Genomic DNA, 137000 nt, shown 5'->3' on the forward strand with positions numbered 1-137000 from the left:
AACACTTGTCTTTCCAATTTTAAGAAATAAAAAATTTATGACATTATGCCAAAATTTACCTTTAGCGGCATTAGAAAACTGCTGGAAATAGTCCAAAAACCGTCGGTAATTCTAACAACCGCCGGTAAAAGAAACTAATATGGCAGTCTTAGGAAAACCACTGTTTTAGGATAATTATTCCCGGTGGTCTTATTAATGCTGCTAAAAGTGTCTTTTAATGGCATTAAATTAATGCCGATAATACTACCACCGGTAAAGTCAAGATTTGGCGTAGTGTGAGGATAGATATCTCAAAATTTCAAGCGACCTATGGTCCAAAACAAAATCGGACCGTATTTTAATGGTTTATATTGGTATGGTTTGGTGAATTTTATAGATTGGTTTGGTTCTCCAAATTCTCAATTCGCAGGTATTGGTTTAGTTCTTGGCTTAGTATGAAACAGAACCAATCCGGTCCATGCTCACCCCTAGCAAAAAAAGTTGTCCTCAATAAGAAAAGAAAAGGTGGAGGGAAGAGAATAACGAAAAAAGTCATGCTAATTGTTGTTTATTTTTTTAAGGAAATAAAATTTCACTACATTTTTTTAAGGAAAAAAAGAAATGCAAGTTCAATGGCTTAAGACTTAGGAGGGTTGTACAAGAAACTTTATTTTTCATTCTTGTTAAGTAAACACCAAAAAGCTTGTTTTTTTCTTCTCATCGTTCTTGTATTTTGTACCATTATCTCTATAATAAAACGGACAAGGGAAATGACAAATGATATTCTAAATCGTAAATTGATATTTCACTTACGTATATTTCCTTTTTTTTCCAAATATTGGCAACCATCTATTTATTCCTTCTTCTCCGGGGTATACAAAGAAGAAGATAGTTGTTCCTTAAATCCTTCCCTATATTTTCTCCTATTTTCGTACAACTCCCATTAATTGGGAACCAATACATTAATAATATGAGATAAAATTTCTTCCACCGGCAGCCCATTCATTGCCGATTTGAACCGTTCATCATGTAGAACCCGTAGAGTAGTTTTTTCATTCAAAAAATTAGCTTCACCAAACATCTATAGTTTTCCCTACACGATGATTGTTTGGAATTATAATAATAAACGCTTGGTGGGGTCCACAATGGGTGGGGGTTGTCGCCGGAAAAAATAATTTAATCTCTATAATAATACGTATTTCGATTTAGCTACAACTCTCCTGCCTTTAAGATTCCCGACGATCTACACGCATATTTATAAGCAATGCTAGGAAAACAACGCTAAACCACAAGTATGGACACAATTGCATCTAGAACCGTTGGATGCACATAGGCCCCTATACATCGGACGGCTTCAAATGCGGGTTGTGACCGAAGTTGCGTTTTAACGTTGTGTTCCTAGACTTTTCCTTATCTCTCTCTAAAAATAACCTCTACACACATAGCGCCGCCCTTATTGTGTGTATATATACCCCCATACCAAGCTCTGAACTAATGCAATTTCCCAAGTAACAACGTGCGAATATAAGAGATGATATTCAGAGAGTTGTATAAGATCAGAGAGAAGAGCAGTACTACCAAGGAAGACATGATCATACCCACGGGATATGTCTTCAGGCCTACGGATGAAGAACTTTTGATCCACTATCTCGACAGGAAGTGTAAGCATCTATCCCTGCCTTGCAATGTCGTTTTCGAGCGTCAGATTTACGGGGTTGGGGACAAAGCGCCATGGCAGATTTTCACCAAAGATGACCCGTGGACAGAAAATACCGTCTACGTTTACACAAGGTTGATAAAGGTCACCAAGAACGGCGACCGGGTGGCTAGAACGGCCGGTTGTGGCACATGGCATGCAGAGACCGGTCTTGAATGCGTAACAGATGATGAAGGTGGTGTTATTGGGTCCAAGAAGACGTTGTGTTTTCGGATCAATAACGAACCGGGTGTGATAGACGAGGAGGGCGAGAGAAGAGGCCACTGGATCATGCATGAGTACTCACTCGGCGATGGTAAGAGTTCTGCTGGGAAAGGAGAATATGTTCTTTGTAGGATAAGAAGAGTCGACAAGGACCCCAAGAAGTCTGTGAGTAAAGCAAAGAATGTCGAGGCTGGTAGTGTTGACGACGACGTTGCAGTCCCGAAACCAGCAAAGCGTGCGTACTCACTCGAGGGTAGTAAGAGTTCTACTGGGAAAGGAGAATCTGTTCTTTGTAAGATAAAAAGAAACGACTCAAGGTTCACCAAGAAATCTGTGAGGAAAGCAAAGAATGTATCTGTGAGGAACGCAAAGAATGTTGAGGTTGGTAGTGTTGACGACGACGTTGTAGTCCGTAAACCACCAAAGCGTGCTAGAACAGAGTTTGTGCCGGAACAGAAGTTGGATTGTGACATTGCTGCAGAACTAGAAACAGAAGTTGTTCCGCTTTCAGAGGATCTATTTGTGCAAGAACTGGATAATATGACGGGTGGTGATCCTAATTTAATGTTTGATCTTGAAGAATTCGTAGCACTTTTGGAAGAGGAGAGGCAAGGAAGTTATTCACCAAGGCATTGCAACAGTGCTGCACCTGTTCGATCGGACCATACTACCGCAATATCCAATCCTAACTTTAACATTGCTGCGAAGTATTTTGAAGAACTAGAACCTGTAGTGGAGCAGCAACAAGGGTTTCCGCTTGACTTTGATGCGTTTGGTAATATATCTTCCACTACAGTTCCCTCGGGCCTTGCTTCGGTTCCAGAGATGGCACAGCCACCAAAGAGTTTCGACGATGAATGGAACCAGTACTTGAGTCCCAAGCTTATTGAGTGCTGGGGAGAAAATATTTCAAATACAGAAATCTCAGTGAGTGCTGAGGTTCTTCCTAGGTATCAAGAGAGTAATAGGTTCTTGCCTCCACACTCCGGGTTTGATGCCACAACAGAACCACCATCGCTGATATCTTCTGTTTCCAATAATATGCATGTTCAGTTGGACCCTGAAACCATAGAAGGGCTGAAAAACATGTCGTGGTCACTGGACAGCTTCCCTCATGGGTATGGGGGTGAGATAGATCTGTTGCAGAGCAAGGAATGGAGCTAGCAACATACGTTGTTTAGGACGATATGTTTGTTGTCGTGTGTTTGTCACCAAAGGGGGAAAAAGGAAAAAAAGAAAAAAAGAAACTGGATCTGTAGAATTTAGTTTATTAGTAGGTCATTGAGTTGAGTCCATTCATCCTTCATTTGCAAGTAATCAAAATTTCAATTTTTATCAGTTACACGATTTTTCTGTGCTTTGGAATGTTGCGCTTCTTCTATTTGCCTAATGGTTTCCTTCTTCTACTCTCCAATGGATCACTTTAGATCATGCAAAACTTGTTAAAACATTAAACTCTCAACTGAATGTCAATGCCATCTCTATTTGTTTAATGGTTTGCTTCTTCTATTTTCCTATTTGTTTGCTTTTTATGTAAGGTATGTAGCAGCGCAAAATCACGACATACCAAAGGGATAGGACCGAGTTTCACTCTGTCATTTATTTGCTTCTTCTGCTTTTATTGGTTTTGTGGAAATGAGTTCATGATGGTAATTATTTCTTTGAAACTCGGAGAATCTCTCTTTATACTAGCTGTAACATACTTGCCATTGCCAAACTAAATGGCAAAGCATATGCCTCTTTAAGCTGCATACTTGAAAAACAAATGTTTCCAAATTCCGAACCAAAAAGATGAAGAGAGCTGACATTCAAGAAAGAGATGCTGTGACAATTAGTTGTGACTTCTCGTTTTGAGGGAGTTGCAAAACGAATAACTTTAGATCGCGAAAAACTTAAGAAATTAAACTCCCACGTTACATGTATTTTCTGAAATTTTGGAATGAGATGCCATTGCTTGATTTTGCTGGAAAATATGGAATTTGAACTTCCTACTAGGTTTAATTGATGTTAATGCATGCGATGACTGGTTTATAAATCTTTTGAGTTTAAGTTAAATTAGACCATGGCAATATGTTTCGGAAACTTGAATTTTACTGGTTGCTAGTACATGCTTGTGATAATATGATTCATTCGAATGGTGTCCCGAGCGCTAGGGGACGGGTAAAGATACTAGTGGCGTGAAGTAATAAGGTAGGAGATGCAGCCAGGCATCACCGGGTGATGATATCTTACCACTCGTCAATGGGGTCGCTCTCCAACTGACTGGCAAAAATACCGTTGAATGATATTATCGCTCAAAAGTGCAAAAGTTGAAAGAGAAATGAAATGAAAAGGGTCCATTTCTTGGACCGAAGAAATGAGCTTTCGGACAAAAATACATGCACTGGATGGTCAACGAAATATTTGAATTGTTGCTTTGAACTGTTTTATAATGTGGGGTATTTCCATGGTCAAACTTGTAACTTTGGTATACGTTTCTCACCCGAGCTTCGGCTTATGAAAACCTTTTCCAATTTTTCAGGTTAAGGTAGATAGCAAGTTGTGGACTGAATGGGGTTCTAGAATAAACGTGGAGAATCAAGTGGTGTCTAATGGTTTGTATTTATTATACTTGTACACACCTAGAAGCTCTGGGATTATGTTATTTATTCTATGTTTCCGCATACTTTGCTTAATTATATGGTTTATAATTACAATGCTATGCGAGAAATCCCTAAACTAGAATATGGGCAGGCCTTCAGCGGCTTAACACCTGCTTGGCCGCTCACACTTCCAAGGAAGCTTTTGGGTCGTGACAGCAATTTTCTTCCTAGATGTTCTTTAAAAGCTGTATGGAAGATTTTTATTTTTTGGGAGGAAACCACATCAATATGGAAATTATGTTTTGAAACTTGAAGCTCCAAACAACATGGGATAACCCTCAAAACCAAGAAGCAAGCAAAACAAAAACCATTCATTGTGACAAAAACCAATATCCTGAGGATCTTTTGTGTCGAAAATACCTAAACGACCACGGTTACAGCAGAAATTTTGAGACATTCCCCAAGCCTCCCCAGTTGTCCTATTTTCCTCAACCTTATTCTAGGATTCTGTGCATGGTCTAACAACGCTCGCGATAATCAACGTAACAATAGGATAAGTCAAGGCTTTCCTTCTGAAAGAGTCGATCTGCTAATGGTTTACCATTCCCCCATACTGTTATAAAGTTTTTGAAAATACTCCACACTTGACTAGCAAATGCTTCCAATGTCCAAACAATTTGATGCATGTGGGGTCCTCATTAGGAGATGGGGTGACGCTGTGACAGTTAAATCTGTGTACTTAGAATTGCTCACGAATCAAGAAATTAAGGTAGAAAATTCTTATTTTTGTTTTATCTCGATTTTTTAACTGGGTCATACTCCCTCCGTCACTATTCTTTTGTCCATTTTGAGAGTCCGTGACACTTTTCAATTGATTATATCTTGCAATCTATAATGTTTTAGGTGATTTTGAAAATATTATTTAAAAGAGCTCATTGAGATCTATCAAACAAGATCCATATTGCATATAATCGGTATTAACAATTAAAGTTTATAATTAGTTTTTTAGCCGGTTAGGATAGGACGATGGACAATAGAATGGGGAAGTATTTCTTAGTAGTTTTCTGACATCTTTTTCGAGAATGTCCGATCATGATTTTTTTTTTTTAGATTCTGCTTTGAAAAACTTGAAGTCAAAGTGAAAAAGTTCAGTCTAACCAAAAGAAGAAGGAGAGGAATGGATGATCACCAGAATACAACTAAAACAACAATGGACAGTAAAATTAATGAATAAAAGGAACAGAAGAGCAAATAACTTCTCATTCCACCGCACCACCCTATTCTTGGGGGCGACTATTCGCAACCCTTTATTTTCTCCATTAGCCTATTCCTTTACTTAACCCATTACCAATATTTTAAAATACTATTTTTCTCCATATAACCCATTAAATGCACATAATTTTTCCATTATACCCTTTTCTTCTTCTCTGCCCTATGCCCGATGTTCCTAAAAAATAAGACCCTGCTCCTCTCTTCCTCCATAGCCACCGCCCCAAATCCTCCATATCCAGCGACCGCCGCACCACCGCCCCTCTGTCCATGCCTCCCCCATCTCCACCACAGCCCGCTATAGCCACCACCACCAAATCCAGAACTCCATCGCACCACTGCCACTCCTTCTTGTCCTATGCCGAACTATATACAAAAAGTCCTATGTATATACATTTCGGTAATTAGCTGTTGAAAACAAGTATCAATTTTGGTAAATAGATGTCGAAATTGTATACACAATTCGGTAACTAACTGATGAACAGTAAACGAAAAGTCCTTTTGAAAACAAGTATGAATTTCGGTAACTAGATGTCGAAAATGTATACGCAATTTGGTAATTAACTACCGAACTAGATTATAACAAAACTCATATACATATTTTTGGTATTTGACTGCTGAAAATTACTTAACTTTTTCGGATCTGAAACACCGAAAAACTGGTAAAAAAATTTGTAAATTCTGAGCGAAGTTGGCTTCTCCCATGCGAATTAAGTTGGGTTCTTTTTCTTCACAGCATTTTTATTCTCCTCACCCATCATACCGTCGCCGATAGAATTTTATTCCATTTTAATTTCAAAATCGAAACCAAGAAGTGGGTCATATTTGGCTCTTGCTCCTTCATTGAGATTGAAATGATGAACAAGCTTGAGAGGGAGGAGAAGAGAGAGGATGCAGATGAAGAAGAAAGACGGATGGTTTTTGGTGTGTGGAGGAACCAGTCGGAAAAGAGAGAGGATGCAAATGAAGAAGAAAGAGGGATGAGTTTTGATTGTGTGGAGGAACCAGTCGACTGGTTCATCAGTCGATTTCTTTTCTTTTCTTTTTTTAAAAAAAACCACGGCTGGTGAATTTGAGGGGAAAAGGGAGGAAGATGATGTTGGGGCAAGTAGGTCATTTTGCATTTGGGGGTCATGTTGTAATTAGTTGGGAAATTTTAACGGGTTATTGGAGAAAATAGAGGGTTGCGAATAGCCGCCCCCTATTCTTTCATTGCCAAGACAAATTACCCTAAATTTCTAGGCTTATCTACTTTTTTGGTCCCTACAAATATTTCTTAGTTTCAAATCCGTCCTCCTAAAATTTTAGGTTTCAATTTTACCTTTGTAGTTTCTCACTGATTTCAATGTTACCCTTCTGTTAGAAACTTGGATGGAAAATACCTTGGCAAATGGTTTGGTGATGTGGCATCCTCTTAAATTACTCAAAACTAGATTACGCAAAGGGATTTGTGTGGTCTCTCTTAAAAACTTTTTTAGGTCTCCCAATAGTTTGAAAATGAGTATTTGACAGTAAGTTTCTGATGAGTCACCTTGGTCTATTAAAACCCTGGGCATGGGAGCAAAAAGCTTGTATAGTTGAATGTAGCAAATTTGCAGCTTTGTATCAATATAAGTTTAAGAAAGTTAAGTATAAGTTTTTTTTCTTCTTTTAAAAAAAACCCCAAACTCGGATATAAATTTTAAAAAAAAACCCAAACTCAGATTTTAAAAAAAAAACAACAGCATAAAATAAATTTTTAACATCAAAATAGAGAGTAGGGCCAATACAAGGCACAAATACATGCAGGATAGAAATTAGGTTAACTCAAATATCTTCTTTTTTTTTTTGATCAGGTTAACTCAGATATCATTCTTCATTACATTACATAGTTTGGACCTCTGACAAACATAATTGGGGGAATTTTGGGAAATCAGAGCTATAAAAAGCAAAATAAGAGCTCAAGTCATAAAAAAATTGCTAATTAAAGTGGCATTGTGGCAACGATTTATTATCTAGAAACTCAATAAGAAGCACCAATTCAGTAGCATATGGGAATGCAAAAGAAATCACGACAATGATCACAACATATATACTCCACAGCTACATAAAAACAGCACAAAGAAAACAAATTATGACACAAGCATGGAACGAAAATCGAAGAGAAGAACAAACCTTGTAAAAATTAAATACCGAATCTAGCTCACAGAAATTGCTGAAGAAGTGATCAAATATCTCCACACAAATCGCTTTGAGTAATTGTAAAATCCTCCCTTTTCTTTTCTTTTTTAAAAAAAAAAAAGAGTAATAGTTTAGTCACGTGGTTTGAATAGGAACCCGACACGCTGTATGAGTTACGCAACGTTGGGATTTTATCTTAAAAATCCGACACTGCCACGATGACCCTTAAATTATTATTAGCTTGTGTTAAATTTTTGGGATTTTTTTGGAGACTGAAATCTGAATGCGTACGGACCGAAATCGCGACGAACCCGAACCGACACACCACACTACGTGTCACGGAGTAGTACCACAGAATTACAGGTGTTGTTGATTTTCACCTGTAACCTTTCCACCGATATATATATAGGTATTATTAAATTAGAAGATAAAACAAAATAAAAAGAGACTAATAGGAGAGAAAGACTGCCTGTTCCTTTGTACCGAGATTCACCGCTTCCGTTCCGTTCGTTTCCGTTCATTTCAATAGAGGATTTTTACAACTCCTTTTGGTAATCTTCTCACCAATTAATCTATTTTATAGTTAGTAATAAGAGATATGTATACTGTTTATAACAAAGGAAGTTGATTTAGGGCAAAAATTACTTACAACTCTCCGTCCTCGCATTTGCCATACCTGAACCTTTCTGTAATTTCTTCACCAGTGGAACCCCTTCCGGCAAAGAGTTTTGTTTTGGAACTCGCCACCGTAAATTGATTTAAGTAAAATTGTTCGCTGATTATTTGTTGACTGTATAAGCCTCCATTTAAGAGATTGACTTTGCTAAATTCCAACGTATATATCTACCCTAGCAACTGTAGGAATTCTATTCCAATTTGTGTATGTTTTTACCCATAGCTTCAGAAGAGACAATAGGTTACGTATATAATATTGTCATTTTAGAACTATAAAAACAGTCCATAAGCCAATTTGATGGCCCGATTTGGAAATTAGTTTACCCCATTAAGTTCAACTGTAACAAATAGTAATTGTGGTAAATTTTGTATAGGTACCCGTGCCTTGAGCTAGTTCGGTGCCACGTCAAGTTAGACACATCCTTTTTGGTGAGTTGCGTATACCTTGGTTACATGTATTTTTCTGAATTTTGGGATAAAATGCCATTGCTTGTTTTCGCTGAAAAGTGTGGAATTCGATCCGCTTACTTGGTTTAATTGGGGACATTGAATAAAATATATGTGATGGCTTGTTTATTAAATCTTTTGTGTTATAGTAAATCTAGACCGTGGCAATATGTTTTGGGAACTTGAATTTCACTTCTTGTTAGTTCATACTTGTGATAATATGAATCATTCAAAGGGTGTCTCGAGCGCTAGGGGACATGTAAAGAAACTAGTGGCATGAAGTAATAAGATAGGAGATGCAGTCAGGCATCACCGGGTAACAATATCTTACCACTCTTCAATGGGGTCGCTCCCCAACCGAGTGGCAAAAATACCGTTGGATGTTATTATCACTCGAATGTCCAAAGTGAAAGGGAAGAAGAAAAAGGTCCATCTTTGGACCAAAGAATTGAATTTATCGATTAAAATGCATGTTACTGGAAAATTTGATGAGAATACTTGAAATGCTGATTGGTTCTTGAACTGTTTTATTCAGTAAGGTATTTCCATGGTCAAACTTGTAATTTTGGTATACAAATTCTCACCCGAACTTCGGCTTATGAAAACCTTTTCTAATTTTCCAGGTTATTGTAGATAGCAAGTTGAGGGCTGGATGCGTTTTTTTTGTTGTTAGCTTTTGTAAATAGCACGTCTGTAAAAAGGAGCAGGAACGTTGTGTAGTTTTGAGACAAGTGGTATCGTAAATTATGCTTAGCTATGTTGTATAGACACTCTGGAGTTGTATGAACAGATGCTTCCACTGTTTGTCTTTTCATATTATTTAGTATGCTCTGAATGGTAAAGGTGTTGGAGGCCTTGGTGATTCCGTCACAGGCCGGTCACGTGACCCGTATTGGAGTTGGATCGTGACAGTAATTTAAAAGGGTGCCACATCACCGAACCTTTTGCCACTTAGGCATTTTCCATCCAAGTTTTTAACAGAAGGGTAACATTGAAATCAGCTAGAAACTACAAAGGTAAAATTGAAACAAAAAATTTTAGGAAGACAAAATTGAAACCGAGAGATATTTGTAAGGACCCAAAAAGTAGATAAGCCAAATTTCTATATATGAAGATTTCACGTAATGCATCCATCTCGCTTTTTCCCATCCAACAATAAGAGCTCTATGCTAACTATCTTCTCTTTTCAATAGTTCTCTCTTTGCTTTATTCTGTACATGCTAATAGAATTGATTTTAAAACTTAAGTTTTGGTTTAATCTCTCCAATTTTAAGAAATAAAAAATTTATGACACTATGCCAAATTTTACCTTTAGCGGCATTAGAAAACCGCTGGAAATAGTCTAAAAACCATCGGTAATTCTAACAACCGCCGGTAAAAGTCACTAAAATGGCAGTCTTAGGAAAACCACCGTTTTAGGATAATTATTCCCGATGGTCTTATTAATGCTGCTAAAAGTGTCTTTTAACCGCATTAAATTAATGTCGATAATACTACCACCAGTAAAGTCAAGATTTGGCGTAGTGTGAGGATAGATATCTCAAAATTTCAAGCGACCTGTGGTCCAAAACAAAATCGGACCGTATTTTAATGGTTTATATTGGTTTGGTTTGGTGAATTTTATAGATTGGTTTAGTTCTTGGTTTAGTATGAAACAGAACAAATCCGGTCCATGCTCACCCCTAGCAAAAAAAGTTGTCCTCAATAAGAAAAGAAAAGGTGGAGGGAAGAGAATAATGAAAAAAGTCATGCTAATTGTTGTTTATTTTTTTAAGGAAATAAAATTTCACTGCATTTTTTTAAGAAAAAAAAAGAAATGCAAGTTCAATGGCTTAAGACGTAGGAGGGTTGTACGAGAAACTTTATTTTTCATTCTTGCTAAGTAAACACAAAAAAACTTGTTTTTTTCTTCTCATCGTTCTTGTATTTTGTATCATTATCTCGATAATAAAACGGACAAGGGAAATGATAAATGATATTCTAAATCGTAAATTGATATTTCACTTACGTATATTTCCATTTTTTTCCAAATATTGGCAACCATCTATTTATTCCTTCTTCTCCGGGGTGTACAAAGAAGATGAAAGTTGTTCCTTAAATCCTTCCTTATATTTTCTCCTATTTCCGTACAACTCCCATTAATTCGGAACCAAATACATTAATAATATGAGATAAAATTTCTTCCACCGGCGGCAGAACTATGGGTTTTCTATCATCATCATTTTGGGCCCCACGGTCCATTAATTGCCGATTTGAACCGTTCGTCGTGTAGAACCCGTAGAGTAGTTTTCCCTTCAAAAAATTAGTTTCACCAAACATCTATAGTTTTCCCTACAGGATGATCGGTTGGAATTATAATAATAAACGCTTGGAGGGTCCACAATGGGCGGGGGTTTTCGCCGACGAAAAGAATTTAATCTCTATAATAATTTGTATTTCGATTTAGAACCAACTCTCCTGCCTTTAAGATTCCCAACGATCTACACGCATATTTATAAGCAATGCTAGGAAAACAACGCTAAACCACAAGTTTGGACACAATTGCATCTAGAACCGTTCGATGCACATAGGCTTCCATACATCGGACGGCTTCAAATGCGATTGTGACCGAAGTTGCGTTTTAACGTTGTGTTCCTAGACTTTTCCTTGTCTCTCTCTAAAAATAACCTCTACACACATAGCGCCGCCCTTATTGTGTGTATTTATACCCCCATACCAAGCTCTGAACTAATGCAATTTCCCAAGTAACAACGTGCGAATATAAGAGATGATATTCAGAGAGATGTATAAGATCAGAGAGAAGAACAGTATTACCAAGGAAGACATGATCATACCCACGGGATATGTCTTCAGGCCTACGGATGAAGAACTTTTGATCCACTATCTCGACAGGAAGTGTAAGCATCTATCCCTGCCTTGCAATGTCGTTTTCGAGCGTCAGATTTACGGGGTTGGGGACAAAGCGCCATGGCAGATTTTCACCAAAGATGACCCGTGGACAGAAAATACCGTCTACGTTTACACAAGGTTGATAAAGGTCACCAAGAACGGCGACCGGGTGGCTAGAACGGCCGGTTGTGGCACATGGCATGCAGAGACCGGTCTTGAATGCGTAACAGATGATGAAGGTGGTGTTATTGGGTCCAAGAAGACGTTGTGTTTTCGGATCAATAACGAACCGGGTGTGATAGACGAGGAGGGCGAGAGAAGAGGCCACTGGATCATGCATGAGTACTCACTCGGCGATGGTAAGAGTTCTGCTGGGAAAGGAGAATATGTTCTTTGTAGGATAAGAAGAGTCGACAAGGACCCCAAGAAGTCTGTGAGTAAAGCAAAGAATGTCGAGGCTGGTAGTGTTGATGACGACGTTGCTGTCCCGAAACCAGCAAAGCGTGCGTACTCACTCGAGGGTAGTAAGAGTTCTACTGGGAAAGTACTCACTCGAGGGTAGTAAGAGTTCTACTGGGAAAGGAGAATCTGTTCTTTGTAAAAGAAACGACTCAAGGTTCAACAAGAAATCTCTGAGGAAAGCAAAGAATGTATCTGTGAGGAACGCAAAGAATGTTGAGGCTGGTAGTGTTGACGACGACGTTGTAGTCCGTAAACCACCAAAGCGTGCTAGAACAGAGTTTGTGCCGGAACAGAAGTTGGATTGTGACATTGCTGCAGAACTAGAAACAGAAGTTGTTCCGCTTTCAGAGGATCTATTTGTGCAAGAACTGGATAATATGACGGGTGGTGATCCTAATTTAATGTTTGATCTTGAAGAATTCGTGGCACTTTTGGAAGAGGAGAGGCAAGGTAGTTATTCACCAAGGCATTGCAACAGTGCTGCACCAGTTCGATCGGACCATACTACCGCAATATCCAATCCTAACTTTAACATTGCTGCGAAGTATTTTGAAGAACTAGAACCTGTAGTGGAGCAGCAACAAGGGTTTCCGCTTGACTTTGATGCGTTTGGTAATATATCTTCCACTACAGAAGTTGTTCCCTCGGGCCTTGCTTCGGTTCCAGAGATGGCACAGCCACCAAAGAGTTTCGACGATGAATGGAACCAGTACTTGAGTCCCAAGCTTATTGAGTGCTGGGGAGAAAATATTTCAAATACAGAAATCTCAGTGAGTGCGGAGGTTCTTCCTAGGTATCAAGAGAGTAATAGGTTCTTGCCTCCACACTCCGGGTTTGATGCCACAACAGAACCACCATCGCTGATATCTTCTGTTTCCAATAATATGCATGTTCAGTTGGACCCTGAAACCATAGAAGGGCTGAAAAACATGTCGTGGTCACTGGACAGCTTCCCTCATGGGTATGGGGGTGAGATAGATCTGTTGCAGAGCAAGGAATGGAGCTAGCAACATACGTTGTTTAGGACGATATGTTTGTTGTCGTGTGTTTGTCACCAAAGGGGGAAAAAGGAAAAAAAGAAACTGGATCTATAGAATTTAGTTTATTAGTAGGTCATTGAGTTGAGTCCATTCATCCTTCATTTGCAAGTAATCAAAATTTCAATTTTTATCAGTTACGCGATTTTTCTGTGCTTTGGAATGTTGAGCTTCTTCTATTTGCCTAATGGTTTGCTTCTTCTACTCTCCAATGGGTTTGCTCCGTCTTCTTTTTTTGTACGGAATGTAGCTGCGCAATACATACCAAAGGAACAGGAAGGAGTCACCCTATCATTTATTTCTGTTAGGGTAGTTTATGCCTGTAGAATTTTGTTATTTACTCCTATGTAGCAAGTAAAATGATATCTGGTGGCCGGCGATGTGATGAATAGAACAAGTATGTTGAGCTGGCGAAAACAAAGTATGCATAGATGCTGGTACTATATTACCTGAAACAAAGCTTTCCATTTGAAGGAAAGAAATGTAACTGATTGGGGCTGCAATTTTCTTACCGAATTCTCCTAGAAACTGATAATGTGATTTGAAGGTTCGTTGCATTGTTTGGTTTGGTGGAAATCAGCTCTTCATGGGAATTTTTTTTTTTTTTTGAAACTCGGGGCGTCGATGCCATTTTTTTCTCTTGTATTTGCAATCATTGGTGCTGATAATTGTTGCCTTGTTTCCTTTGGATGGTACTATTTTCTTTAGGCAAGTTAGATATCGATATGACGAAAACCAGAAAGGGTAGCAAGTAAGCATCCTTGAAATCCCGGTGAAAAAGGGGAGAATCCTAAAAGAAAAACCAAAAACAAAAACCAACCCATGGCAACAAAAACCACTATCCAACATATGGCAGTCGCAGCCAGGATTCTTGAAGGGTCACCATGTACAGAAACCGAAACCATTACAGTTACAACTTTAACTTACCTTTTTCCTGGGGGGAATGACTGATTGACAACATAAACTTACTTGACAACATAAACTTACTTGACATTACCCATGTTTTTAAACACTAAATAAAGACATGGGATACCCTTACTTGGCATCCTAGACCAAGTGGAAAGTTTTCTATTAAACCAGCCCGAGAAGCTACTGTAAGAAATTTGTACATAGGTTATTCAAATCGTAAGCATGTTATTAATCATAATTTGATCACATACCTGAGTCCATGATCGCGATGAAAGGAGTTCGAAAGAATGAACCGTGGGTGGAGAGGCCTTCTACTCTCTTCTCTTGCCTTTATGTTGCTTTGTCTAATGGGAGACTGCAAAATCATAGAGCGAGAGTAGGGTCCAATCCCTTGTAGTTATAACCTTTACACAAGTCCCAACTCATAAAGGACTGTAATCGCGGATCAAAAAAAAAAAGGACTGTAATCCTCATATAAATATGATATCACTTAAATCGGTCCAAACCAATAAGAAACCGCATACATGAGTCGTACGTGTAAAAGAATACAAAACAAGGTGCACCAAGCCCGATAACCTATAGTTGATCACTAAACAATAGTGGCCTATCTGGTCCACTCTCTTAACCTTTATTGCATTATAACCAATCCAAATTTTCGCAAACATAAATAATAAACTATGCTGTTCAAGATAAATAAAATCTTACTGCTACAAGACACAGTAATCCAATTCAAGATTGGGATGGTGTGGTTTGGTTTGGGAGGCATGTTCCTAGATGGGCTTTGATTCTACGGTTGGCCATCCAGCAGAGGTAAAATACAACTCATAGATTACTGAGATAGGGTATGAATGTGAATGGTATCTATCAGTTGTGTGAAAGGGGAAATGAATCTCACCAACACTTCGTAAGAAAAGAACGGAATTTCTGATGGTTGCTCAAAAAAAGAAAGGATTCAGAAGCATAATCTGTGGGTGCTTGTTGGCTGCTTCTGTTTATCGTTTATGGTGTAAAGGAATCAAACCATTCTTGATCAGAAGGCTGCAACAGAAAAGAATATGTCATCTTTGGTTATTGCTTGTGTTAGGGAGTTCCTAAGATATTTCCGATTGGTGAAAAACTCCCAGAACAGGGATTTGTGGGGAGTTTGGGGGTTACCTGGTATTGTGCTCGAGCCAAGATAATTCTACCGACTCTTCTGATGTTTTGGGAAGCTGCTAGATTTCTTTGTTCTGGTTTAGACTTGTATTCTAGCCTGCTGTGTTGTTATTTTGTGCTATTTGTGTGTATAGTTTGGCTTCATGCTAGGCTTGGCGTGTTTTCCTTGGTTGTATCCTGGATCTTGTTTCCTTAATTTGGGCTTTAATAGAAACTGTACTTGTCAACATAACCCTATGAATAGAAAGTCTAAGGCTTTACTTCAGAAAGAGTCTGCTATTCTGTTGGCCCATAGTAATACAAAGATCTCGGGGGTTCTAGCTCGCACACACTAGCTGTAACAGACCTGTCATTGCACTACTGAATAGCAAACATATCTCTTTACACCCCATACTTGACATACAAATGCTTCCAAATTCCAAACCAAAGATGAGAGCTGACATTCAAAATAGAGATGGCATATTGACATTCAGTTGTGACTTCCCAATTTCAGGGAGTTGCAAAATGGATCACTTTAGCTCATGCAAAACTTGTTAAAACATTAAACTCTCAAGTCACTTTTTTTGATCCTTTTAGTTTTCATGGTTAATGTGGTTGGAAGTTCTGGAATTATCTGGTGCTGCACTGATCAGATACGAGTAGTTTTCAGTCATTACTGATCTCACTTTTCTTTAACCGGCAAACTACTGATCTCACTTACTGTGAACTTCTACTACGCTTATTTGTGAAGGGAAAGTCCCCTAACCATTTTGTCTTTAGAACCCATCCTTCTCCATTTTGTGTTTAATTTCAGCTCGTGGTAAGCACTAGGTGAACGTCTTTTAACTTAAGACAAAAGGATGCAAAGGGATAGAAAGAGTCACTACATCATTTATTTTTTGGAACGTTGGTTAATTTATGCCAACAGAATTTGGTTATATGGATGCTGTCTGAGTATGTGACGAATGGAGTGAGGCTGTTGAGTGGACAAAACACCCTCTTTCATTGATTCTGGTCCAATCATAAACTGCAACAAAAACTTCAGTTTGAAGCAATTATTTAACTGATAAGGGCTGCAATTTTCTTCCTAAATGTCCATGCCTGTTTCAGCTGTTATTTCGGCTCTTGAATTTTCACCATGTGTGATTTCGTATTTTGTGTTTCATTTGGGAAGTCAATATCATCATGGAAAAACCAGAAAGGGGGCCAAGGGAGTATCCTTGAAATTCAAGCCATAGGATAACCCTCGAAACCCAGAAACGAGCAAACATTGGGACAAAAACCAATATCCCAAGGATCACCTCCGGCGAAAATACCTTCCCTACCCCAATTTCTTATGGTAGTGATGGAACCTCCCCAGACAGCGAGCTCTCACCACCAGGCTGCTGGCATTGCTAAATAATAGGATAGAGCGTACAACCCTCCACAAGTTGTGCACCCTTGTGCTATAGAGTCCCCGGTTCCCCGTTTGAGGGATTTGCAAAATGCATCACTTCTGAGTTCTGATCATGGAAAACTTACTAAAAGTAAGCAATATAGCTTCTGCTTTATGACCCTTTTAACCATTGTTAATGTGGTTGGAAGTTCTTGATGTAGCTGCAATAATTAGATGCTAATGGTTTCACTCAATTCTAATCTCACTTAGTGTGAACTTTTAGAACGTTAACTCAAGGAGAAAGTCCCTAACCACTTTGGCTCCCGTCCCTTCTCTTTTTTTTTTTTGTACAAGATGAACGAGAATTTTATTCATCTAAAAGGCAAAAACCCATACATAAGACGAAGCTAAACCCTATGAGGAAGTCCCGTCTTTCAACGAAGAAACTTTGGCTGTCTATCATTTTGGACACCATATCTTGTAAAGCTTTCCCACTAAAAAAACCAACTTCTTGTCAATTCACAAAATCAAATCCAAATTGACATAGAAAAGCTAGCAAATGTTGATTTTGAAAACCTTTCCCAGTAGGATGGTTCTTTTACGGGGCACAGACAGAAGTTCCTTGCCCAAATATGTAGTAGCCCACACTTACATGGCACTGCTATGTTGAGGGTGTGTGCTGGTCACACGTTACGGGGGCCAACCAGGTCCCATTTGATCTAAACTGTTTATTTTTTTCGCCTCATCGAGTACATAGCAATGTTCTGAATACCGTACCAGCCAGGGTACCAGTTTTCCTACTGGTACGGTACGTACCGGTACCGGTCAAATACCGGGTACCGTTTCGGATTTACCGTAACTACAATATATATAATAATTATATATAATTATAATTCAAAAAAATCTCCCATACCATGCAATTCATCATAAAATATACCTATGTGTTTGTCTCTTGTTCCGCATTGCCTAGTTACAAAACTCTTTTACATCTTAAATGACTTTGCACACTAGTGTGCTTGTGAATGAGGACCCAAGAAGAGATCTTGCACGCTCAAGAAAATGGGCCGTGGCCGAAAGCAATTTGAAAAAATTGATTTGGAAACCAATTAATTCGATGCGCACATGGGGGTGCAAATCCGGGATTTGAGCCTCGCAAGCCCACGTTTTTCAAGGATGCCGAATTACATGTGAGAGATGCATCATACCCAGGGGAAAAAAATATTTCTGTTCAGCAAAATACTTACCAGACCGGATTTGGTATTTGGGGGTTAGGGTACCGGTTTTTCTCAAATTCTCGGCCGGTATTTGGGGGTTAGGGTACTGGTTTTCCTTAAATCCGGTACGTACTCAATAAATATTTGATCAGTGAGATTTCAACTTATAGTTTTGTAAAAAAAAATCACCCACAACTGTTTCTTTTTGAAGAAAAAAGAATTTTGAAAATATTGTTACCTATGTCTAGTCGACTTCATTTATGAATTTTTACGAGGACTACACACCCTGGACAAGATGAATAAAATGAACGATTCAGATCAAATAATGAGATTCGGAGTGGGCCCATAACGCGTGCATTGGTGCACATCGCAAACCCTCTACCCGTCTTCTTGTCTTGGTAATAAAAATTGAGAAAGGATAATGGTACATATTTCATATCTGTACCAGCATGTACATATTCCTTTTAGGCCCATTTCAGGTCCCAGTAAAATAATCAAAGCCGTTCATTTTGTTTAAAATACTTTATTTACTGTTCTTACAAAAAATAAACTCAATTCGATATTGGTAAGACATTTACGAAACATCCAATTTTACTTTAGAATTCAAACTTGAATTCTGGGACAAAGTTGAACGTTTCGTAGACTTCCTGACCAATACCGGATTGGGCTTATTTTTGTAAAGACAGTAAAAAAAAAATTTAAACAAAATGAGCGACTCTGATCATTTTTTAGACCAAAAAAGGCATATATCTGTACCAATAGCACCTCTCAAAAAATTGTAAATTTGTAAATCGGTTAGGCCTAGGCCTATCCGCCTATAGGAGAAAATCTTGTTTACAAATGGGTAAACAAATATTTACCAACTTATAAAAAGAAAGTGTTTATAGAGGTCAATTTCAACAGTTCAAAAATATTTTGGACGATTCGGATTAAAGTTAATTTTTTACCAGTAAGAAATACTCATTTTTTACCGGTCAAAAATTAAAAATATATATATTTGTTTATTGTTGAAATGAACGGCTGATATCACTCAACTCTATAAATAAATAAGTTTCTCTCACCGGATAAATGACATTCGATCTCGCTCTCTCTCTCAAGATGCTGCCATTGGCGATGCAACCCAGTAGCTGTTGCTCTTTCCATCCCTCGACACTAACCCCTTGCTTTTCTTCTGCTTCGAAACCCGTTCCCAGAACACCTTTCAACAACTCAATCGCTAAAAAAGGGCCAAATCCCTCTTCGTTTCAGTCTTCAAATCTCAAATTCAATCGCGATTCGAGAAGCAGGAACCCCAGTTCTCTCCCCTCCGCTTCTTCGGCAGCTACGTTCGAATCAATCGCAGAAGAATTGGATCCTACTCAACCTGTATATGAGGTTCTCTCTCTACCTATACACGCACACACATACTCCCTCCGTCCCATAACGCAGAAGAATTGGATCCTACTCAACCTGCTTTGTTTGGTTAACAATTTAGAAAGTTATTTTTAGAGTTCGAGTGGTAATGAGTGGAGAGATAGAAAAAAATATTTATTGAAAACTGTGCCGAGAGGATTAAGTAACTCTCTGAATGTTAAACCAAACGGAGTGTAAAAAATTCAAACTTTTCTCGAACATTAAAAAAGGACTCGCTGATATCTAGTAAAATTTTGAAATTTTTTTTTATGTATTATTTTTACGTCCTCCTTAGGCGGACCTGACAAAGTTATGGGACCTGACAAAGTTATGGGACGGAGGGAGTATATAACTTAAAGATGATAAACGAGCTGAGCAGGTGGTCGATTGAGTTTGGTTTGAGAACTTAACGCTTTCTTTATGAGTTTCTTTATGAGATGAGTGCATCTCGAACGGGCTTTATTCAGGTCGAATACAACCCCAAAGTTGAGTAGCTTGGGTTTTTTTTTTTTCATTACATCCTAAAGCGGAACAAGCCGAACAGTAGATTGTTCAAGCTTGGTTTAAGCTTGGTTTGATACTTTAATGCACTTCAAAAAAAATTCAAACTTGGTTTATTTATTTGATGGAACAAACCATTCTTGAACGTGCTTTTAAAAAGCGAACACGAGTGGCTTGGTTGGTTTAACAGCTCTTGATAAAACATTGCTTGATTGGATCTCTTGTTTTTCCTGTCCAATTTAAACTTTAAGACCCTCTATCTCTATCTATGTGTTCAAATCGTACAACTTTATGTCTAGGTTGAAATAGGGAATTGTGCGGGTTTTTTTTGTGTGTGTGTGTGTGTGTGTGTGTTCTATGAGGTTGGATTAGCCTAGACTTAAATTTCCTTCTTTGGAAGTTGTACCTCAATTTCATCTGTCATAGGTATCTTCAAATGGGCATATGCTAAAATCGCTGCAAGCATATTTACAGCCCTTAGACAGTGAGAAAGAAAAGAAAAGAACGGAGAATCCTTTCACTTATTTGGATGAATAAAAGAGACAAAATGTTGAGAAATGATGGGAAATAAAGAAAAAAGATGATTCGTTATTGGTCCATTTTGTTTCTCACCAAATCTAATTGTTAGAAACCACCATCCTTTGTTTTTTCTGTGTTTTTCACAATCTTTTTATTGTTGAAAATGTAGTGATATTGATAAAGAACCAACAGTCTAACGCACCCTTCTTTCTTTCCAAATGCATGTATGCAATCTATTCAAAGTCCATTTCTTTAATAGATGAGTGTTTGCATTTATTGAAATTGTAGAAGCTTGGAGTAGTTGTGAAGCCAATGCAAAAATCAAGGCTTGTATTGAAGTTCATGTGGATGGAGAAGAACATAGGTCTTGCACTTGACCAAGTGATTCCGGGCCATGGCTCGATTCCTCTGAGTCCCTATTACTTTTGGCCTAGGAAAGATGCTTGGGATGAGCTTAAAATCCTGCTCGAGAGTAAGCCCTGGATATCTCAAAGGCAGACAGTCATTCTTCTTAATCAGGCCACTGATGTCATCAATTTGTGGCAACAAAGCGCCGACGATCACTCGTAAGGTTTCCAACTAGGAAATTTTGTCATATCACTATTTATTGACTTACTAGCAAAATTTAGGCACGTGTTGTTGTAATTTGTTGCATCGATGTTCTCTGACTTGCTTGAATTGCTTGGGTTGATATAACCAGAATACATGATGTACTTATTTAGGAAAGATTCTATGAAACATGAGATCGGTTGGTGTTTGACGAACTATTGTGTATTGTTATCCTTCAGGATTCGATGTTATTTAATATTGACTTATGGTACTCTCTGCATATTTTGTTTAAAGATGATGTTACTTTGGCAAAACTTCCAAGATACATTGCCATCTGTGTCCATCAGTTGCCCCCTCGGCTAACTCCTCCCCAGATATTATCAATTTATCATACTTTTTGCCTGTAAAAAAAATCTGTTTTGTGAGAAAAGTTGGGCCTGTGCATAATGCATTCAGGTTCCGCTCAATATATTCAATCTCAGAGTTTCACCAAAGGAATCACCTCGCATTTGGCTGATTTGGGAGAAAGAGAAATTGTGCTCCAAAGTTAAAAAGAAAATGGTACTTACCAAAAAGACTGAAATTGGGGTACGTTGAAGATTAAGTTTGACTATCAGGAGCAAAGAGAGCAACTTTTGAGCAGGTTTAGAGTCTCTTACATAACCAACTTTTCGTTATGCATTGGCAATTTCCAAAATAACTATTACCCTTTCCCATATTCATGGTGGTGGAATAGTTTTACGAGCAACTTATCACAAATCATATATCCTCTTTTGTGTCTGGATTGAGGAAAAGGAATGAAACTAAAACTAAGAAATCACATGCTTTTTGTTCTAGGGGAATAAAAATTTGTTTCCTCAATGTTAGTCCTCAATTAAGGGTCTAGTCTTCATATGATTATTCTTCAGCCATCTCTACCAACTAAGGTTCTAAATAGTGGCGCCTAGGCGCTCGGCGGCATCGACGCCATGATTACACCCTTCAGCGGCTAGGGAGACTTGGGAGCTAGGTGGCCGTCGAGGCGAGCTTGGCAGCTAGGCGGCTAAGGGCCTTCGTGTTGTGGTATTAGAATAAAAGGGTCTTTGGTGTAATTTTACCAAAGTATATATGTATATACTACTAACTCTGCCTGGTTCGTGCTTAGAGCCTTATCTTTATTTCCCAGCCGGTCCCAAGCCCGGATAAAGGAGGAGGGTTGTGCGTTAGGTAGCTGACAGCTTACACGTAAAAAGCCCGTTAGATCTTTATGACATGAATCTAAATACAATAACGAGACTCAATGGAGGAAAATGATTCATGTAGCCGACCCCAAGTGATTGGGACATAAGGCTTGGTTTGGTTTGGCTTATACATACTACTACTTATACGATTTCCAGTCATTTGCCCTAACCCAGTTGAGTGCCAACTCCAGATGATTTCCAGTCATCAATTTTGCCACGCCGATCGTCGCCGCTCGCTGGTCATCGCGGTCTCTCTCTCTCTCTCTCTCTCTCTCTCTCTCTCTCTCTCTCTCTCTCTCACATCCACGTTTAGACTCTAGAGGTGCTTTGCTGAGGTGCTTTGAAGAGGTGCTTTGCTGAGGTGTTCTCCTGATTGTCTTAAAAATAATTTTAAAAAAACAGTTAAAAAAAACGCTGAATCGCTCGGTGGCGCCTTGTTGGACTTGGCACTTGGCGGTGGGTTGCTGTCCGACTAGCGCTAAGCGCCATTTAGAACACTGCTACCAACCCTCGGCCCTCCGATAATACATCATAATCATGGCCATCTGGGACAAGAAGAGCTCTCAGATGATTATGCTTTCTTGAGAATTCTCATCCCCTGTAGTTTCTACTACATGCTTAGCAGATTAGGATGTTATCAATCTCGTACTTTGCCGGATGGTACCGGAGATTATGTTCTGTAGCGAAAGTAAAACGATACATGAGACAGATAGTTCTGTTTCAGCCAGAGTACCGACCTATTCCAGGCTGTTTCGGCCTTCCGGGTGATGCTTTGGACATTTTACATACACGAGACTTGCCTTTAGACTTTATTTCACGTTTTTATGTTATCTGGGTCTCTGAAACTTGCCTAATCGAGTTGAGAATTTTTCAAGGATTTCATGGATGTTCTGGATTAGACTTGAGTGTGTCAGGTAAACTTGTTGGGTTTGTCATGATCTTAATGTAGTTGCCTATTAGAATCAGTCATGTCAATATAGTTGAAATTGACGTTTCTTAGTCCCTATGGTTTATACATGTGTGCTGAAATATGATGCTAAAATGGTTTGGTCATTGATTTCACATTTTGTGGAAGTTATGTAACGTAAAAAATGTACCCTACTAACAGCTGTAAATCTTTGACGGAATGCTGGTACTACCTGTATGTACCAATGACAAAAGCAGTAAACAATTGAGATTAAGACACTACTATATAGCTCGTTACCCATCTACTATATATTCCACTCTGAAGGGAAAAGCAAAGACTGGGTTTCTAATATGCTGAATATGAGATCTCCCTCTACCTGAATGACCCATTAAGACATCTATGTGACGTTATATGGCAATTTTTTTTACTCTATCTAGGTTTTGAGTTAATCTGTATCAATGCCCAATATGATGAAAAAAAAAAATTGGAAGCTGTTATTCTTATACTTTTATTATCGCATAGATACAAATGAAGAAAGAGAAGCAAGCATGAAATCAATGCTTCGGCTCTCAGAAAAATTATTTAGACAGCTTTTTCGGGGGATACAACAAATGCTTCCCATTTTGCTCGCGCATGTACGAGTCCCTGTGTACTTGTTTACCGAGAGTTGAAGTTGGGCTCCTATCTGTATTTGAATGCCGTGAATGTAGATGCTTTTCGGCATTCAAGTAACGCGTAGTTCCAAACCTAGATGTCCCGTGACTCCCGTCTGCAGAATATTTCATGAGATCAGCTTGAGGGTTTAGTGGTTTCCATTTTAGAGATTGGCCATGAGGTTTGTATCCCTTATCTGAGAAGCTTTCATCTGCAACTGCATCATACCTCATGTTCCTTTGGTATTTGTTCATGGGTAGGTTACACTTCATATTTGAACCCGAATCGTTGTGCTTCAACCATGGTATGCTGTCTCTATTATTCTCAGTATCCTCATCACTTTCGTCGAAAACTATTTCCTCACTCAATGGTGAAGTCTGACCTAGTTTTGCGGTCACTTCTCCATTGTACTGATTATCAATGTCTGTATCCGAACTTGAACTAGAGAATGTTCTTCCTAGTTCTTCTTTCTTGTAGCTCCTTTCCCAGTCTTTGAGCTGTCTTTTTCTTCTATTCTGTGGGGTGTCTTCGTCTTCTGACTTGGGGCAGAAGCTATCAACTGGATGGATCTTGTCAAAACCAAATCCACTATCCGAGGACTTGAGGTTCTCTGAAGCTACATCCTCATAGGTTCCATGTTTAGATTTTGAGGTCCCACCAGAAATATATTCACTTTGTTGTGTATGATTCAAACCATGATGATCATCATGATCTTCATCTCTTGACTCAGATCTACATAGTTCAACGGCAGCTCTTGCAGCTACAGCCGCATAAGCTGCTGATTCAAAAGCGTCTCTGGCTGCATCTGCTACATCTTTATACTTCTTCCTGCCTTTCATTGATTCAGTGAATTTCTCATCCTCTGTGATCGATTCAAGAAAATCAGGTACTTCTACACCAAGTGCAGGATCATTGTTACAAGCTTCAGTAGGCTTAAGCTGTTTTTCTAGTTGATTCATGTCTTGTTCCTCCTGCAATTATCAAAAGATGGTAGCTTTCGGGAATAAGATATTCAAGTGTTTGGTTGACAAATAAGTGCTGATATCGTGCAATAATGATAAAAGCCGCCATCCAACTCATTTATCAGGGTTATAGTTCTTGTTCAGTTACCTCTGCAGTGGTATGATCATCTTCGTAGAGCCGGAGAGTGATCCCATTGTCAGAAGCTATTTGCTTCAGTATGTTTTGTCTGCTTTCCAAGCTTGCTTGTGTTGTTGAAAGCTTCTTTACCATCTAGAGAAACAAGACATAAATATTGCGGAAGTCTTGTCTTCTAAAACTTTGATTCGCAAACTTTATGTCCTTACCTTGAGATTTACTCTACAGTTGTTCCTTAATTCAACAGCACGAGCAACAAATTCTTTTCCATATCTTGAGGTGAAAATTCCTCGAATTTCTTGGAGCTCTGGGAGTTCTCCGCATCTTGAAGCTGCAAAGATCAAGCTCGATACGGCTTCATTTAGCTCCTCTGGACAGTCCCTGTGTAACCACATTAACACTGTACGCTCAAGACTTGAAAAAACTGTGGAAATACGATAGCAGGATAATCTGTTTCACAAATGTAATTTGGTACAATTTGATTTAGCATAGGATTCGGCATCGCTATTTCTATAGTTCTTACCCACACTAAAACTAGAAAGCATTCAAGTCCCTAAAACAAGCCTATTACCGAGAAAAAGAGGATCCATTTGACATAGCTTAGTTCAAAAGAGCCATACCCATCGTTCATCATAGATGAGCAAGAGCAAGTCTTGCTCGATTATGAAACACCAAAGAGGAAAGAGGTTTGGTGATTTTACAAGTGAAGCTAGTATTATAGTCGAGCAAGGGTAGGTGTTGTAGGACTGTTACTGGATTCCATTCTTTATGTGACTTCTTCAAGGGCTATGTTGGATGCACTTAATCTTGGATGGGATACGAATCCGATTACTAGGAATCAAGTATCGAGTTTGCTATGTCACAATTCACATGGATCCGCCATTTTGGGTGAAGTACATGTGTTGACACGACAGGATACGGGTGCAGGTGCGGGATATGTGTTGGACACATGTCAAACGGACACATTCGAACATGCCCAATATGTTTAGGATTTTTTTGCTAATAGTTTTGTTTGTTGGACACACTAAAGATGCAACAGGACGTCACAAAGTGATGTAAAAAAGCTGGGACATGATCTAAATTGTCATAGATGCTTAGATTTTGAACACTTATGTTTGTTTTCTTTACATTTTATACCATCATAATGTTTATATACTACTCCCTCTGTCCCTTTTTAAGTGTCTTGTTTCGTAATTCCAACTTATTAAAAAGACATCATCATTATACATTCCACATCAATTTTTTCTTCCACTTTCCCTACTTACCTATCATCATTACATCTTTACTCACTAATTTTTCAAAATGGAATCTACTTTTAGGGACAAAATAGACAATGCACCAACTTTTACCCACTAACTTTATAAAATTGACACTTATTAGGAGATAGCCCAAAATAGAATACTGGACTTTAAATAAGGGACAGATGGAGTATGATTATTATCTCCTTATTCAATAGAAATGAAGTTTATTTTGTCTTCGTTCGTATCCAAATTGTATCCATGTAATGTAAACTTTTGAAATCTCAACGTATCCCCAATGTATTGTGATGTTTGAGAATGTGATGCGTCGCGTATCTTTCTTTACTGAGTGTAAGATTTTGTATCGGTTAGTAGATGTAAACACATGAAACAGAGAACCGAAAACTAACCTGTTGTTCTGAAAAAGCTGGGCTCCATCTATCAGGAGATGGCAGTAGTTCTCTATCATAACAAACACATCCAGCATACACCGCTCCCTGATCACATGCTCAACCTGCCAAGAAAATCAGTCACTTTTATAGAGAAGAATACATGTATAATATGGATATGTATATATTTACAGATAGAGAAAGGGAGAGGGCTTTTGGGGCATGAATTTACACGGAGGAGGGCACGGTCTTGGTGCCCGAGGTTGAGTAGCTGGACTACATCAGACCGGGCATGAGAACAGCGGACTTGGCGCTGGTTCTTGAGTATGGCAATCCTAGCGATGGTGAGGTTAGCAAGTGTCTTTATCTTGGGAGGTTTTGGGTTTCTTCTGAGCAGAGCATCCAGTTTCTTGCCCATATTTCCTCTGTGTGGGGCTCTGAAACAAACAGCTCAAGAAACTCTTGAAGAAACTCCCAAGAACAAGCAAGTTGATGGCTTGAAAAGTTTTTATGGGAAATGTGAGACACAGCTGGTTTTGGGTGACTTTTCATCTTTGAAAGAAGCTTCTGCAGGACTGTTTTGTCAATTAAAGGACAAATGTTTGATTATGTTGGCCTCACGGTCAAGACCTAGATTTAAGAGTTTGCTCTCTCTTACGTCCCGAGTTTAAAACCTCTTTGGTGTTATCAACTTTTCTGCAGCGAGTTCATACAAGGTTTTGCACTGGCTTTGAATGGGCCTTCTGCTAATGAACGGTGGAATTGGTCTTTTTTTAGATTAGTTGAAGTGCACGTAAAGTGATCCGGACGCCCTGAGTTATAATGAAAAGAAAAGGACCAATGTTGATTTTGTTATCGGTCAATTCATTTACTATGATTGCATATTCTTCTTTTCTTTTTCCTCCTTAAATAACAATAGGAGTATTTTTTTTTTCCATAATTAAACTCGATTTATATATATATATATATATATATATATTATATATATATATATATATATACGGGGCTGTTCCAGAGACACTTAAAAAAACCCTTAAAAAAACACTTCATAGTTTCCGATCGAATTTTGATGATCCGAGCCACTCAATGTGATCAGAACGTGATTTTAAGGATGCCTGCGAGAAATCAGCATAAAAAAAAAAAAAGACCGGGAAGGGCTTATCCGAACAGTTTTTTATTGAACTTTATTGAACGGTCCAATAAAAAACTGCTCAAATCAAGCCCTTCCCGGTTAGTTTTTTTGCCAGTTTCTTGCGGGCACCCTTAAAATCACGTTCTGAACACATTGAGCGGCTCGGATCATCAAAATTTGATCGGGAACTATGAGATTAAGATTTGGAGTGTTTTTTTAAGGGTTTTTTTAAATGTCTCCGGAACCGCCCCGTATATATATATATATATATATATATATATATATATATATACGGGGCGGTTCCGGGGACACCTAAAAAAACACCCCATAGCTCCTGATCAAATTTTGATGATCCGAGCCGCTCAATGTGATCAGAACGTGATTTTAAGGGTACCCGCAAGAAATCAGCAAAAAAAATGACCGGGAAGCGCTTGATCCGAACAGTTTCGAACGGTTTTTTATTGAACGGTTCAAATAAAAACTGCTTAAATCAAACCTTTCCCGGTCATTTTTTTTGCTAATTTTTCGCGGGCACCCTTAAAATCACATTCTGCACACATTGAACGGTTCGGATCATAAAAATTTGATCGGGAACTATGAGAATGAAATTATGGGTGTTTTTTTGGGTGTTTTTTTAGGGTGTCCATTGAACCGTTCCGATATATATATATATATATATATATATATATATATATAACAAGAAGAAAAACATTATACAATATAAAAGCGGACATTACCGGTCTAAAAGTACAAAAAATAACAAACAAAACAAAAAAGAAAAACCGCCTGGAGGCAAGACACCGGAGTCAAACCGTCGATCACACTCGTGAAGGGGGGTTGGAGTGGCCAAGTATGGATACAGAGCAAACTCTCTTGGATGGATCCACCGCACCAATTTGAGCTCGTTCTCGCCGCAAATTGAAGGCTCCGTAGGCTGAAGGCTGGAGTCGCTACAGACGCCACCACTGTTAAAGTAGGAGTAACAATATTGTATTGGACTACTTTCATAAATTTGAAAGAAAGGGCTTTAGAGTTTGAGTTGGTCCACAACGTTTATCAACTATGGCGGCTTTGTTCTTTCTAGAGGATTCCCAGAAACTTTACCTTTTTTCCAGTCCTGTGCCTCGAGCCATTGAAACAATCTCACGCCATTCATTTTTCTTGCCAGCGCCGTAATTCGGCATATCTTTTGGCATTGTCTTTTCTCCCACTTCATCCCAAGACATTTGATTTGCATTGAAAGATAGATGAGTTTAATTGAATAATCTGAATTTGAGATTGTTCTGTAATGACACCGAATTGGTCAAAACATTGCTCTCTCTTTTTTTACAATATAGCAAGCCTATAAATGATTTTCACAATATCATTTTGGCATCAACAAATAGACTTGCTCTTATGAGATATTCAACGCTATCTCAGAGTAAGATATGGAGTAGTAACATTTTCACGTGATACTCCAAACCAATCCAGCGGCAACAACGATCACTTTTGTTGTGTTGCAATGATTCATCGGCTAGTACTAGTACCACACAGATGCTGCCACATGGTACTCCGGGGATTAGACGAGCAGTACGTATAATACATCATGAATGCATGTGGCCGCCATAGCCATGGTTTGCTCACGACATAAACGCATAGACATTTTAGAGTCCATTAGATTAATTCTCTGATCCTTGGAAGTCTTGCCTTCTGGAGGGACGAACATCAGGTGATTCAGATCTAGGCAACACGCTAAGCAGAAGTAGGGCCCTCTAGAGTCGTTTGTTGTTTAAGCATGACTTTTTTATCTTTCTCAAATAAGACGGCCAAAAAAAAAAGCCTAGGTCTGTTCAAATTTTTCATCAAGTACATGGCCTCTTTTGGATTTTATGATATAATTCCATTTCCGTATGAAAATAACACTTCATTAATGCTTTGGGAACCGACGTAAAATCGGATTGGGAGATACTGCCAAGCAGGGGTGTTTGGCAGCGGTACCGAGCGGCCGATCCAGCCATTCATCTCGGGAATCGATGGCTTGAATTTTGACCAAGTAATGGACGGTTCAACTATGTATGCGTTCAGATTCAATCCGAACCGTCCGTTGCAAGATGAATGGCCGGATGCCCCCTCGGCACCCGCTTGGTAAGGGTGATTGGCGGCATCCTGGGTCAAATGACACTTTAAAAAGGGGGGAGAAAAGATGTGAAGAACTATTTTTATTAGCTAATCTCAATGTGTCCATTATGCCTCCTAGAATTCACTCACCAACATCAAGTACATGGCCCACAAACATACAAATACCCACATCCAAACCCATGCATGCAACTCCATCTCTCACCTATTTCACCCGGTACTCTCTTCTGCCATCTCTCTCGTGGCGACCAACTTAAGATATGACAATTGAATAACGATTTTTACGTGATGAGTATCAAAGCTTGGTTTCTGCATCACCGGCCGTATCCATCTTTCTTTCCGAAGAGCGCTTGCGTAGATCTACTAGACTACGTAGCCTTTGGGACCTTCTTCAATCGTCAGCACATCTTCATCGTATAAATTTCTATCTGAACCAAATTAAAAAGGTTTCTAAGCTGCAAAACTCCAGAATTATCTTGTAGTGAATTGAATTGTGCTTTGATTCTTTTTAAATACAACCCCCAAGTAGTGAATCCCTAATTAAGAGATAGAGCAGGCTAGGTGCTAACCAAAAACTAGTTTTTCGTTATTTAGTTGTGATTTTATGATTATTGAGTTAATTAAAAGTAGGCGAAGTAGGTAATATTGGATTTATTTTTGATGTTCTCATGTGCTTTTGTAAGGTTAGTTGAAGGATCTCCATGTCCAACCAAACTCTGTACAAGTACAACAGTACAAGCATCGGTCTTTTCTTTTCGGACTTCGGGTTGTGCTGCGCACTTCAGTGCACAACACCGTGCTGCGCATTTCTGAGCCGTCGGATCTCATCTTGGCAACCCACGATCGAGAACTGTTCATTGCTGAGATGGGATCCGAACTGTTTAATGCACGATCCGACGGCTCAAAAGTGCGCACCACAGTGCTGCGCACACTACAAAACATCATCTCCAATTCTTTCTTTTCACTAGTCTTTTGTTGAGGGTTGTTGGAGCATCATTTTCGCAACTTGACTTGTCAAAATATCGCCAAAAAAAAAAAGACTCATGTAATTAGGCAATTATACATGCCCAGTATCTTCTCATTTTTTTATCGAAAAAAATAATATTTTATTAAAAGAATAGGGGAGGATTCCAACCAAAGGTTGTAAAATATGACCAAATTAGAACAAAGTCCAAACACACATAAGAGACAAAACTCTAAACACCTATGGACCTAAAAACCAGATCTTACAATAAGCACAAAAAAGGAAACCCAACCCACCAAGGTGGGCTAAACCCAAACCAAGAAACCCAAAACAGAGCCATAACCCTTTCAAGACAAATCTAGCCTTGTTTCACCGTTACTGACGGCCACCATCAAACAGCTACAACCAAAGCAAACATCAAACAACCTCCACTGCACCACCAAGCCGCAACTGGCCACGTGCCCCAAGTATCTCTTACCTTAGTGTTGGTTAAATTTTTCCTGCGAAAAACATCATACCCATAATTGATACTAATTCTTTCTTATTTTTAGTGATTTTTTTTTGGGTCAAACGGAATTTTTATTTTTATTTTTAGTGATTTGGTTTCATGACTCATGTAGTACTCCAGTATATGTAAGAAAAAATGATTAGATAATATCTATCATGCCTCGTACCAGAGTTTAGGTGGGCCAATAGCCCATAAGATAAGAAATACAAAAATGATAGAGGTACAGAAAATTGGGGACCGAATCCGGACCGACGGCCGCCGGCGAGCCATCTCCGGCCACCGGACGGCCGATCCGAGCCGTCCAAAAATTCTAAAAAAAAAAACCGAGGGGCCTTGCGCGGGAATCAACGTCATCCGAGGTGTGTAGGGTGCTTGATCGGAGCACCCCTTTTCGTGTGTATATGTATAATCGGCCGTCCGGTGGCCGGAGATGGCTCGCCGGCGGCCGTCGGTCCGGATTCGGTCCCCAATTTTCTGTACCTGTAGCAGCACTCACAAAATATGGGGATTAGACATCTCTCTAAATTAGTTTAATAACTAATTAAAGTACCATATAATAAAGGTTGACGTGGCTTAATTCGGTTTGATTTTCAACACAGTTGGATGATTCGAACGTTTCATCTTGATCTAGAGCCAATTGAGAAGATTATCTTGAAAATAAATATCAATATGATATATTGGTGTACCCAGGGACGGATTCAGAAGTGTCGTTTAAGGGGGCACTTTATTAATCATAGGGGCGAAATTTTATTTTTCTAGTTAACCACAATAAGATCGTTATATAATTAAGGCATGCAATACAAACTACAAAAATATATAACATATACTGTCACTTAAATTATGTAAAAATAAGCACAAAATCTCAAAAAAAATTTGAGAGTATGTTTTACATGAACATTAACAAGTTTCAGAATGATCGATATAGTTTTATTAATGATATTATTTTAAAATATTGCTCTTAGACGGTTAAAAATAAGTACAATTAAGAAAGAATCGATCCAAGTAGACAAATAGTTCAAAAATCAACAATATACAAAAATATACGAAAATATATTTTAGTTTATGTGTAGTAGCACACTTAATTTTCGAGATATATGCACTTGTTTATGTGTAGTAGCACACTTAATTTCATAATTATGCAAAATATACGAAAATATAACAAAATTATTTTAGTTTCGAGCAGGGGCACGTGTCCCCCCTTTCCCTCCATCCTTGGGTGTACCCACAATCTAGTTACATTTGTCTGGACGGTCAGTATAAATGATTTTTAAAAATCATCATCTACTTAGTTTACGAAAATAAATGTGGTCCGATATGATATTGTTAATATCTAATGACTGATGCTCCACGCGACCCTAAAATAGTAGGAGTGTTTTGGATGATTATCTGAGAAAACCCTAAAATCTGCCACATGTACCGTACATAAAATTCAACAGTTGAACATTAGAGAAGCAAATTAAAATAGTACTAGTATCATTTTTCCTTGTATAGAAAGTAGATAAAGAGCCGGCCGAAATATCACAAAGATCTTGACCGTCCATCTCGCCATTATGTGATCCACGATACTGTATGATCTGGACTGTTACCAAACAGTTATAAATAACACCCATCTTCTTCACATGTCATTAACATCTCATACACAGTACCCGCTTTTCCATATAATCCACTTTACCACTAAAATGGCGGATGAGAGGAAGCACAAGCATCATGCCCACCTTGGTGAGCTTGGTGCCGCCGCAGCCGGAGGCTATGCCTTGGTAATTAGTCTTCTACCGGTACTTGTTGTATATGCGTACACATATTTACATGTAATACATATACGTACACAAGTATATATGCCCATGTTAGAATTTCCCGCCTAATATAGATTGTAGAGTACATCATCATACGGTTCGGTATGTTGTGATCGAAGGAGATATTAAGAAACAAAGAATTTCATAAATTTCAGGGGCCTAGCTCAAGGCCGGCGCTGCATATTGACCATCAAATTTCACAACTCCACCAGAACACAATTTATGCAATTTTTTCGTAGGATTACATGTGTTTAAATATTCACAATGCGGTTCTTTTTGAATTTGGTGTACAAATTAACCTGAACTTTAATTAGAATGATATATATGAGCTGTGTCATCCTTGTGGTTAAAAAGCATCCTGTGATGTTTTGGTTGGCTCCTTGCTTTCCTTTGGTTTGGTTCTCGGGTGGCGTTCACTGGTGTGCCCGTGATCCGTTAAATTTTTGTAATTTTTTTCAAAGATTTATAATAAAAAAAATTGCTGATAAAAAAAAAAAAAGCATCTTGATGAGTTCTTTGTTATCATAAAATACTTGATTTTCAGAAAACTTACCAATTATATGGTAGATCAATTTCAATGTAGACGTGTATGTTTCTGGTTGACAAGTGTATCACGAAGTGAAAAATTATGCAGCATGAGAAGCACGAGAAAAAGAAAGACCGAGAGCATGCTCACAAGCACAAGATAGAGGAAGGAATTGGAGCCGCGGTTGGACTTGGAGCAGGCGGCTATGGCTTCCACGAGCACCATGAGAAGAAAGAGGATAAGAAAGAGGCTAAGGAAGCGAAGAAAGAGGCCAAGTCCCATGAAAAGAAGCACCACAATCTCTTTTAAATTGTAGTTAATTAGCTCTATGTCTATGTTCATATGTTTACTTATTTTGCTTGGGATTTATGATGCTGCTACATGAGTGCAGTGAGATTAACTACTACCCTAAATAATGACTTGTGTGTGAGTTTTTGTTTGCAATTATCGAATGTATTTTTCCATATATAATTTTCTCGATGCATAAGCATAAGAACTCTTTCATTTAGGGTGCGGCACCTCTATGTGTGCCATTGAAAACTAGTATGTGTAAGAGAGGTTATCTGGTTCTGTTGCCAACTAATATTGACAATAATATTGTTTGAGATTTTCATGAGTAGTTGTTCAATAGTCCGGGAGTATCGCCACGTGATACTCCAAACCACTTTACTACCATACGTTCACGTGGGATCCATATATTTAGCGGTAGACTTCACAGTAGTGTGTGGTTGTAAGTTGGTCCAGAGTACCATGTGGCAGTACTTCTAGACTATTGTATAATTTCACAATTTTCATAGAGTGTTCAACTCTCTTTCTTTCTTTTTTATCGGCAACAAAAAAAAAATTATTATTAGAAAACTCGATAAATAATAATCCGTACATCGAGAAGGAGAACTCGCTGCAGGGAGACCTTGAAGCATATTAGTGTTCAACTCTCTTGCGATTATTTGCTAACTAAAAATTGTTTTTCGTTATTTAGCTAGTTTGATTTGAGGGGTTATATGATAATTATTTAATAAAACAATGACAAAGTTGGTAACAATGGTTTTTTTTTTTTTTTTTAACCGAGGAACAGCTCTACGTACGGTTGAATCACAATTGGACTCGACTGCGCAACCCAAACCTCAGGGGGAACTAGTGCAACCACACCAGTCACAGCCCTCCACTAACTATCAGGGTACTCACCCGGTGGAGAATCGAATCCCTAACCAAGGTGAGTTCTCCCACAGTCATTCATTCGCCTTTACCAATGGAGCAACCCGCGTGTGTTTTGGTTTTTATGTTGCCATGTGCTTTTGTAATTAGGTTAATTGACGGTCTCTTAAATAAAGCATGTCCAACCAAACTCTAATAAAAGCATCGGTCTTTTCTTTTCATACAGTCTTGTTTATATTTTTATACTTTCTATCTTTCTCCTATTTCTTTCTCGAAAATTCACGTACCCTAATTATAAGATTAACAGAAATGCGCTCAAGATAGTCCGGATATCAACAACAAAAAAATAACAGTAATAAATGTGCTCATCTGCGGCCATGTCCGAGTCACCAAAATTAGCTTGACACCTTAGTAAACAGAGGTTACAATAAATTATAAATCAAAATTCATAAAAAAAAGTAACCTGCTGAGATTGCACTGGTTGTAAAGGTGTAGCCTTACGTGTAGCAGGTCCTCCCCTTGTCTCCAATTGAGACTCCAAATGCTCCATCGTTGTTTGCAGGGATTGAGTGGTAGCGGCTTGTGTTTGAATAGTAGCCCCCATTTGTGTCCCCATCATCTCCTTCATTTGTGTTTCGAATTGCACCCGATATAGCTGGAATTTCTCTCGTAGTTGTGCTTGAAATGTATGGGTCTGCTTTCTGTTTTCGGTTAAAAACAAAAACAAAAAAAAAATGTGACAAATATTGTCGTGATAGTTGTTGACTTATGCATTCATGCTTATCATTCTTTACCTATCTCCAATCTTCCATGATAGGTTTGTATGTGTTCTATCATATAGCCATCACCTGTATGTCAGATCATCATTCCATCATTAGCTTTCTACAACTAGTTATGGTTTCCTTGTTTCAAGTTACAATCACTGCCATATTAACAAAATTTTATCCTTCAAACCATTTTTCTATTTCCACAAGTGAACGCTTCTTTTCCACCCTCAGCTCTCCCTTCTCCCACACAACAAAAAGGTTTTGTAGCACGGCTCATCTATCGCACCTTCCCAAATCTCTCTTCTCTAATTGTCATCCTACTCTTGAGGATTTAATGAGAGAAGACAGTAGTACCTCTCAAGAATGTAGCCTCTACCTATGTCAACTCACGAAAGGAGAAACATCCATGAAAATGGCAAAAAGCCCCAATTAGCAATGAGTATGTGATGACCTTTAGCATCGGCACGCCGCCGCAATATACATATGCAGTACCAAACACATGAAGTATTCTAACCTGGACACAATGCAACCCTTGCAAAAAAATGCTATAACCAACATATCCCACGTTACGATAGCAGGAATTCAAGGAGCTAGAAAGAGGTACTTTGTGTACATTTTGACTACTACTCACAACCTTTCTTAAACTGCAGACCGGATGGAGTATATTCCAATATTTTGTACTATTTGGATGCATTTTTCTCAGATGGAATAATCGCTACATAAACTTTTAGCTTTGAAGGTAGTGATTTACGAGAAGTATAACCTTAGAAGATATGTACTTTGGGATATATACTTTGGCTATAACAGGAAGTACACTTTGGGTATTTGGGATATAAGTGTTGTACTTTAAGAAAGGTCGTGAGTAGCAATCAAAATGTGCACAAAGTATCCTTTTCTAGCTCCTTGAATTCCTGCTATTGTAACGTGGGATTTTTTAGTTGCGACATTTTTTTGTCAGGGTTGTATTGTGTCCAAGTTAGACTACTTCCTGTATCTGGTCTGCATATGTTGTTGCGACGGCGTGCCGATGCTAAATTTCATCGCATACTGGTTGCTAGTTGGGGCTTTTGCAATTTTCGTGGATGTTTTCCTTTCATGAGTTGACATAGGTAGAGGCTACATTCTTGAGAGGTACGAATGTAAATCTTCCCTCCTTAAATCTTAAGGAGTAGCATGACATTTATAGAAGGTAGATTCGGGGGAAGTGCGATGGATAAGCCGTGCAACCAAACCATTTTATTGCGTGGGAGAAGGGAGAGTTCAGGGTGGAAAACAAGTGTTCACCAATGAAAATAGAAAAATGGTTTCAAGAATAAAAATTCGTGAGAACAACATCATTACGGTAGTGATTGTAACTTGCAAAAGGGAACTTAAGCCATAACTAATTGTAGATAGCTAATGATGAAATGTTGATTTGACACACAGGTGATGACTATAAAATTAAAAGTACACAAATCTATCATAGAAGATTGGAGATAGGTAAAGAACAATAAACATGAATGCATTAGTCAACAACTATCATGACTGTATTTGTCACATTTTTTTTGTTTATGTTTTTAACCAAAAATTTGGTTGACCATGATCTTTTCGTTGCATTTTCAACTTTTGTGAGCTATAATATGTACCTGCCATATTACTAGATTTATGTCACGTAAGGTTGAAACTTGACATTAGGGAATGGATGATAAGCATGAAATGAATATACCCTTTAGATGTGATCTGGGCTAGGCTCATTGGGCATTGTCTTTGTTGGCTTCTTGCTAACAATGGCTTGTTTTGTAATCTTTTTGCATCAATAAAATTTTTTTAAAAAATGAAATGAATATACCACAGCTATTTTTTTTATCAGCAAAAGTTATCTTTTATTAGGGATAAGGGAAAGGATTCTAATCAAAAGTTTAAAAATATAGCCAAAACAACACCTGAAGGCCTAAAAGTGTACAAATCTAACAATGAAGCTCAGCCCAAAGAAACTCAAAACCTAGCCCAAAGAAGACGTCCCTGCCCTCCTGAAACAGACAGAAACAACCTCCGTCGCCAAACAGCCACCACCGAACTCTTCCAAGCCACCACTGGCCACCCCTTAAGAGATGCCTCCCCGAACCCAAACATACCAAAACTGTCGCGGATGCAACCCTTAAATTAAGCAAGTATTGGGCTATCCAACAACAACCACCGCAGGACCCACGCCAACCACAGCAAACAACCCGTTGAAACCCATGCCGATAGGCATGATCGGAAAACCCAACAAAAAACCGACGGGGCTTCCACGGTTGAATTGTGGCCGTGAACGGAAAAAACTACCGACGCGGGTAGGGGGTCGAAAAAAAGAAGAGGGGAAAAGGAGAAGACAAGGAATCGAAGACCATACCAGAGCCCATCTCGTCGGACAGCCGAAACTCCTTATGCGTAGCCGCCGTGAAGCACTGTGTATCGGCTCCCAAAAACGGCCAGAGGCAAACGGCCTCTGAGGTCCATGCACTCTAGCAGCGCCACCGGAAGCCGCCTTCGCCACCATCTCAGTGCTGCCATTGCCGATCGTTTTGAGAATGGGAAAAAGAAGAACTAAAAAGAAGGCGAGAGGGGGAAGAAATGGGAGAAACCGGAGGAGAGAGGGATGGAGGAGGAGAGGAGAGAGTCAGACAGAGAGAGGAAAGGGAGGAAGAGCGTACGGGGGGAACAAGGTTCATATTCTTCTTTGTTTCCAATCATTTTTACTTCTCGTTTCCTAACTTTTTAACTTCTCCTACAAAAATCGTAAAATAACTATTTTATTCCTTCAAATGCATATTCTCTTCTAACAATTAATTGTTCCTTTCTGTATTTTGCCTTTATTACTAAACCATACGTAAATGCAATATTAGTACTTTCAGTCCTTGATAAATTTAGACCAGAATAATCATATAAGAGACCGGGCACACGCGATGCATATGCAAATTGAATTTTCGCATGCCTTTTTAAAATTTGATCAACCGATAAGTGAAATTATTGTGCATATTTTTTTAATAATTCGACTTTCACGCATACATTGTACACACATTCTGTGTGCTATTTCGTCAATTTGGGACTTAGGCCTCGTTCCACTTTTTCAAATAAGTACTTAAAAAATAATGACTTATTTTCAAGCTTAAAAATAATGGGCTTACAAAAATAATTTTTTTTGTAAGGTCAAACAAGATTCATATTGCATATTATTTTTATTTCAGTAAGCCTATTATTTTTATGCTTAAAAATTGCAAATAAGTACTTATTTTTTTAAGAGAATAAACTGGAACAATCCCTTAAACCAACGGCCGAATTTCTGTTTTTTAAGTTGGAGTTGAAACAAATTAAATGGAGAGAGGAAACCCAAAATGTAGGTAAGAACTAAGAAGTATACCTTTTTTCCCCGGTTTTTGTATGGACCCTGAATGAAGGCAGATTTTTTCCGGAACACTGAGCATCGAAAAGGGTTTATTTTCACCTATCTTTGAGAGAGGAATTGAAATATTTAAAGGGAAATTAATGTGAAGGAGGAAGATGATCATGTCAATGGGCGTTGGAACTTGGGTTGGTAGTTGGTAGATCATGAAAAGAATGGATGGAGGAATTGCGGTCGTTCTGTCATGGAGAAATGCAAAATGTGAGCCGGCCTCGAATGGAGTTCAGCCAAATGGAATTTGAGTGGTTCTCTCCCTTTATAAGATAGAATAGAAAAAACGCACACGAGTTTGCTTTCTCATTAAAGTGAGGGTGACTTTTTGGGTGACATTAAACAATGAGGGATTTGCCTACTCAATGGATGATGTCATGTTTAGATGATTTCTTATCAACTTGCGGGCGAAGATGCATATGATTGTCGCGGGTAAGGTGACAACATAGTTAAGATGTTATCTTTGCGCTGTGATGCTTTTACTCATAGCCCTCTACCTGCATTCTACTTTCTCTTTTTTATTAATAAAATTCTTTTTTGTCGTTCAAAAAAAAAAAGAATAAAACGGTGGACTATTAACTTGGAACAGAGAGAGCAGGAATATTTACTTTTGATTTGACTGGTTATAGGATTATTTAGTTAAACAAGGACAAAGGTGATACTAATGGATTTAGTTTTTATGTTGTCATGTGCTTTTGTAAGGTACTAAGGTTAATTTACGGTCTCTCTTAAAGGCACATACAGCCAAACTCCAAGTCTCTATTATAAAAGCATCGGTCTATTCTTTTCATAGAGTCTTGTTCATATTCATAATTTATAGCTTCCTTCTATTTCTTCCCTCCGAGCCGTGGGGTTAATAAAAGTTTGTCCGGTCGTTAGTATCAAGACTCCAAGATAATTGAGATTTTGCGCAAACTCCATTTGTTTGGACATAAAATATTTTTCTAAAAAATGTTTTACTTTTATTTGGTGTTCAATTGTGCAAAAAGTAGTAAAATATTTTACCAAGTAAAACATTTTACTTCATGTGACCAAAAAAAATTTCCTCTTGAAAAGGTGGTAAGTTGTTCTATGAATTTGGCTTTGCTGCTCGACAAATAATTATGTTACTTTACTGAACTCCCCACAGCACCAATCTTATCCACCTATGACCTAACCCTATGCTTTCTCATCGAATACGACAAAATTTTGTATGCAATACCTACATAGATACATATATATACATACACACATACATAATTTTACAACTATCAACCAAACACCGGAAAATGGAAACGAAACTTTTGTTTTTTTGCAACATTTTAGATGGAAAAAACTTACATCGAAAAACATTTTACTTTGAGACAAATGGAGCCTAAATGTGCTCATCTGCTGTGATTGTAGTCTCCTTTAACTTTAGTTCTGTATCTCTAATTGCCAGAGTGTGCCCCTTTTCAACATTCTCCATCTGATGCGCTCTTTTTTTACTTTCTTTTTTTTGGTGCGACAGGTATTCAGGCCAGTTGACGTGCAACAATCAAGGACTACAAAACACCCTCCAGTTCTCGCCTTTTAAGCCTGACTGAAGCTCGACATAAACGCTACAAGTTTTTTTGCAGCAATAATCCATCCATTTCGACTTACCATAGATAAGGAACAAGCGAGGGTATAATCCATACAGTTTAGAAAACTGCAGTATCATCGTAAATCGCAGGCGAAGACTGTTCGGATGCATGAGAAGCCAAATTATTCTCTCTTAAACATGACCCAATCAAAGCAAAGTACCAAGCGAGAAGTACACACTAGTTGAAGCCTCATTTGATTTCTCCCCCACAGAACTTCGCAACACATGCTGTCTTCCCTCGACTCGACGAGCTTCTACAAACATTGTTTAAGGCAGTAGCGTTGACACTCTCTTGAGTTCAGTTCGGTGGTAAGTGCAAAGATCAGAACTCAAGTAACCGAGATTTAGAAAGTAAAAAGACAACTATACCATCTAGAACTTCAGAAGAGATCATGGAAAGGGATACGAAGAAAAGCACCATTCTCATATTCCAACTTTGTGAATTTACGTATATAGGAATGTGTCTCCAACCAAACAAAATATAAATCAGCAAAACAACTATAGAAGAAGGTATTACCATCCCAACACACTACTCCAGATAATCTAAATTACAGCTATTTGGAGTAACACATTGAATGATGAAATGAAATTTGACCATGGCTAAAAGATAGAGTCAATTCACTTAAGAATAGGGGGAAATGAACAGGAAAAGGAAGAACCAATCTGTACTTCGATCCTCATCAGTCATCAAACTCATGCATGTGATCTAAAAGATAGTTTGCTGCAAGCTCCTCATTTTTGTTGCACGCAAAAAATACCTCCAACACTAAAGCTCGATCAAAGCCCATCGCTTCAAGCTGCCAAAATTATACTATCAATGAGAATGGAGACGTAATCATAGGATGCAAGAGAAAAGACCATGTAATCATAGTTGAAATGCTGGAAAATTTTAATACTAAAAGACATGCATGCTATATCAACCCACCCTCCAATGAAAGAAGTGTTATCTAACACTGAAGGAAGCTATGTTGCAGAGCCTCATCCAAACTTGTACAGTCAGTGAGAGACACTTAGCACTTGGGTTAGGGCATCAATATTGTTTGACATGTCTAGTTGGACATTAAAATACAGAAGAATGCATAAGACTCATCCAATGCTAAAAATAAGCCTGTCTTAGTTTGTAGACACAATTTTACCCTAATTGATGAAAGAAGTGTTTTAAGAGAGGATTAGTAGTGTCCTTTGGACAAGAGAACCTGATGAATGTGACGCTTAGACACCCGCACACGACTCCACCCAAGTACTGTGGATAAGAATACCGTCCCCATGCCATGTATTTCGAATTATCATGCGTTAGGATTAAAAAAGTAATTCGATGACAAAGACTGGGACGACAAATAATGAGTAAAACCAGCAGAAACTAATATAGGAACATGTTTAGGTTTTCTAAATGATGACTGTATGTTACACAGAGTTGCCAGAATACCTACACATACCCATGTTAAAATTATCAGACATGGTATGGGACCTCGCCAAAGCTGCCATAGGGATAGATAGAAGAATGAGGAGGAGGCGGAAAAGAAATCAAAAGGGGAAAAGGTAGCTTTCCTGGAATTGATGCCTTCACAGTTTAAGCAAATGAAAAACAAGGCTGGAGTTTCGCTCCACTCGTTCCGCTCCGCTCCAGCAACTGGCCCATCACCGTTCCCATGGAGTGGGTTGGGGGTGGGGGGCTACGCCCCCCACGGTACGGTACAATACTGTAAGGTATTTTTGGGAAAGAGAAAGGACATGTACCCCGATTAGGGTTAGGGATAGAGTGAGGTATAAATACTCTATGTAAACCCTGAAACAGTGATAATAAGAAACACTAGCACTCTCACTCCCGTAGACGTACCCAGTTTTGAGGAACCACGTAAATTATGTGTCTTGATTCTTTACTGTTTTCATATATTTGTTGATCGTTTGTGTGTGTTTCCTACAAAAAGATCTCAAACAATAGATATAAAATAAGTAAAACCTCATACGTTAGTCTTTCAAGAAATCACCAGTATATTTCTACCATTATTTTTGTTTAAGTTCCAAAAATTAGAAAAACTTTTGCCAATATTTCACTATTTGCACTTTGCAATGCCCCTCCTTTCCAAGTGATAGAATCCGACAAAGAAATATTAATACTTCCTCAAAATTTCCTTTCCAGAGGATATGTTGAAAGAAGACTAAATGATCTACACCCTGAACTTTCACATGGACCACAATGTTGGCAATTGTCTCAAATTACTTGAAGTAACAAGTTTAAGAAGACAAAAACCTTGATTACCAGTTTGTTTTAGAGTTTTTTTTTCCTTACCCAAAAAAAAAAACTCTAGAACAAACTGGTAATTTCAACAGACAGACAGAAATAGTAAACATGCAGCCTCACTTGCTAAATTTCATGCTGACGACAATAAACACAACTGAAACCAAAATATGAGATCAGTATGGTTTTAAATTAGACATTGGGGAGAATTAACTAACACGTTCTATTGCCTCGCGCTCTTCAGGTGTGACAGCCACAGTCTGTGGCATCGCTCCTGCAAGCTGCTCCAATACATTGCTGACATCACATACAAAAGAAAACCGACATCAAATGTAAGCCCAAAAGGATAAGGAGATAATTCCGCATCTTGTGTGTCCAACTTAACGTGTACAGAATGTAAGCAACACCAAAACATGTCATCTCACCCCTCCCCTTCAACGGGTTCATTGATCAAGTTTAGAAAGTCTGCTTGATGCTCCTGAATTAGCCGCATCAAGTGCGGATTTTGCTTTCCCAGCTCCTGAAGCATAGGCTGCAATTGAAAGAGAAAGTCATCAATCCTCAGAGAAAAATGAAAACCAAACCAAGCCTTGTCTCAGGTCTCCCAATAATTTAGGCTCGGCTACATGAATCCTTTTTCACCATTTTGCTTCATCAAGGGCCATATAGAACAAAAAGATTGATAGAAAGCTAGATAGTACCTGCAAGATTTGAGGATTGGCTTGAACCATGGCACGCAAGGCTTGGAACTGAAACACAAAATCCATGATAAGAATTCTGAAAGTACATTACAAAAGATGCAAGTGGAATTACAAGACTCGTATATATACCTGTTGACTGTTGCGCAGAAAATCTAAGGTGCCAGCACTTGCATTTGAACCAACATTTGGAATGCCCTGGTTGGAAAAAAGACATTCTCATAACTTAGTTATTAGAACAATCAAAACACCATGGATTAAATATGACCCAACCTGCGGAAAAAGATCAAGTGGATTTGCGTTGGGGCCACTGGAAGGAACTGCTGGCTGTGGAGCTTGGGCTAGAGGGTTCACAGCCTGCCCAATAGCAGGAGCTTGAGCCACTGGTGGTTCAGCTTGCTGAGGAATACCCTAAAAACGTAACCAGATTAGAGAGATGATGAAAGTAAGATTTAAGCATAATAATGATACGTGATCAAATGGTACAAAGAGGCATGGGTGGACTCACTGAATAGAGGTAGTCAACAGCTCTCTCTGGGTTGTTGTATGCAGCACGTAGAGCACGGACAACCGTATCCCGGTCCCAACTCCCACCGCCCATATCAAGAAGTTGTTGAATAGAAGCCTCTAAGTTACCACCAGCAACAAGATTTGATGCAGCTTGGTCATAAACAGCTGATTCTGACCTGCTTTGGCAGAAAATGCTGTTTGATGAGACTGAGGGAGATAATTAAAAGACAAACATTGTATTCTCAAAACTAAATGATGGAGCTGTCAAACATAACTAAAAAAGGGATTTTAATAACGCGTTTCCTAAGGTTGCATTTTGAGATGCTTAAAATGGGTCGTACATTCCAATAAAAGTGCATGCACAGAGAATGTAGAATAGTTTAAAGGTCTCTCCACCTATGCCCTTAGGGAACATATTAACAAGATCCACAAACCAGTTCAAGCAGTAACTCACAAGGTAAGAGCAGCAGGAGCAGGAGCAGCGGGCGTGGATTCAGGGGCAGCCTGTGGACTGCACAGATGAGACGAATGGAAAACATGAACCAATATTTTATAGAGTTTTCCAAATTGAACATCATAAAGAAGGTTACATAAAAAAAATTACAAGAAAAATTGAACAGTGGATGACAACTCACATCCCTGCAGTTGATGCAGGAGCTGGAGACTCTGTTACTTGCTGTGTTAGAGGAGCCACGGAACTTGCAGGTTGGGCCTACACATTAAAACTACTCCTTAAGCACTTCGTCATGTAACAACTCGGCAATAAATGGGACAACTCGAGTAATTCAACAGTAACCATTGTTCCGAAAATATCAACTGCACAATGGATCCTCTTCCCCTAATACCCCTTTTCTTCTCTCCCTTCCCTCTCTAGAAGAAGGTATCTAGAATGCAAAGGGTACCCGACAAGCTGACAACAAAACCCAAATTTGTACTTTCTACCACCAGTACAAAGCATATGTCGAGTATTATGGATTTAGAGACTTTCTTCTGCACCATCAGAAAATGTGGAAACACATTCATAACCATGATTAGCCGAGAAGTCCAGTTTTAGCTTGAGTTGTTCTTCTTAATTGGCAAAAGCTCAAACAAGTACCACAGGAGCACATCAATGAATTGTATATTTACAAGGGAAATATATGAAAAATACTAAAATATAGGGGTGGAAAAGTCATATGAGGGGGCCTAACTACGCTGTGTCTGCATGGTTATGCATGAGGTGGAAAGAGAAGTCTATTTAGTGAAGTTACCCATATGAACTGACAATAAAATTTACCCATCATAGAAGTAAGATTAAAACACTTGTACCATTACTAACAAACAATGATATAACATGACGCAGAAAACCAGTCATCCTACCTGACCTGAGTAATTATGATAAACTAGGGTTCAACAAATAAAAAAAAAGGCAGACGAGTGCATTAGTTGGATAACTTTCCAAAGCAGTTGAGTGATCCATATCGAGTGCCAAAAGATGGCAGAGAGAGAGAGAGAGAGAGAGAGAGAGAGGAGAAATCTCCAACAGTGGGAGACTTCCCACATGGATACACAAGAATTGTCAAGACCTCATAAACTCTTCAAACGTAATTGCAATTCAGCCAGGTGATAAATTGGTCAATTCAAACAGGCATTCCAGCTGCAATAAATATAAGTGCGGAACAAAGTTTTAGGCCTAACTCGGACAGCACTCCCGCTCCTTCGGTAAAGGAATATGAAGTGGTATGAAGCTGTTCAAGTGCCAGGATGGGTGGGTGTTTCTTGGTAGAATACACAAAATAATTTGATGAATTCCAGACCAATGCTGAAACTAACTGCGAAGAATGGCATTTACCTGAATTGAAGGTGCAGATGATGTAGTTGAGGCCCCACCTGAAGGCTTGTTCTGCGATGGTTCCAATGTGAATAAAGAGTGAGAATGAAGTTCAAAATATTGCCACATTATAAAAACTAGGGTGAACTTCAGTTAGTAACCATTAGAACATGAATAAGCACCAACATTAAAAAAGATTTTTATTTTTTATTTTTTTTGAAAATGAAAAGAAAAAAAAAAAAAAGATGATTATTATAAGCAACAGCAAACTGGAGCCACATACGAATACCTATGCCTCAACACCAGAGACAAGGACAGGGGAGAGCAAGAAGATACACTATAGTTACTACCTCCGTCCCAATTTGTTGGTTTCCATGTCCCATAACGTTTGTCCAATTCTAAGTTGACTTCCAAAAATCCCCATAATGCCATCTCTCTTTCAAAGAAAATTATGCATTGGAGAAAGTGCCGTGTCATTTAATGCCAAAAAGATGGAGGACATTCTTAAAAACTCAAAGCTTTTGGATATAGTAATCATTTTGTCCCATTAATAAGTGGGAATCCTGAAATTAGACAAACAAATTGGGAGGGAGGGAATATTGATTGGCAACTAATAAGCCACCTCCATGAATGAAAACGCACAACCAACCAAGCAAGACACATTCTATAAGAGAAACTGATTATGGCATTTTCTTACTTGCCCTCGCTTTCATGGCTAGAAAATGAGCAGAAAAAATAGAATAGGAGTTACCCGCGCATATAGTTACGCACACACCTTACTTAACATGATGACAACGAAACTGTTTTCCGCAACTTTGTTTTCGTCCAATGTTGTCGCATCCTTGAGAACTTTCCCCTGATGAATAAGCAACTGTTGTGCAGCAGGGTAAACATCTGAACCCTGAACTGTTTCAATACTTTTCTTCACATCAGCAACCTGAATAAACAACTTATGAAATTAACTCAAATACTGCGCAACCAATCATGACCCTAGAAGAGAATGGTGGCGGTGGTGGAGGATGAGGAGGAGAAGAACCATCAACGTTAGAATGGGTGAGTTTTCATGACTTCGAAGAACATGAGACATGCATATGGTGCCCCATAAGACTTGACAAAGCAAAACACAGAAATGATGAAAAATAGACCAAACAAGGGAAGCTCATAGTTCCTGCGACGAGAAAGGCGGGGAAATAGAAGGATCAGATTAAGGGGACAAATGATCTAGCCTCTGGGCCTCTGACATGCTATATTGAAAAGTTAGAATAATATAATAACAAAGTATCATGTAAAAATGGCCAGATCGAAAGCATGTTCTGTCAATAATTAACTAACACACCTTAGAAAGTGGAATTTAAAGAGATTCTTAGTGGGACATTTGAGTAATTAGAGTTATTAGTGTATATTTTCAAACCCAAATTCATACTCGAATGGCAACTAAACCTCTTGAGCAAGAAGAAAACAGTTACCAAGTACTTTACACTATATCCTTCTCTCAAAACAGGCTGCAATCACAGTATACAAGATTTAACAACTCACAAGTCACAGCACATTACAGTCATTACAGCACTTGATTTCCAACAATAGTCAAATGAATTGAGTGTTGGCTTACATGGACTTATAATTATGTGAAGTACATAAGTACACTACTACGCCATGTAACATGAAACACTTGGGTTAGGTCATGTCGTACGTGTTCACATATCTAATTGGAGATGCAGCCACGAGAAGGTCATCCTATGCACAAGAAGTAGATGAATCTGATGCTTAGATGTATACTGCCTACACCCGACACGTACCCAAGTCCATGTACCTGCCATATATTATTTTCAACAAGTCTTATACCTAAAGCACTGATTCATATTGACAAAGTGCGGATTTGAACATCTCCTGACACAGCACCAGCATGTGACACCAATTTGAATACTTAAGAAAAGTCCCAACATTTTGAGGTAATTACATAATGACTAAATAGTAAATACACTTTTGGCACCCAAAAGTACATGCTCCAGGTCAATTGGGTCCCAAAACTTCCAATTGTGTCGATTTATTTATTGCTAAAAGAGCTAAGGATTTGTTTAAAGGGTGGGCCTTACACACACACACACGCAACCTCCACAGGACATGCTTATGCTGAGCATCGTAACACCACACCCTGGAGACATCGTTCACGAGCGATCCAACGAATGGAACGATGAAACATCTGGAACACCAAAGGTCGTGGAGCCATGTTGATTTAGTTGTTGTATGCTTGTAGCATGACCACTTCAACAACCAAAAGAGGCAGACCTCATTAAGCTTGTTCAACTTTCACCTATTTAAAAAGAATACCTCTTTATCTGGAATCTGCCAGCCAATCTCCTTCTAGGAAACCTCCTTGAAAAAGGTTCAATGAAAATACACTTGCAAAGTAAATCCCAGACTGCAAGTGCAGTGGTTCAAAAGTCCTTGGCCACTGAAGCTTTTGCTCCGTCTTGTGAGAGCAGTGGATGTGCAATTAACAACTACTGTTGGCAATGATTTAGAGGGGACAAACCCAAAATACCCCTGAATTTTTACTCATTAAAATAACAAGCTTATGGCCACACAAAAGTACATGTATTTTGTTATAAAATTGACACGATTGGGAAATGATACGAAGTGTACACTTTGGGCCTTACGGATTACAAATTCACATATCCTAATGCATAAAAAGTGGCCTTTAGTTGTAGTGCCAGCTATATATTCGCACCTTTTAAGTTACTATACAAAATTTATGAATTACGGACAGATACACTGCATGTGTTCAGCTAAAGGCCAGAAACTTACGTATGACAATCTCCTCACACTTCCATTCTTGCACTTTACAGCTGAATTTGAATCACCCTTCACACTTCCATTCTTTCATAACCCAACTCGTGTATGTCAAAATCATGTCTTTTTGTCGTTTCAAGCAAATATCAATGTTCTAAATGGTGCTTGGCGCTAGTAGGGCGGAGACCCACCTCCCAGCGCCAAGCCGCCTAGGCGGCACCAAGCAATTCGGCGTTTTTTTTTTTTTTTCTTTTTACAAACCATTATCCAATCAAACTATATTCTATGTATCCATAATACAAGTTCAAAGTTCTACATAACCATAATGCAAAGTTTAATGTACAAACCCAAATGAAATTAAGTAGTAGCAACTAGCAAATAAGTTAAATAAGACAATAAGTAGAAATAAACGAGATCGGAGATCCCTAATGCCAAGTTCAAAGTTTATCTCCTTCCTCTAACTCTTCTCCTCCATACCCTTCCAAAAGTTGATCTCTATTAGTTTAATACTATACATTTTAGGCCTCCAAAGACGCCGACGATGCCGCCAAGACCGCCAAGGCCGCCAAACCTCCCTGGGCGCCAAATCAAACACCAAGGGTATTGGTGTGGCGGCAAGGCACCTCCAAGCGCCTAGGCGGCCTCGGCAGCCACCATTTAGAACACTAGCAAATATAATACGATCAAAGGAGCAACTGCCTTACCGCCCTTACCCCAACCAATAATAATAATACTAAAGTTTGCAAAAATATTCTGGTTTATAAACTAGAACAGGCAATGGCTAAGTGAATTTCACATTCAACAAGACATATACAGTACATTTTTTGATAGAGTAACGCATATTGCTGTCCATTCTTACCGAATCCAATAGACTAAACAAACTACAGTACCAGAACTCCAAAATAGTAGCAATAAATCTTGGCTTCCAGCAAAAGGGGAAAAAAAAAAAACAGTAATCACAATTCCTTACAGTTCCAGAACCCATTTCAAATAGACAGACACTTGTCAAACTATAAACTAGCGAAAAAACCCATAACTTTACCCACCAGATAAAGATTACGTAATGGAAACAAGTAAAACCAATCAAATCGCAAATAAAACCCAAACTCAAAACCCTAAACCTAAAAAACGTCAATTCAATAAGGGATTCATAGTCTATGCATTTATTTTAATCTACAGTAGCTCCTCTAATTGCCATGGCATCCAGCAAAAAGAAGAGAGAAAAAGAAGAAGAAAAAAAAACAGTAATCCCGATTCCTTACAATTGCCATAACCCATTACAAATAGACAGACACTTGTCACTGTCCCAAAAAGATTGTATACTGTAGTTTGCAAAAGATAACTTAAAAAAATGCATTTTTGTCAAGAAAAACTCTTACTTTTTTGATAAATTAGAAAAACTCATTGATATATGGTAACTCACAACTTGTATGGTAACTCACAACTTGCTCCTACCCCAGATAAACATTACTGTTTACGTAACGTAAGCAAGCCTAACCAATCAAATCGCAACTAAAAACCCTAACTCAAAACCCTAAACCCTAAACATAAAACCGCCCATTCAATTAGGGTTTCAGACCGTGCATAAATATTTATATATACAATTAGAGGAGGAGAGAAGAGATTATTACGGTGTCTTCGGGGTTCACTTCGATCTCGAATTGCGTGCCCTTGAGTGTCTTGATGAAAATCTTCATCCTTCGCCGTCCGATTTAATTCCGTTACGATCCGGCGTCTTTGATCAGCGGCGGCCGCCGGCTATGAGTCACACAGTACTCTGTAAAGTACAGAAGAGAGATGGAATGGAACAGAGACAGGAGCACGGGTCACTCTGTGTGAGAGAGAAAGAGAGAGAGAATGAAATCTATGCCGGCTTTATATATAGCCCGTGGTCGGTGATATCATGGGGTAATCTGGTCTTTTACACAGCGAGAAAGAGCCAATCAAAATGAGGCACGTACGAACTACACCATGCTACCATAAATGTTATCTCAATGGAGTAGTTGCTCCTGACGCACCACCATGTGATTTTTGAGGCTTTTTTTGTTTATTCGTTTAACCCTAATTTGTGCTATTTCAGAAATTTGGGGAGGAAAATGGGACTTACGGGAATCGAATCCTGGCTGTCTTGGTGCAAAGGGGCATAAGGCCTCATTACTGAGACAGCCAACCACTTGTAAAAAAAATTAGTGTAAAAAACTGCTCCCAAACATGCCCTATGCGTTATTTAACAATAATTTCAGAATCCACGCTTGCCACAAAGCTAGTATAAAGGATAAAAAGAATTTCTTTGCATAGATTGGATTTTTTTTACGTTGATCGGACAATCTTTCTAGGATGAAATAAGTATCTGTAATATATTCTTTTGGTTGTAGAGGGTGAGAAATATTACTTTTCATGTGCTTTTTAACCAACTGCAATGGATATCTTTTCGTTTTTCTATTCAGAAGTGTCCAACTACCATCAACTACGAATCAATATGTACTTTTGATAAACTGTTGATATCTTACATTTCGAATTTCAAGTGCATGTTTTCATGGTTAAATACTTCTCAGAAGCCTTTCACCAGGAATTTTGGTGACGTATTTCCAAAGTGGGGTAGCCAATGGCTCTTCAATCTCTTGATCTTCTTCATCTTCAGAATATATGTTTTGACTGAGATCTATGGCGAATCTGAAGTGTAAATCAGATTTCTTGGTCTACTTTTCATACTTTGGTGATATGTATTTATAGAAAAGAGTACAATACACACCATTTATTTTGGTGAGTATTATATGCACCCCCAGAATGTTATGAATTATAAAGAAAATATTACGAATCGTATTGCTAAAAAGTTACGAATTGTATAAAGGTTACGATATACACCAAAATGTTATAAATCATAATGAAAATGTTACAAATCGTACTGTTGAAAGATTATAAATTCTAGAATAAAAGTTACGAAACACACTAAAATGTTATGAATGAACCATAAAATAGGTGCATATGGTACACCCTTTTAAGGGTGTGTATGTATTATGGACTTTTTCTATATTTATATAGGGTTGAAGACGAATTTTTCTTGAAAGTGTCATTCTATACATTTTCAAGGATATTGGGATGCTTCAGTACTTAGTAGCTTCAATCTTCTCTTTATCCTATATGCCCGTTTGAGTTTCTAAGAAAAAAGTTACGGCTAGTAATAGCTAACAAGAGTTGCTAGGGGCACATCAGTTGTGTCACATCTCAACCACACCCCTCTCACATACAAGTGGGGTCTGTTTCTGTAACACCCAAGGTGTTTAATTATGCTAATCATGCTTGTTTAAGTATAAGTTAATTTTAGATGTTAAATTATGTGGTTTTAAGTGCTTACGTGTATTTTATGTGCTATGTGACACACACGAATTATGTTTGAATTATAAGCCATGTATATGATTTATGTGTTATGAGTCAAATTTCCTAAGACAAAACATAGAGATTCATAAAACAAGGTTATGGGTTAATGTGAAAATATTAATTGGGTCCTTATTTGAAGAGAATTTTATGTGAGGGTTCATTTGATTATTAGATCACCATTCTTCTAGACAAATCCAGCCGTAGAAGGAAGAAAAAAATAACAGCCCCCACCCTCTCATTCCTTCCAACATTCTTCCTCTCTCACTCCTCTCAAGAAAAAAATCAAGAAGTCTCCCCATCTTCTACTTCCAGGGTTTTGGTTCTGGAGTTCAATCAAGTTCTTGGAGCAAGATTCAAATCTCAAATCCATCTCTCACCCAAGTGTTTAAAGCTCTCTTAATCCATGATTTAAACCTAAAAACGATGAGTTTTCTTATAATGAGTTTGAAGAGAAATCTGTCCAGAAATTTACTAGAATTTGTACTCTAAGCCATGAATTTTTAGACATAATAAATCATCTTCAAAAATTACGAAATTTTTATGGGATGTTCCTCAATGAGTGTACAATGTTGTGTAAAAATTTGGAATTACTATTCCTTAAAATGAAGTCTAAAAAAATCTCGCACTAGACTGCACTCTGTTTTACTGCTACTACTGAATCTCTGTTTTGGCCTTCGATTTTTGGTGTGTTTGACCTAGTTTCTCATCACGTTATTTTCTAATATTTTTATGTGAGATACAAATATGTGTCTAGTGTATTGTATCAAAAAATTAGAGTAAAACTCAAAGAGAATAATTATAAACAATTCGTTTACTAAGCTGCGTTCTATTTTGGACTGTGCTGAATTCTGCAGTTTTGTTCCTTATTCTTCTAATTTGTAAGGGAAGTTCTTGGCCACATAAATTCTCAAGAAAATTTGATACCATGTGCATATGAGTCCCCTTTATGCGTTAAAATTTTTGAGACCTAGTTCATTGTGGTTTATCCTCAAGAATTGTTGCAGCGAGTCATGGTTAACTTGTCATTTTTTTTAGGGAATCATGCATGTGCATCATTTTATGAGTTCTTTGTGTAAATGATGTATGTTCATACACAATATGTAGGATTTGGTGAACAAGAGAAGGATATAAGGGATACAAGTTGATGTTTACTTGAAGTGCAAAAGAATGTGAGAGTAACCTCATACTTTGAAATGGGAAATTTTATGAACTTCTTTTTCTATAAAGAGTGGTTTGGTTTTTCTATGCCATGAAGTAATATGTCTATGTGATTTGAGTGTTATGTTATAAGGTGGAATGGTTCTCAATGTGCTTTTAAGATGTTACAAGTCTTAGCCTGTGAAGTGTGTATGTCATACCCTTGCGTTATACCGTATGTGCCCGCTAGTGGGTTCCATAATAATTCGTATTATGTGCCTCCCTAGAGGGTTCTATAATATCCAGATATGTGCCTTCCTGGAGGGTTCCATAATATCTAAGTATGTGCCTTCCTGGAGGGTTCCATAATACCCAGGTATGTGCCTTTGTCGATGGATACCAATAATCGGCCGGGATCCCGATATGTGTCAAGTATGTATATGTGTGTGATAAGCTTGGCGGTATTGGCTATGTAAATGTGTTCGAGTACTTTATGCTTCTATGTAAAATATCTCTTGGAGTTCTTTTAAATGTTCGTCACTAGTGTGCTATATGTGTGTTGAATATTCAAAACCCAAATTAGAGTATGAGCTTTACTCACTGAGTTTTCAGCTGACGGTTTAATTACCAATTTCAGGTGATGAAGTATGATAACTTATAGGTGCAATGTTTTGTGCAAGTTTGGGGTTCATGGAATCGTTTTACATAAAGAATGGAAGTAGAAAGAAGACTTGTATTTTTGGACATATTTTGTACTTGTTTTCCCTTATAAACAAGAAGGATGTATATATATTTTTTTGCAAAGTGATGTACGTAAGTTATGTATTTTAGGGAAATGTTATGGATGTTCATGCTAATGTAATTATGATATCATGAAAATTATCAATGTATGGATGCTCTAAACCAAATGGGTTGTGTTCATTTTGCTTAAACTTGTTTGTGGTTACTTTTATTAATAGACCCCATAAATTTAAATAAAGTTTTCTTAATCACTTCCGCCAATGTTAAATTTTTTTTATTTAGAGCATTTTCTCTGAGCCCATTTGGTTATGTAAGAAGGCCTTGTTGGCCGGTCAAGGGCCGTGATTCCCTTATAAGAGGTCCAGGGATAGCGGGTTGTGACAGTTTCAGTGGGTCCCACCTGTATGTAAGAGGAGTGTGGCTGAGGTGTGGCACAACTGATGCGCCTCTAGCATTTTTGATAGCTAACATATACTATATTAATTAGGTTTGGATGTTTATATCAGGTAATGTTTTTAAAAAAAATCGTTAAAAAAATGTGTTACTTTTAAATAAATTGCATATAATCGAATGATGAATAGGTATAACATAAGTCACATAAATGTGTGAGCGTGTGCAGGGTACATGTACGGGGAGTGTGAGAATGTTTCTAAAATTTGTGTTTCTAAAAGTTGTGAGTGCGAAATTCAGTGCAGGAACCAAGGTCATTTTGAAAAATTACGTGACTAAAAATCGTAGTCTCAACTTATTAATTAGACCTGAATATCTAAGTAATAATCTAAAGCGCATCATATTTCGTTAAATTACTGTGTATGAACGTGAATCATATGAGACACAGTAAAGATTTAGGGCTTGTTTGTTTTGGAGTTTTTAGATTTGGATTTGGATTTGGGATTTTGGATTTGAATTTGTAATGATTAGGGTAGGGAGATAGGGGTAATGATTGAAGAGAGATAGAGATAAAAAGGAAACTAATTATTGAAGATAGGGATAATTAGTGAATTTTAGAGCATGATAATTATTTTAGAGTCCAAAATTCAAAAACTCATCCGAACAAGCCCTTAATGTGACTCTCATAAGTTAGTTATACTGTGCTTTGTTAGAGTGTGACAAATGGAGATCATTTATATGCGATCATGGCTAGTATGGGCATTATAGGTTGAACTTAGCTTGTTAGAGTATGACAAATGGGAATTATTATTTGTGATCATAGAATTATAGGATTGATACATAGAGTAAAATTCAATGTGATGCTCATTAGTCAGTTGTAATGTGCTTTGTACGAGTATGACAAATGGAGATAATTATCTGTGATCATGACTAGTATAGGCATTATAGATTGAGCTTAGCTTAGTTGGAGCATGACAAACGAAGATTATTATTTGTAACCATGAAATTATAGAATTGGAAAAACATCGGAGATTATAATTCAAAGTTATAGGAGAATAAATTCAATAAAATTAGTTAATTCCCTTATGCTTATGTTTGTTGTCTGTATTTTTGGTGGAGAAAAAAAAATCCTATTTTCTAGACTTCTAGTATTTTGATTTCAAATATAATCTTATCAAGACTTTTCTTGTTTGAATAATATGAGAAATCATTATCTATGATCGTGGTTTGTTAATTACTTTTCATGTTTGTTGACCACAATTTTGTGGAAATCATATCATATGTAATTTTATTTCGAAAGTAAACCTAAAAGGATTTAATTATTTGAAATGATATGACAATTTTGTGAAAATCATATGTAGTGACTGAACAATTTATGTATGTATGATAAAAAAGTTCCAGTAAACTAATTGATTTTTCCATGAAATAGTTGCCAAAGTGTTTTTCATTAAATAGTTGCCCAAGTGTCTAGCAAGCCAATTGAATTTTTATGATGTAATGTCTTTAAAATCAGACGAGCCATTCGCTTTTTGTAGTTCAGGTTTTGCTATTTTTCCTTTCACCGTAAATTAGAACCTCCCCTAAAATTTAAAAGGGAAATGATAACTTTTTTTATTGCCTGATTTTTTTTTTAGGGAAAATGCTAAAATTAACTTAACCTAATAAACTTTAAATAGACAGTAGTCGGTAGATGTACAATTAAATATATATACATTACTACGTGGAAATATACATATAAAATTTGATTTTCATATATATATATTGCAATTTAGTTGGCAATACAAGTTCGGAAATAATAATGCCAAAACAGTTTTTGTTAATGTCAAAATTTCAGTGCATAAAAGACTTATATTATATCTAATGAACAAATTTTTTATGCATTAAAGTTTTAATATTAAAAAAACAGTTTTAACAAGTTAACTTAGCTTATTATGACTTATGCAGCCTGTTTGGATGAGGGATTTGCCCTCGGATATACGACGCGGCTTGAGTAGTAATCCGGCCCCACCTCTTCTCCGGTGTTTGGTTGGGCAAAACAGCAGCCGGATTTGGCCCCTGATTTGTTGGGTTCGGATTTGTAATCCACCTGCGTGTGGATTTGGTAACGACAGGGTACCCCTTGTCGTTGCTATATCCGGGTCCCCAAATGACCAACATGCCCTCTAACACAACACAACAGAACTGAAGAAGATGACGAGAGAGAGAGAGAAGTACTGTTCGTGAGACGAAGTGTTGTACCCATCATCGCCGGAGCCGCCCTCGTTGCTGGTAGAAGTGGACGGAGAGAGGTAGGAGTAGTGATGATCGGAGCAAGAGGCTTACGCCGGAGTGGTGATGATTGACGGCGGAGGCGGCGGTGGACGGATTGCACGAGGGGTTGCAGAGGATTGGGTTTGGGTAGGGGCGTGGGTGGGTGGGTTTGAGGTGTTGCGTACTGGAGAAGATCTGTACATACTGTATACATATACATATATATGTAATGATTTTTTAGTTTACAATTACATTTATTCACTTTTTAGTTTACAATTACAATTACATATATATATTTGTATATATATATATATATATATATATATATATATATACACTCATCATTTTTCAATTACTATTTTAATTTTTTTGACAAATATGGTTTATTTTTAATTTGTTCCGGAAAAAAATATTTTCCTAAAATGAAATTAAGTTTAAACATTTGTGGGGGCAATTCAGTCATTTAATATCTAATTCCATCATATCCACCCTCTAAATCCCCTTTCTCAAAAAATTATTCAAATACCTTATTACAAATCCACCCTCCTTAAGTGGTGGGACCACCCTTCTTAACATATCACCCCTCATTACATATCCACTCTCAAATCCACCCTCATTACATATCCACCAAAATCAAATCCTCCGGGCCGATGAGCTCCCAACGATTACGAAAGTTCACATTAAATCCTTTTTTTTTTTTTTTTTTCTCTCTCTTATTCATTTAAAAAAAAAAAAACTCTCAAACACTAGAGAGAGAAACAGTCGAACAGAGAAACACAGAGAGAGACGACGACGACGAAACATAGAGAGAGAAGAACACCGCGGCACCGTCCAGCTCTCCCCCTTCACAAATCGATCTCTCCTGTTTCCCTCCAATTCCTCCACCATTCCTGTCGAGTGAAGATAGAGAGAGATGGGTAAATCGATAAATCGACGCCGCCGGAGGTAGCCATCGCCGGAGAACAACCTGTATGTATTCCATTCGCCTTTTGTTTACGTGAATCACTCCGATCGATCCGGTTTGGTTTCGAATTTGGGGGTAAGTCCCCGTCTAGGTTGGGTACGTGTTCCCGTCATGATTGGAACGCGTTTCCCAGCTAGAAGCTTTGGCTGATGATGCGTTTCCTGCAACTACGTGTTGGATACATTACAGCCTAGCACCGATATGGTGTTTTATCCTCATCTTAATTCTAAACCCCGCCGTAGGACTCCCAAAAGGGCCAAAACCATATACCTGCAATGATCTGGTATTTTCGACCCATAGCCCCCAACTTCAACCCCCATCTGATGATACCCCATCCCCCTCTTAATACTCTGCAACTTCCATACCCTCCTATTTATTTCATTGATGGATGCATTACTTTTTAGGCCATATTTGGTGTTTCTTGTGCAGGTGTTGACGAAAGTTTTCTCTTCCAATCTCTGAGGTGTCTTCTTTAGAAGTTGTACGTCCGGCTACATATATATCAATCAAAATCAAGAAATGTCAAGCGACAGTGGCGACCTAGACGAAGATGAGCTCCTTCAGATGGCACTGCAGGAGCAATCTCAGCGAGATGTGAATTATCAACAACCATCCTCGAAGCCATCGAGGCCGGTTTCCAACTTCGTGCAGCCACCGCCACAACGGGCGACAAATCAGAGGGTTTCAGCACCGCCAAAGAACCATAACACGAACGCCCGACCTCCACAGAGGGCTCAGCAGCGGCGCGGTTCGATGGATGATGATGATGATTCGGAGGTCGAGATGCTGAGTATTTCGTCGGGAGATGAGGAATCGTCCAAGGATCGGGGTTCCGAGTCGCGGAATCGGGCTGGGAGTGGTGGGAGGAGGGCTGGGAAGGAGGATGATGGTGACTGGGATGGCGGAGAGCCTGATAGCTGGAAGCGAGTTGACGAGGCCGAGGTACGTATATAGGTTTACATGCATCTCCTACTTACGAACGTGAGCCAGAAGTTGAATTTTTTGCAATCACTTGCTATCTTTTCGTTATTGATGGGATTTTGCGGTGTCTGGGAGTGTAAATTGGGCTCTGTCAGGATGACTCAATTCATATCAATTTGAGGAAGTCTTATATCACATAGCCATACTAACAACCGCTCAACAAGTGAAGTTTATGCGCAAATATTGCCAAATTTAAGAGTTTAACTCTTCAAACTCTATACACGTTTCACACATTACAATAAATATCAAATTTTTTTACTTACTTTTGCCATATATTCCAGCACATTTCTTCCCGAGGCTGAAGTTATTGCGTGATACTTCATTCAAGTTAGCAACAGTAAAATCCCCAACGTGCAATAATGGTATGTGATAGTTCAATTACGGAGGACTTTTATTAGAATTAGATGCTAGAAAAACTACCAATTCCTGTTTTAGTGTCTATATGATAAAGAGTTGGAATGCACTGACTATGTTGCATATTGCTTTACCTTAAGATGTCAGGGATTAGCATATCAAAGATGTGACCATGAAGGTCCATTTTAGCTGCCTGTGATGACAACGTTCATTCAATGATGCAATGGAACCCAACAAATGCAAAGACTTGGCAGCCACTGAGTTTATTAATTCAAGAGCAAGAGCAAGAGCAAGTCTTTGAGTTTGTTATGATGTGAAGTGGTTTTGAGTATATTATGTAGCTGAGCTGTGGAAGCATTTTCAAGTTTACTCCTATCATGTAGTATTGAGAGAATAATTTGTTAATTTTTATTGCTTCATGAGGTTGCTGGGGAGCTTAAGGACATGGCATAATCGAGGGGTTCACCAAGTTATGTCTAGTTCTATTATGGAGCCGGCTGGATGCGTATATCGGTCTATGGGTTTTCCTCAGCATGAGTGGTGGGAAGAGAATGCCAAGTGTACATCGTCGTGGAGGTTGACGACGCCCTGGCCCTTGCTTTTAAGTAGTTCTTGTGGAGAACCTTTTTAGGCGAGGAAAATTCCTGGTGTCATAACTATGTTATGTTGATCTAACAATAGATATGTCCTTGAAAATGGAGCTTAGTCTGGGTAGATTTCCTATAATTTGTCTAGACATGTCTTTTGACCGTGCTTGTCACCATTTTAATAGAAAAAATTCAGATAAGGGAACAAAATTTAAGAGTAGAAGACACGATTAATTAAAGGGTGGTACACCAATTTATAGACTTATAGGCATTCCAGTCATGGTGGAATTAATCTTACAATTCTCATAGAGTGTGAATAGCAGAGATATCTCTTTACTTTGGTTGTTTTTTTTTGTTTTTTGTTTTTTTTGTTTTTACTAATTTTGTTTTGAGTTGTTTATGACTGCATGACCATGTTTTGATATCAAAGGTCATTGATTGCTGGGCAAATAATGGGTTTGAAATATGTAAAAAACTACGTGTCTTTAATTTAGAACTATTTCGTCTTTGGAAGATTACATGAACCTTATTGTGCCAGTCAGCATTATTTTCATATTTTTTGATAAGAAACTTGGGGAGACTTGAATTATAGATATTTAATTGGTGGAATGCAGTCTAAGTATCTGGGACTAATTTTTCTTGAATTTTTATATGTTCTCTTACATTTTGACGCAAAATTTCCAGACAACATTACCTTAAGGTTGTATTATTGTGGTAGCTTGCTCGTAGGGTTCGTGAGATGCGGGAGACCAGAACAGTTGCAGTTGCTCCAAAAATTGAGCAGAAGCCAGCAACGGCTAGACCGGGTCTTAACAGTTTACAGTCCTTTCCACGTGGTTTGGAATGTGTAGATCCACTAGGACTCGGGTGAGCTTCTTCAATCTATTTTGCATGTTACTCGTTCCATAGTAATCAAGTAACCTGGGTCAACTGGTCTTCTTATTGTTCACCATGTTGATCTTAGTATCTTACAAACGGCTCGTTGACTGTTTCAGGGATTAATATTGTCTTTTTGAAGTTACTTATTTTATAGTTAGTTTATGTATTGATTAAAACTTGAAAAAAACTTTGATAGTTTCCTTACTAAAGCCGGTAATCCGATGATTGGGTGTACTGGGGACCCCAATGTTCATGTAATGATTTGGTCGTTGAAAAGTATGGGTATTAAATTTGTTTTCTTGAAATTCGTGTTTATATTTCTCCTTTTATGCTAAAAGATTTCAATTTCTTTCATGGTACACGGCTTTGTACTTAATGCCATGAAAGTGCTTTGGGCTTTGTTTCCAATTGGTGTTATTTTCCATCCAACCTTTGGTTGTATTCCCCTCCCCTACCCCCAAGTCCCAACTTGATGTACCCTTTATCAAGTTTTCTTAATATAATGTTACTTTGCCGATTAAAAAAAAAAGGCTTTAACTGTGGAAGAGTTATTTTACTATATCAGACTGGCCACTGAAGTTAATAACCATCACTAGGCTTGTTTGTATATTTTAAAATTATCTTCTTGCCATTTATGCTGAAATAAAGTTATCATGTGACAGAATAATTGACAATAAGACGCTAAAGTTGATTACTGAGTATTCAGAAAGCTCTCCTGCGAAGTCCGACAAAGATTATCTAGATTCGAACATTCGCGGTATGATTCTCTCTTTGTTTATTGACCAGTCTGATTCATAGTCAAGCTTTCTTAATCAAGTTTTAAACTCCCTTGTCTACATGTTAATTCCTTTTTCCCAATACTAGTGAACATTGATTTTGGGGTGGGGCAAATTTTCTATCAATATTGCTCATGGGCAGGATTATTTTCGTTTTCACTTATCTACTACTTGAAGATTAGATGTGTGTGAATAGATTTGGCAGCTTCCCCCAGGTGGGTTTGTTTTCTTTATTTTTCGGAGGACTGTAGCTCATGGTAACATTCTTATTACCATAGATATGATCCAGAGACGACAAGTAATCGTGTTTGATTTGTGGCCACAATCAAACTAGATATTGCTGTGGGAATGATCTAAGACGGGTGGGTGGCTTATCGACTGCCAGCCTGCCATGATGGACCCCATGGTTTTTATGATGGATTGGTCTCTTGAGCACACTTGTTGGAGGTTCCTGCTTTATTTCTGAAACTATTAGAAGATTGGTGTTTATCCTGTAGTTGTGGATGATTGGTTTTTAGGATATTTGAAACTCCATTCTGATTAGGTTACTGGTTGCTAGTTGTTATATACTGTTTTTTAGATGTGTGACTGTAAGATAAGCACTGTGGTTGATTCTTCCTGTTGTTGCTGTTATTCTTTTATTCCATTCTTTTGTTCTGGTTGGAGTGGAGGGAGGCTGTCTGGCTTGGTCTTTGGTTGGCATATTCTTCCATTAACATTATTGCTTAAATGTTTTTCTGTGAACTTACATGATATGTGACTGCTGTATATGGATATTGTTGGCATCCTTGTTGGTGAGATATTAGGATTTCTGACTTGGGAATTTGTAGCACTACCAGTGGAGGTAATTCTTGGGTGCTTGTTTTACTGACAACATTTTAAACATGAATACTTGCAGAGAAGTTGCTGTATTTTTCTGAAAGTTTTGATGCAAAATTGTTCCTTTCTCGTATACACCAAGAAACAAGCGGAGCGGACTTGGAGGCTGGTGGTCTTGCTTTAAAAACTGATCTTAAAGGACGGACGCAACAGAAAAAACAGTTGGTCAAAGAAAATTTTGACTGCTTTGTCTCTTGCAAAACTACTATTGATGGTAAGCTACCATCTCATAAGACGAGGGAAGTGACATTATCTTTTGTGATGGCTTGTTAGCTAGTGCCTTCCGCGTCAATCTTGCTATTTAGGATCTCTCCGTCCCTGTTTCCCTTTTCCTTCTTCTTCTCACGCTTATAAAATTTTATTTTTTGGGTGGTAAAATGAGGATCCTTGGTTGATTATTGTACAGACATTGAGTCAAAATTGAAGCGGATTGAAGAAGACCCTGAAGGTTCGGGAACCTCTCACTTATTTAATTGTATTCAAGGAGTCAGTTCACAGGCTAATCGTGCTTTTAGTCCTTTATTTGAGAGACAGGTTAGTAGGTTTGAGATTTGCAATGTATCTGGAGTTCTTTCTTGTAGGTGTAATAAGGTTGGGATAAAATTTATTAATTTTAAAATTATTTTATGTAGGCTCAAGCTGAGAAGATCAGGTCTGTTCAAGGAATGCTTCAGAGGTTCCGCACACTATTCAATTTGCCTAGTTCAATCCGTGGGAGCATTAGCAAGGGTGAATATGATTTGGCAGTTAGGGAGTACAGGAAAGCCAAGTCAATCGTGCTGCCATCCCATGTACATAAAAATCTAGCTCACTTAATAATGTTTGGTTGACAAAGATCATATCCACTTTTGATTTTAGGCACACCATGCATGCGTTTGTAGCTGGGTTGTCTTCTTGCCATATGCACATTTGTTTAGATTGAAATCTATACCTGTTGTTTCTAAATGGAAGAGCATGGTTGAAAAGGTGTATGCAGCATTTGGCTAACCCGTCACTTAAAATTCTTCTAACTTGTTCTGGTCACTTTGCTTCGATTTAGAAAGTCTGCTGGTAGGAATTCCTCAGGCAGGTAATGGTTCATGCAACGAGCTACCAATTTGTGATGATGATGTGTTGCTTTTCCACTACATTTTTGAGGATCATTTTAATAATACTCCAATAGGACACTATAATGATTTGTGATTAGCCTCAAATAATTTCTTGGTTACCACACTAGCGTTCTTGTTAATATTTGTTAGGTATCTCTATTAGGCCTTTTTAGCTTTGAAACTAGTTACCATCAAGGTAACGCAATGAGCAACCATTTTATGAGGATGATCTAGTGTTGGTGCATATTCTTACCTGAGCTCGTAGTGGTTTATGATACTCCGACAATAGTTTGGAGGCATTTATCCTGGATTATGCATTTTTGTTATGAAAAATTGACGGGTTTTGCTTTTATTCATTTTGTAGCATGTTTGTTTTTGTCATGTTTCATTGCTTAATGTGATTAGTAGGTTAAAGTTTTCTAGTTTGATTATGTTCTCCTTTTTCCTGCCCCAACAAATGTGTACTTATGCTATAACTCCTTTTTCAGGTGGGTATTCTGAAACGTGTTCTTGAGGAGGTTGAAAAAATTATGTACGAGTTTAAAGGCATGCTTTACAAATCCTTGGAAGATCCAAATATAGAGTTTAGAAATGTATGTTCTTCTTACACCTACATGTTATCGAACGTATTGATTTGTTTGCTTTGTTAAGTATTGTCCTATCATGCCGAAAGGATATCAAACGTATTGATTTGTTTGCTTTCCCTATCAAATAAATACAACATAAGAATGTGCTTGCTGCTTAATTTTTCTTTCAAAACAATGCGAGTTTGATCTAACAGCTATTTTGAGCAATCCCATGGTTTGGTGTTTGTGTCTTTGTTTCTAGTTGATGCCGTAGAAGATGTAAATAATGATACTGTACCATGAAGAGAACTTACCTAACCCTGACCAGTGACCAAGTGCCAGTTCCCCCTCTCCTTCCCCTCCCCATTTTCATAAATGAATGGAAGAGATATGTTGTCTGTTGCAGCTACATTTTCTCTGCGATTAATCAAATCCTTTTTTGCCCCCGAGTTCCATTGGCCATAGTTTGAACCATATGCACAACTGTGGTAACGTGATTTCGGACTATTACAAATGTGGCTTTTCAAACACAAAATGTGTTGTTTGCATTCACCCCAAACAACCCTTCCTATGATGGGATTAAAGTCCATTTGTACCCAAAATGATGGTTTCACCATATTAGGTTTGGGTGCCTTCATGGTGGGACCATTTGACAGTTGACTCACAAGCCTGGCCCCAAGGGACTCCTCTCTCCTCTTTCGATTTTTTTCCCTTTGCCTTAGAGCACATTTAACATATTCAGTCAAGGCAACATGTTGAAAGGTATGAAAGGGGCTATAATATGAACTTAGAACGAGTCCACCCTTGTGCCAAATTCCATGCCAAAGCCAAAATTTTGCCTTCAAGAGTGGCGAAACCCTCTCCACACTTTTGCCAAATTCAATGCCAAACTTTGACGATGCCATTTTCTTTGCCAATTTAGCAATTGCTAAACTTGCCACTGATAGAAAACAGAGAAATAGAGACGGAAAATACTGATGTTATTTTTGAATGAATTACAATGAGGTGAGTACACCTTTAAATAGAGTAAAGCTATGCCTAAGAAAGGAAGATTACAAGATTTGATTACGATATGATTACCCTATGATTACGCTATGATATGATTTCAATTACGATATGATTACCCTATGATTATGCTATGATTTGATTACGATACATGTCCTAAAATAGCATATTACAAGAAGATACAGAATATATATTCAAGATACAGAATATATATTCACACCCCCCCTCAAACTCAAGGTGCAAGGGCAGAGAGCATCGAGAGTTTGTCAAGGAGAAAGCGGAAACGAGCAGCGGTATGGGTCTTCGTGAAGAAATCAGCCAGCTGCAATGTGGAGGAGACGAAGGGTAAAGCAATGGTGTCAGACTGAAGATGCTGACGTATGAAATGACAATCAATCTCAATGTGCTTCGTGCGCTCATGGAAGACCGAGTTGTGGGCAAGCTGAATAGCACTCTTATTGTTGCAGTAAAGAGGTGTAGGAGTAGTAACAGAGACCCCCATATCGGAAATAAGCCAGTGAAGCCAGATGATTTCAGAGGTAGCATGGGCCATGGCACGATATTCAGCTTCTGCGATGGAGCGAGCAACAACAGATTGCTTTTTGTTTTTCCAGGAGATAAGAGAATCGTCTAGAAAAACACAGAGGCCAGAGGTAGATTTGCTGTCATTGACATCACCTGTCCAGTCAGCATCAGCATAAGCATGGAGGGTTAAGCTTGATGTAGAAGAAATTAGAAGGCACTGATGAAGGGTACCACGAAGATAACGGAGAATACGTAAGAGGGCAGCCCAATGCGTAGTCCGGGGAGCAGAGACAAACTGACTAACAATGTGAACTGCATAAGAAATATCTGGCTGAGTAACAGTAAGATAAACTAAGCAACCCACCAATTCGCGATATTCCGTAGGATCCTCAAGGGGGACACCATCAGAGGCAGAGATCTTGGCATGGAGTTCAAGGGGAGTATCAGCAGTCCTCGTTCCGTGAGATGAGCACGGTGTAGAATATCAGTAACATACTTGGACTGTCCCAAAAGATACCCCTGAGGAGAGGAAGCAACTTCAATACCAAGGAAATAACGTAGCGGGCCCAAGTCTTTCATTTCGAACTCACGGAAGAGATGACTTTTGACTTCAGCAATAGCAGTAGAATCAGAACCAGTGATGATCATGTCATCAACATAAAGTAAGAGAAGTACCAGGACATGAGAGGTGCGACGGAGAAATAGAGCAGAGTCATGCATGCTGGGCGTGAAGCCAATTTGAAGAACAACATCCTGGGAGCGTGAATACCAAGCGCGAGGGGACTGTTTCAAGCCATAAAGAGTATGATGCAAGCGACAAACCATATCGGAAGGATGAGAGAAGCCAGGAGGAGGCCGCATATAAACCTCTTCAGAGAGATTGCCTTTGAGAAAAACATTCTTTACATCCAACTGAGAAAGAGGCCACTGGTGCACTGCGGCCACTGAGATCAAGGTGCGAACAGTGGACATTTTGGCAACGGGGGCAAAAGTTTCCTCATAATCAATCCCATACTCCTGAGAAAACCCTTTAGCAACTAAGCGGGCTTTATACCATTCTAAAGAACCATCAGAATGAGTCTTAGGCCCCGTTCCAGAACGGATAATAAGTACTTATTTTTTAAGAAGGCAATTTCAAACTCAAAAATAAAGGGTTTAATAAAATCTAAAAATATGCAATATGGATCTTGTTTGAAAGATCTCGATGAGATCTTTAATACGGTGCAAAAAAAATCAAAAAATTATTTTTCATTTACATTGTTTTTGAGTTTGAAAATGTGAAATAAGTACTTATTTTTTAAGAAGGTATTCTGGAATGGAGCCTTAACCTTGCAGACCCATTTGCAACCGATTAGATTCTTACCATCCGGAAGTGAAACCAACTCCCAAGTCTGATTGTGAGCAAGAGCAGTAAGTTCAGCTTGCATGGCATCCATCCAATTGGCATCATTGCAAGCTTCTTTATAGGACCTAGGCTCAAAATAAGTGTGAATGCGGGAAAGGAATGATTGATAAGAGGATGAGAAACAGGTATTAGTAAAGCCATATTTTACTGGTGGTTGACGATTGTCGCAGACGGGATACCGGCGGGCAGGCAGATCAGGATCTGCAGAGGCAGATTGGGGAGCAGCTGTAGAAGTTGGACGACGGGTGTAAACCTGGGTGATCGGAGCATGACGAGGTGATGCTGAGGGGGATGTAGAAATATCAAATACCTGAAGAGTGGAGGTTTACTCTTCGGGAGGCACATCCATATCCATAGAAAATGGGTCAATATGGATCAAGTCTTCTTTGGCTACTGGAGCAGTGCGAGGTGGAAGAGTAAAATAGGGAAGACGTTCTAAGAAGACAACGGGCCTTGAAACATAAAGCTTTTTGGTCACAGGATCATAACACCGATACCCTTTTTGATTAATGCCATACCCTAAAAAAACACCTAAGACAAAGCGGGTGCTGAGTTTAGTGCGGTCTTTCTTGGGGAGGAGAACAAAACAGGTAGAACCAAACACTCGAAGAAGAGAGTAATTAGGAACTTGACCATAAAGCCGCTCATAAGGAGAGCTACCAGAGAGAAGAGGGGTGGGCATCCGATTCAGGAGATAGGCTGCAGTGAGAACAGCTTCTCCCCTGTAACAGGACGGGACGGAGGAAGATAGGAGTAGAGACCGAGCAGTATTAAGAAGGTGTCGATGTTTTCTTTCAGCTCTACCATTTTGGGCAGGAGTGTCAGTGCAAGACGATTGGTGGATAGTCCCAAGCGAATCTAGGAATTTATGAAACTCTGAGAGTGAATATTCCCCACCCAAGTCGGACCGAAGAATTTTAACCGATGTAGAAAATTGATTTTGAACCATGGCATGGAAATTCTTATAAATCGTAAAGAACTCAGATTTGTGTGTCATTAAGTAAACCCAAGTATACCGACTAAAATCATCCACAAAAGAGACATAATAGACAAAACCACCTTTAGTAGCAACCGGAGAAGGGCTCCATAAATCAGTGTGAACAAGCTGAAAAGGCGAAGTAGAAACAGAGGTACTTTTATTAAAAGGTAAAGCTGACATTTTTGCAAACTTACAACCACTGCATTCTGAAATATTACTGACTGAAATATGACCCAAATGACTTGACTTAACTAAAAGTTTTAGACGTTCACTAGACAGATGTCCTAATCTAGAATGCCAAAGATAAAACGGAGATGACTTATGATCTAAACAAAAAGATGACGCAGCAGTGGAAGAAGGTTTTATTGGGAGATGCAAGTGCTCCAAAAGATAGAGATCACCAACTCTACGGCCTGCCCCAATCTGCTTCTTGGAATCCCGATCTTGCACAACACAACCAGAGGAAGAGAAAACAACATCAAAACCAGAGTCGGATAATTGGCTGATTGAAAGTAGGCTCAAAGACAACTGAGGAACATAAAAGACATTAGGAATAGATAGTGAAGGTGCAGTAGAAGATAGAATGGAATCAACAGAAGCAACATGCATGAGAGAACCATTGGCTGTGGCAATACTAATAGGAAAAGCAGGTGGCACACAATTACTAAGAAGAGACATATCAGGAGTCATATGATGAGAAGAGCCAGAATCAAAGATCCAAGTGGTGGGTTGGATACCTGAGGTGGGAGAACCACGCAAACCTGAGTGAGTGGTAGTCATGGCAGAAGCTTGGGGGGAACCCCGTCGAATGGCTTCCATGTAAGCCTGAAACTGTTGAAATTGCTCATAATCAAACTCTGGAGGTGCACTACTGGAGGCCGGTGCTGCCAAGGTTGCAGGAGGGCGAGAATGCTGTTGTGGTGCCCGAGACTGATGCGGGGCATGAGGACCAGTTGACTGAGTAACATTTCGTCCCTTTGGCTTGGGACGGTTAGGGCATTGATGCTTCCAATGACCCTTCTGATGACAATAGTTACACTCATCTTTAGGAATTTAAGGCCTTGGCTTGGCCGCAATTTGGATAGGATGAGATGCTGGAGTGGGCGAGTGATGTGCCAGATATTGGCCAGATGGAGCAAATGGAGTAGCAAAGACAGACTGTGAGGGAGGTGCAAGATTAGCCACTTTGAACCGCGTTTCCTCAGCGATAAGCTCATGAACAGCACCATCTACTAAGGGCAATGGAGACCGATGCAAGCTAGCCCCGCGAAGAGGCTCAAACTGAGGCCGAAGGGCCATGAGAAACTGAACAAGTCGTAGCTCCTCACGAAATCTGACATAACTATCAAGTAGCTGCAAATCTGAAGGTTCCATGAGAGCTAACTGATTCCAATAAGTAGTCATTTCGTTATAAAATTCTTGAATCAATTTATTGTTTTGGGTGGTATTTCGGACGGACATTTCAAGCTCATATCGTTTAGCAAAATTTGATTCAAGATACAGAGCTTGTAGATAATCCCAAACTTTCTTTGCTGTGTTATATTTCGAAAAATTCATGCCAATACTTGGTTCGACGGAGTTGTGAAACCAAGTCAAAATCTGTGCATTCTCTGTGTTCCATTTTCCCAAGGCAGTGGCATACCCTGGGTCTTTTGGATCAGAAGGAGGTAGCGTAGAACCGTCTACATATCCCCACATTTCTTTACCAATAACAAATTTTTTCATCGCATGAGCCCAGTAGGAGTAGTTGTTACCGGTCAAACGAACACTAATAGCCTGATTTTTATCGCCAGACATGATGCTAACAGAGAAATGCAATCAAAAAAGAAAACAGGAATACCAGAATACCAATCTGCCTTAGACTGGTTCGTCGGAGCTGTAACAGAGGTTGCCGGAGCTACTGCAGTGCCGACAAGTGCTGCTGGAGGTTGTCGGAGTGTGGGTAGGTCACCGGCGGTTGGAGAGGGATGGGTGTCGACTGCTGTGGGTATTTCTTATGATTTGGGTTGTTGAAAAACAGAGAGAGAGAGGGAACGATAGTAGCTGACAGAGGGAGAGAGATCTGAGGATAGAAGACTGATTGGAAAGCAGGTTAGAGTTTCGGAACCTGCTCTGATACCATGATAGAAAACAGAGAAACAGAGACGGAAAATACTGATGTTATTTCTGAATGAATTACAATGAGGTGAGTACACCTTTAAATAGAGTAAAGCTATGCCTAAGAAAGGAAGATTACAAGATTTGATTACGATATGATTACCCTATGATTACGCTACGATATGATTACGATTACGATATGATTACCCTATGATTTGATTACGATACATATCCTAAAATAGCATATTACAAGAAGATACAGAATGTATATTCAAGATACAGTATATATATTCACAGCCACATCATCCAAGCCATTTGATTTTCATCAAAAAATGAGAGGGGTGTAATCCAATCTTCTGGTTTTGAGATTGTGCCAAAATAGTACCGTGCAGTAACATTGCTGTTTTTGACTTTTTGACTCCGTAGCGAGCTAAAAAATGGCTTTGGCAGTCTTCTTCTTCTTCTTCTTTTTGTGTGTGTGTGTGTGTGTGTGTGTGGTAATTATGGCAATGTCATTTTGACATCAATGGGTGAACTTGGTCTTAGAGCATGTTTCTTTGGCTGGATATGAGTATCAGAATGGACTATACATTGAAGGGGACGACACATATCTACTGTTTGGTTAAAATTGTTACTGTCTGGATGAAATATCCATCGGATTTTGTATCCCACAAAAGATGGGATATAGTATGTACACTACCATGGGGTGTGTGATATTATTGGTCCCTCGCTATTTGTCTAATGTGATTATATATCCTCTGTGGTGATATATTCAAACAAGTGGGCCGTTAAGGTGCTTGATGGTCATAAGGCTAGTGGTTGACCGATTTTAAGAAAAAGAAGGTGAAATTATGGGAGTGACTGCTTAAGTTTGATGCCTTTTCTTATAATTAGCATCACCTGATAGGTGTAAATGGTACTGATTATTGGTCTAGTGGGTCATATTGGCAATATGGTTTGCTCTCCCACATTTTCAATTGTCATTTATAAGTTTGTTTCCTCGATTCAGTTTTCTAACTTGCGAACAGATTGTTTCTGTAAATGAAAAAAGTGGACCGCTTGCGACAATTTCTGTTGCCTGGACGTCTTTTATGCATTGCATAGCTACCATCACCACCTCGGATGTAGTTCTTGGGGGATGGGAGGTTTAGCTAGCCAAGGCAATCCCTCTGGAGTTGCATCGGCAACACCTTGACAACTGTGCCACTTTGATGTGGCTCATCTATGCACATCTATTACTTTCAATGGCGATTACTGACTGCCATTGTTACGTGTATGTATGTTATTTGGTTTAATTTCAAAACTCCAGCAGTTAATATTTATCTTATGCTTCATGTAGCTTGAAAACATCATTAGAATTTTGTTAGAGCTGGAACCTGACTCAGATCCTGTGTGGCATTATTTAAATATCCAGGTGAGCTTAAATATGAAATAGATAATTATGTAAGTTACCCTGTTTGCTTGATCTCGAAAGATGCTAGTAGCCTTGCTGGTAAGGTGACTCAGGTCATTGGAGTTCATTTAGTAGACTTGGACCGTCCCCCTTTCCTTCTGATTCGTTCACCACGGTGTTACTAGTTCTAATTTGATGTGTTGCTTTTTCTACTGACAGAATCACAGGATTCGAGGTTTGCTTGAAAAATGCACCTTAGACCATGAAGCATGGATGGAACTTTTGCAGAATGAGATACGTGAAAAGGCATTATCTGATGCAAAGTGGAAACAAATTCAGCAAGATTTGAATCAGACTGTAAGTGCAACAACTAAAGGACAACCTTCTGCTTGTATAAAATTTGACCTGATTAGTACTCTATCAAGAGTGACGATTTTCCTGTGTACTCTTAGCAGGCAGATGTTGACTATTCTCTCACTCCAGAGAACAGCCATCTTCTGGGATATTCAGAGCCCGTAGACTTTAATGGTGCAGAAATTGACGCTCTTAGGGGAAAGTATATCCGCAGGTTAACTGCTGTGCTTATCCATCATATACCAGCCTTCTGGAGAGTAGCCCTTTCTGTTTCCAGCGGCAAATTTGCAAAGGTATCTTGGAGATTCTATTAATCTAAGGTCCAAACATGTTGTCTAATATGTACCTTAAACATTGTGTGTTTTTCTGCGAGGTCAAACATCTGTAAAATGTACCTTTGTACTTTTTACTTTTTTCCCCCTTCTTTAAGTAACTAAGATTTCTCCTAGTTATGTACATAAGATCTCCTGTGCAAATTTCTGGTGTGGGACAATACATGCCATCATGGCGAATTGGATTCGTTTCATTTTTCTTGCTTTCAGAAATACACAGGTTCAAAATGATCAAAACAATAATAGAAGTCTAAGTAATAGAAGTATAAAAAATAAAATAAAAGAAGTCCAAGTAGAGCATATTATATGGCTATGATGCCTACCAGTGATTAATAAAAATGAGGTTTAATTTTCAATTGCTGCTTGCAATTGTTTTATAATCCACTGATCTGCATTTTCTCCTTTAAGAAAATGGCCTTGCTCAGGCTTTGTGGCTGGGGAAAATTTACCGGAAATCAGAAGCGAAATGTATTCTTTCATCCTTGATGTGGACAATTGGAAATTTCTTGCAAAGTTTAATGGGGCATGAATTATTTCCTTGCTTTGGCTTTAGCTTAGTTAATCTGTTCTGTGTTCATCTAAAAGTATTCATCGTTCTTGTTCAGTCTTCCCAAGTTTCTGCTGATTCCAATGTTAATAATTCTGCAAATAAAAGCGAGGAAAAAGTTGGAGATGGAAAGTACTCAAGTCATTCTCTTGATGAAGTTGCTGGAATGATACGGAGTACTATATCCGTGTATGAATCAAAGGTAAATATGCTCTCTATTGTTACAGGCACTATGGAACACCATTTCGTTATGGTACTTCTGAAAATGAACCTTAGTAAGATGCTTTAGGTTTGGTGATTTTAATGATTTATTTTACCAGCTGGAGCATGTTGGTTGCGCATGCCAATGTTATCCAAAAAATCAATGTGTATATTTCAGGATAGCAAGTTTATAACAAGAGCATTGTATAGATGATCACACATACGTGCAAATTTGCACACTTTTTTTGCTTCTCAACTATGTCCAATGGTGTATTGTCTAGCATTGAAACAATATTTACTCTAGAAGCATATGTCTGAGTGTTTGAATCTTTAAGTATGGGATATCAATGTTGTTGCATCCCAAAAAATTGTTACTCTTAATTTGATTGTTGATCTAGTAGAAGAGACCTGTTGGCATACTATGATCATCAACAGATTGATGTGATTGTGGCTCTTCTCACATGGAAAGGATAGTGATTCATTTATGCAGCCCAATCAGGCAACTAAAGCCAGGGTCTTTATTTTGGGGAAAGATGGATAAGAGATTTCTCTTTTTCTTTTTTCTTTTTTGCTTTACTTTTCTTTTCTAAAACCCGGGATTGACAGGGTATGCCGAATACTCGATCATCTATAATGCATCTTCTGGGTGACCTAATGCTTAGCATCTCTTCTTTATGGCCTTGTGTTCTTCAATCTGGCTACTGTTGTTTCCAGCCTTTGAGTTGAACTCGGTAATTTTATGTAGGAAGTCTATTATGAGATTCCCAGTTGCTCTTCAGATGAGAAAATTGAATCACTCTGGCAACTTTGTCAGTTTTGTACATTGCGCGTGTTGTTAATGTAAAGTCACCTACTATTGGAAACTCTTGACTATAGCTGTTATTTTGACGGGGCATTGTTGATTGTGACATATTATTCTTAATCTTTTGGTTTTGAACTATATGTCATCTGGGCTTATATGTAATCTAAGATTTTTTTCTTTTGTTTTTTACACTATCTTTTTTTGGATTGATTCAGCTAGTTATCATTTTGCTTTTTCTTGTTTCCTTTCTAAAATCTCGTTCTCTGTTTCTTTTTCTGCTTTTGTTTTCCATTTGTTGTTCTTAAAAATTTCCTTTCTTAACATGCCTTCCTGTCTTCCCTTTTTTCTTCTTTTTTTAACCGATTTTGGATGCATTTAGCTGATCAATGGTTACAAATACTTAACATGATTTTTCATATCAAGTAATGTTTTTCCTCACTTCAGGCATGAACCTTCTTAAAAATTTTCCTGTATAATTGGTATGTAATGCTTTCCTCGCACTTCAGGCATGATCCTCCTTAGAATTTTCACACATAAGTAGTAATGAAGAATTTTCACTCATAAGTAGTAATGAATGCTTTTCCTCGCTCTTCAGGGATGATTGAGGTTAATATTTCAGGCCTTGTAAGTGACATGTGTATCTTCTTACATGGACAGAATTGGAGTTAGATGTTAAACATAAGTACGGTGGATAAGAAATTGCTTTAGCCTCAATGATTTTACTACAAGCGGCAATCAAGCAACTATTCTTCTGCTCAAACCAATTCTTAACAGATATGACAGTATGACACATCATACATGAGGTGTGGCAGAGAAATTTCTACATTCTTCATTTAGTCTTCTGCCCAAACCAATTCTTTAGCCTTAATGATTTTACTACAAGCGGCAATCAAGCAACTAGTCTTCTGCCCAAACCAATTCTTAACAGATATGACACATCATACATGAGGTGTGGCAGAGAAATTTCTACATTCTTCATTTAGTCCAGAAACATCCCTATTTTATGTACATCAACGTTTGAAGATGTCTGGTGGTTTTGACTGTGACAACCTGGCATGCATAGGGAGAAGCAACAATTATGACGTTTCCTGTTTAATTTAGTTGATCATGTTTGGCCTCGATTGCATTTTTTTCTCAGCTATGATGTTTCCATCTTCAAATACTGATTTGGAAAATGAGAGTGGATCTAAATGTTTGTACTGTTACTGCTGCAGGTCCACAACACATTCCGTGATCTTGAAGAGTCAAATATTCTTCAGCCATTTATGAGAGATGCCATAAAGGAAATATCTAAAGCATGCCAAGCTTTTGAAGCAAAAGAATCAGCTCCTCCAATTGCTGGTATCCATATTTCGCTCCTGTTGTTATTTATTGTCCTCTAAAATTGTTTTGACTGTTAGCTTCTGTGACCAACAGTTGCAGCACTGTGGACGCTTCAGTCTGAGATAACAAAGATTTACATACTAAGGCTTTGTTCATGGATGCGGGCTTCAACGGAAGAGGTATCTAAAGAGGAATCATGGGTCCCAGTTTCTATACTTGAAAGGAACAAGTCCCCATACACAATATCTTCATTGCCCTTGGTGTTCCGTTCAGTTATGGCTTCAGCAATGGAACAAATAAATTTGTAAGTCTCCAGAGCCTAGTTAACTGCTTTGCATTAAAAGAGATAGGAGAGAAATGATGCCTATTTTTCCATTTCTGTAAAGAAAGTAAAACAAAATGGAGTTGGGTGGATAGTTTGCTGGAAGTTCATTGTCTATCTTTAACAAGTAGTGATGACAATGCTATTTTTACGCTTGAACACACGGGTGTAAATGATCTTTTCTTGGCCTGAGATCTGTTACCTTTATTTCCTGTGATTAGCTAGCTTAATGAACTGCCCATGCTGCTCAGCTAGCCTATCTTGGTGTCAAAGACTCTAGTCCGTAATTATTTGCTTCATTTTGTTTTTGCAAATTCGGAAGATGTAAATTTTAATTTGTTCCAACTTACTGCAAATTACTCCTTATAGTTGCTACGTGTCATGGATCGGAAGACGGTCATCCTCGTATTTTCACGGACATGGATTTACGCGTGCCATCCTCTAAAGGAAACACATGTACATCCATGAGTTTGGTTCCTATCCAAACCCTAAGGACTTGAAGGTTACTAAAGATTCTCCTAAATTCCATGCTCTCGATTACAAGAGATACTGCCTACCCAACTCCGCCCCCGACAAAAGTATAGGCCATGTCTTTGGGACGGTACTTTGATTTCATGTCCTCTACCGCAGGAGTCACAACTGAACCTGATGATGATTTTGTGGATCGTAGGCTAGTTTTAAGAGGTGGCCCGTTGGTACAATTGCCCTGGTCATTCCTACTATGTTACTTGGATCCCCGATTTTGGGGGAAGTACTGTCGACATGAGGGTACAGTGTGGGATACACACTGGATTACCAATTAGAGGATGGCAGGCAGCGGAGAGTTGAAGGATGTAGAACTGGGACAAAGGGCCAAATGCATCTATATTGCATATCATAACTAAAGCCTTAGCATTTATCATGCGAAGAATGTGGAATTCATAACTAGAGGGATACCAGTAGCTGAAGCAATTTGTATACCAAGGTGATCAATGAGAGGCTCAAAGGATGCCAATTATCATGCGAAGATTGTGGAATCACCATCTCCTATGGTTTAACAAAAGGCTTAGCTATAACTCTTATGTTGAAGAGCTTCCTCCGAATCCAAAGCAGTCCAGAGCCACATCATGGTAGCATGATTCCAATGAACAATCTTAGGTCTACAAATAATTTCTGAGGAGTTTTGTTAAGAATTGCAATCTTAGATCTACAAGTAATTTCCGAGACATTTTGTAAAGAATTGTGTTTGTACTAGACTGTAGAAATTTTCTCAGAATCGTTCAGTGTGACGGCGTACAGATTTTGGGAGAATAAAGTGCATACTCCAATATAGTTGGACAGTGAACGGCACATCTTTAATGAGCTCAACTTGCCAGCATATGACAGGTTAAGTAGCCCAGTGTTTAACCTTTGGAGTTGGTTAATCCGCCAAAGGAGATCAATGTGCTGCTGTAGTTTTAGAGGATACAAAGAGGAAAACCAAGATATCTAACAGGTAATGTCCTATCAAGGTTCTAACAATTGGGCGGGCACCGCCAAGACATTAGGCGGATTTTCCATTTTTTACTTTTTTGAATCCCCCTCCCAAGTTTTGAGATTTTTCGATCATGTAAGAGAACTGGGTAGACTGGACATGTATGTATATCGTAGTAAAACTACACCAAAGCCCCTTATATTATATTGCCACAAAACTAAAGCCCTTATTGAAATCACATCACCTACCCTCCTAGGCGCGTAATCCCGCCTAATCTGCCTAGCCACCCAGCCAATTATTCGCACTGCCTAGCGCCTAGCCTAGGCTGACTTGTAGAACACCAAGATATTACGTAGGATATTAAGTTGACCGATGTTGTGCAACATCCCAAATTGGAATAGAGGACCAAAATTAAGGGATAAAGGGCGCAGTTGTTTACAAACTACTCTGGTAACAAAATTTATTATCACTCATCAATAATTAGATAGTGATAATGATAGTCTTAGATAATTTAACAATCTGAACCCCGCCAATGGATTCAAATGGTACAAATGTCTTGGCTAATTCTTAGTTATGACGGCGGGCAGACAAGCTCTAAACTGCCACCCTTCGTATTCATTTGTCAAAGGTTATTGTATTAGCATGGAATTGATACAAAAAGTTAATGTTTGGTTAGAGCAGCATTTCTGAGCAGAACTTAGAACTTTGTGGCTTGTAGATCCACGTGAGCTGTTTGATACACTCTTCAACTCTTTGTTGGATGCGCAAATTTGATTCCCGTAAGTGCACTCTCAAAGTTTGTACTTTTCAGGATGATTCAGTCTTTAAGGAGTGAGGCTACAAAAACAGAAGATACTTTTGCGCAGCTTCAAGAAATTCAAGAATCTGTTAGACTTGCTTTTCTGAACTGTTTGCTGGATTTTGCTGGTATGATGGATGTATTATTGTCTTGACTCTGTTTTCCACAGTAAGAAAAAACTTGTGACTTCCATTTACTGCACGTTAATAATTAGGTCATCTGGAGCGTAGTGGTGGCGATCTTGCCCAGAATAGATCCAGTAAAGGAAACCTGCATTTGCAAAATGGATATCCTCACGAGTTACAAGAAAACTATTCTGATCCTGTCCCTGGAAGTGTTGTTGATCCACACCAACAGCTTTTGATGGTTTTGAGCAACATTGGATATTGCAAAGATGAACTTTCTCGTGAATTGTACTACAAATACAGACATATCTGGCTACAATCCAGGTACGTAGTCAGCACTTCAGCTGCTGTGGAGGGTCAATAGCTTTGGTTTTAGTGTCAATGAGCTGGTAGCAATTAAAGACATCTGGCTGTAATATGGTATGTGGACTATTTTACTGATGTGTGCTTCCACGTCCACCTCTGCACACTTGACATTCGCTCCTTTTCTGTCCCATGCATGGGCAAGTGGCTACAGCCTACACTGTTCTACAAATTTAGTTGTAATATTTGGCATTCCATGAGGTTAATGGTACAACACAGGTTGTCTTTTGATTGTGGGTTATGGGTATTATGTCATTTGTCATTTTATTCTATTGTTGAATGTCAATTCAAGCCACATATTATCTTTTCTACTGCAGAGGAAGGGATGAGGAGGACAGTGATATGCAAGATTTGGTTATGTCCTTCTCTGGGCTTGAAGAGAAGGCCCTTGAACAGTACACTTTTGCGAAGGTATATCTAAGCATTTGATTTCGTTCAAATAGATTATTATTGCTACACATCTTCACACATCATGTGACTGCGAACTCTTTCTTTGTCTATTGCCTTCTATAAATAGGCTTTACACTAAACTTATTCCCATTTGGGTGGAAACTTAAGTTGTGAATCTCTGCCTTCTAGATGACATTCCTTACAGCTGCAAGTATTAAATCCTTGTGCAACAGAAGCTAGGGTACTAATCAGGTTAAGTCATTGATGTTACCACAAAAAACTGAGGAAAAACTACGAGGAGAGCTTCAATAACATTAGTCAGCATGAGTTGCAGCCTGCAGAACTTGGCATGGACTTCGATAACTGAAATGATACTTGAGCATTAAAGGGCAGCATGATGAATCGTTTTGGTAGCTCCCTCATAAGAAAACTCCCGCCTTATACTTTTACAGAATTTGCAAAAGCTGATGACAACTGAAATTATTCTTGGGGTAGAAATTACTTTTGCTCCTCTGCTTGATTACTTGAATTATGAAAGACCAGAAGAAAAGTTTGGAAAGAAAATGAGATTACCAATGAAATGGATAATAAAGGGAGTGCACTGAGGGATACTGCAATTTTCCATGAAAACGGAAGAATAACCTAACCTGATTACAAACTTTTTAGACATCTTCGTCTTTCTTTTTTATCTTCTTTGGCAAGTAAACTGTGTCAATTTCCACATTGTGATTACAAACATTTGTGAAATTTTTATTTCTCTGGCTGCAATGTTGGGTTAGAATTCAATACCTGGCTATCTTTTGTTTTGTCTATTTCAGTTTTCTTGATAAGCTGATCAAGATATCTTTGATGTATATATCGTCGAGTCAAATAGCAACAGACTTTCTTATATTGTTTTCTGTGTTGATAAAATTATTCAGTAACCTTGAGTAAAGTTAATTGGGATGGGTTGTGATGTGGAAAGTTACTATTTTACAGAATGCACGCATAGCTACCGCTCAATTGTTTGATGAAACCAAAGACAAATTCTCTTACTGTGGTCTCCCTAATATTGGCCCTTCTAAATCAGCATCCTTGTCTTTTTCTTAGGCAAGTTTGATCAGAACAGCTGCCACGAACTATTTACTGGATTCTGGAGTTCAATGGGGGGGAGCACCTGCGGTCAAGGTGAGGAATTAGAGAAATCAATTATTGGTTCTTTTCTCCTTCAAATTCAATCTCTCAGCAATTCCTATAAAATGGTACTGCACTTTTGTAGGGTGTGCGAGATGCTGCTGTAGAGTTATTGCATACTCTGGTAGCTGTGCATGCAGAGGTACTTGAATGCATGCATTGCGTGGTTCATGTTTTGCTACTGTCTTTTCCTTTACCTACATTTGTTGCACTGCATTTATGATTTCTTTACTAAGGCCAATATTTAAGCCCAACTAAGCCATCAGCTGGTGACCATTCTTTGTTTAGTTGCTTAATTAAGCTTATGAGATGAAATAATTCCCTCGACTCAGGTTTTTGCTGCTTGTAAGCCCCTACTGGACAAGACGCTTGGTATACTTGTGGAAGGCCTAATTGATACTTTCCTCAGCCTCTTCCATGAAAATAAAACCAAAGATCTTAGGTCATTTGATGCAAATGGTTTCTGCCAGCTCATGCTCGAGGTAAATAATGGTGTTTCACTTTGCTTGGTTGAATTGTCTTAAATTTGGTACTTTGTTCTGGCGGAGGTATTTAGATCCTGCAGCTACTAAAGGTAGCAATTACTTGATTAACTTGATGCATCTATCTACATGTTTAGTTCGTTGTTACAACAAATAAGTATCCTTATAATGATATGCTGGAAATCTTGTGCCAACCATAGTTGGAAATTTTGTTTACTAGCCCTCCTTGCATTTGGAAGGATGTGAAATAATAATTTTTTTCATAAGAAAAAACTAAAAAACTTGAAGGCCAAGGGCCTGGTTAGCATTTTTTTTTGGGGGGGTCTATTTTGGTCTTAAAACTTTTTGGAAACGGAAAATGAATATTGTGACATGGCTGCATTGGGACTGTTCCATTTCTTAGTGTACTCAAGAATTTAGAAAAAGTCGGTAAACTGTTTTGAGAACTATTGTGTGTGTTTTATTGCCTTTCTATCTGTTCTGAAAACAGAACAGTTCCTTAAGATGCTTCGATAATAGTGAAACCGTGAAAGGTTATTTTCAATTTTTTCTTGCCTAAAAGATGTGTTAAATGACCGGACACGATCTTTTTTTTTTGGGTAAGCACCGGACACGATCTTATCTTATGGTTTCTTTCAGCTATTCTTGAAAAACCTACATGGTTTCTCACTCAAAATGCTTACAATCGGAATTTATCTTCTGCAGCTTGAATATTTCGAGACCATATTGAATCCACATTTTACATCTGATGCAAGGGAGTCTCTCAAGTCTTTACAAGGGGTGCTTTTGGAGAAAGCGACCGAGAGTGTGACAGAGACTATAGAGACTCCAAGTCATCACCGGCGGCCCACCCGTGGGAGTGAGGACGCTCTTTCAGATGACAGGCAGCAAGGGATGACTGTATCACCTGATGACCTCATTGTAAGGATCCCCTTGATTTAATCTATAGCTCTGATATATCCTAATTCCTAAGTACTGAGGATATTCGGAACAGTTGACTAGAAGTTGATGTTGTGTTTATGTTGGTTTTTAGTTTGTTCAATAATTTCAGTCACTAGGTTAGGCTCGGTTTGGATCATGCATATATGGAGGGATTTTATGAAGCAATTTTTTCCCTTTCTTATCCCTTTTTTTCTTTCCTTTTTGCAAATCCCTCAAAAAATTCAGGATCCGAAAAACAGTCTAACAATATTAACTACGATATGCTGAAAGAATTTGGACAAAGATATACGGAGTCATACAAAGTTTTATGACATTAAATACTGCAAAAAATGAAAATATCCGGAAGATCTGTAAATCTATGTCTGGTGATATTCTCTGATGAAAACTACTTAACCTAATTCATTATGGCTTTCATTTATTAGACAAGTTCAATCTTTTAATATTTGGTTTAGATGGTATCTCTCATTTTGCTCCATGCATGTTTGTATATTCTTAGGCCCTGGCCCAACAGTATAGCTCTGAACTACTTCAAGCGGAGCTTGAGCGAACTCGGATTAACACTGCGTGCTTTGTGGAGTCAATCGCGCTCGACTCAGTACCAGAATCAGCCAGAGCCGCTTATGCTTCTTTCAGAGGATCAATGGATTCCCCCAGCAGGAACTTCAGAGGCAACTCGCAGCCTGTAGGATCCCCAGGTTTCTCCCGCCAAAGACGTAGATGACTTTGTTCATACCCTTGTTCAAGTTTTGTTTTTCTTTTGTTTTACGATTTTCTCCATTTTTGTTTGTGTTGTTGTATTGTATTAATTCATTCATTCATTTTAGTGTTGAAAGGTACCGAGCTTGTGAATTAGACCCTCCAGCAGTTATTGAAAACAATGTAGTTTTCAACTTAATCAACTGATGTAGTTGTGCTCTGAAATACGATTCCACTTCACTCGCACGCTTGTTTTATTCGGATTCTAAGTGAAATTCTTTATAAATCTAAGAGGAAAAAACAGAGGATTGCCGGGGTTTGAACAGGAGTTATAGAACATAGAGAGAGGATGGGAGTTCCCTTTTACCCATTTTCCCTCCTAGAAGAGGGAAATCTGAGTTTGGTTCCTATCCAAACCCTAAGGACTTAAGGTTACTAAAGATTCTCCTAAATTCCATGCTCTCCAAACCCTAGGAAAATCTAAAGAAAATGAATAGATGTGGGAAATTTTATTTTAGTTGTCCGTTGTTGATTACCAAAATTGCATTAAGTACTATAGATATTTTCGTATTTAATTACTTTCACTTGCTTTTGCCCTTGAATAAACCAAGATCTGAACACAACAAATGTTTGCAAGAGCAGTGAACCTATAATTTGACACTTCTGAAGTTATATCTCTTATTCCAGTAAAAAATTGAACAAATTAGAAGAAAAGAAAAGGGAAAGACAAAATGATTTCAAACTAACAAATTAATTGATGCATGCTTCACATCAGGTTGAAACAAGATTGGACCTAGCACAATCTATTGAAGAATCATTATCCTTTTTCTCCAACCAAAATGGGTAGAGGAGGGGAACACCAGAAAACTATTGGAATTCCTGACCCGTTGCGAGTTTCAGAGATTGGTCATATATATGTATTTAAGCAAACACGCAAGCAGAACTATAGGCAAAACTCTTTCTGAAAACATGTCATTTGATTCATAGAATTACTACTTCAAGTGCTTATTTGCATTCTTGTAAAAGAGAGCGAACCCTTAAGTCACGGTATACTTTGCCAACTTGTCTACTGCCAAGATGGTCGTTGGCTGCTTATTTGCAACGTCCCAAGACAACACACTTATTAGTATTGCATCAAATATTAAACATGTCGACAACATGCTGAGGACCTTTCATTGAGAGAGACAACATGCTGAGGACCTTTCATTGAATACTCTCTCTCTCTCCATGAATTAAAATCATGTGCCTAGCAAATGAACACACCAGTCACTTTACAATGTATGGAATTTCTGCAGTCTTAATTCTTCTCCCATGTTAGGTTTTAGGGCACGCTGTCATTCCCTAGGGGCAGCCAACCCCACGAGAGTATGTCCCATTCTTGCTCTCTAGCCAGGGTTCCTACGTTATGCGGATCCATTTCTTGAAATAAAGTATCATTGGCTATAATTTCTAGCAAATGATACCCACTATAATTACCCCCCCAAAAAAAAAAATGATACCCACTAGCTAATTAACAAATAGGAAATCCTCACAACATGTACTATTCGGCGATTGGATTGATGGACAACATTAGAATCGTACGGGAGCGGAGCTAAAATTCTTGATCGATAAAGAAACGAAATTTTTTACTATCATACTACGCGGTATATTCTTTCAACATGATAACATAAAACGAATACTTAAGACAATAGACAAGAAATTCCGAATGTTCTTTGACAAGATGGCGCACAAAGAAGTATCAATATTGACTTTTATGTAGTGGAAGTAATTCATGTTTTATCTGATCTAGAATGACACAAAAGATGATTACTTATATACCGAATTAACATTGTCCTCTGATCTTTTATTCTAGTGCGAGTTCAATAAAATTTTGTTGCTTATAAAAAAATAATAATATAGTCTGTTCTTCACATATTTCATTGTAGAAATACACCCCCTCTTGGCCCCTACCTCTTTCTCTCTATGTGTGTGTATATATATATGTGTGTATATGTATATATACACACGCGCACACAACTAATTAGACACCTAAAAAAATACCTCATAGTTTCCGATCAAATTTTAATGATTTGAGCCGTTCAATGTGATTAGAACGTGATTTTAAGGGTATAAATTAGCAACAAAAAAAAAGACTGGGAAAGGCTTGATCTGAGCAGTTTTTAATTTAGATTTAATGAATGGTTCAATTAAAAACTGTTCAAAATAAGCACTTCCCGGTCATATGTTTCATAAAAATTTGATCGGGAACTATGAGATTGAGATTTGGGGTGTTTTTTTTAGGTGTCCATTGAACCGCCCGTATACACACACACACACACACACACACACACCAAGCTTCTAATGAGGGATCCCTCATTTTGCTTAAAATGCGGACCTCCCATTTTCGGGTCATATTTAATTTTGATTATTCAAACCGCTCAACTTGTTTAAAACATGTTTTTAAGGGTATCCTCTAGAAATCGGCTCAAAATTTGATCGGGACGTGCTTGATCCAAACATTTTTTACATAGAACAGTTCCTGTCAAGCTTTATGAAATTTTGTTTGGATCAATCACTTTCCGGTCATATTTTGAGTTGATTTCACGCAATGTCTTTAAAAACATGTTCTAAACATGTTAAACAATTTGGATCATCATAATATGATCCAGAACTGAGAAGTCCACATTTTATCAAAATCCTTTAGTAGAAGACTAATTATATACATATACGGTTCATTTCTCCTAAAGACCCCGCATTTTAAGCTAAAATGCGGACTATTCAGCTGCCGTTGGATTGTATTTTGAATGGTTAGGATTCGCAGACAATCTATTTGCGCGATTAAATTGTCCGCAAATCCTAACAATTCAAAACACAATCCAACGGCCATAACGGTAGTCTGCAGTCCTCACGTGAAACACTCCGTATACATATATATCTCTTCCCTATCCCCCATACTTTTTGACTGAATTCAGTCCACATCTCTCTTTCCCTTTCACTTGCCTTTGAGCATATGTTGAATTTTGAAAACAATGTATTAACTACTCAATCCTAATCATGTGATGATTATATTCCCCCTTTCCGCTTTAGATGACATTTTGTTTTTCAACTAATCCTGGATGTTTTTTTTTTTTTTTTTACTCCAAATCTTTGCATATGAATCTCCTCTTTATGGGAAAGTGACTTCATCTTTTGCCCTTTTCTCACTTGATGAACTTTTTTTTTCAACGGTCAAGGGTGTCTGAGCCAACTTACGCGCACCTCAGCTATTCTTCTTTCCGGTATAGTCCAAGGCAAGCCATCCACACCAGGAGAGGATTCACAAAAAATTTCTCTCTTGCGGCATGGCCCGAAGAGGTCGTCAAGTTTCAAACTGATCAGAATGTCTGAATTTACTGTTCATCCATGCTACCACTTGAACGTCCCTTGGGGTTTTGGAACCTTATTCCTTTCAAAAAGAATGAATAGAATTTCATCAGCTTTTTTTTTCCAACTGATTCTAACTACCAGACGCATCATGCATGGTTTCATTTAGCAAAGTCATAGCAGAAGTCTAGATGGGAAAGGTTTAAAAATGGTAGCTTTCGGTAATGGGCCATGTTTATGTCTTGATTCTCTTGACCCACTTGGGGTTTTTCTGCGAATTCTGTACTCTCTGCAGTATCAAAACCTTTGGGCTTTTAAATTTGTCAAATGGAACTGGGCACCACGATTCAAGTAAGGGATCCCTCACGGTAATATCGCGTGGACTTCATCTTTCTCAAGCAAATTTTGATGATCCGAGTCGTTCAACGTGTACAAAATGTGATTTTAAAGGTTTTTGCGCCAAATCAGCAAAAAAAATTGACCGGGAAGGGCTTGATTTGAGCAGTTTTTTATTGAACCGTTCAATGAAAATTACTCCGATCAAGCCCTTCTCCGTCATTTTTTTTTGCTGATTTCTAGAAATGGACCCTTATATTCACGTTCTGATCACTTTAAACGGCTCGAATCATCGAAATTTACTTGGAAAGGTGAGGTTTGCATGGTATTACCATAAGGGATCCTGACTGTGGAACTGGGTGGCTGCTTGTCATTTCACTCTCGCCAAGTTTTCTTCTCAATTTTTATTTCTTTTGTGTGGTGGGTGTGGAAGGAAAAGATGAGATCCAACGGGTGAGATTAGAAATCCGCATTTTAACAAAGTGAGGAATCACTCACTAGAAGCTCGGTGTGTGTGTATTTCATTTTTGTACGAGCGGTTAATGCGTCAATTAAAACATAATTCACTACAAGAAAAAGTATATTCGCTAACGTAAAACGTCATCTCTCATTTCATTTTTTGTGACAAAAAAAAAATGACAATATCTAAGGGAAAAAATTTAGTATCGCAATAAATGATATTCCAGTAACCTTTACTTTTCCTTGTAAAAAAAAAACTGGGATTTATTAAATGATATATAGGTCAATCATTAAGGAAGAAGTATGATGTATCCCATTTAATTAACCTACCAAAGAATGGTTGGATTTTTTCTATCCCAAGCAGATTAATGTCATCTCATTATTAGAAATCTTATAGTAGAGTACAAATTCGACAATACTCAATCTGCCGTATAATAACTTGAGAAAATCATAACGATTGCCCTAGCTCCGTCGTTGCCAAAAAAATTGCAATGTGAATGTTAGGATTTCTGCGCCGGTGAAAAAATAAGAGGGAGTTCTTGAGGTCCCTAAAATTTTCCTGTGAAATAAACAAGAGGAGATAGATAGTTTAACCCATGCATTTACAAGATGATCAATTAGACTGTTTAGATGATAATCCGGAATGGATGAGAGACCTCATGTTTCATTTTGATAAAAATAGTTGATCCAATAATCATGGAATGAATTAAGATTAGCTTAATTGGTAGAAGTAAGTGTTTTGAAGTTCCTGTGGTACGCGCAAGCTGAACCGGGGACTACTCTTCATTACCAAAAAAAAAAAGTGTTTTGAAGTTTAGAATTTGAATCGTAGGAGTCAATGGATTAAAAAAATAATCTTTGGTAGTATGAAAAACCAATTGGATGGGTTTATGTTTGTGTTCCTAAAAAAAATAAAATCAATTGGATGAAATCTTGAATTTTATTTTTCATTAGTCAAAGAAATGTTCAGCCATTTCTTAAAAAAAAAAAAAAAATCTAAAGTAGAACATATTTTTGACGATATTAATGAATATTACTCTTTTTTTATATATTTATTTTAAACCAATAAAAATCAAGGGAGACGGAGAGAGAGAGAGAGAAAACCTATCAGAAAAATAATTAACGAAAGAGGGACATAATCATATCATAAATTATGGGATACGTAAGTGTCATGGTTCTTTTAAATTTTTTTGGAGTTTTAAATACTTTCTTTCCAATATATACTTGGATTGGAATGAAATTTATTAGAAAGTCAATCATTATATTCATGCATGTCACTTGACGCTCTCATGGTTCTCTCGAAAAGTCTTTGTGCAGAGCACAACATATTAGAAATTTTTTATGAATGATGTTTCGATACATGGTCAAATAGATCAGTGACGTTATTACTCGTATTTTTGATATTTTAAACTTGTAGAGTTAGGGGGAGAGAGGGTAGAAAATTGGCCTTTGGAACGAGATAGTAGAAAATTGGCCTTTGGGACACCGCCATGGAGAGAGAGAGAGAGAGAGAGAGAGAGAGAGAGAGAGAGAGAGAGAGAGAGAGAGAGAGAGAGAGATTGCATTTTATTATACCCATCCCAAGATTGATTAATTAACCACATTGAAAATACAAATCATTTCATCAAAAGAAGTTCAAGAGTATTTTGAATGACAAAAATAATCAACCACGACTCTTTATCTTTCTCCATATTTAAAATAAAATAAAAAAACAAAAAGAGGAAAAATGGGAAATTGGAACCTGCCACTTTTATTTTCTGTGAGACTTCAACCAAGCACTTCATATGCTTGCTCTCAAAGTAGACCAATTCTACCGTTTGATCACCAACCAAACTGAGGTATGAATTTTTTCTTCAACATCTCCATAGATTTTTTAGAGTTACATGGAAAAAAAATTTCCCATGCTATTTTCACTAGATGAAGTTGTTTTTTATTTTTATTTTTTATAATTATGTTTAATAGATAACGGTCTTTCAATACGTAAGACAGTAGGAGAATGGATGATGAATATCTGGAGCGTGAGTTAAACCAAATTGAAAGAAGAAATAATTTTGACTTGAATGAGCTTCCTCAAGAAGACGATAATATTGAGTCCGGTGACAGTGTCAAAACGAGGAACAATTTAGTGAAAAATGGCTTTCAACCTTTTCCAGGACAATGTTTTCTTAGTGAAGAAGAGGGCTTCAATTTTCAGTTTTGGTATCATGTTTTGTATAGTTGTTGTGTTACTGTATTTTTTTTCCCTCTCTCTTTTGGACTTTGAAAGTCGAGACTCGTGAGTTAATTTAATTGTTTGTTGTAGTGCTATCCAATTGTTTGATTTTCTGCATATATTATGAAAAATTGTTCTGTTTCTTTTTTTCTCTTTCGAGATACACTAAGGATGGAGTGCTAGTAGAGATATTGATTGCCCACTAGAATTGAAATTTTCATGTTTTCATAGAGGAAAATAAATTAAAAAACCTTTGAAGTACTAGAAGTGAACGAGCAGATATTGAAATACATTTCAATAGGTCTCATCTAACTAATGAGGGTAAGACTGTCATTAGAAAAAAGTAATATACGCATTTATGGCTAGTTTAGAAATAAGTGGTGAAACTTTATAATTTGTGAGTATTCATAAACACGAAAGCGGGGGGCTGCTGTCCCCGATTCTGGGCTCACTCCGGTCTTGCTCCGATGATTGAAATCGTTCACTTTGTAGAGCTCGTCGAGTAGAATAACCATGCAAAAAATCAGCTTAATTGGATATCGTTAAATGCCTAATCAGAGCCCATATAAATCTCGGTCCATGGGTTACAGTGGATTTGATCCAGTGTTTCGGGTCCATTCTTTTCAACATAAAAAGGTTCCAATCAGGCACTTAACGATATCCAATTAAGCTGATTTTTTGCATGGTTGTTCTACTCGACGAGTTCTACAAAGTGAATGATTCCGATCATCGGAGCGAGACTGGAATGAGCCCAGAAACTGGGCCCAGCAGCACGCTGCTGTCCCCTCGCCTCCCCATAAACACAACTCATATATCTAAGTACGTACATTTATCGCACCTAGACTATTGCCCCCGGAGCACCTATTAGCGGAACCGAAAAATGTAAGCTCAAACACACCCTTTATTCCCACGGATGAAAGCAACATAACCGTTCGGACAAATAAGCCACAGTGGCTTATTTTTTGTCCTTATTCAAATTTTTTTCGTATCACTTGGCTTATTGTCATTTTTTTGGGGGATTATTGCATCCTCACGACAAGAGGAATCTAAAAAGTTAAAAATTTTGACCGAAATCCAATTTTTTTTGAATAAAGACGAAAAAATTGGCTTATTGATTTTTTTTTGTCTTTATTCAAAAAAAATTGGATTTCGGTCAAAATTTTTTACTTTTTAGATTCCTCTTGACGTGAGGATGCAATAATCCCAAAAAAAATGACAATAAGCCAAGTAATACGAAAAAAATTTGAATAAGAACAAAAAATAAGCCAAAATGACTTATTTGTCCGAATACCATAGTCCAGTCGAAACAAAAGTCAGTACAGAATAGTCTTTTCACAAAACATACTGTACCACTAGGCAAAGCCTTCCTACCCCTATAAATTAAAATGCGGCCTTCTTATGCTCAAAACCAAATCTCTCACCCAAAAATCTCTCTCTCTCTCTCTCTCTCTCTCTCTCCCCGACCATGATGGTGCTGCTGGCCATATTAGTTGTGTTTCTGTTTTTCTTCGTTAGAGTTGCTTATGAAACTGTGACTTGTTACTGGGTAACACCCAGACGCATCCGGAGAATAATGGAAAAGCAAGGAGTGTGTGGCCCTAAACCCCGGTTCCTAACCGGAAACATTTTGGACATGGCTTCTCTTGTTTCCAAATCCACCTCTAAGGATATGGACTCCATTCATCATGATATCGTCGGCCGACTCCTGCCCCATTTTCTCGTCTGGTCCAAGTTCTATGGTAACCTTTTTTCAAAATAGAAATTCGTGTCAGTTTGGTATCGTTTTTGTTTTCTTTCACGAGCTCATCTTCTGCAAAACTAAGCTCTTGTTTCCATAGAGAACTTTTAGAACTTGTTTTCCGGAAAATTTTCTCGAAAACACACAATTTCTTCCTAAAATATGATGTTTTTGAATATGTTCGAAATGAATTGGCATAAGAATTATCTAGCCGTTCGTTTGATCGGATATGAGCATCGAAAGGAATAATATAATCCAAATAGATCACATATCCGCAATTGGTTAGAAAATTTATGACCAGAATCAAACACCCATTAGAAATATAATGAATAATCCAACACAAAGGAAAGTATGGTATTATATGAATCATATCATTTTTCATTTGATGGGACTGTATACCCTCTAAAATTGTATATGCTCTTATTAATAGTTCTATCAGACAAACGAACCTGACATCTACTGAAAAGTCTGATAAACAGGACCAATATCTGAAAACGTTCATGAAATCGGATTGCACGTACCCTATAGTTTTGAATTTAAATTTGTTGTGATTGATTTTGGAAATTTTATGTTAAACGCAGGGAAGAGATTCATATACTGGAATGGGATAGAGCCGAGGATGTGCATAACGGAGACGGAGCTGATAAAAGAGCTGCTGTCGAGGTACAGCACCAAGGCTGGGAAATCGTGGCTGCAGCAACAGGGCTCGAAGCACTTCATCGGGCGGGGCCTGCTGATGGCCAACGGCGATGATTGGCATCACCAGCGACACATTGTCGCGCCCGCCTTCATGGGAGACAAACTCAAGGTACACACGTGGAAATTATTACTACCGTCATGGCCCTGTCCGATTTGGATTTTAAGAGAGGTTTTTTTAAGAGTAATGAGTATAGTGAAATGGATGAATAAAATTTATTGGAAACAAAATGTTTCAGAAATATCTACCACCATAGTCCGCACATTCATGTGGCCCCAAGTTAGAGGTTTCTGGAGTACCACGTGGCAATGCTCCTGGAGAATTGAATAATCACTCAAGTACACACGTGTATACTTGATTAGGATATGTACCTGTGCTCCTGGAGCATTGAATAATCACTTAGGTACAAGTGTATACATAGTATGTGTACCTGTGCTCCTGGAGCACCAAATAACATCACGCGTGTATATATACAATATATATATATATATATAATACATACAAAATATTTTAATAAATTTTAAAAAAATCAAAACTAGGACAGTTGAACCGCTGTGTCGTTGCAATTAGGTCGCGAGTTGATACACCACGAGCGTATACATAGCATATGTTACATGTATGTATATATCTACACTATATTTTAATAAATTTTTAAAAATCAAAACCGGGACACTAGAACCATTGTGTAGTTGGAGTTAGGTTGTGGCTTCGTACACGCGTATACGTGGTATATGTATTTGTATGTATTTATTTACACTATATATTTTAATTAGTTTCAAAAAATCAAAATTAATTGGAACAGTTGACCCAACAATTTTGTAGCTGCACTTAGGTACGGGCAATGAAGTTGTGGGTTCAACCCAGTATTGAGGACGTTATTAATCTTTTAGATGAGTTTTTTTAAATCACGCGCGACGTAATGTAAATTTATTTTTTATGGTATACAATCGAAGTGGAAAATGGTAAGTTTATCAAAATTATCCTTAATAAATGGCCGAGTGTAATAAAAGATGGAGTAGATGACAACGACGAAAATGAGTGCCATTAATTATCCATTTAATTTGGAGGGAAGACCAATATTAAAATTATTAATTAAAAGACAAATGGAGCTTTTATTATAGTGTATATGCCACCTATACACTGTTGTCCTTTTTTGAGTGATTTCACAGAAAATAATTTCAATATCTGTTTGTTGAGAAGTGCAATGGACGGCTCGGATGCGCCGAACTTGCACCACGTGGTACCCACCCAAACACTGAAATTTTTTCCCTGTCTGGTTGCTCTTCCTTGTTTGCTTATTTGTAAGTTTATTCTATACCTAAATCAATACACAAAGTAATTAAATAAAAATTTCAAGACAACTAAAAAAAAAATGAAATTATGCAACATTCTAAGAGCACCGTTACGTGGTGCTTCGGATCACTTTATAACCACACAATTTCGTGGGGTTCACAACTAAGTGCATGAATCTCATATAAATATGTGATTTTGGAATAATCTGAAGTATAATATGACGGTGCTCCCCTGAACTATTGAATATTTACTCACAAATAAAAGGGTTATCAGATATGCCCATAATTTGGGTGGGCCACCTAGGCTATGTTCAAAGACATCCTAGATTCTTTGTCGTTAATATCTCTCTCACTATCTTCACGTTTTTTTTAATTTTTTCTCATTCAAAATCATTATCGTTAGTCGTAGTTAGCGAGGACAAGACCGCGATGATTAAGCACAGAATTCTAAACTCCGTGCAAATTTTGTAATCAATTTCTATGTATGTACGTATATATTATTTATAGAATTGTGATTTTGGCACTCCAAAAATAGATAGAAGAGCTCCAAAACTGAACTGTGTTGATACACAAAACGACGTCGTTTTAGAGCCCCTCAATCAATTTTTGAATTGCTAAAATCAATTTCCTTATCTATACTCATTTTATTATGTAGTAAAAATGCTGAAAATGGTGGTTTGGGTTAATTATTTACAGAGTTATGCGGGGTACATGGTGGACTGCACCGAGGGAATGCTCCGGTCGCTAAAAAGTGCAATGGAATCGGGGCAGACCGAGTTCGAGATCGGCGAGCACATGAGTCGACTCACCGCCGACATCATTTCCAGAACCGAGTTCGATTGCAGCTACGAGAAGGGGAAGCAGATATTCCATCTGTTGACGGTTTTACAGAACCGTTGCGCCCAAGCAAGCCGCCACCTATGCTTTCCCGGAAGCAGGTGAGCTTAATACTCCATAAAGAACACATGTAACCATACACACAAAAGCATGGGACCCCGCACCTGGGAGGTCAAATCTTCTGTACCTAAATATCCTCTGTAAATCTGTTTCCGTGTATTTTCAGTCGGAGGATTGCGCAAAATGTATTGTATCTTCTCGGGGGAGGCTTTGGTTATTACAAGTTTCACTAGTGACTCATTCAAGTATTTTTTATATTAACAAAATAACGCTAATCATATTATAAAATCTCCTACTACACCAACATGATAACAACATTTGCTTATATAACTAAAAATTGATGTTGACAAACTCTTTCTTTTAAATAAAAAAAAATACTCTATCTTTCCAGTCAATCACATCATTGCGTACGTATTTTGTATGTAGTTGGTAAGTTTTATATACGATCACCTCCACGAGTAGACGTAGCTGAGCCAAACGGGGCAGGCTAGCAGCCAACACCGTCTATGAAATCTAAGCCGTCTATTATCGAAATGGACGATTTGGATGGAAACAACACCGACGTTGCCCCTCGGGGGACAACAGGGTCTCCGAGTTCCTCTATGAAGAACATGTCTCTCTCTCTCTCTGTGGAGAAATTTTTAAGTTCTAATATGTTTCGCTATTAACGTACGATAATTTGATTTTGTCACAGGTTTTTCCCGAGCAAATACAACAGAGAAATAAAATCGCTAAAGACGGAGGTGGAGAGATTGCTCCTGGAAATAATCCAGAGCCGAAAGGACTGCGTGGAGGTCGGGAGGAGCAATTCGTTCGGGAACGATTTGCTGGGGATGCTTCTGAACGAGATGCGGAGTAAGAGAGGGATTAGTGGCGGGTTTAGCTTAAACCAGCAGCTGATTATGGACGAGATTAAGACCTTCTTCTTTGCTGGCCATGACACCACTGCTCTACTGCTGACGTGGACCGTCATGCTCCTGGCTAGTAATCCCACGTGGCAAGACAAGGTTCGCGCTGAGGTGAGGGAGGTGTGCGGGAGTAACGGCGGTGCTCCCTCAGTTGATCAACTCCCAAAATTGACCTTGGTAAGTATACAGTATGGAAATTCTTTCTTTACTGATAAAAAAAAAAAAAAAAACTTCCTCATAAAAACTCGACTGAAATGATGTGATGGTGGTATTTTTGAAAATTCTAAACCGACTTGGGCCCCGTTCCAGAAAGCCGAATAAGTACTTATTTTTTAAAAAGGCAATTTCAAGCTCAAAAATAATGGACTTATTGAAATCTAAAAATATGTAATATGGATCTTGTTTAAGAGATCTCAATGAGATCTTTAATACGGTGCAAAAAAAATTGAAAATTTATTTTTCATTTATATTATTTTTGAGTTTGAAAATGTGAAATAAGTACTTATTTTTTAAAAAAGTGTTCTGAAACGGGCTCTTGGTCATCTTGTTGGTCAGAAGTCATGGAATCAAAACTTGTCTTGTCGATATTTTTTGTTTTGTTATTATACAGAACACAGCGACCGTGAGTATATAATTTTTTACCACTGAACAGATGCTTCATACAGTTCATTTTCGGATCCCACGCATATGATCCGAGCCGTCTATTAATTGTAAAACCTTGTTTCATGCGGTGCTAAGAAAATTCAGCTCAATCAGTTAAGTGTAAGTGCTTAATCAAATTTTCAATAAAAAAATTGAAAGATTGAATTGAACGCGCGCTTCCATTTTTCTTGGTTCCTTAAAAAAGTAATTTTTCTTAGTACTAAAATGTGGATTTTGCTTTTGAAAACAAAAACTCACATAAGTTTTACTTTTTTGCTATATGCAGTTAAACATGGTGATTAATGAGTCACTAAGGCTATACCCACCAGCTTCAGTTCTCCCAAGAATGGCATTTGAAGACATAAAGCTAGGTGACCTCCACATCCCCAAGGGCTTGTCAATATGGATCCCAGTTCTGGCCATCCACCACAGTGAAGAATTGTGGGGCAAAGATGTCAACGAGTTCAACCCGGAGCGGTTTTCCTCCAAGTCCTTCGCCCCGGGCCGGTTCATCCCTTTTGCCGCAGGCCCACGAAATTGCGTGGGCCAGGGCTTCGCCATTATGGAAGCCAAGATCATATTAGCCATGCTGATATCACGGTTTAGCTTCGTTATTTCGGAGAACTACCGCCATGCCCCTGTTGTAATCCTCACTATAAAACCCAAGTACGGAGTTCAAATCCGGTTGACCCCATTGACTAATTGAATTCCTGGATCAGCAGTGCGAAAATCCATAACGAGGTCCAAAAAAAACTCTCCATACACAGAATTGTGTGACTCAATAGAGTGGAGTATGTGGGTCCGGATACACTCAAGTGAATCTGGAGTCTTGGACCACACACTTCACTTTATGTGAAGTTTTTTCGATCCAATTCTGTAAGGATTGTAAGAGGTTCTATTAATAAAGAGAATTACAAAAGATGCACATATTCATGATTTGGCTTTGAGTCTCTTTTACAAAAGGGATCAGATCTTCTGTTCTCATGCTCTGTCTCCATTTGCACGTGTCATTCATTCTATTGTCGCTACATCGTTTAGGTGTTTATTTATTTATTTTTTTGATCCAACCACATCGTTTAGTTTGAATCTAAAACTTAGGTATTGTTTGATAAAACTGAAAAGTTAAAAGTCGAAAATGGAGTGATAGATTTAAACTTAAACATCTTTGATAATAATGACAGAAAAAGAAACTTCTGAAATCTTATCTGTTTAAATTATTCTAAAAGTCCTTTTCCTGTTGGTTTCTCAATTATCTGTCCTCCTTTTTTGTCTTATTCAAGAACTTTTACACAAAGTTCCTTGTCAATTCTCTCTTCTAACAATAATGTCCAAAAAAGAGAGAGTAAACTTTAAGTCCTATGTATCTTTCTTTTTGTAAAAAAAAGATTTGCGCAATCTTTCTCAGGCTAGTTCATCTGTTCTGAAATTTTCTACACTATCTAATTAAAACTCTCCAGAACCCTTGCCTAATCACCTTCGTAATCATCATTCTTTGTTCTATCCTTGTAGTGTTGACACGTCGCGCAATTTGGTATTTTCACAATGAATATAGGTGTGTACCCATGGAGATAAGAATTGCATAGCTAAAGTGTAGTGTAAAGAGAAATGATTAGAGTTCTGGGGTTATTTAGATAAGTCTGAATATATATGCACTCCCAAAAGAAAATATTAAAGAAAGTTCAAAGAACAAGATGATAGGTAAAAAAGATGATAAAAAAGAAAAGAAAAGAAGGGATGGGATGGGATGAGATGAGATGGGTTAAAAAAAGGTTTTCTTCTTTGGAAATGGATTCTCTGCGGTTGGTTTTCAAGATTGCAACTTGCAGCTGGCCTATTTTTGGGCTTTTGCAGGATTTATTTTGATTATTTGAACCATTCACCTTGCAGAACTCGTTGAGAACTTTAGTCATACAAATACTTATGTTCATTGGATACTGGTTAAGGACACGGGATTCGACGATCCATATCCGATGAACATGATTTTTTGCAGAATCGAGGTTCTCGTCAATTTCTACGAGGTGATGGGTTGGCTTGATCGAGCCAACCGTTTTTGTGCTCCGTGCGTGTTTTGTATAAAATAGTTTATATTTGTTGTACTATTAATGTAAAAATTGCTCGAGGCGGATCTGTTGTTTCTTTACTGTAAATACCAAATGAATTTCATTTTCTTTCTAAAGAATATACAAGGGGTTTGGTTCTTCAATAATTCCTCCTACTCCATTTTTTTTTTTGATAAAAGGGAGAAGATTTTATTAATTTGAGAGGTGCTTAACACCACAACCTTGCTCTCCAATAAGGTTGAAAATCCCAAGTGTAGGGCTAGGTCGTTGTTAGCGTAATAACCGGTAAGACTGGGATCATACTCACGGAGAATCGGTAACAACTTATTTGGAATGTAGGTTTAAAAAGGTAGATTTCGGCGTTTAAGACGGCTAACTTAGTTTTGCTTTAAACAGTGGAAATGCTAAAGAAAAATACTAGAAATGTTCTTAATGAACTTAAAAGAGGCAAGTCTAGGGATTGTCTATCCCTTGACAAAGGCCGTTACTGGTTCTCGATTATAATTCAAACGAGAGACACGACCGCTTGCTCACGTTCGGAAGATTTAACTTTAACGACTACGTTTATCAAAAGATGTGATTGAACGGAACTAAATCATCCTATTTTTGTTAATGTATCTAACACGTAGGAGGCCACGAGCCCTCGATATGTCGCTTGCCAAAACTGCTTGACTAAACAATATACCAAGGAGTTAACATCCCTCGCTTAGACCAAAATGGCCAGGTTAACCCAATTCCGAATAATCATGATTTTAAGCCCGAGAGTTTGAGAGCCAAATAACCACTTAAGTCCTTGGGAAAAATTACCTCGAGACTTACCCAAACAACTACTCACTCATAGCTAAAGCACAAAAGAAAGCATAAAAACGAGACATGATTTTTAACTAAAAAATTAGAGACCGGTCCTCCTTTTTAAGCTTGGTTTGTTCCCAACCCTAAAATATTTTCCTGAAGCTGGATGGCTCAGGTATGTTGGGTGATGGACGTTTTTGCCATTTTTTGGGTTTACTATATATAGGCTTGTTTTCAAAAGAATATTGGCGGGGAGAGAGAGAGAGAGAGAGAGAGAGAGAGAGAGAGAGAGCGCATGATCGGGATCGTGAGAGCGATCTTGAGAGAGAGATATCGAGATCTAGAGAGAGATCACGATCGTGATAGAGAGAGTGATTGACGTCTAGCTTGAGCGATTGATGTTCGATTGAGAGGAGGAATTGCGTTGGATTGAGATTCAATCGATCTGTTGAATTATTTTTTAAATTTTAATGTGGTGTATGTTGTTAGATTTGATTAGTTATTCAGTTGATGTTCTTTTCATTTAGCAGTGATGTATGTTGCTTTGTGATCTATTGTAGCTTTGTGGCTCCTGAGGAGATGCAGGTTGATGGAGTCGAGCAGATGAGGTATTTTAATATCGTTTATGTTGTTAGATTTTGATTATTTCACTATTTATGTGATTATTTTCATATATAAGAATTGGTTTATGAACTATAGTTCTCATATGATTTTGATGTGAACTGCCTTTTTGTGTATTTTGTATAAGACCTGTTTATTTCCTATGAGAATGGTGTATGAGAGCTGTATTTTTTTATATGAGAACTATGTTTATTTTTATTATTTAAATATCGTTTATGTTGTTAGATTTTGATTATTTTACTGTTTATGTGATTATTTTCATATTTTTATTATTTAAATGTCGTTTATATTTTTAGATTGAGGCCTAGCTTGAACTATCATTGTGTTTGTTAGATTTTGATATGAACTGTCTTTTCATGTATTTTGCATGAGAACTGTTTATGAGAATTATATATTTTTATATGAGAACTGTGTTTTTTATATGAGAACTATGTCGGTTTTCTTTATGTGATTTTTTTTTAGGGAAATGGAGAAATCGTTGGTCTTGATTTGTAAATACAATGAATTATGTGCTGGAATAAAGTCGTCTCGGTCTTCGAGATTCAGAGATTTTGTGTGGCAAGTTTAGTGAGTTGAGAAGACATTCATTGCAACTCTTTTATGCTATATGTGATCATCCTAGCACCATGTTATATAATAATAAAGATTTGGAGGTGATGTTTGTTGTAGCTGATAGTATTAGATTGAATTGCATTGAAGTTACAATTGTAGCTAGTGGTGATTTTTATAGTGGGACTAGTGGGTGTGGTGGTGATGTTGGTGCTAGCACTAGTAAGGGCATTTCTTTCAGTGGGCAAAAGTTAGTTGGACGTCGGTTGGAATCAATAGGAGATGTAAGTAAAGAGGATGATTTGGGAGCTATGTTTTGCCCGTATGAGCAGCGGCCAAAGTTGTCTGATGGGTGGAAAGAACTTATTAAAATTGTTGGTCAGTTGTTTGTCAGGAGTTCGGAAGGTTTTCGTGATGCATTGTGAAATATTCAATTGTTCATTCTTTTGAGTTTGACTTTGTAAAGAACGAAATAGAAAGAGTGACTGCAATTTGTAGGGTAAAATCTTGCAAGTGGAATATTAATGCTAGACTTGACAAGGTCAGTGGTTGCTTTTACATCAGGAGGTATTATAATGTTCATTCTTGTGGTGTTGCTGGGCGTACGACAAAGAACTGTCATGCTAATTCAACTATGATTAGTCAATTGATAAAGGATGATGTTTGAGATAAGTCAAAAAAACGTTGTTGATGATATGAAGGAGTATTATGGGGTGGATGTGTCATATAATCGTGCTTGGTTAGCTGTCTAGAAAGCCAAGTCAAGTGCATTTGGAGATTATTCAGATTCTTTTAATCAACTCCAATGGTATCGTATTGTTGTTCTGAATTCGGATCCTAGAAGTGTTTTTGATGTTGAGTGAGATCAAATCACAAATCATTTTTTGAGGTTGTTTGTAGCTTTTGATGCCTGTGTACAAGGATTTACGTACTGCAGGCCTATTTTATCCGTTGATGCAATGTTCTTGGAGGCAAGGCATATGAGATGCTTGATGTCTGCTTCAGCTAAAGATGGTAATGCAGGTATAAAATATATCACATATACAATTCTCATATGACTATAAGACACAGTTCACATAGGCTACAATGCAGTATGAGAAATATGAGAACTTTTTTCAAAACTATGAGAACTGTTTTCAGAACTATGAGAGCTGGTGTCTGAACTATGAGAATTGGTTTCTTATATTCATATGGGATGTTTGATGTCTGATTCTGGTAAAGATGGTAATGCAAGTATAAACTAGATCACATATACAATTTTCATATGACTATAACACACAGTTCACATAGGTTACAATGCACTATGAGAAATATGAGAACTGTTTTTAGAATTATGAGAACTGGTTCCTGAAGTATAAGAACTATGAGAATTGCTTTTGCCATAGGTATGAACTGGTTTTTGAATTATTATTATTATTTTTAGGTCTATTTCCATTGTGCTTTAGTGTGGTTGATTTTGAGAATAATAATAATTGGCTTTGGTTCATGGAGAAGTTGTATGGTATTTTGGATGAAGAGAGAAGGGTTGTTTTTATATCTGACCGTCATAGAGGAATAAAAGAGGGTATTTCTAAGGTATTTCCTTCAAACTTTCATGTTTACTGTCTCTATCATTGGAAGGGTAACTTGCATACTTATTTGGCGTCCACAAATGTCAAGTATAAAGAGAGTTTGATCAAAGTGTTTTCGAAATGTACTTATGCTTCCATTGTAGCGAAGTTTAATCAGCATATGGGTAATTTGCTGAAACACGATGGTGCAACAGTTGTTTATTTTCTGTCGGAGTTGCTTAATGAGCGCTGGGCGAATGTTTTTTTCCCGGGGCAACGTTATGGAGCAATGTCCTTTAGTCTAGCTAAGTGCTTTAACTCATGGATATTGAAAAAGCGTAAATTGCCCGTGGTGGATATGGTTGATCGTATAAGGAAGAAGATGATGAAATTAATGTGTTTGAGGAGAGAAAAGACAAGTAAATGGGAGCAGGTGATTTGTCCTTATGGGGAGTCTCGATTGGAAAAGTTATATGATTTAGTTAAAACATGAAAAGTGATTCCTTCAAATGCTGATATATTTGAAGTTGACACCGATCAGTCTGTAAGTGTTGATATTGGGAGGCGTACATGCAGTTGTTGTTGGTGGCAGTTGAATGGATTCCCTTGTTGTCACGCTATCTGTGCTATCAAATATAGTGGTAAAGATTTAAACTTGTATGTAGAGCGTTATTTTCACGTTGAGAGTTATCGTGAGGTGTATTCAAAACCAATTTTATCCAGTTGCATCATTGTGGAAAGGTGAAGTGGTTGATTGTGGTACTAGTATTCTGCCACCCTTGTTAAAAAAGCCTCTAGGGAGGCCTAAGAAGATGATTTGTTCGAATGGTGACAAGGTTATAGAAATGAAATGTGGTATGTGTGGAAAGATGGAGAATCATAACAAACTTACTTGTAAGAAGCATTTGAGGTTTGGTTTTTAGGTTTTAATAATTGAGTCGTACAAAAAATAATGTTATTAGATTTAATTTGTGAAATAATTGTTGAGAATAAGAAAATTTTTGGATTTTTGTTACTAATTCTGTGTTTGTTCTAGCACTTGGAATTATGTGAAGTATCTAAGCAATCTTTGTATATTATAGCTTATGGGAACTGTTTATGAGAACTATCAATGAATGAAATTGATATGCGAACTTTCTATGAGAACTATGTATTTTCTACAAGAAGTGTGTATTTTCTATGTGAACTATGTAATGAGAGTTGTGTTTTTTCTATGAAAACTGTGTATTTTAATATGTGGTGAAGCTATGTGAAATGTGTATCAAAACTATGTTTTTACTATATAAGAACTTTGTATGAGAAATGTTTATTTTTCTATGAGAACTATGTATTTTCTATGAGAAGTGTGTATTTTTCCATGAGAAGTTTTTTTTTCCTATGAGAAGTGTGTATTTTTCTATGAGAAGTGTTTTTTTTTTTATGAGAAGTGTGTATTTTCCATGATAAGTTAAATTCTAACGCAACTTGCAACAAATTAACACACACCAAATCATACTAACAAATAGCAAACGAGTTTTAACATAGATGAAATCCAGCTTAACATGTAGAAAATCCTAATTATCATCAAAGTCAGATAGCACTAATTACAGCATCACTGGTTTAACCCAACTACAAACCCTAATTTTCATCGGAGTTAGATTCCATAATCATTTGGGGAAGAAGCAAAAAAATCTCCAAAATGTTTATGAACCCCAACTACAAACCCTAACTTTTCAAAAAATAGTTGGGGCACCAAACCCTAACCTCTACTTGCATCTTCCTCTTCCTTATCCTTCTCGTCCTATTCTTCTCTGTGAGCGGCCAGCAATGCCTTGATCTCGATCTTGAAGCAGAGAAGATCTATGCTCTGTATCTTATGCAGGCAATGCAGGCGATCCACTTCAGCTTTGAGAGGAGCCACATGCTCCTCAATGATTTTCTTCACCGTATCCTCAGAGTGTTGTTCGGTAGTGTGTTGTTCGGAGCGTTCTGATTTGTTGCAACCATAGTAGTTGGCCTCAGAAATTTCTTCTTCTTCTTCTTCTTCTCTCTCTCTCTATCTCTCTCTGGAAATGACAAGGTGTGTGTGATTGTGTAACTTTTCAGGTATTTATTAGAGTGAGAACATGGAATGGTTTAAAGTGCAACATTTGAGTAATAAAAAAAAAAACAAAAACAACAAAAACAAAGTATAGAGATCTTTGGTTGAAAAATAATAATAATAAATAATAATCGTAATAATAATAATAAAGAAAACAAAAATAGAATATATTCGAGATTAATTAATTGGGACTTTTTTTTTTTTTTTTTTTTGGGGGGGGGGGGGGGGGGGGGGGGGGGGGGTTGTTTAGTATTTTTTTTCAATTAGAAATAAATAAGGAAAAACATCTAGATTTATAAAACATACATCCTAGATGGAATTAATAGATCCAAATACAAAGAAAAGACATACGAAGAAAACACCAGAGTTAAACAAGAGATCTAAGAAAGAAAAAAAAAACATAGAATAGCCAGTCTGAAAAATTAGATCCCTAGTTAGTTGGTGGTTGTCTTCTTGGTCGCATGTTTCTGCTAGTAGTGGCTTCTTCCGCTTCATTTGCCAACATTTTAGCAAGCTTCCCATCTTTGTAGATCTGCACTTGCTTTTTAAGAAGGTTGATATTGTCTTGATTTTTCAAGAATCGGGGTTGGGTTTCATCAAGGTTTTCACGGGTCTTTTTGAGTGATGTATCCACGACATCTTTGATGAGTCTTGTCAAATCTTCTACCGTTTTTTTGGTGTAGTTGTGATGAGGATGGGAAATAAAGAGATGAGAAGAGGAAGATGGGTATTTATAGGCCATAGAAAATCAGGTATTCACGTTTAAGATGTGATTTACAGAAATACCCTTTAATTTTTTTTATGAGAATTGTGTTTTTTCTATGCGAACTAGTTTATTTTTCTATAAGAAGTGTGTATAAAAATTGTGTTTTTTCTATGCGAACTGCAAGATAAGGCTATGTAAACTGTGAACAATAAAAAATGAAGTTCAGAGAAAGATGATTGTATTTCTTCACTAACCACTATACAACTCACGAACAACAAAACTTTCAACTTTGATGAGTAAGTTGAATCTAACCTTATTTTTTCTTCTCTTCAAGAAACTCCCGGTCATCATAATATTTTTGCAGTCTGAGATTTTTCATCCTATTATAATAAATCTCTTGATCTCTTTAGGTCACTAACAAATGCTTACACAATATCAGTTCTTATTTGAAGGCATTGTTGCTTTGTTAGGTTGCTTTGAAGTAGTCTTTCATTAGCTTTTGGTGAATGATGTAGACAACAACAACTGCACAATCAACCCTATGAATACAAGACTAATGTTAGGGGCTTATATAAGATGCAGTGACAAGTTTTAGAAGTTGAAGGATACTTACAAGCTTGGTTCTTGTTGTGGTGCATCAGCCATGAGCTTTGCAGATGTTTTAATCTTCTTCTTGCACCGTTAGTTAATGTAGTTCATGACATTCTTTCTCTGTTACAAAATATGATCATGGATATATTAACGATACACACTTCACATAGACTGTTCACGTAGAATACAATACACAGTTGAAAGAGTTGATATATTTTTCTTAGAATAAGGAGGGATTATGTAACCAAATTGGCAGTCTCATCACAGTATTTATCTTGTCTCCCTCGTCTGCGAATGGAGTTGTAGAACCTTCATTCTTGGTTAATGGTGTCTAGCTCAAGCAAAGTATAATGGTTTGAACCATGTATTTGGATAAGGATTGTTCTTGTTTTCAAAATCTTTGAACTGACGATATCAAATGCTCTGTTAGCTGTGTCTTGATCATGTCCAAAGAAGGTCTGTTTGGTAAGAAGATAATAAGGCAACTTCTTAACTGTGAGTGTATGCTACATGAATTGTGAGAGAGTGCTTCCTTTTCTTACTAAGGCAAAGTTATTGAAAACAAACGGCATATCTTATTGGGAATCTTCTATTCCCAATGAAAAGGATGGTCCAGATGTTGGTAGTTGTAGTGTTGTAGTCAGCAAGTGGACATAGGCATCTATTGGCTGTATTAGAATGTAAAAAGAATTTGTTTATTATGTATAGTTCTGATAGAAAATACATAGTTCTCATAGAAAAACACAGTTCTCACATACACTTCTCTTAAAATACTAAAATAGAGTTGCTTTTTTGTGTTACCTGGCCTATTAATTCTCGATCACATAGTAGAAACCTCACATCTTCTTGATATATTCGCAGGCTATTGTCTTCACAATCCCATATATGTGTACTGCATGATATACATAACATTAGCTAATCTGATATGATTTAATGACAGTAAATTATAGACTTTAGCATTTTTACCATCCCTTCTCGAGTTTTCAAAATTTTCTGATTGTTTTTTGACATTGGTTAGGTAGCAATGCAAGGACAATGTCTGCTTTTTTTTCCAGGGGAGCAATCTTGTCATCAAGTTTTTTATTTTCTACTTGTGGCTGGTTAGTTTCGGCAAGGACAAATTGTTCTTTTTTACGACTATCCTTTGTGATTGATCCGTAGTAATAGTCATCATCTATGTTTTGCCTTCGTGATCTTTGTTTTGCATTTTCATCTTTGTCGTCCCCTTCAGACTTTTTCCCGCCAGGAGCATATAGTTGTGTAACTGTATGCACCATTTGCTCAATCTTCTGATCAGTGTACTCTTGTGTGATGTTATGTATTGCTTCCTCATTGCTTGGTGTGAACAGAGAGGAATTAGTCTCGACAGCTGGCAAATGCTTTTGAGATTATTTGGTATGTCGCAGTTGCACGGAAAGCTTGCTGGTGAGGGAAAGCTTATTGGTGAGGCTTCGTATTTCTGCATCCTTTTAATCAATTATAGCTTTGTGCCTTTGTTCGGTTGTGCTAATATACTTTTGCAGCAGGCCCTTCTTGGTTGTTAGGGATTCAATTTGCATGTTAAGACCCTTTTCAATTTTGTTCTTCTCAATTTCAAACTGTTGTAGCATCATTTGTTCTTGTTTTTCCAAATCTGCAGCGTTCTATTTTTTTGCCTGCAAGATTTTGTTGGACATAGTATCTATCTTCTGCAGCTTTATCTTTTGCAGCTTTTCTTTCAGCGAATTCCTTTCTTTTCCCATTTTCAACAACTGTTTTTTCATTGCATCTCTGTCCTTTTCCAAAACGTTGCACATAGTATCCATCTTCTACAACTTTTCTTTCAGTGAATTCCTTTCTTTTTCCATTTCTAGCAGCTGATTTTTCATTGCATTGTTATCCTTTTCCAAAACTGCAGTCTTCTCTAAAAGGAACTTGTGTTGTTCTTGGGTCTGCAAGATTGTGTTGGACATAGTAACCATCTTCTGCAGCTTTTCTTTTAGTGCATCACGTTCTTTTTCCATTTTCACCAGTTGATTTTTCATTGCATCATTGTCTGTTTCAAGTCCGTGATTTTGTTGTTCAAGTATTTGTTTTTGATTCTGAAGATCTTAGACTTGTTGCTGGAGATCCTTGATGATAACTTGATCATTGTCCTTCAGTAAGCTGTCATGGAATTTATCCATCTGGTTGTGCTATTTAATTAGGCCCTGACTGAAATTAATGGAGTCCACAGGTTGGTAGGTACTTGGAACTATAGTCTCGCCTAATTGTGATTGTGAGAACACTGCTTGTTGTTGCTCAGGAGATAATGTTGACACAAGAGAAGATGTTTGTTGTTTTTCAGGTAAGTGTATCTCATCAAGTCATTGTACTGCCGAAGTTTGAGGAGATTGTGTATGCTGCAGCATCTGTGATATAGTTTCCCTGTCGTTGTCGTCTACAACTTCTGGGTGTGCCATGCTGTAGACCTGCGCCTTTTGACATGTTTTTTGAAGTTCCTCCTCAAACACTTGAATTATGTGAACTCACAATCAGAATTGTGTATTTTTACTGAGAATTGTATATGAGAGGTGTGTATTTTTTGTATGAGAACTATGTTTTTCATATGATAACCGTGTATTTTCTATGAACACTGTGTATGAGAAGTGTGTATTTTTGTATGAGAACTATGTTTTTGCCATGGTAACTATTTTTTTTTATGAGAAGTGTGTATTTGTCTATGAGAAATGTGTATTTTTCTATGAGAAGTGTTTATTTTTTATGAGAAGTGTGTATTTTTCTATGAAAAGTGTGTTTTTGTCCATGAGAAGTGTTTTATTTTTTATGAGAAGTGTGTATTTTCGTGTCCAAGTTAAGCCATTTGATTAGTGTTTTTACCTTAATGTTGACATTGCTCAAATCTTTAAAATCATCAATTTTTTTTTAAGTCTGAGGTGTTCCAGTTTAGTAGCATTGGAATTGCTTTATTTTGAGGTCGTGGAATCAAATCCATGTGTTCACAGATCCAGTACTACATAAACAGGTAAAAGGAAATTATTATAATAAAAAAAAATTATTAGAATATCTAAAAACACTTCTCATAGAAAAATCGTTTGAACTTACCATCAATGCCACCACACATCCTGTTGTATCTCTTGGTTTTTCATGGAACTTCTGCATTGATGTATTCAATGTTTCTACAATGGATTGTGCTCAATCGTAGTCTTTTATTTCTTCTAGTTTTTTCATGTAATGCACATATGTCCATGCAATGGTGACTCCTGATATGGAGAAGAACAACGTCAGGCAAATGAACATGCATTTGAGGCGGATTACATCTCGGATGTCTTCATCAGTTACGGATTCCTTTTTTTTTTTGCAGTATTTCGTTGATCACGTCTTTCATCTTTTTACTACCAATTCTTGTCTCCTGTATCCCCCTTCTTGTTGCAAATGTAACATCACTTTTTTTCTTGTTTAAATCTCCTATTGTTTTGTTCCCACAAGCTATTCCAAAGATAGATTAGCTTGATGTCATTCTTTGTTATGGCAACCTTTTTACCACCAATGAGGAACTTGTTGTCATTGGTATCGTAGTTCTCAATAATACTCAGGATGGGTTTATCGTGCTTCATGCAAGCTTTTTCGGCCAACTTGTATTTCCTAACGGCATCAATCAACATCCAAAATGGTGTTGGTTTCAAGAGCTCTAAGTGTGCATTGTTCAAGTTCAGTTTTGACAATAGCCCCAGCGTTCCTATTACATTGGACCTGAATGTGCATTGCTTTTGGGTCTGGGTTAGGGAATCTGATTTTGGTTCTGATTTTGATTCTTGGGTAAGCCTTTGGTGTTTCGTGGCCATTTTTTTTTCTTTTTGGGCTCTGTTGTTTCTTTTGTCAAGTTTGTTTTTGGGTCTGGATTGGAAAGTTTGGTTCAGATATCGATTCTTGGGTAAGCCTTTGGCATTTCTTGGCCACCTTTTTCTATTTCGGACTTTGTCGTTTCTTTCCTCGAGTTTACGAAGGGGACTGTGATGCTTGGCTAACCATTGAGGTTGCTGTCCTGTCAGGTTGAGATTTTGATCTTGTAATGACTCCTGCCTTCTCCATTGTTAGTGTTCTTGGTCTGATCTCGTAAGAAGTTTTCAAATCTTGTGTGTTAAGTCTTCTTGTACCCTGTTAAATATATGAACAAAAGTAAGATTTACGTTGGCTCACTATACCAATAACACACAATTCGCATAGACAATTCACTAATGTTATCATGCACAATTTCTATAATATACTTTGGTATATAATTGATAGCACGTAGAATGTTTAACTTTGACACGAAATATACACTTTTTATAGAAAAATATACATTTCTCATATAAAAATACACAATTTCCATAGAAAAACACACTTCTCATAGAAAAATAAACACTTTCCATATAAAATACACAGTCCTTATACAAAAATAAACACTTTTTATACAATTGATAGCACATAGAATGTTCAACTTCGACACGAAATACACATTTCTCATAAAAAAAAATAAACACTTCTCATAAAAAAATACACACTTTTCATATAAAATACACATTTTTCATAGAAAAGTACACACTTCTTATAGAAAATAAACATTTCTCATAGAAAAATACACATTTCTCATAGAAAAATACATATTTCTTATAGAAAATAAGCACTTCTCATAGAAAAATACACACTTCTCATAGAAAATATACAGTCCTTTATATGCCTTAACACAGTTTTCATACAAATAAAACACTTCTCATCGACAGTTCTTATTTAAAATACACAGTTCCTATAGAAAAAATACATTTCTCATATACAGTTCTCATAAAAAAATACACAGTTCCCATGAAAAAAACACACTTCTCATAGACAGTTTTCGTGGACAATATACCGTTCTCATAGAAAAATGCAAAGTTCCTATAGAAAAAACACATTTCTCATAGAAAGTTCTCACAGAAAATACACAATGTCGGCATAAGCTTTGTTAAAATGTTCACATAGTATGTCCGCATGTGGTTAAACACATTTCTTATAGACAGTTCGCATAGAAATTTATAGTTCGCATAGACATTCGATATGCTTTAATGTACAGTTGGAGTGGCATAAGTAATTGGGTTCAGTTGATTCACATACCTTTCTTTGCCATATTGAAGTCTTGCTACCGCTGTAGATTGAAGAGAATTAACGATATTGGAGATGAACGATGTGAAGATGAACGATTGCACGAGGGAGAGGGAGAGAGAGAGAGAGAATTCTGTCAGCTTAATTTTGAATTTCTAGAGATTGGATTAGGGTTTTATTGAGCGGTAGGGAGAGAGTTCGCGAATGTGACCCGCGACGTATTTTTTGGATTCGGGATGCATGTTTTGGTCCGCGAGGAGTATTTTTGTCCACAATGATGCGCCGGGACTAAAGGGGATAGAGAATATTTTTGGCGGGACTGAATTACATCCAAACCTATTTTTTAGGGCTGGCCTAAAAATTCTCAATTTTTAACCGATGAAAACGAAAACAAACTTGATATTAAGAAGGATCCAAGTCGTAGCTACAACATTAACAAACATAAAAACATCAAACACCAAATACTTACTAGTGTTCTTGAAGGATTAGAGCTAAGAACTTGAAGAACAACTATGGAATTTAAAGTGTAACAACCCGTAATTTTTATCATTAATAATATCATTTAAAAAGTATTATTCGTAATAATAAAATTCTTTTCCTTAATAGATATATACAAATATAATTATCTTAGCTTATTTTTATTTTTTTTTCAATTTGCATGGATGCACACTCCTTCCGTCTCTCCCTCTCCTACTCAGTCTTTACTTTCTCCCTGATCATATATTCGTCCTTATCTTGTCCATCTCAAAGCCCAAGAGATAGAATTTTCATTAATACAATCTTATCACCCTCTTTAAAATTCTCCCATAAATATCCCATCACTTCGACCCTATGACACACCACAATACTCCCCACACCTCACCAGTCCAAAAGAGAGAAAAATCGAAAAAAATCAAGCTCCAATCTATGGAGTTTTAGAGAGAGAAAGTGAGAGAGAGAAAAGTGAATTTTGTACCAAGACCCAACCGAAATCCAATTCGATCGTTCCAAACTCTTCCCACAATTCCTAGCATCACCAAACATCGTCCAATTCGGTCCCAAAGTTTCCCCGTCATCAAACCCGAAATTGTCTTCTCCAAAATTCCAAGTTTCTTGAACCAATTCGATCTGATTCAAGGTATTATAATCCTATTCAACCCTTCTCTAAGTATATTTAAGTTTAACCCTATGCCCCAAATGGATCCATGCATCAAAACCATCGCGAAACAACCAAAAAAATCGATTCTACTCTCAATCTTGCGGCCGCAACCTTCGAACCGCAAGGTCCAGTCTTTTTCTGTCGGACCGCAAGGTTTGACTCGGTCAGATCTTGCGGCCGGGCCTCCCACCGCGAACTTGGACCGGTTTCATTACAAATTATTCGAAACAACTTTACGACCTTCCAAACCTCATTTTTGTCACCCGAACTATTTTTCTTAGACTTTTCACACCTCAAAGATCATACCTAGTTAATATCATATTTTATTTATTTATTTATCTATTTATTAATTATTTATTCGTTATCTTTCAAGATTTTACAAACGAAAAATCTTTACGACCTTCTGAAGTACGTTTTGCCACCCAAACTATTTTTCCTAGACTCATCGCATCTTGTTAATTTCATATTTTTTCTTTACTTAATTTACTATTTATTGTTATTTTTACAGTGTTTTCAATTAAAATTACCTTACAACCTTATAAACCTTATTATTATATTTAGACTCCTTACCTTCCGAAGATGAAACGTTATTAACCTCGACCTATTTTATTTATTAAATAATTTATTATCCATTTATTTTACTTTCGACAACTTTTGTTAATATCTTTATTTAAAATAATTCCGCGACCCTCCGAACCCAACTTTTGACACTCAACTGGTTGCATAGGACCTTTAGGACTCTTATTAAGGTCATGTTAATTATTCTAATGTTTTTTACCTAATTAATGTATTTAATTAGTTTTTAATCAAACTAATTACTTAGAAATAATTAATGAGAGCCAAAAAAAAAATTTTTTTTAAATTTCTTTTAAAAGTTCTTACTTATTATCATCTTGGCCATATGAGATTAAGAGCAACGGCCCATTCATAAAAAGTTACGTGATTACATTACTTACTAATTGTTTTGTTTATTATTTGATTAATTGTATGTTGCACTACTACTTGATTTGAATGCTAGATTGGACCCTAGAGACATAGAGTGGTATGCGAAATAGAATTCACTTAGACGATGCTAGGTAATGGATAAATTGAGAAGTTTTTCTTTTTAGAGATTACCTGCAGGCGGGATTTTGAAATGTGATGAGATTTATGATGAGATTGAAACTGGCGGGAGTCCAGTGACAAATTGGTAGACTGGCGAGAGTTCAGTGATGATTGTGAAGTAGTTTGTGAAGTGGTGTATAAGATAAGCGAACCCTAGTTGTGATTCATGCATGATAAGCTTTCCCTTTATTGTAGTTATTGGGGTGCACACTCGGTATATAACTTAGGTGTATCTCGACAGCAAAAGGAAGTGATCTCATGGGACCGAGCATAGCTAACGGTTGGGGAGGAAAGATCTCGTGGATAAGATATTAGATTTCACATTAAAATAATGAATAGTAATAAATTGGTGTTTGTAAATCTTTGTTCTACTTTTCGCATCTTTATTATCCTATTACTTGCTAGCTGTAAAGTAAGAGGGGTAATTGGGTTGGATTATACTACGGGGTGAACTGTATCACTCAGGTACGGATTGCCTAGCATCCGTGCCAGATTTTGCAGAAAATCAAGAAGAGACACAGAATCCCGAAGGTGAGCAGTTTTATGCAGAGGAGAATCCAGAGATGGGAGCCGAGCCAGAAGATGTTTGGGATCCGTATCAAACCTAGGAGTCGGCTCTGTACTCTGTCTATCACAAAGACTATTTTTAGTATTTCCACAGTGGTTTGTAATAAATAAAACTTTATGTTGAACTATCTGTTTTGGATTTTGAACTTTAATTTAATAAATTTTTCAGCAATTAATATTTAATGCCTCCGATTTTATTTTCGAAAATTGGGGCGTTACATAAAGCAACTAAACTAACTACTTACCTAATGAGATAACAGAAATGCTATCAACACAGATAGTATATGCACAGATCGTGCACATACAATTCCGTGGAGCCCACTACGGGGTCCCCAAAAATAATTCAAGTCGTCCATTAGCTTTAAAATGACTTTTTAATTTGTCATGTATAAAATTAATTCAGTCCAATACCTCTAAGTGTTTGATTCAATCAGCTAAATGTTTAATGAGATTTCAAAATCCTAAAGTATAAGCGAAAATTTGAACGATTACATTAAGTATTTAAAAGTATCAGATTGAGCTGATTTTTTTCATGATAACTTAGAGAATCATTTTAAAGCTAATGAACGGCTTGGATTGTTTTTGGGAACCCCAAAGTGGACCCCACGGAGTTGTATGTGCACGATCTGTGCACATACTATCTGTGTTGATAGCATTTCTGATGAGATAAAGTGGAGAGAAGGGTATTTATACATGTCCACTTCTCTCTCCATGAATATCTAGAAACATACTAAAAGTAGAAAGTATTCCATAAGTGAAAAGTCCAAAAAGCAGAAAAAATCTACAGAAAAAGATCACCGTATCGATACGACCAAAATGTCTGTATCGATACCGTGCTGCTACGGCACTTCTTCCAATCTCTCTGTTTCTTTATGGTATCAATACAGCAAAAATGCTTGTATCAATACCACGCTGTTATGACAGATTTTTTGTTGAACTTTGTGAACTCGCTCCGGACACTTCCGAACTCGAATTTGAGTGTTCCTTGGACCGTTGGAAAGCTCGTTGAGTCTACTTTCTAACCCAAGTGATTTGGATCAAAAGTACTTTGAACATCAAAAGTTATGATGATTCTACCCTTAGTTGGTCGGAAGACGTATTGCTTTGGTAAAATTCTCACATCTCCTTCAATTCCATTGACCCTTGGACGACCTGAGTAACCTCCAAACCATCTCTTCATGACTTCTCGGGCACCACCACGGGGTGGCACGTGGTCTTGGGCACTTGGTTGCACCCGGAGCATTCCTTAGCGTTCAAACGTGCCTTATTTACACGGTTTACCTGAAAACATTAAAATTTACGTGCAATATTGCTATAAAAGCTAAATAAACACAAGATAAAACAACATAAATGAGACTAGTCGCATCAATGATCTACAATATTGGGTGCTCATCAAGAGGCAGAAAACGACTAAACATCAGAAAGAGAAACCCCACAGGGGTAAGGTAGTTGTCCACAGACCGGACAAACTATAAGAAATGACTTTCTTTACACAAGCATGTGCAGTCCTATTACAATCACGTTTGACAAAACTAAATTCACACAAGTGAAATGAATCCTTCAATGCTCAACTTGATTCAACAAAGTGCTCAGATTTCAATTTGAAAAAATAAACCCAACTTGTGTTTTAATTTAATAGGATAGGGTGGTCACGATATTTTCTCTTTATTTTCTTACCTCTAAATAATTATGCTTTTCTAGCCTCCCCACCATGATCTGCCTACTCCAATCCAGTCTGGGCTCTGCTCCTCCAACTACTCATCAATCTTAATTTCTTCTATCATTTGATTCACTTCTTTATTTCTACTTTATGTCTCCAAAATTTGCTTTTCATAATTTTGTAGGTTCTTTGTTATAAAAATAGGGGAAGGAAATCATCATGACTATACCTATAATAAAAGCCGGAGCGAGTTTTTCTACCATCGTTTGCAAAATCCAAAATCGACTTCAACACAATTAAATCCGCGGCAGCCATCAAGTTGGACCCACCACATTTAGTTGGCAAGCTTTGTGGAATCCGCAAATGTGTTAATTAGTAACTTAGTATGTCTCTTTTTCTCGTTAAATAAGACAAGTTATGTGGGATCCGCATCAACAAATATAAAACGTGAATTAAAATGAGTGTGTATATATATGTGTGTGTGTGTGTGTATATATATATATATATATATATCCTCTAAGGGATCTCGGACAATTTTATGGTGCGGACCTCACTTTCCCGATCGAATTTCGATAATTCGAGCCGCTCAAAGTGATCAGAATATGATTTTAAAGTTACCTGCGAGAAATTAGCACAAAAAAAAAGACCGAGAAGGACTTGATCGAAACAATTTTCATTGAACAGTTCAATAAGAAACTACTCAAATCAAGCTTTTCCAGGTCTTTTTTTTTTTTTTGATAATTTCTCTCGGGTATCCTTAAAATCACGTTCTGCATACTTTGAGTGGCTCGGATCATTGAAATTTGCTTGGGAAAGGGGAGGTCCGCATGGTAGACTAGTAAATAATTAGACACCTTAAAAAACATCTCATATAGCCGCTTAATGTGAGCAGAACGTGATTTTAAGAGTACCATATAGAAATCAACAAAAAAAAAGACCGGGAAGGGTTTGATTTGAGCAATTTTTAGCTTTGATTTGATGAACGGTTCAATTAACACTGCTCAAAACAAGCACTTTCCGGTCATATTTTTTACTAATTTCTCGCGGGCACCTTAAAATCACATTCTAAGCACATTGAATAATTCGGATCATAAAAATTTGATTGGGAACTACGAGATTGAGATTTGAGGTGTTTTTTTAGGTGTTTAATTGGTTGTCTGCGGAACCGCCCCGTATATGTATGTGTGTGTGTGTCTATATATATATATATATAACGGTACGATGACCATCAAAGTGATTTAATTTTTTCATGAGTACTTGAAGAAATTTTAGAAATGAATGATTGCATACAACAAAGTGAAACATGCAATGTGACTTACAGCCTCGGACGTCGGCAGAAGGAAGTGTAGTTGGGTAGGCCAGTTCAACCCACACGATTTCGAAAAAAGCTACGGCCAGCGACAGGTGGCTTACAGATTCTGTACTAACGGATTTTGTAATTTGAATAAAAAAAATAAAAAAATTGGATTGAGTATCTATACATATTGAATTGCACTGATTTTTCACCAGCCCACTCAATTTTTTTAAAATTATTAAACGGCTCGGATTTTCCGTGCGAAACTCGGAGTGAACCCCGCATGGCCGTCAATGCAAAATCAATAAGCCACCCGTCGGTGGCTATAAAAGGACTCATTTTCTGAAACCTATCCTTAGGCTCTATTTGAAACTTAGGCTATATTTTTGTAAACTTTTTTTCCTTCTTCATTTTGTGTATTTTGTTAGTTTTTTTTTAAAATTTTTGTTAGATTTGCGTTATATTTTTTGTATTAATCGTCCACCTTGATGAGAGGAGTCTAAAAAGTGCAAAATTATTACCAAAAACCAAAAAAAAAACCAAACAACAATGTTTTGTCTAAAGCTTCGTTTAATATGAACTTTTTTCAGTATCGGCCCACATTTTCATACTTTTTTTATTCCTCTTGTCGAGACGAACAATTAATCCCAAAAATTACAACAAAAAGTTATGAAAAGTTTAAAAAATACCGAAAAAAGTTTTAGATGAAAAATTTACGAGAACGGAGATACTAGATTTGAAGCATAATTTGCAGTTTGACCCCATGAAAATTTGTTCTATTTCTCCTAGTGTTGTACAAAAGGTGTTCCACGAAATGAAGTACGGATTGTGAAGAAACTCATTTCGAAGTTGAATGGGATAAATATGGATTGTACATAGCTTTGCTTTCGAATGGTGAAAAAACATTAACCCTTTGCATGCCAAATGGGTATATGAATTAGCAGATAGAATTAACGCTCTTAATAACCTTGAGGAGGATGTCGATTTCGAGGATCTTGATAATTTCGAGGAAGACGCTTCTCTTTCCTTGGAGTTTTAACGTCGAGTTTTATCTGCTAATTTCGAATGGTGAAAAATATTTCTTTGATAAACATTATCATGGCGATTTTTTTTTTATTTGAATTGAAAAACATTATCAAAGAAATATTTTTGAAGCAAATTAATATCTAGTAGTATACTATGACAGTAGATAAGTTTTGACCTTGCTACCCACAAATTCTGACTCCGTCCTAGAGATACCTCTACGGCATTGTCAACGCCAACAATCCTACCCAGTTTACCAAACAGGGTCCTAATGGACCGAGAAGTTTTTAGGTGCAAAGAGGGTATAGTTCACGACTCCACGTGGTACTTGAGCTCGCATCGGAACCATCTAAACATGTTTTGGATAGCCTAGATCCGAACACTCTCTGTCCCCCTCAGCCGACCACTCTATCTCCTCACCGTCCAAAACACATTTAAATGGCTCAGATGCTTGCTGATCAGTACCGCTACGTGGTACTCAATTTGCACCGAAAAACTTCTCCGACTAGATTCACTTCTTCTTTTCCTTCGGTATATATTTTATTTCTCCCTTAATCTGTCACTGACTCGAATACACATGATATACGAAAAATTCCTATGCCCCGTGCATGAACGGGATTGCATGGATCCAACCCCTCTAACAATCCCAAGGTGGTAGGTATGCTTGAGAATCATAACCTCACTTTGGTTTGATGTCTCCAAATTCCAATTGTTAAAAAAATAATTTGTAACTAAGGTGTTTGGGTCGGCTTACATACGCAGAATTACTGCCCACTTTCGAGATGTGTGTAAGCTTACCCGGGACACCCTGCATTACCATAATAATAAAAATGAAACTTTTAGAATGTATTTACAAGAGAAAACAGAGTACAAAAACCATTTCCCAACTTAAAAAACAAAAAAGATAGATTCCCTCTTCTTCTTTTTTTACATCAACTATCACTACAATAGTGTCCTTTTCATGCCACTCTGTTCAACCTCTCCCCAAAGGACAATGGATTAATGGGATGAATTTAGACTAATTATGTTAGGGGATGAATAATAACCACTGTATTATTATAACCCTTCGTTAAGTATATATTATTACCAATCCTTCATTAGTACTACAAAAACAATTAGGAGTAAAAAAATCAGCACATCTTAATCCCAGAAAAACACCACCACAGAGAAGAGACAAGGCAGCCGATCCGATGGTCGCTTCGTGAGTTTGGAGTCAGCTGTCTTGTCCCTATTGTGTTCCATTAGAAATTTTTAGGTGGTGGGTGGGTATATCCCGCGTGGTACCTGCTCGGCATATTCGGACCGTCCAATATACTTTTATATGGCTCGGATTGAAACTCTCTCTCTCTTTTTTCATCCCAACACTTTCTCTCTCTTTTTCCTCTCTCCGAATCCGAGCCGTCTAAAATGCAATGGACGGCTCGGATGTGCCGAGCGGACACCAAATGGTACCCACCCGACATTGAAATTTTTTCCATGTTCCATAGTATTATCTTATGAACATGTCGTGTCCCTATTGATAAAGAGATGGATTTGGATCGATACTCTTCTGTCCAACTCTTGGACTCGACCCCCATGTGGTACACACCCGACATTGAAGATTTTTCTGTGTTCCATTGTATTTTCTTATGAACGTGTCGTGTCCCTACTGATAAAGAGATGGATTTGGATCGATTCTCTCCTGTCCAACTCTTGGACTCAATAAAGAGATGGATTTGGATCGATACTCTTCTGTCCAACTCTTGGACTCGACCACCAAGTGGTACCCACCCGACATTGAAAATTAAGTTTTCCATGTTCCATAGTATTTTCTTATGAACGTGTCGTGTCCCTACTGATAAAGAGATGGATTTGGATCGATACTCTCCTGTCCAACTCTTGGACTCGACAAAACAGACAAAATTCAGACCATTGATTGCAGTAGTGAATGATCCGGGTTTAGGCTGTTTCATTCAGTCCAAATTAAGGACCAAAGTGTGGAAACTTTACATTAAGCTCAAAGCCAATTGGCAATGAGCGGAGAGGTCCCTCATGTATATTACTAAAATGATTACTAATTTCACTCCCAAGCAATATAAGAGTATAACTTTCATATCATCCCCCTCACGTGTAGCCTCTTTTGAGGTCTGTTATGTGTAGCCACTTGGGTCTATCATCATGCAGTCTTTTTGCTTTTACTGATCTGTCATTATGGGATATAGATTGTGAAAAAATATAGGGTAAAATGGGTCTCACTCAGATATCATGGAAAAACTTTATATCCATATCTAAATTACTAATTGGTGATGAGTAGATAGATCTCTCATGTCATTAAGTAATCACTTATTCTACTCTTCGCTTAGGATTGGTAGTTTTTTTTTAGGATCCTCGTTGACACTTTAATATATATCTTTATGTATATGTACGGGGAGAGAGAGAGAGAGAGAGAGAGAGAGAGAGAGAGAGCGCGCTGTGGTTGGTGGACAAGAAGCATCTTTCTTTCGTTCGATCAATTACAAGAAGCATCTTTTAACATATGAAAATGAAGCAAAACTATGTGCACAGTGCACCCATGAGATTCCCCATGAGAGCAAAAACAACACCAACGGGATTAAAAAGGGACCTGCAGCCTTTTTAGAAATATACGCCTTTTTAATCATAAAGAATTGGAAGAATTTAACTTGGTTTGAGTCGTGTGATCTGTCTTGTCACTTCCCCACAACCCACAGGACAGAAAATCTACAAGCAGAGCAATTGTTATTGGAGTACTAGCTGGGGGGAATTGTTGTTGAGTGGTAAGAGGGGCAAATAACGGAAATTTTAATCGGGAAGAAGATTTGCAGGAAATTGCGCAAGGAAAAATGTGTTTAAATTTATTTCGGATCTTATAAAAATTTAGAAAAATATTCATAAATTTTTAATATTATTTTATGAGAATCTTTAAAAAATCAGCTCCAACGGATATTAGTAAGTATTATTTTTGGATTCATAAGAGCGAACTCGGAATGAGCCCAAACGCGTTTTTTCTTGTGTAGTTCCCTACAAATCTTCCTTACAAATAGCAGAACTCGGGCAAATAATGCCTAAGTCATGGATCACTTTTTTTTCAAATTCATCTAGATATGAAAAGAAGAAAAGAAATTGCCAATATATGGACAGGGCCACCTAAAATGACTATTACACCCTCAAGTTTTTGTGAAATTGCCTATACATGAAACAGAAAAATGAAATTCTCCATTCATGAAACGGAGAAAAAGAAATTCCCCATTTATGGAGTTGGTTTGTAGTTGAATCTGGGTATGGGCATAAGTTGCCCCTTCTATAGATCTAAGGCCATCCACGGTGGTATAAGCAAAAGCCGATTGTTTTTAAAGTTAATAATATTGGTACAAAAGATGGCTCACAATGGTATAATCAAACTTAGCAACATTCTTAGAAATAATCAAATTTTAGATTTTGGATAACCAAAACTAGCAACCTTTTTCAATAATCAAAATTTGTGAACTCCACTCCACGTAAGTTAACTAGTTCCAAATTTATATACACATGTATTTCAATTGGTATTTTTTTTCTTTTTTACTTCACCCACAAATTATTTCTCTTTCTTTCCCTCAAAAAGTGAAGCTCATATCTCTCGATCATCTATAATTCAACCCATCATCGCCGGATTAAGGTATTTCACTCTTCTTTCCCGTTTCTATTTTTTTCCCCAAAAAATTCATCATAGGAGGGAAGAAAGTCACCGATTTTTCTCTAAAATTAAGAGAGAAAATCGATATATTTTTGCCAAAAAAAAAAACCATAAATTGAGGAAAGTGAATGGCAGAAAACAAAAGGGGAGAGAGAGTGAAATTGTAGTGGACCTTTATTTTGGTTATAGACTAGAAGTGACCATTGTGATTTGTGAGCTCAACATTGTTAATCTTAACAACCTTTAAAGTGAATAATCAAAAGCTGACGTGTCAACTTTTGATTATCCTTTTTTGATTATACCACCGTGGATAGCCTAAATTGTCCATTCTATGGATCTAAGTTACACCTTGCATGAGATCATTCTCTCTCTCTACCCTCATCAAAAACCACCAGTCGGCGACGTCATCTCCAGTGACACCATCTCCGGCAGCGCCCCCCCAGATCTCTCCCCTCACATAGCCTGCAAAAACAAATGGACCCTTCAAATCCGAAAAATCCGAATATAGAAATTTGCCCGCCATTATCAACCTGGAACAAACCTACCTCTATTTGAAGTGATTAATTGATTATATTCCCTATTTTGTCAACATTAACTCTTCAATTTCTAATTCAAATGGCAAGACCTCTTTTTCTCCTCACGGGTCTCTCATGTTAATTTATTAGGACTCTATTTTCAGCTTTTGCCAAGATATAAAAATCTCACATGGACTGAATACAGAGACGAGAGAGACCTTTGGAGGTTTAAGATTGCAGAGACAAGGATATCTTTAGCCCCTTACTTTTTCTGTATTTCTTTAAGTCCCAAAAAAATTAAAACAAACAAGAAATTGAAGAAATAATGGAAGAAACATGGGATGTGATTTGAGAACCGATAGTCGATTATTGAAGTTTTTCGGCCGTTGACGATCAAACGGAGAGATTGCAGTGGTGGGCATCACTGGTCTTTGAACGGATGGAGTTTGAGGAAGAAGAACCTGAGTTGGTGAGAGAGATATAATAGAGAGGGGTATTTTTGTCTTCAACACCATATATTGGGAATTATTCTTTTCCTTCACATGACTGGGTAATTTCGAAAAAGTGTTTCATGAGTTGGGCATTATTTGCCCCTCCTACCACTGAACCCGAATTCCCCCTACTAGCTATTCATTTGTGTATAGTCGGTCGGTACCTATAGTGGAGTAAGTTCATCCATAATTGAGGTGTACGAAGCGATAAGAACACGTAAAAAGCACGAAAATACAATAGACTAGATTAGCAAGAGGCTGTCTATTCGACACCTTTAGAGGCGGGTACCGTAGGCTTTCAAAAAACATTTTCCCTAGGTACAAGAAATTAACACAACTATCCCAACTCCTACGGCCCTACCCAACCCATTAACAAGGGCCTTAATATCCTCTCTATAAAAATTAAACCTAATCCAAGTGCAGCTAAATAATCGTTGGACCGAGTGCTCCAGTTCCACAGGCTTTTCACCTTTACCATAGTCAATGTGTTTGTTCCAAGCAGGCTTAGGCAAATTGACTAGTAGGGTTTAATCAAAAAGGCTTTCCCGGCCGGTGCCAAAATTTAAAACCCCAAAAGGGGTAATGTGATACATATGACAAATTGTAATCTTAGGCATGCAAGGAAGAAATTTACAGCTTGACAAGATTAATGGTTTGTCAAAAAAGGACTAACCACAGAGGAAGCCATTGGTATCACAAATGTGTTTTTCATGGATATAACAAAGGGAAAATGATGGACCAAGACGTGTTTTGATAATTAATACCCGCCAAGGACATGTAGGTAGTTTAATAAAAAAAGCTTTCCTAGCCGGTGCCAAAAGGGGTAATGTGATACATATGACAAATTGTAATCTTAGGTATGAAAGGAAGAACTTTACAGCTTGACAAGATTAATGGGTTGTCAAAAAAGGACTAACCACAGAGGAAGCCATTGGTATCACAAATGTGTTTTTCATGGACATAACAAACAAAAGAAGGCTGCATCCATGATTCATGTTTTCTGTTTTTTATTTCATATGGAAAGGATTTATAATAAAAGAGATAACAACAGTATACAAGTGCACAAAACTACATAACACAAAACTGAGACTAGAAGGGTAGGAGTTAGGCGAAGCATAGGTGTCGTGACTAAATATCCGTCCTGCCCGTAGCATACAGAAAGTGCCAGGCTCCTGTAACTAAGCAATTTAGCAAACGAAACAAAAGCAACTAGGGCTTGCTTCGCCAGAGCATAGTCCTGTTGAATGTCATTGCGTGGAACCTTTGAGATTCGATAGAAAGAGAGCCAAGATATGACTATCTCCGGTAAAGGGTTCTACATCAAAACTGTGTCAGCACAACGTCCCCCAGGCTTCCTGCCTATCTGGAGTACGGTATAAAAAAACAGCCATAAAGATGTATGCGACAGTACCATTGTGCATGTAAGATAGGCCTTTATAGCAGCAAAGAATGGAATTGATTTACAAGTTCACAAAATTATCAGAAGGAAAACTCTCCAAGAATAACAAGAGAAAAGGAGTCTGGTTTAAGTCTCCAGCCAAACAATCCTAAAATAAGAGGCCACAACTACAACCAGAACTCTGAAGGCTATGACCAAGGCACCAAAGCACATAGTTGGCAAAAAGCAGCTGGGTTTTGGCAGATATCGGACAATTAAGAGTGACCACAAAAAAAAAAAAAGATGATTAAGAAAACAATACAAGATTAAGTCAGACTTTGCTAGTGGAAACCCTTTAATTAATCAAGCATGAGTATTTATCCTATAGTAATGATTAGATGTCAACCTTTTCTATTACTTTTCTGCCAACTTGCACGAGCTGATTTGGCAGCCAAAAAGCCATACTGATCTCCAGAAACAGAAAATTAATACATCTTGGTGGTGGAAGAGTTGGCAAAGTAGTATTTTAAGTGTCCACCTGCAGTTACCTGATCAAATTCGCTTGCAGTAATAGTCTTATTAACCAGATGTCGTTTTAAACAGACTTTGTGCTAATCGCACTTTGATGGGAAGGGCCGAACGTAGACGCAAATTAGTAATTGATCCTTTCCCGAACCCGCCACGGGTCTGAAATACCAATGGGGTGTCAAAGACACGGACAAGGAGGAAGACAGTCATGCCAAAATACGAAAAGTGGTTCATTGGAGTTTGCCAACGTACAGTCTTCTTTACAGGTCCTTAATTTTCTATTTTCTATCATAGTATCAGAGCCAACATGAGGGAACCGAAGAAAGAAAGTAGCTCGATCACACTCAAGTAGCTATGCCAGTCACTCCCTCCACCATTTTTGTCTAGCAAATAAATTTTACGCAGTAAGTTAACGCAACTAACTCTCTCTCTCTCTCTCTCTCTCTCTCTCTCTCTCTCAGTGGAGGGCCCTAGCTATGTCCTGTGGGCTTCACATCCATAGGTAGGGACTGAGGGTCAACAAGAGATAATAAAACTTTCAAAAATGATAGGATACATGAAACTCGGTCCATGAAAGTGTCTATGAATGGAAATGAATGGTCCATGTATTGTACCAATCCTCTAAAACTTTTTTCCTATGGACCTTGAGCAATCATTTTCATGGCAAGATAAAGGTACAAAAATTGCACGGTACAAATCAAATTATGCTCCACCATCACCACCACCTCAACATCCTACCCAGAACTAATAATAAAAGGTGTACAGAAACAATGTCATATTTAGTTCAGATCAACCCCTTCCTTACAAGCTGCCTAAAGACAAATTTTATTTTATTTTTCTACTAAAGTAGTGATTAATTTTTAATATTATCTGTCTGTCCATATCGTGAAGTGCTAATCATTTCTGGATACTTCTAAGTGATGATACTCCCAGCAGCCATTATACAAAATAAACAAGGGGTCAATATTTTTCGAATTCTTTAGACCACTTGGTGACTTAAACCTCAAGAAGTAGATTCAGAAAACCCACTTTTTTGCTATATTTATTTTTGGTTGTTAATGGAGAAATAAATTCTAGTATAAAAGCAAACACAGCCAGTCTAGTATTTTAAACAATCTCTTTTGCTTCTTATGGAGTGGAGAGTCTATGAGTCCCTCAATTCTAATTAACTCTAGCTATATATTGCAGTAATTAAGAAAACTTCAATGTATCCCATAATTCCTTATCATAGGCATTCAAATGTATCTAGCATTCGATGAACTGCGTAAATATAATATCCCTATGTGATCGTGCTATGTATATTTTTTTCATTTTTTTTTCTGCATTCTGAATCTACCAAAGCACAATCCAAGGCATTGGTAACAAAGCTCAACGCTAGTTCCAACTACTGATAGAGTATTTTTATGCGTAATTTTCATTTAGATGAACCGGCGATCATTCTCTGATCTGTCAATTCAAACAAAAACACTTACGGTATAGATTAAATTTTCAAAAATACACCTACCACGTCACTCTAAATGAGATCTGCACTTTTTTTTTCCCACACAATTTTCCTCACAAGAATCATCATCATCATTAGTATTTAATTAAAAAGTAGTACTGTGGTGTAACATCAAAACCACCCCACTACATTTAATGAGAATCTTGATGACTATGCAAAGTAGCATAATCCCTCATTGAGTATCAAATTATTTTTAAACCTAAGACCCTACTTAATTATAACAAGTGCATACAGAATAATATGAAGGTCAACATTATTTGACCCACTCTTTTGGTAATTTAATCTAGGATCTTTAGCTAAACTAGATGCTTCAATTGATTAATTTGCTAAAATTTTGGGGTGAAAAGGTGGTAATTGACTATTTCGGATTAAGACTAGCTCTTTAATAAAAAAAAAAGAAAAAAGTGTACACATAAGCGTGAGATGTAGACTCATGGGAACGACTACTATACACACCCCTAGAAAGGATATATGAATGGAATAACTAGTCAGGGATCAACTTCACTAATCTACTAAACAGCTATAGATGCAATACACAAAAGATCCTCTTAAATTACATGACCATTCAAATTGTGAGAACTTTGTCTTGCTCTCCATCATATCCCTTTGGTGACTTTGGGTTCTGACTAGAGTGATATAAGGGTAAAACAGATGTGGAAATTGACTTTAAAACCCATTCACGATAGCTATCGGTATATAAAGGAAAATCATCGTATCTGTTGCGGGCACGTTCCCATCGAATGATTCGGTGTCACTTTCCTAATGGACATATATGGACAGTGGTACAAAGTCAAAATGTCAGCCACTTCTGCTCTGATACGCTTTGGTTTCATCGTTGACATACATTGCCCATTATGGAAGAGTTTTGTCCTAATTTTATTATGTCATGATGCATTGCAATACTGAAACAACCAGGGATGGTGCAGATCAAAAAAAAAAAACCAGGGATGGTGCGCCCCCTGTGGTGACGTAAGGATGTAATAATTTGGAGATAGCAGAGACTTCTTCCGTGGGAATATGAAGGATTTTTCATATTGGAAAACATATCAAACACTTCCTGGAATTCTAGACGGGAGTTTGCCACAAGTTGCATCTCCAAGTGGTAGAGTGGGAGGAGCACCACTAACCATTTTGAGCATGAGAGGTGACTATCCCCCCACGGGAAACCTCTGTTGCTAGCTAGTCTTCGTCTTATCCTCTCATTATGCATGGGGCCTCTGAAGCATATAACCCTGGTAATGTAAAATAAATGTACTACTATTTGTACAATTTAGAGAGAAACACCCATAAAAGATCACCAATAGATGGGTGAGTGGCTCCTCCAGCACTAGCATGGTTGTAAAAAGGTGCATGGAGAGCAGCTGTGATTGGTAGACGAAATCCTACAATTTCAGCATGCACTTCTACAGTCAACATGTTTCGAATTTAGATAGGGTGCGTGGATCAAGAGTACTAAAGAATTTTGTATTTTCCTGGTGTGGTGTTCCATTAACAAGCTTTTGCAAAGCATAAAGGAATTATCTAAATGGAATAAGTGTACTAGATTTGGATCATACCTACGGGCCAAACAAGGCACATCTTCGTGCGAAAGTGGGGAATTTTGCTATCCAAAGAATCAAAAGTAAGAAACTAGAAAAGTATAGCAATTGGAGCTTTGCAAGGAGAAAATGTTAAAATATTGGTCATTAGTTGTCTGACATGGATAAAGTGAGAAATCTTATTTACTTTCATTGGTTGTTAGCTAGAAAGATTACGTTCAAATTATCTTAACTATAGAGGCTTATCTCTATCGTACCACAATCTAGGGCACATGGTTAGTTGGTTACAACTTCTTCATTCCTCGTTCTAGAAGGATCCTCATTGAAGAAAACATGCTTTTTTTCTATACATTAATAGATATGGATGAGGAGGTGATAAGGAAAAAATGCTACCTTTAAAACATGACAAGAAAAGCTCAAAGTTATGAAAAAGACTTAAATTACCTGGAAGTATCCAGTCAAAGAGCTTATAATCAAGCGACAATTACCACATTATTCAAACCAATAACAAATTATGGTACACCAAAAAATTGGTCAATTTAAGTGTGAGTATGGTACAAACCTTGTCCCCGGACAATCTTATAGGCAGCTTGCTGGGCGGTGATGTTTCGGTATGGAGCTTGCTGAGTATTCCTGTGGTGGTAGGGACTTGTAGGAAATTAATTTTGATCTGGTATGGGTTTCGCGGATTGTTGATGTTTGGGTAGGTGCTTTGTTGCACATTATGATTTTGATGGGAAGCTTAAGAGGTATTGGACCTATTGGTGTATTACCCAGCAGAAGAAATGAAGAAATGGTAGATAGACTGGGAAGCATTCAAATGCTCGGAAAACCCATGAATCTTAGCAACGCTTTCAGTACTACCAGACCAGAGTGATAATCTGGGAGCTGCAACCTCATTCCAAAATCTGGATATTCAAGAAACGGACTTACAAATCCTCCCACAATCGAAAGATGTATGTAAAGAATGAGAAGACTTTCTTTTATTTTTTTTAACGTTACGTAGGTGAACCATCCAGCTTAATTATGACACCAGCAAAAGGTTCCTATATTTGCTACACATTAAGTAGGAAAATTTATCTTTCATCAAAAAAAAAAGTAGGTGAAATATTCAGCTGAATTATGACAAGTAGAAACTCCCGCAATAAATATCCTTAGAAAGAGTAAGACCACCCCTTGCAACGGATTTGTATATTGTGATACATTATCCAATTGGGCACCAAAACGACAGTAGTAAAAAAACCAACCTGAAAAACCATCAAGGCATCAACCAACATACCCAGTGATATCTTATAGCGGTAACTCGTGCCAATAGACTTAAAAGCACCTATAAATAGGTTTACCACTTTTCCTTAATTCCAATCATTCAGTCAATAATAGTTCAAATCTGTCTATCAAGTGCTTATCCAGTGGCAGATCAAAAAAAAGAAGTGCTTATCCAGTGCCCTAGGTTCAAATTCATGTCCACCATCCTCTATGATTGCATTTCTATGAGTACATGAAAACCAAGAGGATAAGGAACAAGCAACTTTGTTCACTAGATAGCACAACAAATCTATAACTAAAGCGAAGAATTATCCTGGGAATGATCGCAACACTCTAGAGCTTCAAGCAAAGATGAGTCTGTGAAAAGCCAATAGCAAGAATATACCAAAATATTCCACATCACCTTATATAAAAAATAAAAAATTACGGGAATCATTCCTCATCTCTTGGAAGTTATTAAAAGACAACGATGAAAGTAGTAGGTTTGGAAAGAAAATATGAATCAACCCCATACTCAACCAACTAGGACTAGCTCAGTTGGCCAGAACTCTTGTATTTCACTAGGAGGTCAAGAGTTCGAGTCTTCCTACTTGCGTGTGGGTATTCTTTCCTTTGTAGTTGTTGGGTTATTTCTCCCCTTAATGGGGCTTGTAGTTGAGTTAGGCTTATAATGATTCAGTGGTTTGGTTATCTCGTAGACTCTAACACAATGAATGTAGAGTCCTGTGATTTGTACTTTGTACTTGATATATGATGTAATGATCTCTCCTACCGATTGACAAAAAAAAAACCCATACTCACCTCCCAAGCTTGACAATTTTTCATAAGCATAGAAGTCTTGAAACTTGACATCTAATGGTGACTTCTGAATGACGCTAAAACTCGGTTTAAGAAAATAAATTAGGTACATGTCATGAATAACTTATCATCTATGAATGATACTTCTGAAGCAAGAAGTAAGATTGTATTACTAACTTGACAAAATATTCATAGTTGTCAAAGCTGTTTTCTTGGCTTAATACTTGCCAGCCCACATGTTTCTGCTAGCCTTTATAAAACCATAAAACAACTATTGAAGGAAGGACAAGGTAACAGCTTTGTCAGACAAACTCCAAGAGTAACTATGCTGTTTCCTCATCAATAAAACCCAAAATGTAGCAAACTTGCAATCCACCTCGATGAGTTTAGTATGCTGATGGAAAAAAAGATTATTAGCAATAAAGATCATGGCATGATTGCCAAAATACTTGAGTAGAAAAAGCAATATCAAAATCTTGAAGGAAAGACTGACCTCGTAAAAATTCTCAGGCATTCGAGCAATAGTGCAATATGCAACTCTAGTACTAGGTCAAGTAACAACATTTTGCATCTTACTACACGAAGTAACAAAATAGTTGCAATTATTGCCAACAAAAACTGTGAGACTATAAGCCCAATATGCATCACTAAACCTGGTCAAAGTCAAGGAAGGTCTGTGACTAGCAGTCCTAGGTTACTAGCGATATCACATAAAGCAAGATAGGACAGAATCGACAGACAACATTAAAGTGAGGTGGTGAGGAGCATGTATAAACTGACTAACCACAATAGAAGCAAAAGTAATGTCTAGACGAGTAATAGGGAGACAACAAATTTACCAACTAATCGTCGATATCGGCCTACGTCTGGAAATTGATCCACCCAAAAGATCAGAGAGACGAGATCAATGCCAAGGAACAAAGAGAGAACCCAAGAGCAATGCCTCGACACTGAGGGGAAGTTTAAAGGAGGTTTGTCCTTTCTTGGACTATAATGCAGCAGGTTGAAGGAGCCCACTTCACAACAGTTGGCTGTCCTGATAGCATAGAATGCATAGCGACATTAAAGAACTTTGATTGGGATGACAAGGCAACAGAACGATGCAAATGCATTTCCTTTCTTTTGGTTTTTGTTTTTGCTGTTTCTATTTGTTTGGACAAACTATGTACATTTAATCTGCCAAACTCTGAGCTCCTTCATACTGAGCTACTTGAAAACAAGATGACCAAACACTTTTTTTTTGTGTCTCCATCTCATTCCCATGAATCTTTTCGGCCTTTGAAACCAAAGGCAAGCATCAGAAAAGAAGCACTGTGGTAGAAATCCAAGGATCAGAAGCATATTTGTTGTAACCATTTTGACAGTCTCAGATAAATCATATCAACCGAACAGTTCATTGGGTAGAGAGAATACCAAATACACATAAGTTAGAAGTTTATTCTGTCTTGCAATGCTGCTATGTCTGATCTTGCTTCACTTGAAATTGTTGTGCACGATGTAAAACGTATTTCTCTGGCATTTTTATGTTGGAAAAAGGCAAAAAGCAAAAACAATCAGAGCAAAGTTAAAACGTGATAACTAAAAAAGTTAGCTACTATGAAATCAACACGTACGGAAAATACAAATCTGTGCAATTATCATAAAAACACCAGTTAGTTATCTTCCTCTCTACACATCAAATAATACATATTCATCTTCACCCATGTCATCACATAGCAACATTTTATGACCTTCTATGTGAAGTGAAATTAGGAGCAGTGCAGTTGGCTATGTATTGTCTACTACTGTTTTAAAGTGAACACCTTTTTGGACTTAAGTTTAAGACTGGCTCACACTTTTGTTTCCCTAACTACCTAAAGAAACTGCCACCCAAATTTCTTCTCCCCTCTTTTTTACTTTTTTGTGAGAGGGATGGAGAGCGGAGATAGCAAGGCTCGAACCCCAAAAGTGGGATATAGCACCACAAGGGAAACCAAAGCCCGGTCTCTTTTCTACTTTCACATCCCAGATTTTCCATTATAGGTTAATCTCAATTCCTGATTTTACTCTTTCCATCTTTTGCACAATCCGATTTGCACACGCATTGTGTGTGCCTGCGTCTAGTTACTATAGAACTTGAGGAAATATCCAAAGTTAAATTACATGTACAACTTTTTTAATGATAACTCAAGTGTTCGGATCAACTTATGTTGTTACTAATTTAATTTGATTGGTCTTTGAGATGAGTTTTATTACCTACTTGTGATTTTAAGCGGGCTTCTAAAGGGACTAATACCCTAGTAAAATCTGTTAACGTGGGATTAGTTGTATACCCATTTAGACTTGGTCTTCTCATCTCCTTATAACTCTCCTAAGAATTAGAGGAATATTCTCTCAACCCTAACAAACTAGCTAATGTTAGCGTATATTTTCTATATATAGTCGCATGCCTATGTAGCTTAAGATATGTACTAATACACCAGAATACTACTTACTTTCCTCCTCGCTCTGGAAAAATCTTTTACCTTTTTTCTTCCAAGCAGTACTCTACCTAGGAAAAATAAAAGCTTTTGTTATTTCTTGAACTCTATTGGTTGCTTTCATTGATTATTTCGAGTGTCGGGAAAATACATGGTGCGTGAGAACTTGAAGGTCTTGGGAAAGGAGTATCATTCAACCCAGTGTAGGAGAGCGCTATCATATACCTCGACCACCCCACAGGCTATTCTATTCCTTTTTCTATCTATTTAGTTTTGTCAATTTGATCTATGAATATTATTTAGAATTATTATTCCATCAGAATTTCCTGTTGCATATATTTTCTCCAACAACGCACACCTCGACTAATCTGAGGGCCCAACATCACTGCCCACCCACGGGGAGTCCAATTTAAAACTTACAAGCAATCAAATTCACTCATACACAAAAAAGAGAAAAATGTAGCAGGTTTACGACTCTACAAATAAATTGTTCTAGACAAAAAGTCCAATTATTGGAACTTCTACACAAAATGAATTCTTTTCCACAAAAAAAGTCCAAGGAAATAAACGTTCCAAGGGAAAATTCAGAGCAAAGTAATAATGAGGGAGAAAATCCACATACCACTGACTGATTCGAAGGGACATCTGTCGAAGAGAGAGAGAGGGAGGGGGGGGGGTCACTTTTGGTTGATTCTTGCCTTCTTCGAGCTCTTTCGTGTTCGAAGAAGAGCGGAAGAGGCCATAATTGGGCCGGGGCTTCTTTTGGGCCCGTATAGATGTGCGCAATGGGCTCGTTTTTACCTTTCTTGGAACTGGCCTTTTCGTGTCTTAGGTGGACCTGTATAGCTCTGTGCAAAATGAATTCTCTTCCACACCAAAAGTCCAAGGAAATTTTTTCTGGAAACGTTCTAAGGGAAAATTCAGAGCAAAGTAATAATGAGGGAGAAAATGTACATACCACTGACTGATTCGAAGGGACATCTGTGATCTGTCGAGTAGAGAGAGAGAGAGAGAGAGAGAGAGGTCACTGTTGGTTGATTCTTGCCTTCTTGGAGCTCTTTCGTGTTCGAAGAAAAGCGGAAGAGGCCGTAATTGAGCCGGGGCTTCTTTTGGGCCCGTATAGTTGTGCGCAATGGGCTCGTTTTTACCTTTCTTGGAACTGGCCTTTTCGTGTCTTAGGTGGGCCATAGATCTATTTTCTTGTTTGAGAGATACTTATTCACGGCGGAGCCTTACGCAATCTCAGTCGTCCGTCTCGGCAATTAATGGTTGAGATATATTTTTAAACTATTACCGGTAATAAATATTTTTTACCAGCAATAGTTTATTTTTAATCCGGACCATCTAAAACACTTTTGAAATGCAGATTTACGGAGGTTCCATTTAAAAGTTTTTCCCTCCTTGTTTTTGGTCGTGGTCTTGGGGTACAATCAAACTGTTCTGTTCTTTTTCAATGCTAGTGAAACTTGCGCTACGAGTATGGTTTTCCAGCACCTAAAAAAAGGTGAGTGTAAAAATTACTATCCGAACGAAGTAGAAAATTCGAGAATAGAAAATGACATACTCCTAACTCCTAAGATCGGGGGGGGGGGGGGGGGGGGGGGGGGGGTGGCACAACCAATCTAATAGATTGGAAAATAACTTACCTATTTTTTGGGGGGTAAGTCGTTTTACGGCTGAGTTGGGATTTTGAACAACCAAATACCGGAAATTATGTAAAATGTTTTCAGCAAAAAAATTTAACGTCCAAACAAATGGAGCCTAAATAATTCTTGACCACTTTCCTTCTAAATATAGATAGCTTGATTAAAGGCTTCAAAATTAGTTAATACTTACAAGATAATAAGTCCTAGAATTTTGAACGATTTTCGCACATCACCAATGGCTTGGAGTATTCATAGGGAGCCTAGACTGGGGGGGAAAAATTACAGCCATGTGAAGAGTACACCTATTTAACATGAGGAAACATATTTACAAAATCTTAATTACAGAAGTTAATCTGCATAAGGGGATTTCAGATTCAAATAAATAACATAATTTACACGAGCTCCATAGCCATGCAGGCGCCATCTAGGTCGGCAAACAATGTCCCTGAAATTAGTCACTTGAGCCTCATCACCAATTCAAAATTGAAGCTCTTTAATCCGCCTGGGTTCAGCAACATCGAGGATCGTAGAAAAGAAATCATTCAAGCTGTGCAATTCCAAGAAATTCAACAAAAGCGAAACCTGGGCACTTACAATATTCGTATCATGTTTGAAGTGTTCGTTCTTGTCTTTGTGGTCATTTCTATTATAGCAATGTCATCTCTTAAAGAATTGCAAGAGGTGCAATTTGTGAGCTTGAGGTCATCCAACTGGACGACATTTAGCATTATAACAGTCAAAGTTCGTTTGTTCTTATATGCGGTAATGATTATCATCATCACGATAACTAAAAAATTTAAGGGGCACACGAAGACCCTATTTCTTGTACGCCACAGAAAACACAATAACATGCATTCTATGTTTTAGCATAATGTTAGCAGCATGGATGTTCATGCTTGATTCTGATGAACAAAATTCAGAGAACAAGCAAGAGATCTTTACTAATCTACAAAAGGTGATTTTGTGTCTGGTTGTTGCGACGACATTGTGGTTGTTAAAGATAATAAGGATGAAGACAATAGCGATTTCTTTCACAACGGATAGATACTACGATGATATAATAACTGTCTTGTCTGCCCAATATGTAATAACTTTGCATATTACACATTAAGCAAACAAGACAGTTTTCTCCACTCCTCAAATGAATTTAATCCCATAATTGTTTTTGTCCCTTGAACTTTGGGTATTCCCCACCAACCCTCCTTCCATAATGCATGATGCGTGGGTGTTGAACAAAGAGACAACGTATTACGGCAGACACAACAGTTTTTATACCGTCGTAGTATCTTTCCTTTGTGAAAGAAATCGCTATTGTCTTCATCCTGATTATCTTCATCCTGTTTCGTTTCAATCAAAGGTGACATATTCAAAAAAAAAAAAAAAAAATTATCTTAAACAACCACAATGTCGTCACAAGAATCATACACGAAATCACCTTTCGCAAATTAGCAAAGATTGATCTATTGCTTGCTCTCTGACTTTTTTTCCTCGGAATCAAGCACCAATGTCCATGCTGCTAACATTATGTTGAACCATAGAATGCTAGTTATTGTGTTTTCTGCAACGTACAAGAAATAGGGTCTTCGTGTGCCCCTTAATTTCCTAGTTATCGTGATGATGATAATCATTACCGCGTATGAGAACAAATGAGTTGTGACTGTTATAATGCCAAACATCGTCCAGTTGGATGACCTCAGGCTCACAAATTGCACTTCTTGTAATTCTTTAAGAGATGACATTGCTATAATAGAAACGACAACAAAGACGAGAACGAACACTTCAAACATGATATGAATTTGAGTGCACAGGTTCTGCTTTTGTTGAGTTTCTTGGAATTGCGCAAATTCAATAATTTCTTTTCTACGATCCTCGATGTCATTGACCCCAGGTGGATTAAAGAGCTTCGATTTTGGATTAGTGATGAGGCTCAAGTGACTAATTTCAGGGACATTGTTCGCCGACCTAGATGGCGTCTGCATGGCTATGGAGCTCATGTAAATTATATTATTTATTTTAATATGAAATCCCCTTATGTAGATTAACTTCTGTAATTGAGATTTTGTAAATATGTTTCCTCATGTTAAATCATGGCTGTAACTTTTTTCCCTGTCTAGGCTCCCTATGATTACTCCAAGCCATTGGTGATGTGCAAAAATTGTTCAAAATTTCAAGACTTATTATCTTGTAAGTATTGACTAATTCTGAAGCCGTTAATCAAGCTATCTATATTTAGAAGGGAAATGGTCAACATTTATTTAGGCTTTGTTTGTTTGGTCGTAAAACATTTTTGTCAAAAATATTTTGCATAATTTCCAGGGTGTGATTGTTCAAAATCCCAGAAAATAATTTTTTTGAAAAATCTTTTACGCCTTCGGCCGTAAAACGACTTACCCCAAGAAACAAGTACTCCGTAAGTTATTTTTCAATCTATTGGACTGGTTGTGCAGCTAATGATTCTATCACATTTTCTTGTGGCCACGTGAATGCAATTGCTCTCCCCCAGCAAGACTCAAATAGGCTCTGTTTGAAAATTTTCCTCCCATCTGTTTGGTGGTTGAGAGAGAGAGAGAGAGAGAGAGAGAGAGAGAGATTAGTAGAAGGGAAAAGCCAATGGAAATTTTGAAAATTTCTGAAACTGCAAGTGATTTTTTATTCATAAGTGAGTGGAAACATTATCCTAGATTAATTGTACGTGGAGTGCTAGGTGTAGGTACCATGTATTTCTAGGCATCTGATAGGGGTTTAAATCTCACTAAGTACAATTAACAATACAGACTTTTGCCGAGTAGAAGAAAACAACATTGCCCTGTATTTTTTGATTAATTTATTTTGTGATTTGAGACTGAATTCCAACCTATTTTGGATTGGAAATGAAGATTATTTGGTAGAATAATCAATTTGATCGCACATCAATAAGTAAATCATCATCAGATCGTATGTCTACCGCAAAAATATTTGCATTTGAATTCTATTTTCGTAAAACACGGATCTTCCTATGGTATCGCTTTCACTGCATTAAACCTTAGAATCTTGGAACAAGTTTTTTCTTTTTCAGTTTGAAGTTTGATAGGCTTTCGAATAAGAAAACTTAGCTTCTTCCTTGGCGGCCTTTTCGACGATGATTGAACGTAAATTTTTAGCCTTACAACATTGGGCCTTAGCCGCTCGGATGGCAAGGGAAAGAAACATGATCCTATGGTCCCGAAAATCTCTGTGCTTTTATGCCGAGGAATTTTTTGGCCGTTGGATTGTGTGACTCCTCAGGACTGATGCACAGGGGTTTTCAAGATAAAGAAAATCGGAACCCGAATGGAAAATGCTTGGCGAATTCATATATGCTATGTTTGGATGAGTTTTTGAGAGATTTTTTATGAGAGTAATCATCGGAAGTATAGGAAATGAGTGGAGAGAGATAGAGAGAGAAATGATAATAATGATTGAAGATATGGATAATGAGTGGAGAGTAATGATTGAAAGTATGGGTAATGAGTGTTTTTTGAGTTAGAAATTTTTTTTCAAAAAGAAAAACGAACAAGGCATAATCTCTCTTCTTTGGCAAGACCCAACAAGTCTAGTTAAATCAGAGGCGGAGTCATGATTTCTAATTTTCTACTATATGAGCCAATGAGAAAATAATCTCTCGGGTAAAGAACTATTTGAAAAGTAACACGGGCTCTTCTAATTTTCATAAAGTATTTTTGACAAATTTTGCGGAATTAAATTTCAAGAAATTATTGATACCATGTAACAATGCCAAGCGGCATGATAATTATAATATTATAATAAGATTCAATTAGAGCCACTTATAATGAGCAAAAATATTGAGATGGATCAGCCCCGTTTGTACTTATAAAAGTAGAAATAAGAGAATAGTATTTAGTAATTATATAAACAATAATTGATTTAGCATATTGAGGTTAATATTGCTCAAAAAATTTATTTTAAGCTTCAATTAAATGGTAACTTTTACAAAACTATTAAGGACAGTCTAGATACGAGTAGTTAATAATAAGATGTTCTCGAACCTATCTAAACAGGTTGTATCAGCTTTTACTATTTAACTCTGTTAAAAGTTGCATCGAATAAATTTAAATCTTATAATAAATCTTTTAAGTACATAGTTAAAAAGGACTAGACTCAACTCATCATTCCATATGGGCAGGACAATTAAATAAAAGTGGAAAAACGAGATGAAGAAAAATGCCAAAATTTGCATGTGTTGCAATTTAGACTCTCTCTCTCTCTCTCTCTCTCTCTCTCCACTGTTGTGATTGCCCATACAATTTGTAATGATTGTTTTGAATTTGAATGAATTTCTAGATGTTAGCTAGTCCAGTTCATTTTGCATTTCTTAGGCCCTACCCTGGGTAATAATTGGCTTTTTTGCCTTTTTGGTCTCTAAACTATTAGCGAGTCGCCAATTTGGTCCCCAATGTATGAATTTAGCCAATTTGGTCTCCAATGTTTAAAATGTGTGCCAAAATGGTCCTCATCCCCAACGGCGTTTGCCTCTTCCGTCAAAAGGGGGGACATGAATGGAATTTCACCCCCTTTACACGTAACTTATGCCTAGTTTGGCATTATAAGCCAAACGGTTATTTTTTTGGACAAAAAACTGCATTTGTTAGTTTTTCATCTATTTTTTGAGAATATTGCTTCTTCATGACGAGAATAATCTAAAAAGTAAAAAATTAAGATCGAAATCTATTTTTTTTAATAAAGAAGAAAAAATTGGCTTATCGGCTTTTTTTTTTGTCTTTATTAAAAAAAGATTGGGTTTGATTGTAATTTTTTTTTACTTTTTAAATTCCTCTTATCATGAAGAAGCAATAATCCTCAAAAAATCGACGAAAAACTAACAAATGCGATTGTTTTTTGAACAAGGACAATAAATAAGTCAACAAAAAAATTCTGGATAAACAAAACCTCTCTGTGTGTGTGTGTTTTCTTTTGAGTGTTACAATCTATATAAGAGGTGGGGGATGAAATTTGGCGGGAAAAAGCTCTCCATGAGAAGAAAATGTGTACAGGGGTGAAATACCATTCATGCCCCATTGACGGAAGAGGCAAACGCCGTTGGGAAGGAGGACCATTTTGGCACACATTTTAAACGTTGGGGACCAAATTGGCTAAATTCATACATTGGGGACCAAATTGACAACTCGCTAATACTTTGGGGACCAAAAAGGTAAAAAAGCCAATAATAATTCAAGATGATTGGGCATAAACAACTCCATGAACAAAGTAGATTTGTTTGACATAAAATAGACAATTGTTGTTTAAACTATAGTTGCCTGAGCCAACAAATCTAATTTTATTGTTCATATATAAATTTATTGATGTCCAATCAAACTTATTTTGTATGTGAATAATCTTCCCAATGAGTCTTAAGAGATATTCAGCTTTGGTCATTTTTTGTATTCCCGGAATAGGCCCACTAAGAAACTCAAACTCAATGGGACTAGACAATAAGAGAACCGGAGGCCGGGGGATTGGGAGATGGTGCTTGGATTGGGAGATGCTGCCAAGCACCTCGTGCTTAGCAGCAGTGCCGAGTGGCCGGTCGTTCATCTCGGCAATTGACAGTTCGGATCTTGATCGAGCAATGGACGATTCAAAATCTGTATGTTCTCATATTCAATCTGATTCGTTCGTGCCGAAATGAACGGTTAGATGTCGCTCAGCGCCTGCTTGACACCAGGGTGCTTGGCAGCATTCCCAGGGCAGAGGCCGGGAGCTTCCTCCCAATAGAATGGCATGGCTATTTGAAGATATTATTGTTGCTTTCAAATGAATATATACATATGAGAGAGAGAGAGAGAGAGAGAGAGAGAGAGAGAGAGATGTGAAGAAAGGAACGGCAGCCCAGACCCAGTGTAGATGAGTTGAAGATATTATTGTTGCTTTCAAATGAATATATACAATATCTATTCTAATATATAAAGGGAGAGCATCCTTTGGTGTCTCCTCCCTTTGTCATGTATTTTTCTTTCCATAAGTGCCCTTTTAAAACACAAAATAAAATAGTTAATTGTGAGGATATTTTAGACATTTAAACACAAAAAAAAACCACCTGCCGGCATGCCCAGATGTCCTCAATAGAGAGAGAGAGGGGAAAAAAAACACGTCCTCTAACCCCACTACTACTTCAAAACCCCACTACTCCTGAAACACACTTGCCAGCATCCATCTCTCTCTCTCTCTCAACTTCTCAACCGTTCTCTCTCTCCCAACTCCTTAACCGCCCACGCCTCTCTCCCACAACCCCACTCCTCTCTCTCTCTCTCTCTCTCTCTCTCTCTCTCTCTCTCTCTCTCATGGGCTATGAATACCCCATTCTCTCTCATATGCGCCTTTCAGAGGCGAGGTTCAGAGACGGGAGTCAATTGTTGATCATAGGCCTTTAGGAATTTCAACCAAGAAAGTTGAATTGACAGAATTGATAGATTAGACCCATTCAATTTTTTCCCCCAATTCCATTTTCTCTTCGATTTTTTCCTAAAATTGTAGGTACAATTGACTGCCAATCTCTCTTGGGTTTTTGATGGTTGTGTGAAAATTTGTTGTTTTGTGAACTGGGTATGCACCAATGCTTCTAGGTTTTGTAATTTATCTGAATTTTGGGTATTGGGGTT

General features: G+C 37.6%; 6 protein-coding genes and 1 long non-coding RNA gene across 15 annotated transcripts; 4 read left to right on the plus strand and 3 right to left on the minus strand.

Annotated features, from left to right (window-relative positions):
- Positions 1-19098: 19098 nt before the first annotated feature.
- Positions 19099-21294, plus strand: LOC131304625 (small ribosomal subunit protein cS23-like). Its single transcript, XM_058331945.1, has 2 exons — positions 19099-19427; positions 20754-21294. The coding sequence occupies exons 1-2, from the start codon at positions 19122-19124 to the stop codon at positions 21033-21035; spliced, it is 588 nt and encodes a 195-aa protein (XP_058187928.1). The 5' UTR covers positions 19099-19121; the 3' UTR covers positions 21036-21294.
- A 2318-nt stretch (positions 21295-23612) lies between these two features.
- On the minus strand, positions 23613-27164 carry LOC131304626 (uncharacterized). Its single transcript, XM_058331946.1, has 5 exons — positions 26753-27164; positions 26542-26645; positions 25103-25274; positions 24906-25028; positions 23613-24766 (listed from the first exon to the last, which is right to left on the minus strand). Exons 1-5 carry the CDS (start codon positions 26936-26938, stop codon positions 23720-23722), a joined length of 1632 nt encoding a protein of 543 aa, XP_058187929.1. The 5' UTR covers positions 26939-27164; the 3' UTR covers positions 23613-23719.
- A 5677-nt stretch (positions 27165-32841) lies between these two features.
- On the plus strand, positions 32842-34041 carry LOC131304627 (abscisic stress-ripening protein 3-like). Its single transcript, XM_058331947.1, has 2 exons — positions 32842-32996; positions 33667-34041. The coding sequence occupies exons 1-2, from the start codon at positions 32859-32861 to the stop codon at positions 33865-33867; spliced, it is 339 nt and encodes a 112-aa protein (XP_058187930.1). The 5' UTR covers positions 32842-32858; the 3' UTR covers positions 33868-34041.
- Positions 34042-40898: 6857 nt separating this feature from the next.
- LOC131304628 (ubiquitin receptor RAD23d-like) lies at positions 40899-50408 on the minus strand. 3 transcript variants are annotated; one of them, XM_058331949.1, is made up of 12 exons: positions 50174-50408; positions 46528-46689; positions 45774-45824; positions 44578-44654; positions 44397-44453; positions 43941-44118; positions 43706-43843; positions 43565-43630; positions 43436-43483; positions 43160-43266; positions 42953-43031; positions 40899-41292 (listed from the first exon to the last, which is right to left on the minus strand). In XM_058331949.1, exons 1-12 carry the CDS (start codon positions 50237-50239, stop codon positions 41176-41178), a joined length of 1146 nt encoding a protein of 381 aa, XP_058187932.1. In that variant the 5' UTR covers positions 50240-50408; the 3' UTR covers positions 40899-41175. The 3 variants fall into 3 exon arrangements, 2 of the variants coding, with proteins under 2 accessions (XP_058187932.1, XP_058187931.1); XM_058331948.1 differs by having other exon boundaries at positions 43941-44121; positions 50174-50405; XR_009192444.1 differs by having other exon boundaries at positions 41060-41292; positions 41932-43266; positions 43941-44121; positions 50174-50406.
- Positions 50409-57162: 6754 nt separating this feature from the next.
- LOC131304629 (exocyst complex component SEC5A-like) lies at positions 57163-81477 on the plus strand. 5 transcript variants are annotated; one of them, XM_058331950.1, is made up of 22 exons: positions 57163-57407; positions 57832-58344; positions 60043-60191; positions 60866-60960; positions 61878-62072; positions 62265-62392; positions 62491-62649; positions 63435-63539; positions 70863-70937; positions 71136-71273; positions 71369-71563; positions 72208-72351; positions 74367-74493; positions 74569-74779; positions 77062-77177; positions 77264-77498; positions 77855-77948; positions 79017-79094; positions 79186-79242; positions 79433-79582; positions 80288-80503; positions 81021-81477. In XM_058331950.1, exons 2-22 carry the CDS (start codon positions 57922-57924, stop codon positions 81243-81245), a joined length of 3315 nt encoding a protein of 1104 aa, XP_058187933.1. In that variant the 5' UTR covers positions 57163-57407; positions 57832-57921; the 3' UTR covers positions 81246-81477. The 5 variants fall into 5 exon arrangements, with proteins under 5 accessions (XP_058187933.1, XP_058187935.1, XP_058187938.1 ...); XM_058331952.1 differs by having other exon boundaries at positions 71372-71563; XM_058331951.1 differs by lacking the exon at positions 57163-57407 and adding an exon at positions 57493-57685.
- Positions 81478-88979: 7502 nt separating this feature from the next.
- LOC131304630 (cytokinin hydroxylase-like) lies at positions 88980-94681 on the plus strand. The gene is made up of 5 exons (XM_058331956.1): positions 88980-89308; positions 89889-90115; positions 91993-92234; positions 92888-93278; positions 94030-94681. The coding sequence occupies exons 1-5, from the start codon at positions 89035-89037 to the stop codon at positions 94447-94449; spliced, it is 1554 nt and encodes a 517-aa protein (XP_058187939.1). The 5' UTR covers positions 88980-89034; the 3' UTR covers positions 94450-94681.
- Positions 94682-120238: 25557 nt separating this feature from the next.
- On the minus strand, positions 120239-129403 carry LOC131304631 (uncharacterized). 3 transcript variants are annotated; one of them, XR_009192446.1, is made up of 6 exons: positions 129342-129401; positions 127674-127772; positions 127100-127296; positions 124759-125104; positions 121036-121177; positions 120239-120610 (listed from the first exon to the last, which is right to left on the minus strand). It is a non-coding gene; the product is annotated as an uncharacterized LOC131304631 (long non-coding RNA). The 3 variants fall into 3 exon arrangements; XR_009192445.1 differs by lacking the exon at positions 121036-121177 and having other exon boundaries at positions 120239-120614; positions 129342-129403; XR_009192447.1 differs by lacking the exons at positions 120239-120610; positions 121036-121177 and adding an exon at positions 121601-124040 and having other exon boundaries at positions 129342-129400.
- Positions 129404-137000: the final 7597 nt, after the last annotated feature.

Source organism: Rhododendron vialii, chromosome 10a (assembly GCF_030253575.1).
Source record: "Rhododendron vialii isolate Sample 1 chromosome 10a, ASM3025357v1".
NCBI classification, from domain to species: domain Eukaryota; kingdom Viridiplantae; phylum Streptophyta; class Magnoliopsida; order Ericales; family Ericaceae; genus Rhododendron; species Rhododendron vialii.

What these genes read in the sequence shown, in the direction of transcription:
- LOC131304627 (XM_058331947.1), top strand. Translation starts at nt 32,859, where the DNA reads ATGTCATTAACATCTCATACACAGTACCCGCTTTTCCATATAATCCAC. An exon ending in CAGCCGGAGGCTATGCCTTG is followed by an intron (nt 32,997 to 33,666) that starts GTAATTAGTCTT and finishes AAAATTATGCAG; the next exon opens with CATGAGAAGCACGAGAAAAA.
- LOC131304630 (XM_058331956.1), top strand. Translation starts at nt 89,035, where the DNA reads ATGATGGTGCTGCTGGCCATATTAGTTGTGTTTCTGTTTTTCTTCGTT. An exon ending in TCATGGGAGACAAACTCAAG is followed by an intron (nt 90,116 to 91,992) that starts GTACACACGTGG and finishes AATTATTTACAG; the next exon opens with AGTTATGCGGGGTACATGGT. An exon ending in CTATGCTTTCCCGGAAGCAG is followed by an intron (nt 92,235 to 92,887) that starts GTGAGCTTAATA and finishes ATTTTGTCACAG; the next exon opens with GTTTTTCCCGAGCAAATACA.
- LOC131304626 (XM_058331946.1), bottom strand. Translation starts at nt 26,938, where the DNA reads ATGGGCAAGAAACTGGATGCTCTGCTCAGAAGAAACCCAAAACCTCCC. An exon ending in AAGACCGTGCCCTCCTCCGT is followed by an intron (nt 26,646 to 26,752) that starts GTAAATTCATGC and finishes TTTTCTTGGCAG; the next exon opens with GTTGAGCATGTGATCAGGGA. An exon ending in ATGATCATACCACTGCAGAG is followed by an intron (nt 24,767 to 24,905) that starts GTAACTGAACAA and finishes TGATAATTGCAG; the next exon opens with GAGGAACAAGACATGAATCA.
- LOC131304629 (XM_058331950.1), top strand. Translation starts at nt 57,922, where the DNA reads ATGTCAAGCGACAGTGGCGACCTAGACGAAGATGAGCTCCTTCAGATG. An exon ending in TTGCAAAACTACTATTGATG is followed by an intron (nt 62,073 to 62,264) that starts GTAAGCTACCAT and finishes ATTATTGTACAG; the next exon opens with ACATTGAGTCAAAATTGAAG. An exon ending in GCAATGGAACAAATAAATTT is followed by an intron (nt 74,780 to 77,061) that starts GTAAGTCTCCAG and finishes TGTACTTTTCAG; the next exon opens with GATGATTCAGTCTTTAAGGA.
- LOC131304625 (XM_058331945.1), top strand. Translation starts at nt 19,122, where the DNA reads ATGACATTCGATCTCGCTCTCTCTCTCAAGATGCTGCCATTGGCGATG. An exon ending in CTACTCAACCTGTATATGAG is followed by an intron (nt 19,428 to 20,753) that starts GTTCTCTCTCTA and finishes TTGAAATTGTAG; the next exon opens with AAGCTTGGAGTAGTTGTGAA.
- LOC131304628 (XM_058331948.1), bottom strand. Translation starts at nt 50,239, where the DNA reads ATGAAGATTTTCATCAAGACACTCAAGGGCACGCAATTCGAGATCGAA. An exon ending in TTCTGCGCAACAGTCAACAG is followed by an intron (nt 43,484 to 43,564) that starts GTATATATACGA and finishes TTTGTGTTTCAG; the next exon opens with TTCCAAGCCTTGCGTGCCAT. An exon ending in GAACCCGTTGAAGGGGAGGG is followed by an intron (nt 43,032 to 43,159) that starts GTGAGATGACAT and finishes ATGTGATGTCAG; the next exon opens with CAATGTATTGGAGCAGCTTG.